Below are 121,896 nucleotides of genomic sequence, written 5' to 3' on the forward strand. Positions count from 1 at the left end.
AGACTTTGAATAACTTTATTGTCACTTTGAATGTGCGCTAATCGGCAGACATTAAAATGAAATTTCGTTGCATCCCAGCTCTGGAAGGGTCACCCCCTCCAATATACGCTACATAAACATGACGAAATGCAGACACAATTCTGCATATAGCCACATATACGGCACAGAGAATCAACCCAGTCTAGTTCGGATGCACAGATCTACTTGGCGAGATTAAAGCCCAGGTAAAGACACAATGGTGGCAAAAAAGGAGTTACGGAAAGGTGTTTTGAACGTTATGTACTACGTGACAACCTCCCCCCCCCCCCCACCGTCCTCTCTTGGAGCTACAACGTATGAGCTGCAACAATCCGGACCACAGCTACTTTGCTGCCATCTCGTGAGCCCCGATTTGGTTACCATCATCATCATCATCATCATCACCACCACCCGCTTAATCTTGTCCCTTACGTAATACGGCCTCACTGCCCTCTTTTGTAAATGTCAATGGAGATTCTCAGTCATCCACAGGTCAATGGTTGTCCCAAAAGTGGTTTTTCAAGAGGCAGCTGGACTTTCTGTTTTTTTTTTTTTCTTCGAAGACGTTTCGCTTCTCATCCAAGAAGCTTCTTCAGCTGTAGCTGGATTCCTTCCATTCCCCACCATCCATCCAGAGCTTGAAGAAGCTTCTTGGATGAGAAGCGAAACGTCTTCGAAGAAAAAATAGGAAGTCCAGCTGCCTCTTGGGAAAAAAAAGCACCTTTGGGACCCTCTTTTGTAGTTTTGTCAGACTATAAAATACATAAAAGGGGAAGGGGGGAATAGAATATTGCGCATGCGCCCAATTACTTCGAAGCATTGGACTTTTTTTTCCTGTCTCAGTCAAACCGGAGCCCTCCCCCCACCTCATTCCCCCACTTTGCTTTCCACCTATCACTGAACTACAAGCACATCACGTGCCTCCGCGATCACATGGGACGAGGTTCCATTTTGTGGCGTAGTTAACGCTCGACCTACCCAGTCGAGGCGAGGACGTCGTCGGGGGCGGTTGTCAACTCATCTTTGTCCGTTGACACCTGCACTTTTTTTTAAAAAAAAAAAACAAACAAACCCCGAGAACAGACGATCGTAAGTGCCTGTCTATTCAAATTTAATAGGCGATCTAGAAGAGCAGTTGCGGGGGCGGGGGAGAGAGAGACGGTTGCATTGTATAAGTCTGATTAAGTGGGAGAGGAGCTTTAAACGTACTTTGAACCGTCTGCGGTGTGCGTGTGTGAGTGATTACATTTCCTCTTAACAGAAAAAGCCAGGAGAGGTAACATTGGCCTGGAACATTGGGGTGCGGCGGCGCCGCCATTTCGTGAAAGCACTCAAAAGGGCTAGGATGGATGGGCGGTCGTGTGCAACTCGCATGCGCAGCTCTCCGTAACTTCGCGTTGGCTGCTTAGGCTGCCTGGAGAAAAGGCGGAACCGTGGTGGCGTTTTCCAGTTGGACGATGGGAGGCTGAACTCGGTGGCTGGTTGGAACGAGGGGCGGGGCGGGGCTGGCGGGGGCGGGGCGATGGGCCCTGCGTGGGTTCTGCCTTCCCTGATGTCAGACTGCGGCAACCGAGGGCGGAGGAGGTACTGCGGCAATGAATCGAGCCGGCGTTGCCAGCAGCTGCTGCTGCTGAACCTTTTGGGCGGCGGCCATCTTTTTTTTTTTCTTTTTTTTGACTGCCGACTTGAATTTTTACGTTAATTTTTTTTCTTTTAATTTTTTCCCTTCTGCAGCTACTCTAAAACGGTACCATGAGTGGTTGTCGTGTATTCATCGGAAGGCTAAATCCAGCCGCCAGAGAGAAGGATGTGGAGAGATTCTTCAAGGGATATGGACGCATCCGAGACATTGATTTGAAGAGAGGTTTTGGATTTGTGGTAAGCGGTAAAAATAATAATAATAATAATAATAATAATAATAATAATAATAGTGCTTCGTTCAAGCAGCACTTAGTAGCGATGAGAGTGATTACTTCCTATGGGGAAAAGGAGCTAAGGTGGTTTTGGTAGCGACTTCAGACCCGTCAGTCTTTTTAAGTATGTAAGAATGATCTTTGCAGTGGCAATACACTTTGTAATATGTAGAACTGATAGTAAGTAAAAAAAAAAGTTACAATGCATTATATATATATATATATATAATATAATAAAGTTAGAATAAATTAATGATTTTCCTCACAAAGGGAGTTGGGATTTGGAATAAATTCAATGGACCAAAACACAAATGAAGCGGCTGCTGTTCTGTGCCTTTAAGAAACTTGAAACTAACCAGAGATGGCATTCAGTAAATCACCGATACGCTATTTTGTTATTTAACAGGAGTTTGAAGATCCCAGAGATGCTGATGATGCAGTCTATGAATTGGATGGAAAAGAACTCTGCAGTGAAAGGTAACATTTCATAACCCTTTGATTGCATTTGGATACTTTGTACATGTTTTATTGTATGCTTGACAATAGCAGTGCTAAAACACATTTATTCGACCAGTATGTTCAGGTTGGCCTACTTTGTCTGAAACTGGAAGGAGTCATAATTAGTATTCTCCTATTAATGTCACGTAGATGGAATGGACTGTTGTATTATAAATAGATGTAATTATTTTGCTTTCTAGAGTTACAATTGAACATGCTAGAGCCCGCTCTAGAGGTGGAAGAGGTAGAGGGCGTTATTCTGATCGTTTTAGCAGCCGCCGTCCACGAAATGACAGAAGGTAAATACTATGCAAGGAACACAGGTGATGCTCAGTTTAACTTTCTGTAGGCATAACTAATGAACTGAACATTTTGTTTTTGCTAGAAATGCACCACCTGTAAGAACAGAAAATCGTCTCATTGTAGAAAATTTGTCTTCTCGAGTCAGCTGGCAGGTTTGTTAAACATGATTATCTTAGACTTCGTTTAATGGGTATGTAATATATAAATTTTTTATTAAAGACTAATTTTTATCTTAAATTTAAAAAAAAATTTCAAAATTATTAATGTTTAAATGCATTGTTCAAAAGTAGTTTAATAGTGTTTTAATGTAATTTTACCTTGTTTTAAAAATCCATTTTAACCACTTTAAAAATCCATTTTATTTGCCAGCCTATCTGTGTCGTTGGCCTTATGACGAGGAGTGCCTGTGGGTTATCCTAATCGTTCTGTCTTGGTCACTCTTGGTTGGGCCTGGTTGACTTTTCCAGTCAGCTCCTCCAGTGTATCAGTTGGCCACCTCTAGATCTGTGTTTGCCGGTCTAGACGTAATCGATGCACTTCCTTAAAGTGCCGGGTTGCAGCGATCCCCGAAAGTTAACGAGATCTGATTCCTAAGTTGAGAACTGTACCTCCTCTAACGCTTCGAAATAAGAGATCGTGATCGAGAGATTTGAAAGATACGAATTAGGTGGTCCTTGGAATCCTGATCGCAGTAAAGTGATCCTTGGTGTAACTTCACAAGATTAGAGAATGTCTGGATCCGACAGTAGTCTGCTAATAGGGAGGGCTGTGCGATTAAAGGCTTCCATCGACTGGGTAGTTCTCTTCAAATGGTTGGCGAAGAGCCAGTCGGGCATGTACCGTGGTGGTATCTTCGATCGCTTAATGCAGTTTGCTGCTTGGCTAGCCTAGGGAAATGTTAATGAAGGTAAAGTAAACTATATTTTTAATGACATATGGGGCACAAAATAACTGGTTTTTGTTTTGTAAATGTGCTGTTTAGTTGTAAGACATTTCAGAATGCTTTCATACAAGTAAACTGTCTTGCATTCAGTTGTGTAAAATGTATAAACAAATAACTTTTAGATTTGAGCATTTTGCTTAAAGCAATATGCTGTTTTCATTTATTTCGTGCCCTGATATATTGTATCAAATACGGAATTATCTACAAGTGTGGCATCTGCCACGTTTTAATTGTTAACATCTTTTTTTGCAGTAGTAATTTTTATTAATTGATAAACATTGTCTACCTCCTTTATCTAACATATTTAATCTTGTGATAGGATCTCAAAGACTTCATGAGACAAGCTGGGGAAGTAACATTTGCAGATGCACACAGGCCCAAATTAAATGAAGGGTAAGTATTTTGGAACCATTGTAATATATTGCAAAAGATAACTTGGGAGAAGGAATCTCCAAAGTAGATATTTTGGGGAAGTTTAAGTGTTGATAGTTTAATTTATAAGCTGTATTTCTTTTTTTAATTAGGGTGGTTGAGTTTGCCTCTTATAGTGATTTAAAGAATGCCATTGAAAAACTTTCTGGCAAGGAAATCAATGGAAGGAAAATCAAACTAATCGAGGGCAGCAAAAGGCACAGGTAAGAACTCAGCTAAGATATGCTTGTGTATACACAATTGTGGTCAGTATAAACCTAACCTAACATGGATATTTATCTTTTTTAGTAGGTCTAGAAGCAGGTCTCGCTCCCGTAGCAGGAGTTCTTCAAGATCCCGTAGCCGTTCTCGATCAAGAAGCCGCAAGTCTTACACCAGATCCAGGAGCAGGAGCCGTAGCAAATCAAAATCAGTTAGTCGATCTCCTGCCCCTGAAAAGAGTCAGAAACGTACTTCTTCCAGTAGATCAAAGTCTCCTGCTTCTGTGGATCGCCAGAGATCACGCTCAAGGTCAAGATCTGTAGATAGTGGCAACTGAATTGTTGCCTTTGAACTTTTAAAACCATACTTGCTAATAGTTGTGGTAAGTATGTGACTTTTGGGAAAGAAGGACTGAACCAGGGGAGGGGAGGGTTGTAACAACTTTGTAAATGTGGACCATCAGAAAGTTACTGAACTAATTGTATTCTCTTTTTGATAATCTTTTTCTTGCTCACTTCATTAAATCAGAAGTGTGTAGCTTAATGTATATTGCTAGAGTTCTTTGAAGAAACTAATTTTTTTGTATTTAAAAAAAATTCTAATTCTGAACATTTTCTCAATATACTCTTAGTAATTGAAATTTGGGATGTTAAATGTTTTAAATTGGTTAATTGAGCTTTACACCAGCTGTAAATAAAGCTTTATTTCAGGTTTTGGGAATGATTCCCAAATATTTGTTTGCTGCCTTGGCCATATTTCCAAACATACTGGTCAAAACTCATAATAAAACTTTTTTTAAAAAAAAATCTGTGTTTTTCTTTCAAAGCTGGGAGAACTCCATTTTACATGGGTTTGCACTTAGATGTAGTGCATTCTACAATTTCTACTTAATATTTGATACTTGGCATAGTACTTTGCAGGTAATAAAAGGTTCATGAAGTAATGGTATAAAATTGTCAACATAATAGATGTAACTGAGATGCCATCTTGGCTTACTACAGCCAGCCCTGAGTGAAGATAAGGAATCCTTAGGTAAATGGTATTTTACTGTAACTAATTACATGGAATACTTGGAAATGAAAATAGAACTGTCATGGCTAGGATAAAGCTGTTTAGGTAATTTTAAGTGCTCTGATGTGAAATGAAGGTCATAGGTCATTTCAATTGAGCCAAGTGACACAGTTGTGCGAGTAGTTTGAATTTAATACGGCACAGTTTAATAAGTCAGCAGTTTGCTAACCTAGCTTCTGATTTAATATGCTCTGAATATAGATCCAGTGAGAAATAAAGCACTTGTGCCAAGCTTTTTCAATACTGATATTCATGTAATAAAAGTAGTTGGCCAAGCTTGTACTAAATTGTACTATTTTACAGGGGTCAAAAGTATGATAACGACCATATTCTATCTTTCAACTAGTTTTACATATTGGAAGCCCCACCCCCAGTCAAAGAGTCCTTAATGCAAAGCCCACCTTTTCCAAAGGACACTATTTTACAATGTATTTTTTACCTTTTATGGTAAGAGTAAAGAAATGTGATTTGTCTTCTTTTACTTTAGTACATTGCAAGGCATGTGCAATCGGTGGTAGAGTCCTTTATCTTTTTTGGGTCTGGGTCTGATTGCATTATTAAAGGTGATACTGCTATTGGTTCAATCATGCCTGATTCAGCAATTCTATGGACCAAGTTCTTCACATTCTCTGATTTTGTACAGCTTTCAGTTTATGCTCTGGCTGGTGTTATCTTTGATGGTGTCTAGTTATTCCTGCTTTTCCCAAGCGATTTTGATTTCATGATGAGATGGCTGAGGCAGAATTTTGTGATTTTGCCTTCCACCAAGTTTTGCATGTTCCAGTAATTGTCAAGAAAAGACAGCATTTTGAAGATGACAAAGCTGTTATAAACAAAGTTCTTAAAACTAAACAGCTTAATCGCATTACAACTTTCCTCCAAATGAACTTTTCACTGGCATTTGAACAATTTTGCAACAATCAAAGCACAAATCCAGAAGTAAGCTTTTTAATGGTGATTTTCAGCGATTGCCTACCAGTGTTTCCATTTGGGCTGGGTTATGTTTCAGTGATGTAGCGTAGATTTTTATTAAGAGTATTTTAAAAATTTGCCTAACCGTAAATTAATGGAGCAATATGAGCTTGCAAATAAATAGAAAAAGGAAGTACAGAATTCTTCGCCTACCTGGTAGCTCAACATTTCAGTTGAGTGCAATGAAGCATAAATAAAGAGGGCAGCTGCTGCTTGGATCAGTTATTACGTTAACTATTGTGTTAAGATGCAAATGGAAGGTGGCAGCCAGAAAAAGAAATGGCTAACTGTAGGCAGGCTCCATAACAATTGGGCTCACCCTCTATTTTTATGATTTGTAAGATGTTTTAGACATTTAGTGCATTGGCCCAGCCGATTGCAATATATCCAGTGAACCAACTATGGTATATGAGCAGAGTTAACCTGCTGTGAGTCTGTCTCTTGGCAATACGTAATGCTTTAGGATTTATGTCCTGATAGTTCTTACTTGGGCTGGCTACATGCTCTCTGCTTAGTCCCAAAGGTGCTCTCCTCCCCCCCCACCTTTCAAGAGGGAACTGGATTTTCTGGTTTTGCTTTGAAGACGTTTCCCTTCTCATCCAAGAAGCTGCTTTAACTCTTTAACATCTTCAAAGAAAAACTGGAAAGTCCAATTGCCTCTTGGGGGGGGGACCGGGGGGGGGGAGCAACTTTGGGACAACCATGACCTGGATGACAGACTCTCCATAGACGCTTTCTGCTTAGATAAAAAGGTCAGATACAGCCACGAGCCATTTAATATTTAATATATACGGGTGGATACTGAGGTATCCTATCCCGACGTATAAAAACCAGAATGGGAAGCAACAGTGGAGGATTCGCTACGATTATAAATGGCACAGGACAAACCTTGGCTGGGCTGTCCCGGAAAATCAATCCGTCGCGGTCGTGAGGTCCTTGGAACAAGAGTTTTAGGCACTATCCTCCGGTCTGCTGAGTAAAAGTACAGTATTGGCATTGGCGACAACTTTTCAGGTTAAAACTTAACAGGTCGGAGCCGAGCAAATTTGAGCGGCTCCTAGAAAGCAAAAAAAGAGCCGGCTGCCATCTAGTGGTCGACTGGTTATTTGCTACCCAGACCTAATCGCCCTAAAGATTAAAAGGACACCCATTTTCACGGGACGGGAAACCGAATTCTCTCCCCCTCTCTCTCTCTTTTTGAAGATCGGGGACTTTCTTGCTCTGTATATGCCTCTGCTATGGATGGCTTAAGAAGCTGTGTCGTGTAAATAGCGAGGAAAAAAAGGTTCAAGGTGAACGAGAAGCCGGTCCTCGAGGTAAAGGACAAGGTTGTACTTGCACGCTTTCGGTCCATCTCGCCTCGCCTTTTGCGGCTCTGTTTTGCAGAAACAGGGTGGGGTCATTTTTGGTATCGGTACAGCCCAGTCCCTTAAAGCTTTTTCCTGCCATACCTTGAAGCCTCCTAACCTGTTTGATCTCAGCCTAACTTATCCTTAGTGGGCATCCAGGGGTGGGTTCTAAAATTTTTTACTACTGGTTCTGTGGGCGTGGCTTGATGGTCATGTGACAATTATTTAGGATAACTGTCTATATATAAAATAATCATATCATCACCACTACCAACTCGGTGGAACGGGGCTGAACCAGAGGAATCCACCACTGTGGGCATCCCCGCTGACCTTGGCTGATCTCGGAAGTTACGCAATCGGCCTTGGTTAACATTTGGATGGAATTCCACCAGTGAGAACATCAAGGCTACAGGCTAGGCTTGAAGGAAGACAATGGCAAATAGACCCCAAAGTCATTGCAGAGCCTGGCTGGAAAGGCACTCTGAGCTAGCTGCAAAAATCCGGACGACCCAGCGAAAATGGAACAAAAAAGTTCTTTGCAAATCGAGAACCCGGATGTGGCGATATCCAGAAAAGAGACTTCACTCTTTTTTGTTGTTGTTGTTTACATCATAATAGCAAGCAGGTAAAACAGGTAGAGCACCATATTATATACGATCAATGCACAACCCGGAAATCTTCCACAGAGTGATGATGCAGATGAAATCTGAAAGGTGGATGGAGAGGAATAATTAGAGTTGGCTGGTTAATTGATCAAGTTGATATTTCTAGGACATTATTGCCCAGACTCTAAAAACAGAGGCTCTCACCCACTTTGAAGAGATTTCCTGGGCTAAGCCCTAGAATAGGAAGTATTCCAGTTTGGATTACATTATTATTAGTGCAGTATTGCAGGCTACTTCTGCTGATCACCTGGCTGCCAGCAGTTTGGCAGATCGAATCTCACCAGGCTCAAGGTTGACTCAGCCTTCCATCCTTCCGAGGTCGGTAAAATGAGGACCCAGATTGTTGGGGACAATATGCTGACTCTGTAAACCGCTTAGAGAGGGCTGTAAAGCACTGTGAAGTGGTATATAAGTAAGTGCTATTGCTATTATAGAACTGAAATAACTAGCAGTGTTATTGTTCCTTTGAGTATGTGCAAATTGGCATTTACAAGAAGCTCTTGCCCAGTAATAGAAACTTGACATGTATTTATTATTTATTTATTTATTAAATGTATTTATATGCCGCCATTCTCCCAAAGGACTCAGGGCGGCGAATACAAGTTAAGAAACAAGTACAATAAAATCATAATTTAATCCAAATAATTAATTAGTAGTAAATAATAAAGCCTGGAATCAGTCTCAGCCTATTTGTTTGAAAAGCCAAGTCTTCAAGTCCCGACGGAAGGAGCGGAGATCAGGAGCCGTCCGGAGCTCAGTAGGCAATTCATTCCAGAGGGTGGGAGCACCCACAGAGAACGCCCATTGCACATTTGGCAGATGTGCAACAGTATTCAGTATGAAGGTGAAGCAATACAAATACAGATAGTCTTCGACTTACAACAGTTCATTTAGTGACCATTCAAGGTTACAACAGCATTGAAAAAGTGACTTATGACCGTTTTTCATATTTACAACCATTGCAGCATCCCCATGTCATGTGATCAAAATTCAGGTGCTTGGCAATTGAGTCATATTTGTGATAGTTGCAGTGTCCCATGGTCATGTGATCACTTTTTGCCACCTTCTGACAAGCAAAGTCAATGGGAAGCCAGATTCACTTAACAACCATGTTACTAACTTAATTTACTTAACAACTGTGTTAAGTAACACAGTGGTTTACTTAACTGTGGCAAAAAAGGTTGCAAAATGGGACAAAATCCACTTAACAAATGTCCCACTTAGCAACAGAAATTTGGAGCTCTTGTGGTTTGTTGAGGATTATCTCTAGGCACTACAAATAGGTGCATATTGCATTTTTGCTTTCCATGTATTTATGTAGATGATTTAGATTCCACCTTTAATGAGTTTCTAAGATTACCACATTTTCTCATGAAATTTATTTCCCCTCCCAGCACTTGTCTTCCATAGGATGATACTGCAGGAGTCTTGGCCAAAATGTGTTTTTCCATTAAAACCTATGGTATGGAAGCAGGGTGATCTTTGGCTCCTCCTAGGAGCAGGAAGGATGATAATCAGTGGTGGTCCCTGGCCTGGCCAGCGACTAAGGTCCACACATCTTCAAAAAATAGAAAAGTACTGGTTTAGGGCAGTTTAATGTAAGGTAAGTCATTTTTCTTGGCAAAAATATGGAAGTCTCTTCAAATATGAAATCTCTTCAAATGACTTGTCATTGTTGTCTTTTAGGGGTTTCCAATCTTGTCTATATTTTGGAATTTTGTGGAATTATCTTAATAGATGTTGATTAAAACAACACCCTTTAAAGCAATAGCCAAAATGGATTTTGTTGAGAAGCTTTGAAATTCTTATACTGTACTTTTTTAAAAGGAGCAAAACATACAAAAATAGTTGCAAAGTTGGGATAAACAAAGGAAAAGCAGATCAGAGATAAACTGATAAACAGAGATAAGTGATTATATCACTTGTGCTATTCTTAAGAAACTGTTCTTTCATCAAGGCACAATAGGGTAACATACTTAGTGTTAAGTTGTCCATCCAATTGTCTAAAACTGTGGTCTCCACATACTTTATGATCTGTAGAATGAAAACATATACAAAGAAGTAAAGCTATTTAATGTATGAGGATATGTGTACTTCCCAATAATAATGTTGACCTACCTTTGATGCAGAGTTCAGCAAAACACAGACAAATGATTAACATTGACTAACAGGATGACTCACTTTCTTCAACATCCATTGTTAAGATAGAAGGAATTTGTTATTAGAAGAACCACATTTATTGAAATAATCATTGGGCATCTGTTTTAGAAGAAAGGAGGCCTGCTTTAGAAGAAAGAAAGACCCTGAACAATGGAAAAGCAAAGATTTTCATAGAAGTTGAGAGCTAAAAGGTGGGAAATTCTAGGGATCTGATTGGCTGGCCAGTTTGAGAAAGCTAGTTAAGTCCTTTATCAGTGTACTTGGAAGGAATTGTTAGGCAAAATGGGCCTTTTAGGAGAATAGCAGCAGAGCTGGGGAAGCCCCTTGGAGATGAAATATTGAGAAGAAAATGGAAGGCTGGGGTTTCTCGAGGTTGCAATTTCTCTATAATGGTTGCCCTTGGGCCGTGCTGGGAGTTGGTGAGGGCTGCTTCTCTTTTTTGGTCTAGATAGGATTGCAGGCAGCTTTGTCTGGGACTGGGAAGGGATTAGTTTGGGTCTGATGGGATTAGGCAAATCTTATTCATATGCAAAAGATGGCGTGCTGGGGGGGGGATTTTCTTTCTTTATTAGGTTTATTTATTCTCATTACAAAATGGTCTAGTGCAGTATTTCTCCGCCTCAGCAGTTTTAAGATGTGTGGACTTCAACTCCCAGAATTCTCTAGCTTGCTATATTGGAAGGTTGCTTACTCATTCAGTCATGAAGACGATGAAACAGTGATCTGTTACTTATGATTTTGCTTTTATGTCATTCAAGCAATATAACAAACTCCCTACAGATTTTAAAGGAAACAATGATACGTGCTTTTAGTCTTTCTGTTCCCTATTTTTCTGTGGATCAAGTTACAGTGTAAAAGCAAAAACTAAAACCAAAACAATAAAGGCAGCTATGGAGCAATATTGGGCCAATGTAGACAGAAATTGTAATGGAGCACTAGATAGGAAGGCTACCTCATTTCTTTTTGCTTAACCACAAAATCATTTCTGCAAATTGATTTTGCAGCGAGACACAATTCCATACACACACACACACACACACACACACGAAAGTTAGCACCCACCCCTCTCCTAGAAGAATGAAATATTCTAGGAAATATTAAAAAGGCAGAATATTATATTTCCCTGGATGAGAAAAGGAGAAGCATGTTTTTAAAGACAAAGGGCAGCTCCCTGCCCCCAGCAGATATTTGGCCCATTGAGCAGGACTGGGCCAGCCTATCTATAAGACAATTAAACCTTCAGCTCCAGGGTAATGGGATTAAGACATGACCCCTCAGGACATAATAGGATTATCCTTCTACCCATCTAGCAGCAGGGCTCATTGCATTGCAAAATCACCTGGGAACATTACATCACCCAGCAAGGTTCAACCAAACTTATCTCAGACAACCTCAGCTATGACCCCTGAGAGTCTGACAACCAATAGAATACATTTCTTGCACAGGAACAGGAAGCTAAAGGGCAAGGTCCAAGAGAGGGTATAAATACCTCTCTCTCTCTCTCTTCCATTTACAGATTTACAGATTAACAGAGTTGGAAGGGACCTTGTAGGTCATCTAATCCAACCCCACGCCCAAGCAAGAGACCCTACACCATTGGACTGACAAATGGCAGTCCAATCTCTTCTTGAAAGTCTCAAGTGGTGAAGCTCCCACAACTTCTGAAGGCAAACTGTTCCACTGGTTGATTGTTCTCACTGTCAGAAAATTTCTCCTATTTCCAGGTTAAATCTCTCCTTGTTCAGTTTCTGTAGGCAGCTGAAATTTGCATTTCCAGTACTTCTGAAGTCATTGAGTTATTCCTTGCCTGGTCTATAGGTGCTTTAGAAAATAGCTTGACCCCTTCCTCTTTGTGGCAGCCCCTCAAATATTGGAAGACTGCTATCATGTCTCCCCTGATCCTTCTCTTCACTAGACTAGCCATGCCCAGTGCCTGTAACCATTCTTCATATGTTTTAGTCTTCAGTCCCCTAATCATCCTGGTTGCTCTTTTCTGCACTTTTTCTAGAGTCTCAACATCTTTTTGTTGAGTGTGGTGACCAAAACTGGATGCAGTACTCTAGGTGTGGTCTTACTAAGGCTTTATAGAGTGGTATTAGTACCTCACTTGATCTTGATTGTATCCCTCTGTTAATGCAATTTAGGATTGCATTGGCTCTTTTGGCTGCCGCTGCACACTGCTGGCTCATATTTAGCTGGTTGTCCACTAAGACTCCAAGATCTCTCTCACAGTTACTGCTATTAAGCCTGGTTTCACCCAGTCTATATATGTGTATTTTTGGTTTTTCTTGCCAAAGTGTAGGACTTTACTTTTCTCTACATTGAATTTCATTTTGTTAGATAGGGGTCAGCTGCCTAGGACTTCAAACCCATGTGGCCCTGTCCATCAATAAACCATCTTTCCAATCAGCTTCCATTTTTCCAGTGTTTTTCTCCCATCTTGGAACTGAACCAGATGGATATTTCTTCCAACAATAGAATAGAATTCTTTATTGGCCAAGTATGATTGGACACACAAGGAATTTGTCTTCGGTGCATATGATCTCATTGTACATAAAAGCTATAAGTGGTAAATCATGATCATAGTCATCATAAAAATACATTCATAATATAAGCTACAACACTTAGTGATAGTCATAGGATACTAAATAAGCAATCAACATACTAGGAAACTAAAAACAATACAGGTGAAACTCGAAAAATTAGAATATTGTGCAAAAGTTCATTTATTTCAGTAATGCAACTTAAAAAGTGAAACTAATATATGAGATAGACTCATTACATGCAAAGCGAGATAGTTCAAGCCTTGATTTGTCATAATTTTGATGATTATGGCTTACAGCTCATGAAAACCCCAAATTCACAATCTCAGAAAATTAGAATATTGTGAAAAGGTTCAATATTCTAGGCTCAAAGTGTCCCACTCTAATCAGCTAAGTAAGCCATAACACCTGCAAAGGGTTCCTGAGCCTTTAAATGGTCTCTCAGTCTGGTTCAGTAGGAATCACAATCATGGGAAAGACTGCTGACCTGACAGTAATGCAGAAAACCATCATTGACACCCTCCATAAGGAGGGAAAGCCTCAAAAGGTAATTGCAAAAGAAGTTGGATGTTCCCAAAGTGCTGTATCAAAGCACATTAATAGAAAGTTATGTGGAAGGGAAAAGTGTGGAAAAAAAAGGTGCACAAGCAGCAGGGATGCCTGCAGCCTGGAGAGGATTGTCAGGAAAAGGCCATTCAAAAGTGTTGGGGACTTTCACAAGGAGTGGACTGAGGCTGGAGTCAGTGCATCAAGAGTCACCATACACAGACGGATCTTGGACATGGGCTTCAAATGTCGTATTCCTCTTGTCACGCTGCTCCTGAAGAACAAACAATGTCAGAAGCATCTTACCTGGGCTAAAGACAAAAAGAACTGGTCTGTTGCTCCGTGGTCCAAAGTCCTCTTTTCTGATGAGAGCAACTTTTGCTTCTCATTTGGAAACCAAGGACCCAGAGTCTGGAGGAAGAATGGAGAGGCACACACTGCAAGATGCTTGAAGTCCAGTGTGAAGTTTCCACAGTCTGTGTTGATTTGGGGAGCCGGTGTTGGTCCACTGTGCTTCATTAAGTCCAGGGTCAACACAGCCGTCTACTAGGAGATTTTGGAGCACTTCATGCTTCCTTCTGCAGACGAGCTTTATGGGGATGCTGACTTCATTTTCCAGCAGGACTTGGCAGCTGCCCACATTGCCAAAAGTACCAAAACCTGGTTCAATGACCATGGGATTACTGTGCTTGATTGGCCAGCAAACTCGCCTGACCTGAACCCCATAAAGAATCTATGGGGCATTGCCAAGAGAAAGATGAGAGACATGAGACCGAACAATGCAGAAGAGCTGAAGGCCACTATTGAAGCATCCTAGTCTTCCATAACTCCTCTGCAGTGCCACAGGCTGATAGCATCCATGCCACGCCAATTGAGGCAGTAATTGATGCAAAAGGGGCCCAAACCAAGTACTGAGTACATATACATGCTTATACTTTTCAGAGATCCGATATTGTTTTATGTACAATCCTTGTTTTATTGATTTCATGTAATATTCTAATTTTCTGAGATTGTGAATTTGGGGTTTTCATGAGTTGTAAGCCATAATCATCAAAATTATGACAAATCAAGGCTTAAACTATTTCGCTTTGCATGTAATGAGTCTATCTCATATATTAGTTTCACCTTTTAAGTTGCATTACTGAAATAAATGAACTTTTGCACGATATTCTAATTTTTTGAGTTTCACCTGTAAAAATCATAAAGATACAAGCAACAAAATTATAGTCATAAGATAGGTAATAGGAAAGATGAGAAGAATAATAGTAATACAGCCTTACTAAATTGTTTGACAGGGTTGTGGAAATTAGTTGTTTAGCAGAATGATGGCATGGGGGAAAACTGTTCTTGTATCTAGTTGTTCTGGTGTGCAATGCCCTATGACATCATCTTAAGGGTAGAAGTTGAAACAGTTTATGTCCAGGATGTGAGGGGTCTGTAGATATTTTCACAGTGCTCTTTCTGGCTCATACAGTATACAGGTCCTCAATGGAAGGAGGCTGGTAGCAATTGTTTTTTCTGCAGTTCTAACTATCAGTTGAAGTCTGTGTCTGTCTTGCTTTGTTGCAGTGCCAAACCAGACAATTATAGAGGTGCAGATGACAGACTCAATAATTCCTCTGTAGAATATACATATACCATATTTTTCAGAGTATAAGACGCACCGTAGTATATACCTTTTTTGGTGAGGAAAAGAAGAAAAAGAAATCTCCCTCTGCCTCTGAGCAATTTTACCTCATTGCAAACAGCAAACAACCTGCTTTACTTTCATTTTTCGTTTTCAGCATAGCTTGATTAGCACAAGGAAAAAAAAATCTGCTCCAGAATTTACCTCTTTGCAGCAAGCAGCAGAGCCCTGCACAAAACAGCTGAGAGTTGGAAGGCCGATCCAATCAACTTGTGCTAATTAGGATGTGCTGAAACTTGAAAGGAGCTGTTTTTTCTTGCTGTTTGCTTGCAAGGAGGTAACTGCTGCAAGGCACAGGCCAAAGGGTGGGGGCCAGTGGGTGGGCAGGGCTACATTCGGTGTATAAGACGCACCTAAATTTTCACTCCATTTTAGGGGGGAAAAAGGTGCGTCTTGTACTCCAAAAATTACGGTATATATTTTCTCTTCCTCCCTCCCTTCACCCACTCCCTCTCTCTCTCTTCAAATGAGAGAAAGCAGGTTCCAAATTGTTAAGCAACATGAGTTGTCAAAATAAACCAAAGTTAATGTAAATTACCCGTGTCTTGGTTCTCAGCCCCTATAACTCTGTTCTTATCAGAAACTTGTCCTACAGATGTGAGCAAATGCTTATTTTACTTATGTCAGAAGCTTCACATCAGATTATTGTTAAAGCCAGCAGCAGGCCCATTTATTTTTTCCATTCCTGAAATTAGACTCAGTGCCAGGACTAACACGGTTTAGTTCTGTGTGATGTTTTCACTGATGGAATTTATCAGACAGCTTGTGTTATAATGGCTATATAAACTGGAAAAAAAAATCTTGCTATTTGACTTCTTTCATACTTTATGATAGCATATAAGATTCAGAGATGGGACAGTAAATAAGAGAGATCCAGCATCTTGGGAGTGAAGACCATCTTCAGAAACAGAAAGCAGAGTTGTGCCTTTGGGCCTTCAGACTTGGAAGATTGCTGGCAGCGTCTATGTTGGAAATTGTTCCATCTGCATCACTTTATATTGGGTGGCATTTAAATGCCTAAGCATTTGGCATACAATTGTTTTTTCAGAAATGACCAGTCTGTTCTCATAGTCACAACTTTTACATGTGCAAGTTGTTTCTTTTCATCAAGATAAGTTAAAAAGAGGAACAAAGCTTTTATCCTAGCCATTTAAAGATTATAGAGAAATTTATGATGCCTCGTGAGAGCTAAATCGTGGTATAAGGGGATAGTGGGAGTCGTACTTTAGCTTGCTGGGAGATTGCATATTGGAGACAACTGCTCTCAGGAGTCACTAAAGAAAAGATGACAGGGAAAAGAGGGGGAAAAAACAATAATAATGCAGCTGTTGTTTCAGAGTGGGAAAATTCCCTGGGGCAGGGATTATGTTATGATCACCAATCATGCTATGTTATTTCCTTAACTATGTTTTCCAAGTAAGTCACAACTGGCTGGCCTTGTCTTAAGATAGACCGAGCTGTGTGGTCTATTTAAATGTAGTGACTCTGGAATGTGTACAACAATTACTACAACAGCATATAACCCATGATGCCCTGGCTAAAACAACACACACACACACACACACACACACATGCATATAAGCAGTGCTCACCCAAACCCAAATGCCTGTGGAAATGGAGCTTTATGAAAGGCTAATCAGGTTAGATTGTAGGTTCAATCACTGTATAAACTCAGCCATAGAAGGGTTTGGATTGGTTAGAACAGGGGTGTCAAACTTACGGCCTGTGGGCCGGATGCGTCACGGGCTGGCCATGCCCACCCCCATTTTAGCAAAGGAGGAAAAAGTTGTGATACGTCACGTGACAAAAATGTGACACTGTGAGTTTGACACCCCTGGGTTAGAAGATATATACACACAGAGAAAGCTTTAATTGTGCAATATTTGCAGAAATCCCTCAATTTGAGAAAATATGAAAAGGTATACTAAATTGTCCTAGTGCATACATCAGAGGTGGGTTTCAGCAGGTTCTGACCAGTTCTGGAGAACTGGTAGCAGAAATTTTGAGTAGTTCAGAGAACCGGTAGTAAAAATTCTGATTGGCTCTGTCCCCATCTATCTCTGCCTCCCAAGTCCCAGCTGATTGGGAGGAAATGGGGATTTTACAGTATCCTGCCACTCCCACCAAACCATGCCACACCCACCAAGCCACACCCACAGAACCAGTAGTAAAAATTTTTGAAACCCACCACCGGCATACATGTCTTCTAGGTGACAGCACCTGGCTGACCTTGTCCTGAAAACTAAGCAGGATTGACCTAACTGGTCCTTCAGTGGGGAAACATCAGAAACTTTCATGGTCATTGATTAGAGTTGGAAATTCATACCATCATACAGTAAAATATAGCAAATTATTTCCATGTTGTTGAAGTAGTTCATCTGTTTGAAGGTCCCAGGAATTAAGGTCAGTCCAAAGAAGGTTTTGCTTTAGTTCACGCAAACAACAAACATAGTCAGGATGCCTCCTTGGTGCAAACGTCAATGACTTCAGAAGTATTGGTAATGCAAATATCAGCTGCCTACAGTTTTCTCCCAAAAGATAAAATAATAATTACATGGTTGCTCTATCTAAGCTTTTTCTGAGTGATATTTTCTCACTTACTAGAGAGAAAATATCCCCTTTAAAGAATCTCAGTGCATGATTACACTAAATGAAATAAATTCTGGTTATTTGGCAATAATAGTTCTTTATTCATTTCAATCCACTTGAATGCTTTTGAATGCTGAAAAGCAAATGTATTGACAGAACAAGGGACAGCTCTCTCCTTTTGATTTGCTGTGGAGATTGACATCTTTTGTGATGATACTTATGTCTTCCAAGTGTGAAAAGTATCCTACCTATTTGTTTCACAAATTTGTTTTATAGGAGGGCATCCATTGCAAATCCTGGATCAAAACGATTATCTCAGATTAGTTTTTGTCAGATTCATTTAAACAATGTCAGTCTTCAAGGGCTGGAACTCAGCAGCCAACAGATGGCAGTGCAGGACTATTTTTCCTTGGTTTTCAAGCACTTGAAGTTAGATATTCTTGTTTGTCCTTCCACCAACCAAATGTTTCATGGTAGCATTGACCTTTGAACCAGGCAGTTTCTGCTTCATAACTCACTCTTGGATATCACATAAGCCAGCTTGTTAACAGTTTTGATCAGTCCCACCCATTCATTTGCCTAGTATAATTTTGAACAATGGCAGTGATGTCACATTAAAATATCTTCTCCAACCAAACTCCCTACATATATATGTTCTTATGACTTCCAGAATCCCCAATATGACACCCAATTGGGACTTGCTGAATTATGAAAGATTCAAAAAGTGCACCCAACCCAACCCAAACATACATACATACATACATACATACATACATACATTCATTCATTCATTCATTCATTCATTCATTCATTCATTTATTTTTCATTTCATGTTCCTAGACTGCCCACCTCTCTCAAAGAGCTTATCTCTGGATCAACAATATAAGGAAGTATCTTAATGTAATAAATCTTTCCTTTATATGCTGTTTTATTCATTTAAATTAAATGGGTGTAAATAATTTGCCAAAATGATTATTTTAACTAAAAATATTTGCTGTTTTTAACCGGATTGCCTTCGGTTTGCCAATGATACCCAGTTACACATCTCATAGTCACTCATGCCTTGGTCACTACTGCAATGTGCTTTGCATGGGATTGCCCTTATTAAAATGCCTCAAAATTAGGCATTTTGAGACCTCCTCTTTCACATATATCTTGCATTATTTTTTGTTTTATTCTTGGTCTCTTTTCTGCCCACACAAAATTAGTAATACCCTTCTGCCATTCGTTCAAATTTCCATCTTTTTTCACCTTTAAAGCCATCCATGGCATGAGGCCAGGTTATTGACAGGACTGCCTCTCCCTGTCCTACCAGATCAAACAAAAAAATAATAAAATACAAACATCATTTTTTAAACAAAAATATGTTGAGACGTTGGAAAAAGTGGAGGGAAGAGCAACTGAGATGATTAAAGGCCTGGAGACTAAAACATATGAAGAACGGTTGCAGGATTTGGGTTTGGCCAATCTAGAGAAAAGAAGGACTGGAGGGACATGATAGCAGTATTCCAGTATTTGAAGGGCTGCCACAAAGGAGAGCAGGTCAACTTATTTTCCAAAGCACCAAAGATGCTTTGAGCACAAAGAAGGTAAGACAAGAAACAATGAATGGAAACTAATCAAGGAGAAAAGCAACCTCTGGAACTAAGGAGAAACTTCTTGAAAGTGAGGACAATTAACAGCTTGCCGTCAGAAGCTGTGGGTGTTTCATCACTGTTGGTTTTTAAGAAGAGACTGGACAGGACAGTCACCTGCCTGAAACCCTCCTGCTCGAGCAGGAGGTTGAACTAGAAGGCCAAGGTCTCTTCCAGCTCTATTCTGATTGATTGAAATACAGTGGGCACACTTCTTTCCTTTAAATGTCCCCATCTTTTCCTTGGAAGCCCCTGCCCTTGCCCTCTTTTCCTTGGAAGCCTCTGGCCCCTAGAGCATCCTTCCCCTTGAAAGCCCAACCTTTCCCCCAAACCTTGGGATAGGGTGAAATTGGAACTGAAACACAGTGCTGTGGGTTGCATCAAGGTTGTGGCACCAGGAATCTTTGTTTTTGTTCTGCATTTATCTTTTTAAATGCTACTTGGTTTATATAATCTTTGTGAGCAGCCCAGAGTTGTGATTCTAAGATGAAAGACCACACAAGTATAAATAACAGAACAGAACAGAACAGAACAGAACAGAACAGAACAGAACAGAACAGAACAGAACAGACAAGCAAGCAAAGCCCACTAATTTCATTCCCAGACACATATTTAAGACATGGGAAACGAGCAAATTTACTGAGACCAGAGTTTGAAGATGGCTAACATAAGGATGCTCTTGAGGTGGGCTCTAGTCCTGCCGATTGCTTATATATCACCACAGCAACAATATGGAAGGAATTTGTCAGAAGAGGAGATTGACTATTCTCCAAAGCACCTGAGGGCAGGACAAGAACTAACAGTTGGAAGCATAACAAAGAGATATCCTGTCTAGAATTAAAGAGAAATATCCTGTCAGTGAGAACAATCAATGGAAAGGCTTGCTTTTAGAAGTTGTGGATGCTCCATCACTTGGGGTTTTTAAGAAGAGATTAGGCAACTTTTTGACTGAAGTGATATAGGGGTTCCTGCTTAAGCAGGGGGTTGGACTAGAAGATGTCCAAGATCCCTTCCAACTTTGTTATTCTGTATTCCAGGGGTGAAATCCAGCAGGTTCTGACGGGTTCTGGAGAACCGGAAGCGGAAATTTTGAGTAGTTCAGAGAACCGGAAAATATAACCTCTGGCTGGCCCCAGAGTGGGGTGGGAATGGAGATTTTGCAGTATCCTTCCCCTGCCACACCCACCAAGCCACACCCCGCCCACCAAGCTGCGCCCACAGAACCGGTAGTAAAAAAATTTGGATTTCACCACCGCTGTATTCTATATTTTTTTTCCAACTTCCAAGTCTAGCATACAGCCCAGGAGCTCTCTAGCAGTATCAGCCAGGCCCAACTACGGTGAGACAAGATTGCCTGAGTGCTGCTATCTGCTGAGACTTCCTAAAATGGTTACATTACATTCAAAGCAAGCTCGGAAAGCAGAGATAATTCTACCAGTGTGAAGAAAATGGTAGCCGCAAACAGGACCAAATGGCCCAAAACTTTAACCTATGATTCTCTGGTGAAGAGAAGAAGTTGGTTTTCTGGTGCAGAGGTTGTTTTTAATGATTACTGTGTATAGAACGGGTGCCATTGTGACTTTTGATAAAAGCAGAACAGTGATTCCTACTGGCACGGGAACTGGATAGAAGATCCGAGTCTCTCATCTTAAATTTTATTGTTAAGGGAAAGAAAGATCCCAGTTGGATCTGAAGCCAAAAGCACTTGGCTTTGCATCAGAATCTATCATTCAGTTTATAGTAACAAAAGAGTAATTACAGCAGATGCCCATGGTAGCTTTTTTGCACTTTATTTTTCCATTATGCCCAAGGACACTTGCTGAAGTCACACATGCCTCCAAGCCATAATGTGATTCATCTGATTTTCAAATAGTAGGTTATGTGGCTCCAATCCCTTGTAGTTTGAAAATTAGAGTTTACAGCTGGCTGCTATGCAAACTCAGCCAACTTGGGTTTATTCAGCAAGCAATTCATTAATGCAATGCATGGATCTAAGGTGCAAGTTCACCTTTGAGACAGAGTTTGTCAAGGTAAAACCAGTGATTAAGGTTTGTTATTTGCATGGCTTTCATATCAATTGATAGCTGAACAGGTGAGCCTACTGGGGCTACCTGGAAGGAGGATTGGGGAAAAGCTTTTTTTTTGGTGCAACCTTTTCCAGGATAAGGATTGCACTTAGTCCAAGGGGCTTATGCTCCAAAAATACTGTGTGGTTAGGAGAAAAAGTAAACAGGGTATAGCTTACTTTTAAATCGAATTAAAATTAAGTGCAATCCATTTGAATACGCTCCAATCATGTGTGTACTAATTTCTCTCTATTGTCACATTAAAAACAACAATTAATGGTAATTTTTATAGAGGGTTTTCATGAGTTACAATTGGCCTTAGGCTTCAGGTTATAAAACTTGGCAGTAAACTTAATTCAAGAGAGATTGAAAGAGAGATATGCTGTTTTGGAATAGAAACTGTGCAGGCATTTGGGGAAAATTCAGTCTAGGCGTTCCATTCTCCAGAGTGGCTGTCATTTGGGGGGAAATTGACTTGTTTTAATTACACTTGAAGGCCACCATCATTAGAAACAAAAAGAGTTTATTGTTTTATACCCATCTGTTCATTCTGACAGCAAGGAGTGACAAAGGAAGTCATTATTTGTTCAAAGGGGTCTTTGGGGAAATGTTATTGTAAACAGAACTAACAAGATTAGTACAAATTGGGGAAAACATATTCTGTCCACCACAGGGATAAAAAGTCTTTTAACCAGCTAGAGCCTTCAGAATGGCATTATGGAGAAGGTATACTTACAAACAGTTTTTCTCCAGTGGAAATTAGAAAAATGCCTCCAAGATCCCTTCCAACTCTATTATTCTATGTTCTATGTCTGCAAACTGGACAGGACATTCTCGAGGAATATATAGTAATCAACTTGTACACAGCTTTGTTCAGACCGGCCTCTTTGGAGCTTCCTGTGTGGGAGAAAGTTGCTCTTCTCAGTTGTGTTCTTTGGATCAATATCTCAGGTTTCAGTAATGGAAAGAGATAATCCTCAATAAAGCTCATGTTATTTGTTCTGGTTCTAGTTTCTAACAGGCACTGCAATGATTATATTGTCATGTGGGATGTAAAAGATGGCAGCTCTGTCATCCCCAAAAGACTTAAACTGCCTGCTGTGGATGCATCCCATGTAAAACATAACAGCCATGTCCTCTAAAAAGATGAAGGTTAATAGAAGCTGGTTCTTATACTAAACAGTACCTGGTGGGATTTGTGAGTTCCTCTACTCCAGGGGTGTCAAACTTGATTTCATTGAGGGCCGCATCAGGGTTGTGTTTGACCTTGGGAGGGGGTGGGTGGGCATGGCCAGCTTGATGTCACTTGTGTCGGGAGCATCTGTGGTGGCCCAAGCACTCTGCCAGTGATAATGGAGCTTGGGAGGGCTCCTGAGCTTCATTTTCACTGGCAGAGGGTTGCAGGAGACCACCTCAGCCCAAAACGGAGCTTGGGAGGTCACACATGGCTCTCCTGAGCTCTGTTTTTGCTGGCAGAGGCACTGTGGGCCGGTCCTTCAGTGTTCCCAGGGCAGCCCCGTGGCCCAGATCTAAGCACAGTGCGGGCAGGATCCAGCCCGTGGGCCTTGAGTTTGATACCCCTGCTGTAATCCATGTATTTCGTTTTTGCACTGCAACAGAGAAAGTTGGAAGTCAACACTTTTTTTTCTTTTCTCCCTCTCCCACTTGTCTTTTCCCTTTTCCTCTCCACTGTGTCTTACTATTTGCTTTTGTATTTTTGTATTTTATTCTATAATCTAATAAAATGTTTAAATCTTAAACAGAAACATACCTGAAAGCACATTTTTCCTACTACATTTGATAATATACCATATATATATACACACACATATATATGAAGTGTCTTGGCGATGTTTTGACCTCCAAGGTACCAGAGACAACAGAAATCCCCAATGGCTGTTTGTAGTCCCATCCAGAAGCATTCCCCCATACATTCCTGTATGACCACTAGATGTTTGTGTCCTCCTTGTGCAGACTGGAGCTTATCAATTTTGAAAATCATAATGCTGAAACACTAAGACACATATGAAAGGCTAAATATGAAAATATTCTGGAGCTAAATGAGTATTATTAGAAAACAGGGATTATAGTAGTATAGCCTGTATTGTCATTGTACATCGTGTATACAACGAAATTGGTTTTATTTAATAGCAGTGGTGACAGAAATATGATTCTCCCTGATTTCAGCTTCCAGTTCCTTTAAAAAAACAACAACAATTTTGGATTACTTTATGGTACATTGGTAGATTTATTATTTCATTGCAGTTCATTCCTAGGGCTGGTTTTATGCCATAAATGTTGATCTTATTTCACAGAATTCCATCCATTATTGTTCGCTAGGAAAACACAAAGAACATGAAATCAGCAGAGCAATATGAGACTACCATCCTCTGTATTTGCTCAGCAGACTCTATGACCTCAAGAGCCTTGGAATCAGGCCAAAGCTATATCCAGTCCATCATTCAATTTCCTCAGTGGCTAACCAGAAACCCTGTGAAGCCCACAAAATGTAATAGTAACATCTCACATGTTCTCTATCAACTGATATTCAGAAGTGGTTGAAGTACCTCTAGTGCAGTGATGGCTAACCTTTTTGCCGTTGTGTGCCAAAAGTGGGGGGAGCATGGGGGGGTCGCACCCACAGTTGCCCACACCCATAATTCAGTGTGCCCCAAATGCGTGTGTGACACCCCTCGCTCCCCTTGCTTTTGAAAGCCTCTGAAACAGAGCTTCAGAAAAAAAAGCCTCTGAAATTTCAGAAAAAAAGCCTCTGAAACAGAGCTTCAGAAAAAAAGCTTTTTTTTCTGAAGCTCTGTTTGAAAGCTTTTTTTCTGAAGCTTCGTTTCTGAGGCTTTTTTTTCAGCTTCTGAAACCTCTGTTTGAGAGGCTGGATGGAACTACATTCTGAGTATAAGACACACCCAGATTTTCACCCTCTTTTTGGGGGGAAAAAGGTATGTCTTATACTCTGAAAAATACAGTACTTTTTGAATGAGATCATGAGGAAAGAGCCAAAAGTGTTTCATCATTTTCAGCTACTCCAGCAGCCAAAACTAAGACTGGAGGAACATGGCTACTCTGCAGACATAGAAAAACAAATAATTTTGTATATGAACAGATTTAAACATGTACATACTTGGGCAGTTGAAAATTACAGGAGATTGACTTTAACATTAATTGCAACATTCCTATGTCTTATGTCTTTGGCTTTTTGAGACTGGTTACAGGTATTTATAATGCCCACCAATGAGAGTTCTTTGGGTGCTGTATAAATCAGCTTTCTTTCAAGGGATGTTCAGCAGAAGAATTGATCTATGGCTCCCATCATGCTGGTTAATAGAATGCTAGCTGGGAACAGCAGGAACTTGGACATTTAAAACTGGGGGAGGCTTGTTCCAGCAATTCATATATCTGAATTTACATAAGTGTTCTGTATGATTCTAAACATAATTCTGCATATAATTTAGCACCAAATCCTCGCAGATAACCCAGTTTTTTGTCTCCCAACTACTTAAATTCTAATTTAAATTTAATATCAGGATTGTTGTGAGACGTGTATTAAACTCGCAGCGCAATGAGCAGATGTTCACATGCTTCTGAGTCTCTCTAGCTCAACAGCCAATCACGCTTCCATTTTCTAACCAATCCCTGAGCATAAGAACAATAAGCCAATCAGTGCTTATGTGATACTAGTTACTAAGCGCCTCATCTTCCTTTTCATTTTGCATCTACGGTCACACTTTCTTTTCCCAAAAAAGAAAGAGAAAGAAAAAAGAAAGGGAGAAAGAAAGAGGAAGAAAGAAAGAAAAAGAAAGAAAAAGGAAAAAAGAAAGAAAAAGAAAGAAAAGAAAAGAAAAAAGATGTGGAAAAACCTCCTTTGCTGTTCAAGCTGCTTTTGGTGATTCGACAGCTACTCTTTATTTGGATCCCACGCCATTTATGCCACCACAGCAGGATTACAGGAACTGGGAGCCTAGCCAAGTAAAACATGCTTTCTGGTGACAGGGCTGCCACTGACGGTATACAGGACAGGCGCTCCTTGAAAATGAAAATAAGGCAGTGATCCCAGTGCTGCTTCTCTGGTGATAGGCACCGCTTGAGAAATATTCTCCTTTATAGGTACTGCTTGAAAAATGCAAGCTCTGGGCTCAGAAATAATTAGCTTATCATTCGTCTATTTTTGCAACAGAACTATTCTGTTTGCCTTTAGTTATTTCAACAGAAAAAAGAAAGATGAAAGCAAAACAATTTCTATGTAAAAGGTGTGTGATTCAAAAGAATATGGATGTTCAAAAACATTAAACCCTGTGTCAAAGTTAAATTAATATGTTTAATTACTTCTCAGAATATAAATTTAGGAAATTATGACATATAGCTACTAAAAAAAAAAAATCCCTCCTCACCTCTAAGTGAGATTGTGCCTTCCTCAGTCTCAGATCCTCTACTGTGCAATAGTACCTTAATTGTTCCTAGCACTGCATTCTTCTGGACAGAGAGCTTTAATGGGGATCTGTTGGAGCCACTCTCCCAGTTTAGGAGTCACACAGCCTTGAGTGCTCCTATCACCACTGGGACCACTTTGGCCTTTAGTTTCCTCATGCTCTTTAGTTTCTCCTTCAGTTCCTGGTACTTCTTCAGTTTCTCATGTCATTCCTGATGTTATTGCCACTTGGCACTGCTACATCTATCACCACCTGCTGTATAGTGGCCCTTGTCTGTTACCCCAGTGTCTGACTGATTTGCCAGTACTTGGCTATCTAGAAGTCCTGCAGGACTTCTAGACAGGCAGTCCTGCACTGGCTGCTGGTGATCCTCCGGGTTTGTTTCAAGATGCTGGTGCTCAACTATAAAGCCCTACATGGCTTAGGCCCGGGGTACTTGCAGGACCATCTTCTGCCATCCTCCCATCGTCCTGTGCGCTCTCACAGAGCGGGCCTCCTCAGGGTGCCATCAGTCAGACGATGTTGGCTGGCAGCCCGCAGGGGGAGAGCGTTCTCTGTGGGAGCGCCGACCCTCTGGACCAGTTTGCCCACCGGGCTCAGGACAGGTCCCGACCTCCTCTCCTTCCGCCGTGAACTGAAGACGTGGCTTTTTCATCAAATGGACTGACCCGTTGAGGGGGGTTTTTTACATTGTAATAATTTTAATTAATTTTAATTGGATTTTAATTTATATTTAATTCATTTTTATTGAATTAAATAAATTTTTATTGAATTTTTATCTTGTAAGCCGCCCTGAGTCCTTTGGGAGAGGGCGGCATATAAATTGCAATAAAATAAAATAAACTTAATCTTGCTTAATCTTGCTGTAGAATCTCTCATGTGGATTTTGCAGGATCTAGCCCTGTGTAGATGTTTCCGTCCCATTCAGTGCATGCTGTTCCTGTCTACATCTTGCACCATACTGCTATATGGTGGACTGTCTCTGAAGCCCTTCTACACAGTCTGTACCTTAAGTCCTACCTAGTGTGGTAGATTCCTGTTTTTATGGATGTACCACTTAGTACCTGCTATTGTGGTTGGCATGCATTAGGGAGAATGGTACAGATCAGGATGGGTGCATGGGAATGTGCCAGACAAAGAATAATGGATGGAAACTGAACAAGGAGAGATTCAACCTGGAAATAAGGAGAAATTTTCTGACAGTGAGAGCAATCACCCAATAGAACAGAATTTGCCTTCAGAAGTTGTGGGAGCTTCATCAGTGGAGGCTTTCAAGAAGAGACTGGACTGTCATCTGTCAGAAATGGTATAGGGCCGTGATGGCAAACCTATGGCCTGCATGCCAGAGGTAGCACACAGTGCCCTCTCTGTGGGCACGCAAGCTGTTGCCCCAGTTCAGCTCTGCCGCACATGGGGGCGCACCTCCCGCCAGCCAGCTGGTCTTCAGGTCTCTGCCACGCATGCGTGGGGGCAGGGCATGTGCGGGGGGTTTGTGTGTGCATGAACGGTGGGGCCGGGGCACATGCTGGGGGTGCATGCATGTATGGGGTGGGGTGCGTGCAAGCATGGGGGCGGGACTCATGCACGGGGGCCGCTCACCCATTGCATTTTGGGGGTTCGGGTGCGTGCGCATGCTTTGGGCACTCGGTCTGGAAGAGGTTAGCCATCACTTGTGTAGGGTCTCCTGCTTGGGCAAGGGGGGTAGCTGGACTAGATGACCTACAAGGTCCCTTCCAACTCTGTTAATCTGTTAAAGGTGCCGTGTCAGCCAGGAAGGGCATCGGGGTGGTTAGAGTGCAGGTTAAAGAGGGCACATAGAGGGCGCTATGGTTTTAGTGAGAGCATGCAGAGATGCACAGAGGTGTATGAGACGTGCCATGGATCAATGATGGTGTGCGGGGATAGGAAGATTATGTGGGAGTGCATGAGAGGTGCTGTGCAGTTTGGGAAAGGGGAACAGATCAGGAAGGGTGTGCTGGGATATGTGAGAAGTACTCTGCTCTGGTCAAGGTGGCACAGTTTGGGAAGGGTATGTGGGATTGAGCCTTGGTGGTGCAGCGGACTAAGTGCTGTTATGTAGCATTTAGCTGCCTGCTGCCTGCAATTAGTGCAAGTTTAAATCTCACCAGGCTCAAGGTTGACTCAGCTTTCCATCCTTCCTTCCTTCCGAGGTAGGTAAATTGAGGACCCAGATTGTGGGGGCAATAAGATGACTTTGTAGAAACACCGCTTATGGGGGGGGGCAAAAGCCCTAATAAGTAGGTATATACAAAAGAATGAAGGCTATTGCTATAAGTGCATTGTAAGCCGCTCTGAGTCTTCGGAGAAGGGCGGCATATAAATTGAACTAATAAATAAATAAATAAATAAATAAAAAATAAATAATAAATAAATAAATAAATAAATAAATAAATAAATAAATAATTGCATAAATGGCCAGGATGGCACAAGAGCAGAGGGGCTGGGGAAGTTGCACAGATGGGGGAAACTTACCTGAGTAACTTGCAGCTGGCAGTGCTGAAGTGACTACAATTTTCATTCTTATAGGAGAAATGCATCGTGGCATTCTGTAAATTAGCCTATTTGAGGTACCTTAGTTCAATAACTGTTGCCCTATAATGCACTTTTTCATCTTTTGGAGTATAATTGAAGGTTGCAAGCAAACTGATAGGAGAGTTTTAGTAGTAAAATGGGCACCAATAAATTTTATAACCAACCAACCAATCAACCAACCAGCCAGCCAAACAACCAACCAACCAACCAAACAAGTTTTTGAAGTGGAATAGTTTAAAAGTGTCTGTAACAAATTTATTAAGGCTGCTCTGAAAATTATCCAGAATACATACACTGAAATTCATGGGGAACGTAGCATTTTTCTCTGTTGTTCATTAAAGAAGCCAGATATTTTAGCAATTTATGCAGGCCTGGAGAGAAAGTAGATTACACTTAGAGTAACTTTTAACCAACTTAAGAGTTTTACAACCAGCTCACTTTAATATGATTTGTTTTTTTCTTTCTTCATATTCAGATAGTATAGTATAATAAATCAATGTAATGTAATGTAGTATAAAGTACACTATAATAAATATATCGGTATAATTACTATACTATACTATACTATACTATACTATACTATACTATACTATACTATACTATACTATACTATACTATACTATACTATACTATACTATACTATACTATACTATACCTTCTTTGAATTAAGTAATTAGTGATATTTATAACGTTGCCCAGCTCACAAACTCTGGTATGTTTGCTAATGTTCTTTGCTGCTTAAGCGCTAGGGTTCAGCACCTAAAGGTTTAGCAATTCTTCAAACCTTTGGATTGAGCAGCATGAAATAAAATTATCCAATATATAACTCTAAAAAATCCCAGTCATCATAAGAAGAAAACGTCATTTATCACAACCAGCATAAACATATGCCTGCTGCTCTATGTTTTATGCAGCTTTTCTTTATCAGATCTTGTTCTGTTGCTTTCTTCTTATACTCCTCCAATTTAAATTAAAAGGCCGTAGTTCAAAAAATGTATTGCCCCTTCCTTTCCCTTGTGGTCCTGGTTCACACTTCAAAATACAATCCTCACACATGTCCTGCCTATAATTACCTTTGGTCTTCAGTGCCCATCACTTTCCAATAGGCATCCTTAGTGAAGGGAGAGTGAGAAAAGGAGAAAAGGGGCTGCCACAAAACTTAATTCAATCATGGTGACCCATGCTCAATTGAACAGCCACAACGGCTCAGAAGGGGTCCCTGTGCAAAGGGAGGGCAATCAGCCAAGTGTCCAGGGAAAGAATTAATTGTGGGTGACAATATGTAAACAGTGCCAATGAATAGGAAGTGCAGGTGTGAGCCACCAAGGCCATCCTTGAGACTTTTTCACATGAATTTTAGTTCCTTCACCGCTGACCTGCTCCTTAAAATGTGATTAGTGTTGGCACTGGGAAACCATTCAGGGGGTCAGGAGTTTGTAGATATTAATCACTTCGAGGTAGGAGGAATGGCAAGCGTGGAAAGTGACAATGAAAGGCGAAAGTCTTTCTTTAAAAAGGGCAGAGCATAAGAACACCAGAAGAAATCTGTTAAACTTTTAAGAGGTTTTGTTCAGCCTTGTGATGTAGCTTCTCTATTCAAATATATTGCAGGCTTTAAATTTAGGGATTATAGAAGACTTTGTTTTGGGTTTAAGGCATACTTTCTTGAGATTCAGTGCCATTTTAGTAAGTGGGCCTATTTTCTATCTAATTTAATTTCATGTTTGTGCTATAAGCTACTGCTTGTTTTACACCTTTTGTTAGGAAGTGCTATTTTGCTGGGAAATAACTGTAAAGCAATCCATACAACCTGGTCGCAGTTTGAGAATGACCCTTTTTGTTCTCTTCTTTTCAGCTATTCCTGCCTGACTTCCCCATGTAAGGCCACACCTGCAAAACAGGTGGTCATCTATCTCCAATTATAAGGACATGGATACAACCTGTGAGCCTCTGCAGAGTGGAGTGGGGAAGTCCTTCTATTTTGTACAACCTTCACGAAATCCTTGAAACTCTATTTCTCTACATGCCATAATTAGTCTGTGATTATATTAATTGGTTACATATTTGTTGACACTGGAGTAAGTAGAAGGAAAGGTTATAAGTTCTTCCGCTCTCCTTTTCTGCAACTTTATCCTGCTTTCCTCATATGTCTTTTAATTTCCAAACTGCCCACCCCTAGCTTTTGGAAATAATTTTGTAAATGAAGGGTTCAAGGAAAGGAATGCAGTACATCAATTCCTTTGACAATACCCCTGTGCAAGCACATGTATTCTGTTACATTTTTTAGGATGATGTCTATCAACCAAAAGATAAAGGTTAATATATACCACAGGGCAATACTGCAGAAAGCTGATTATAAATATTTACTTGATGAGTAGTTTTACTTGGCATTATGTTAGTGGCAAGGGAAATTGCTAAATTTACTGAAATATTTTAAAATTTACTCTAAAGCTAAGAGTGTGATTAGTATTAGTGTTTTTTAAAAAAGCTTGTGTATTCATTTTAAAAGTTGTAAAGATATTCTTATGCTATAAAGATTTTTTTTCACCCTTCGTATACACTAATTTCAACTACAATATTTGATTCACAGATCTGTTTTTATGGAAACTCTGGAGCAAACCTCATCCAAGTCTTTGTTTGCAAAATGGGTTGAGTGTTATACTATGGGATTAGTTTCAGGAATTAGCTTTTTTCATAAAACATAAAATCTCTATTGCATTTACTGTTCAGATATTCTTACCCTTCTGCTGCAATGGTATTTGTGGATTAATCAGTCTTATACTTTTATTTAGTTACATTTGTATTGTTAGTTTTATTTGATCACATTTTATAAATTAATATTTCTTTTGAAGAATGAGCACATTCTGTTTTTAAATAATTTATGCCTAGCAAACACTTTTCTAGAAGTTACATTCTTTCCTATAATTACTCCAACACCTACAATCACAGGATGCATCAGGGAGTCAAAACCATATATTCAGGAATATATATATATATTCTGAATTATAATTAGGTCACTTCGGTACCATCTATAATGTCAACCAATCTCAAACTACTCACTCATTCTTTAACTAAAGTATAAAAAGAGAATTGCTATTCTTAGAGGCATATTCTACAACTACTTGAAGTTTTCAGCATGTGACAATTTCTGTCAACCTCCTGGGCTCAGCAGTTAAGGAGAGTTTGTCAATACTTGGATGGGAGCCCACAAAAATTCCCAAACTGTTATCTAGACAAAAATGTTGGAAAGCATCCTAGAAGACAAACCACGTGTACATTATTGCTAATAAAAAACATGGACATGTCCATGTAGTCACCAGGAGTTGAGATTGAATGTAGGGAATCCTATGTTTTTATGGCTACTGAAAGTTCAAAGAGGAAGTCAGGAAAGATCATAAGGAGGCCTTCAGTGAAGAGAGAAAAGGCAAAAGCAAAGGAAACAGAACCTTGGATAGCTCCACGTAAATCCTGAGTTGAGTATCTCCACTATTTGAATAGAAAGATGTTGTCTTATAATACTGTGAACACTTGGAGACCTACTTGATGCATGGGATCTTCTTGGTCTTGAAGATACCCCTAGTGCTCTCATGCCATTACGCACAATCCAATAGTGAAAGTGATTGCTGAGCTCATGTCAGAAACAAGAATTGTGTAATGCCTCTGCTTCAAGAGGAATGCACATCAACCTGTATGTTTTCCAGCATTTGATCACCATTTGGAGACTAAGTATGCAAGATGACTGGCCTGACTCTAAGTCTGTGGGTTTCAAAATGCAGTAACATGAGAAGTATAGAATATCAAAATACTGACTTGCTTTCTAATTGAGGACAGTTTTCCAATTCAATAAAGGTTTAAGTCCTACAGTTACCCTCTTCAAGTCTTGCTGGGTTGCCTCATTGTGGTACTGTGGGTGTTTGTGAGAGGAATAAATAAAGAATGCCAAAAGTGTATGTCTGAAGTACATAATCCCAACAGGGTTATCAAAAGTATGAAGGTCACCCCAGCTGCTCAGTGAAAGCAAGCAGGAATCTATATTGGGAAGCAATAATATAGAAAGATGCTGGAGAGAAAATATCATTTTAGTGACAGTGGCAAAGGCATCACTTCATACTGTGCAAGAGGAGGCAGTGGTAAATTAATCCTGTATTTTACCAATGAATCCATATGGATAGGCGATATAAGGTGATTGATGATATACTTGCTAGACAATAGCCCCTCAACTTGGATGGCATTCAATATGCTATTGAGGAAGAATGGAGGATCTTTTGGCGTACTAATGTTAATTATGACTTGGCTGTATTAAAGATTGCAGGATGTCTAATGATGCTAATGTTGCCACAAGAAAAAATAAAACACACAACTGCAAAGATAGAATTACAGTGGGAAGATGGAACATAACAAGCCTGGGAAAACTCAGCACAAAGAGAGATGAAATGAATTGACTACACATTAACATCCTAGCCTTGGAAAATTGAGACCGACGCTTTCAGTCAGATAATAACAGTGTTTACTACTCGGAACACACACAAACACACATACACCCCCATCCCCCCAAAGAAGAATGGTATGGCTTTCATAGTCAGGAAGGGTTCAGCAAAAACAGTGCTTGTTACAATGCAATCAATGACTAAATAATATCAATTATGCTTCATATTAACCTTTTAATAAGATAACTGTTGAAGTTTATACTCTAACCACTGATGCAGGAAAGGAGATTGATGAGTTTTATGATTAATTTAATTTGAAATCAATAGAACATGCAAGCCAGATATGCTGCTATACTAATTTTTTCCTCAAAGTTATACTTTTTAGCAAAATGTTTTGCTAACTGTAGTTTTTCTTGTCCATGCCAGCAGAGTTGGCATGCTTTGAATTCCTTCAACCAAACAGTGCCATCTATCGGTGACCCAGGAAGCGTGCCTTTTCTATCATAGTATGGGTCCCATCCTGTTGATGTTCCATAAGGATCTTCTCCACCATCTCTGCTTAAGGAAGATGGCACCCCCCCTAGTTGGAATTGAGCAACCAGATCCCATCCTTTGAACTGTGATTTTATTATTATATTGTGAGCTGCCAAGACCTGGTTTGGACTCTTGTGGCACTTAATTAAATAAATAAATAAACAAATCCCCCCCCAAATCTATTACTATTGCAATTCTTGTTTTCCTGGCCCCTTTATAGAGGATAGAAAGGCACTCTCTTCCTACATTCATCCTACTTTAATTCTAGATGTTTCACTTCATTCCTTTTTTATACTCACCCCCCCCCCCCCAAGATACACTCTTGACACTACCAAAATAACTATCTGTTCTGCATACAGTCCCACATAATATATTTATTTTCTTCTATTTTATTTATCAATTCATGTCTTTTACCATTCCCTCCCATTATTTTCCAGTTTGGGGTCTTTCATTTAGCCTGGTCATAGTGACCTTTGCCACTCTTTATGACTTTCACCAATGGAGGCTTTCACATAAGTAAAATAGTGAAGGTCTAAACTTGGCTATCAGCCGGGCCAGATGCAGCTTTCCCAACAAATAAGGACAGTACCTATAAAGTTTGACACATTTTTCCCAGTATGTCACAAGAACTTCTGAAGCCCAGTTTTACTGCCAGCAGACTCACTCTATTCAATGCAAGCTACATTTTCTACTCTCTACACTAGGGATGTTGCCTGCATCCCACCAACTGTGTATTGATGCACATTTAGGATGCTTTCTGTTTAGTACTGTACTACTTTTGCATGTGAAGCAGGCTCCTCAAATGTTACATTTCCTTCAGGGGTATCTGTCAGAGGTCACCAGTAACTGGTGGGGGAAATGCTAAAACCAGTAATTAACAAGGACCCAACAAGATGAGGCAGATCCACTCCTTGTCTCTCCACTCTGTCCCCACCTCTTTCCCTCTTTCTCTTAATATGCTTCCAGAGCAGAACAGAACACTTTTTCCTCACAACTTTTAAAATTTTGTGCAATAGGCTACTGATTGCCCATCCCTGCTGCAAGAGGGGGTGGGCAACCAGTCCCCTAGATCTCGGTCAACAGTCTCTAGCCCAGTTATGGTTTGTATTTGTTGAGAAGGTGGCTTCCGCCAGTCTTAGTTTAGCCAAGGAAAATCAGCACATGTAAGATTAGTCTCCCGCTCAGCCTGTCATGAAAAAGCAGAAAATGGAGTGAGTTACTCTGATGTTTAGGATAAAACTGGGGGGGGGGGGAAGTGGGGGAGACAGGCGCTGTTCAGCCAGAACAAACAAAAAAAAAACCTTCTTGAGGCTTTCTTGGAAGGTCACTTCTTTATGAGATGTACCATCAGAAGCGCGGGCAGCGAGGAGAGGAAAAAAACCCAAACCCTTTGCTACCTCAGATTGTGGAGGGGCTAAAAAAGAAAAACCCGGAGAGGCTGGGAAAGTTCCCTCGGCCTGTCAGTCACCCGGGCTTGGCCTAAATTGGCCCCGCCCTGCCCCGGCAGCGGGGTTTATAATGGGAATCCTGCCTCCCAATGGCTCAGGCTGAAGTGTTTAACCTGTTGCGGCCGGAGGGGTAGATCGCCCTCGCTCTCATCTGCGCACAGACTGTGTGGCAGGGGGATAAAGTCGCCGACGCTCGGGTTTCCCCGGATAGCCTTTTATCATTATTATTATTTTTAAAGGGAGGCAGAAGCAAGTCGAAGCCCCTCAGAATTAACACCTCGATCCGCTGCCTTATCCGCAGCGGATTGTCCTGAGGCTGCCATATTCCTTACTGCTCTCCGAGGGACCATGCCTGCCAGATTTGGGGGCTTGGTGACTGCTCGCTTGCTTTCGTTGTTGCTGCTGCTGCTGCTTCTCTCGCAGGTCCACCTCCACAGAACCACGGGCCCCCGGGTGAGTGTAACCCCGCCGCACAGCCTCTTGTCCCCTCTTTTGATACGGGAGGAGGGTGCTTCAAACAAACTTTTCTGATTTAACTCTCTTCGTGCTAGCCCTCGGATCTGGTTTTACTCCCTTCTTGACAGGCGTTCTGCTGTGTAACTATTTAAACAGGACTTGGAGGCTTTTTAAAAAAAGCTTGTTAAAGTTATAAAAGAAACCCCCTTCCTCTCCATGGAAATACATACTTGGTTCTAATGGAGAAATAATTTACACATTTTGTTTTCTTTCAAACTAGACGTCCTCTTCGGGAGCCCCGGTGTTTGAAAAGATGGCCTTTTACCGTTATGAAAAGCGGTTCTTGTAGAGCAAGTTGGAGAGTTATTATAGGAAGGAAAAATGTGGTGGCTTTGAGGAGTTTTCAGCCCTGGTTTTTAATATTGTGGTTTTAATCCCAGGGATAAATTTGAAGGACCAAAGATCTGTTATAAATGAACATATGGGTGGGTTAAAATTTAGCATTCTCTTGTTAAATTTGCATGGAACAAAGAATTGCCATGCAGTCTAAACAAATCACTAGGACTTTGTTTTATTTTTCCAAATGAGGATTAAATAAATGTTAGTTTAAAAATTAACCTTTCCCCAATCACTCTCATGCCTTAGATTTAGGCTTGGTGGAAAGAAGTCTGTGTTTTAATTTATGCTAGAAGGATTGGCTAAATTAAATTTAAATGCTTCTCTCCCAGAAAGTTTTTTTTTAAGAGCAGTGTAATCTAGTTTTACAGCCCCATGCATACTTTAAAGCAAAATTTGAACTAAATAGAATTTATTTCAAAGAAATTTGGATAAAATAACATGTAATGAAATGAGCTTGTAGTTCACAAGGTTTGTGCCTTTTAATAAAATGTGTTAGTCTGAAAAGGTGCTTCCAGACTCCTGTTGTTGTTTCTTTTGCTCCCGAGTTAAGGCAATTCTTCTAAAATGGATAGAATTGGCCTGCCTATATTAAGTTTCAGTTCTTAGTCCTTTTTGCCTGCCAGCCCCTTAAAAATATACTTTAGGACTAAATCTGATAAAAGTGCCTTCTGTTTATTTAACTCTATTGCTGGATATGCATATGTATGTTAATTCTAATATCTAATCCAAGTCTGTAGAGTTTTCATGAGCGGAAGTTGCCACTGAGAAGGCAGGCAGAGATTTAAAGAATTCAGTGGCAGTGCATTGTGGTAAGCATCACTGAATGAAAGCTAGAAGGCCACACAAACATCTGTCATTGTAAGAATGTTTGATGTGTTTTAAGGAGGAAGGGAAAAGTATGCTGTCTAGCTGTACCTTTTAGCCCCTTTTATGACCAGATGTGTAGCAATAGTTAAAATGTGGCAGATTGAATCCAGTGCATGTCATAAATCCTTAGACTCAAGAATTCCAAAGGCAGCAGAAATTTGGAGTTTCTATTTAAGTCTGCACAAAGGATGTATTACCTAAAGTTTTACTGCATACCAATTTAAGCCATGCTATTATGTAAGATAATGGCAGCTGCCTTTCAACACTTGAGAGCATGTATAGAATCTATGCTTGGACCCCAAATGGTGGTATCTGAAGGGCTTAATTGGGAACAGTTGATCTGAGAAGTAAAACACATGGATGTTGGCCTATATAAACTGCACAAGCTTGTCTATTAAATTAAAACCAAGTACAGCTTTTAATGTACTTGATTTTACAAGCCTCTCTAATTGCTCCCTGTGCTATATCCTTAAAAAAAAAAATTAAAAGCTATTTCAAGAGATTCTCGGGTCATTGAAAGGCAGCTGCTGATTTGTCACCTTCTTGCCACATGGCTTCAGCAAACCCTTTTCAGATTGTACTTTAATATGTCTTTTCCTAGCTGGGTCACAGCCAATATTTTCCTTCCATCTTTGTTGAGGAAGATCTATGTCCTTTAAAACACTTACTTGTTTCCTCTTCAGTGTAAAACTCTGTATTTAATGATGTTCAACTCATAAATTCTGACTCCAATTCCTTCCCAAGTGATTTGTTTGAAAAGTATGGTGGTTTTGTTTTTCCCCCATTAGTTTGTTAGCACATTGAAAGTGAAAGGGGCTTATCCTGTCCGATACCCTTTATCCTGCTGATTAGGTTCTGCCAATAAAGCTGTCAGTATTATCCTCGTGCAATGCTTTATGCTCCTATCTGCATAACAAAACACTATTTGAATAATTCATTGTAGCCTTTTTTTATGTGATAAAAAAGTTAGGCCAATATCTTCTTTGCTAAACTACATCTTCTTAAGAAATTGCTTCCAGGGTTTTGTTTTATTTATAATGGAGAGAGAGCAATGGAGCACAGAAAGTTAGCAGAATTGCCTTAGCTTAGGCTTGGAAATCTGGATTTGTGGAACATTAGTACTTGCAATTGAACTAGAAATTGTGAAAGTATTCCAAAATGCCAAAAAATTATAATCAAAAGAGCAGCACTTTTTTTCCTGTTCTAAATCTAAATAAAATAAAAATATTTTGAATTATGAGATATCAAAATCCAACTTTAGGATGAATCAGGTATTTTCGGATTCTACTACCCCATTAAATGCTGGAAAAAGGTACAGGTGTGTCTGTGTGTATATATAAGGGAGAGGGGCTTTGAGAAAACTTATTTATTTACTGAATTTGAACTCTGCTGCAATAAAAGAAATACAAAGAAAAAGGTAAAAGATCCATTGTAAAAGGTAAAAAAGAAATAATACCATGCATTGTTCAGTCTAATGGCACCAACATATTTTTCTAGAGTTCTCCAAACAATTGTTTTCTGTAAATTGTTGAAAACTAAGTAGAATGGGATCAAATAGAAATACCAGGAGTGGGGGTGGGGAGGACTAATACAAATGTAGGTATACCCACTCAGAAAGGGCCTCTTTGAGACCTATTGATATGCATGTAACTTTAGGATTTCAGGTTATGAGCTATGGTGGCGCAGTGGTTAGAATGTAGTACTGCAGGCTACTTCTGCTGCCTGCCGGCTACCTGCAGTTCGGTAGTTCGAATCTCACCAGGCTCAAGGTTGACTCAGCCTTCCATCCTTCCGAGGTTGGTAAAAATGAAGACCCATATTGTTGGGGGCAATAGGCTGAGTCTGTAAACCACTTAGAGAGGGCTGTAAAGCACTGTGAAGCAGTATATAAGTGTAAGTGCTCTTGCTATTGTGTACTCTTCGTTCTAGTTAACATATTAAAATCATGAAGCTTCAGCTAGATGATTCCTAGTGCTGTCACCCAAAGGACATCACACAAGTATTCCATTGTTCCCTCTTCAGTGTTTTGCAAGAAGAAACAAAGGGAAAACAAGAGGATTTCTAGTATGAAGAGAAATTATATGGCATCATCATAGATGCTGTGAATGAAACAGGGAGTTTGCCTAAAACAGATCTATTCTGGGAGTCTTTTAGGCTAGACTACATAATCGATGTTGCCAGGAATCTTTTTTGCTTATTTATTAGACAAGCACAGATAGTTTACCCAAAAGCCAAATACTTGTATAAACCTTTTCATATTGATTACCCTGAGTTTTAAAGAAACTATGCAGCAGCAGCAGCATATTAAAATAGTGCAAACTGTTTGAAAGCAGACAGCTTTTTTTTTTTTTAACATCAAGCTGTTGAATGTGTTGAATGGGTCTGATAAGAATGAATGGTGACACAAGAATGGTGCTGAATTAGGCAGAGTCACCAGACAGAAGACCCAGATGTTTCACTCTCTGATAATTTTAACAGTTTCTGGAGAGAAGAATGCAAGGAACTCCAGCTTTATCTCAATCAGCAGGGCAAAACAAAAACTTGATATAATTAATCCCACTTGGATTCATCCGTCTTTCCCATTCTTTTTGTGCTCCAATTTGGCTTACTCATTATATCAGACAGTGGATTTCTGTTTGGCTACTCTTTTTGTTTCCCTACCCCATGAAAATTTAAAATTGAGCATAATTTCTGAAGAGATTAGAATGTCAATCTCTATCAAAGGGGGAAAAAACACTACACTATAGGAAAACCGTGTTCTCTGATTATGTTTTGGATTCATCCAAATACTATTCATAGAAAATGGGCACAACAAGAAGTACAACAACTTGAATAGTTTTCTTCACTGGAAATAACCCTGTCACTTCTCCCATACAGATTTTGATTTTGCCATGAATGCTCTATTACTCAGGCCACATTATCTGATTCAAATAGCAGCACAAACTGTATTTCCTCTGCTTTCTGAAGTTTGGGGGTGAGAGTAGGGATTTCTTGTGTCGTATTGAGCTCCACAAACGTACATCCTGAGTGAGTAGATTGCGTCATATGGTTGAGTAATTGTATTATTAGACAATTGTCTAATAATAATATTAGACCTTTCAATAATCAAACCGTGTCTGATTCTTTAAAACACTTTAAAATAAGTTTTGTTTGGGCATTTTCTTCACTTTGTTCTGAACTGTCTTGCCTGAATGCATTGGTTGGTGGAATTGTCCTTTTAAGAGATATTCTGATCTTGTAGGAATGATGTAACTTTTATTTCAGATTTCTCTGAATTTGTTTCAAGACCTCAAAACCAATGTCATATGTTTATAACCAATTTGGTGTTCTTGCTCATCCTTGAAGAGAAATTTTATAATCTTGACCATTTGGCTGTGACTGATGATTGTGTTCAGCAACATCTAGAGGACAGAACATTCTTCACAGCAGCAAGTTTATTGCAGCCATTGGTCAATCAATCAATACAACTGAAACGCAATGCAGTAAAATCCACCTCATGATCATAGTGTTAATAAACAAAATTGGGTTAAATAAAAACTTGATAAAGTTACAAAGGCAGAACTGGGCATCTCATCTTAATAGTGATATAGAAAACTTTGCAACTGCTTTAGTTACATTTAGTTACGTTATCTGCAAGGCAACAAGTATCATAGAATCAATAATTTCTCTCAGGGAACCTTAGAAATAATGGGTGTACAAATTCCTTACATCCCGAGAAGGTACAATAAAGAAGGGCACAGGCAACAGGTTGCAGTTTGATGGTTGCCTTTGTCCCAGAGTCACAAAGGCAACCATCACTGAGAGATAATTTCTTCTCTGATATATAGGTAGTCCTTTTTTTTTTTTTTGCTTTAATTTATATGCCGCCCTTCTCCGGAGACTCAGGGCGACTTACAATGTGTTAAGCAATAGCCTTCATACTTTTGTATATTTATACAGTGTCAGCTTATTGCCCCCACAATCTGGGTCCTTGACTTATGACCACAATTGAGCCCCAAATTTCTGTTGCTAAGCAAGACAACTGTTAAGTGAATTTTCTCCCATTTTACAACCTTTCTTGCAGCAGATAATAGAATAGAATAGAATAGAATAGAATAGAATAGAATAGAATAGAGTAGAATAGAATAGAATAGGGTGATCTAAGCACCCTGTTATTAACACAGCTGCCTGCAATTATTGCTGGTTCGAATCTCTCCAAGGCTCAAGGTTGACTCAGCCTTCCATCCTTTCTAAGGTAGGTGAAATGAGGACCCAGTTTGAGGGGGGCAATAAGCTGACTTTGTATAAAATATACAAAAGTATGAAGGCTATTGCTTAACGCATTGTAAGCCGCCCTGAGTCTCTGGAGAAGGGCAGCATATAAATCAAATTAAAAAAAAAAAAGAATAGAATAGAATAAAATAGAAAAATAAAATAGAATTCTTTATTGGCCAAGTGTGACACACAAGGAATTTGTCTTTGGTGCATATGCTCTCAGTGTACATAAAAAGACAAGATACACTTGTCAAGCACAACACCTGTCATACGGTACAATAACCAATCAAATCATACTAGGAAACAATATCAATATAAATCGCAAGGATATAAGCAACAAAGTTACAGTCATGCAGTCACAAGTGGGAGGAGATGGGCGACAGGAACAATGAGAAGACCAATAGCAATAATAATGCAGCCTAATGTGAACAGTTTGACAGTGTTGAGGGAATTATTTGTTTAGCAGAGTGATGGCGTTAAGTGAATCACTGCAGTTAGTAACATGGTTGTTAAGTGAATCTGGCCTCCCCACTGACGTTGCTTATCAGAAGGTCACAAAAGGTGATCACATGACTGAGACACTGCAACCCTACTAAATACATACCAGGTGCCAAGCATCCAAATTTTGATTGCATGACCACTGGGATGCTACAACAGTCGTAAGTGTGAAAAACGGTCATAAGTCACTTTTTTCAGTGCCATTGTAACTTTGAACAGTCACTAAACAAATAATTGTAAACCAAGGTCTACCTGCAGTATATTCTTCATTGGGCTTGTGCTTGTTTCTCATGATAATTTCATCTTTGCTTAATTATATCCCTTTGTGCAAGTCATAATTTTAATGCAATCCATAAATGGCCCAGGGCTATGTCTGAAACTGGTCTGTACAAAATTATATTTTGGTAGATGTTTTATCTGTGATAATCATTTGCTGCTTAACAGAATGTGTGGTTGTTTTGAACTGTATCTCTTGATATATCTATCGATCTGTTTTATAGCTTTTAATATTATAAATCCTTTCTAAGTATAAAGATATCTAGCAAAGCAGTTCCCTGCAGTGATGGTGTGATGTGATACCATAAAAATCTTTTACTGCAGTGTAGTGCACTCATTACGTAGGTAGGTTCTGGGAAATCTCTTTTTTGTCCTTTCCATATTTTTCACCAAGGAACACAAGGTACTTTACTGATAGAGATAGTAATAAAAATGCTAACTCCTCTAGAGCGATAAATCAAACTTTATAGAAGTTTTAACTCTATAAAGCATAACAAAGTATCTGCATTTACAACCAGATATTAGAATGATTTTTGAAAGCCCTTTCGTTTACTCTTGACAAAAGAGAAGCTTGGTGTATTCATTAGATTTAAGACTTCTGTATACCATAACTGTTTATTCATTTCATTTAATATAAGATTAATTAAAGTGAGAATACTAGAAAGTCCTAGCTTTAATGCGGAAAACTGCTTTGTTCTGTTTGGAATAACAATGGATTGAGCTTTACTCTCTGCAAATAAATGATAACTAATGATAGGTCATTTCCTGTTGCAGTTTGGAATTCTTTTTCTGGCTTCAATATTTGTGATAATTGCTGACTTCTCATGTGTGTTTCAGATTCTGATTCCTCAGTAACAAACAGTACCAGCAGGGGCAACCTACTTGGTATGTCACAAACAGATCTTTACACTTTAGCATGAATTTCATACAAATAATTGAACTCCGCTTGCCATTTGGTTGAATATTCATCCAGGTTACAGAAATTCTTTTGGAGTTCTTCACAGTAATAATTTTGTTTATAGTCTGGTTTTATCCAACAGTTGCCAGCCCACTACTTTCTCGTAAGTTAAGAACATTTATGAACAAGTTAAAAGCCATCCGTTTCAGAACAGATTGTTACGGACTTCATTTTCTTCCTTCTTTCCTGTGGGAACATTGTTAATTTATTTGTCCTCATTGCTTTTCCTTTTTTAATTACCTAGCATCCCATAGAATTGCAAGCTCTCTTGTCACATGATAGTTAAATTTATTTAAGAGCCTTTGGTTATAAACCTGTCAAAGGCTTTTTGAAATTCCAAGTATGGAGTGGTGACAGGGCCACTTTCCTCCACAGGCCCTTTGGATCATTTGTTGACACTCTCAAGAAAGTCTAACAGATAGTGAAGCAGGATTTATTTTTGCAAGATCTATGGCAATTTTCCTTCAGCCAGGTTTATTTTTTCTAGTGCTTGGTTATTTTTTATTGATTATTATTTTGACAAATAATAATCTATCTGTAGATGTATCTGTAATCTATCTGTAATTCTCTCAATCACCACTAAATCTCTTTTTAAAAAATAAGTGTCACCTTGGCAATATTCCAGTTTTCTAAGCCCTGGCTTGATTTAAAGGACAAATTTCCTATTTTTGGTAGTTGGTCAGCAATCTCACACACAAATACTTTTAAAATTTCTTAAACTTGGTTAATGTCACCTTTCTGGAAAGTTGCTATTTATTTGATTCTTAACTATACTGTACATGTTGTTGGACAAATACTAATTCAATTATTATAACTACTTCTGTCATTTTTTAAATAAATTTTGCTTTGCGTTCTCAAAGGTCTATGAGCAAGACTGCTATTTTTAATACAAAAAGCACAAGCTTTGAACGAATAAACAGCACTCAGGAACAAGTTGACTTCATAGTATTTTTGTAAGAAGTACACATGTAATCAACCTAGATACTAGGGGTAGGTTTGCAAATGGGTTGGACGTCTCATGTCATGCTCTAAAATAGCCTAATCTGTAGCACTTGACGAAGAGACCAGCATAAATTGTATTTGAAATTAAGGATGTCATAAGTGCATCATACATTATGCTGTTAAAATAAGAGCTTTGGATCATTTGTCGGACATGTACATGTGTGAAACTTGATTTTTTCCCCAGATGGTATGTGCATAAGGTCTTACTGTGGTAAATGCTTGATTATGCTTGTTCTCAACAAGACTGTCTGTGTTGCCACCAATTATGCATGTTTAGAAATATCTACGGTCAGCAAGACATCTGTGAAATGATGACCTGAAGGCTCACCCATGTCTATAGTAAGTAACACTAATTCTACTTAAGAATTTATGTATTGTATCAAACAAAAGCAAAGCACATATATTCCGTCAGTATAAACATGAGCTATACTGAAATGAGTTTTTCCATATATTCTGGTCTGTGGACTTTGAGCTACTATGCATAGCATAGCAATTCTCTCATTGCTGTAATCATATGTGAGAAACAGAAAATAATGTGTATATTTGTAAAATGGCATTGGAATTGCCCTAAAATTTGGATGAGATTGTCCTAAATTTAAACTTCTTAACTAGAGTCTTGTTCCCACTTGAGAGGAATGCTTTTGTCTTGGCTTGCTAAATAAACATACTTTTTCCTGTTTGTGGACCATAGCTCTAAACAAGAATAAGTGAAGGACAGCCAATGAGAAACATATAAAGCATTCAGGCAAGATTTTTTTTTTTTTTTATAGAGATGGCTCCAAAAGAAGAAGTATAATGATGTAATGTTTACATTGTTGTTCTCTAGGAGGAATTCCCATGCTTGTTAATTTGCCTCAACAGATTATGAAGCTTCTTATTTATAAAATGGCTTAAAGGTTTAGGTATAACTATGTTTTCCTTGACCTATTTTAGAATTCTACCCACTTAGTATTTTTTGGCCTCTTATTTGAATTCCATGCCTGGGCTCACACTTTTTACTAAAATTACCTTAGTAAACAAATCATGGAATAGTTTGATATGTGAATTCAGTCTAATAGGATTAGAAATATGTCATAAAAGGAAAATGTATGTGAAGTCAGGAATTAATTTACAGTATATTTCTGAACACTGACTATGGTCAACTCATGATTCTCCTGAGTTACTCAAAGCAAATACATTTTTTCCTATTTGTAAGCATTTCTGTATCTCTTTCCAGACAGTTTGTACTTCACAGTTTGCCTCCATATTCTATTTTTACCTTTTATAAACTATCTCATCTTTTCTCTCACAAGGAACCATGTAATTCTGTAATATTGTACAAGGGGTATTCTTGGTTCTAGTTTAAACTGCTTATGCAAAAAAGAAAGGCAGATTGTGTCTTGAGATCTTTTTCCTAACAGTGTAAGTTAAAGGTACATTACCAGAGTTACCTTCTCTTGATTATATAGGGATACATCATTTGGCTTTTAAACACCCAGTTATGCATTTAATCAGACTTTGTTTGTTTGTTTAGACAATAAACCCCAGGAACTCTTTTAGAATGATCTTATTTTCATCAAAAAGCTGTGGTAACTTGTGAAACTAGCTGAGGACTAGGGAAAGGGGAATTTGTAAGCTTTCAACTTTTCCTTTAGAGTTGTTTGGGAAAAATGCGGTTTCAGGTATATAACACCTTTCAAATGTATTTGTTTTTGTAAAACTTCCCTCATTTAAAAATATATGTTCTATTTCTTTTTTAATCCATTGTTTGACTTTCAGTTCTGTGAAATTATACAGGCCAGATGTCGTTACTTGATGTTAATGATGATTTCTTTTAAAAATTGAATTTAATTTTGAGTTAGTCTAATTCAACAGATTTCTGGGGCTGGTTTGAACAAAGTCTGTATCAACGGTACTTATTGCACAATTCTAAAGGAAACCCAACAGCTGGTCATATCTGTACAGCCATTTTCCTTTTAAACTTAATCTGTCAATAGAAGTTTATTTTGAAACACTTATATATTTGGCTTCTGTTAAACTAGGTGATATCACAAGCAGAGATATTTTTCTGCGAGGCTTCACTTGCTATGAGCAATTATTGTGTTGCCCCAAATGAATCTGTGAGAGGCATATTTTAGCTAGACAGAAGCAAATTGGGCTTTAGCAGAAATATTTTTCTCTGTATTAATCTGGGAAGCTGATACTACTTGTAACTAATGTTAACAAACCCTCTTTGAAGGAGGAATAGAAAACTATCTGGTGAGTTTTCTATTCCTCTTCATCCAGAAATGATAGCATTTTATAAAAGTTCAGATTTAAGTTAACACAGAAATCATCACTGTGATGAAATGAGTGCAAATTGCAGATAATTGTGTCTGTTGCTTTGTTGCTAAAATAATGCAATATTTATGACTGGAGAAAGTATTTCTAGAATATATTCAATATTGTCCAGCAGCTACTCTTTGGAAAGAAAGATTACAGTTACAGATACACTGACCTTTGAAATGCAGGTTAAATGATCGATGCCACAAAAACATTGAGAAGTAGGGACAGGGCTCATAGAATTATGAAGTTAGGAAGCAATTTACTTTGTTTAGAACATCAAAATGCAATATGTCTGGTAGACTGCTAGCATTGAATTCTCTTGTGAGAGGAAAGTATTGAGAATGTGAACATTAAGCTGGGGATGGTTGAGAAATCTGTGTGCTGTCTGATGAGAGAATAAACATTTTTGAATTGTGTCTGTCTTCTTGTAGTTATCCCCCCTCCCACATCCTTGTAACCATTTGCCTCTGTTTTTAAATTATAAGTTTCCAAATGAGAAACTGGATTACTTGATATTGCATCACATCGCTGCTCTTTGAGCCTTAGGATTGTTATAAGACATAGATTTTATTATTCTTTTCTCCAGAAAGTATTCAGCTGCAGTGACCACAAGCAGTCAGATCCAATTTTTGTCTCCTCTACAAAACAATAAATATTCTGTTGGTGGTCTCCCATGCAAAATGTAAAACATGTGCAGCACTGTTACCTTTCTGTGAGTTTAAATAGGCAGTGATTAGTGTGGGTATAGCTCAGTGAGCAAAACTATGCAGCCTTTCAAAAATATTTCCTCAAGTGGCAGAAGACATATGGGACTCCTAAATCCTACTCTAACTTGAGATAGATCTTATGCACTGTTAACATTTAGCTCTTCATCTTCTGGTCCCTGAATTCAAGTAAATCCCATTGTCTTCCAAACTGGGCCAGTTTTCTGAACTTTGGTCCCAAAAATATAGGCTTCAACTTAAAAAAAAAAACCCTGTTAAAAGAGAAAATATTATTGAATATTCTGAAACAATTTTGGGAAATTCACTGCTACAAGGCTCAAAGTCTTATGGAGACTATAAATATTAGAAGAAAAAGAAGAATCTCTGCAGAGACACTTCAAAAATTGACAATGCTATTCATACAGAGTCCTATTCACAAGGCATCTTTGCTGAGCTGGCATTGGTTCTGAACTGTTGTGTCTTTGTGATGTTTTGGGGCTTCTGAAACTGATCCAGTTCACTTCCAGTTTTGCCCCAGCACTAAGAGCAAATCCAGTGAGAGCAGTTGTTTAGCTTTAATATTGGAATTGAGAGACTGCCATTTTCTAACCGATGAGTAGTTTTGTATCCCCAGTGCAAAAGTTGTTCTTCAGTGGCATCTTTGTTTCTATTCCTTGTGTAATGACAAGGCCCCTTTCCCCCTTTACTACCAGAAACACCTCATTAGGAGGAGGTAGGCAGAAAACGAACTTGAAACTAGTTTTTGTGCTTGCTCATTGATCAGGTGTAGGGAGCAGTGGTTGACTCATGAGAGTACTGAATGTTGCAGTGAGGCTCCTTAAGGGGCGGCATCAAAATTCTTCTAAAAATTTGAGAGCTGGTGAGTGAGCAGAAATGTTCATAGTCCCAGCAAAAAGTGGGAAAATTCCTCCCCCCAGCTAGACTGAAACCATTAATCACAGTAAAAGTTAGAACTAATAAAAATGTCTTCACCCTTTGCTGAAAAGATAGAAGAACCAAACAAACATCCTCAGGAAGAGCATTTCAGAGGCAGTACAGTACTCCATCATGGCTTTGGTTCCTGCGGGTCAGCATTAACAGTTCCCCTCAACTCATGAGGGAACAGAACAGGAGTGCCACCAACTGCAAATTAACAATTGAAAATGTGAAAACATGGCAAACATTTTTTTTTTTAAAAAGGAGATAGCTTTGCAGTGTAAAAGAAAGAGAGAAGATGTGGATACTGGAAAAGAAGCAATTCTTTAATCTCGTATTGATTATCGTGAAGAAATGTGATAATGATGTTCATATTCATGGTTTTAATAGTTTTAATATGGTTTTTATGTTTTATTATTGATATTATTGATATTAAATTCTTGACTGGGAGCTTCCTGAGGTATAAGGGGGGTTATCTAAATGGTATAAATAGCTATCTTTGGTATAAGATGGGCAGTTATCTAATTGTTTTAAATAAATAAATAGAAGATTGGGGCATTACATTGACCACAATTAGCTTCTACCTGTATTCTTCAGTGATAGAGTACATTGAGAAGAAGAATTGCTGCAAATATATTTATCCATGTGTAAGTTTATTTTATTCATTTTTCTTCATAAGCCGTAAAAAGTATTATGAAAGCTATGTATGCATATCCTTTACACCATGTAAGCACTTTTATGATATATGCAAAAACATGCAGAATAGTAATAAAAAAAATGGGAAACTAGATTTAGTTTCAGGGTCTCTAAAGACCACAAATTTTCAAAACAAATTCAAATCTAACTCTTACTAAAGATCATATACTCTGAGTGTGTCAATGTACTATATGTATCTTCTTCTTCTTCATGGAATATATGCAGAAATACATTCCAAAATCTGAAGGGCATTCACCTTAGCACTCTGCAAAGCTTTTCCCACAGCAGTTTTGGACAGCTGATACCAAAAAAATATCATATGTGCTGAGACATATCTCTGTTGACAACGGGATATTGAAACTATAGCTCACGTCCTGCATCTTCTATATGGACTTATGGACTCAATATATAACAGCTTACTTGATAAAATATCCATGAACTACTGATCGTTTTTACTTGAAACTACTGTTATCAGATTGGTATGAAGTAGTTTCTCTGAATGTGGCCAAATTCTTCTATGCTGTATATAAAATTAGGCAAACTTTAATTGTCCACTGTTAATCCACCAACAATTGCAATATATTACTCTGTCTTTTATTTATTTTTTACTATTATTATTGTTTTAATGCTTTTATTTTCTGGTCTGTGACAATAATAAAGATTGATTGGTTGATTGATTTGGACAGAAGTATGTTGGTTTACAAGGCAGTCTTTAGATTGGAGATCTCAGTCTGCATAAAATAGTATATGGCATATTGACTAAAATATGCCGGATTTTAGCTGGCCTGCTCCTGACCTCCTTTCCTGCCTTTTTGGCTGGCTATGTGGTCTTGACAGAAACAAAAAAAAAAGTCATCTTGAAAACATACTGCACAATAACATACTAATCTGATATGAAACAAAACAAAACTTCTACAGCTTCAAGAGATTTTGAAACTGAGCTTTCTTCCTGCTGATGGAGGGGCAGGTTTTGCTGAACAGCAAAGTATCTGTTTTTCTTTAGGCATTTTGGTTTAGAAACTTTTCTGTAATTGTCAGCTATTGTTTCCTTGACATTTTCAGATTTACTCTGAAATGGCCCAGATTACTCATAGAAAATAGTCTCTCTGGGACTGGACCAAGTCGTCTGGTCGGCTTTTCGGATTAGCTTCTTCATTTTTTCCCTTGGTGAAAAATGTTCAAGACTAGGCCAGCTAAAATCTGTAGGAAAATTTACATTTTTCATACACATGGTCAAATTCAAACCAGTTCCTTACCAGCAAGAAAATTTCACTGGTTGATCTAGGTTCTGGAAAGGCTCTGAGGAGGCTGGAGGACTCTTAACTAGAGGTGAGTGAAACTTTAAAAATGAAGGGCTATAAAAATAATTCTTATTCAGACAATAATGTCCTCTAATGGCAATGTACAAAGCATTCTAAAAGGGTGCTTTATCAAGGGTCCTATGGTGAACAAAGCACCCTTCAAAGGGTTAAAGCCGTGACCTCTAGAAGACTCACCACAGCTGTTACGAAGACTTTCTCTGGCTATCAGCCTTTGTGTATGGATATGCACAGCTGCTTTGCTTCTTTGCTTCTTCGGATATATCTGTAGGTGTTCATGCATGTGTAGAGAAATAGGTTGTTCCTGCTTTTATACTTGGGCAGAATGCTTTGTGAAATGCTCCTTTGAAGCTTTGCACAGGCCTGTTTAACACTTCCTTGTAAGGATGTGGCCAAGTAGTTAGAGAAAAAGTCTGGGGGAGGAATACTTCTCTGTGGAGCCATTCTTGCTCTGGGTTCTTATAATTTTGGATATTGTTGTCTCCTGTTTTATGTGCTATTCTGTTTAGTTGGCACAGTACGATGGGTGTGTGGCTTCTGCTTCTTTTTCTTCTTCTATACTTCTGCCTAGAGAGTATTTCAATTCTCCCTCTTTTTTTTTAAACACCAAAAGAGCTTGAGAATTTTTTTTTTTAATTTGATTTATATGCCGCCCTTCTCCAGAGACTCAGACTTGTATTTTAGATGATGCTATAGTATCAAGTAGGGAAATTCTAGAGATTATAATTATGCAGTGCTTAAAAATGTATTAAATGCTGTTGCCACAAACAGAATTTGCTTATTAAAATGTAAAGATGTAGTTACTAAGCAGCAATTGAAGCATTAGATCAGAGATGTGACTGGGCATAAATACTTTAGAGATATTCCAAAATAATGCAAAGATTGATGCTGCATTATTGTTTATCTTGTGATGTTTGTATTGCTACACTGAATCTGGTCCCTTTGATTTAGCAATAATTACGGGTAGTCCTCAATTTACAGCACTTCATTTTTAGTGACTGTTCAAAGTTACAACATCACTGAAAAAAGTGACTTATGACCATTTTTCACACTTATGGCTGTTGCAGCATCCCCCTTGTCATGTGATCAAAATTCAGACACTTGGCATCTGGCTCATATTGTGCAGTGTCCCGGGGTCATGTGATTACCTTTTGAGACCTTCTGAGAAGAAAAGTCAATGGGAAAGCCAGATTCACTTAACAATCATACTACTAATTTAACAACTGCAGTGATTCGGCAGTGGCAAGAAAGGTTGTAAAATGGGCAAAACTCACTTAACAAATATCTCACTTAGCAGCATAAATTTTGGGCTCAATGGTGGTCGTAAGTTGAAGACTACCTATATTGTAAGACTAGAATGATACAGTTGCTGGTAAACTCTCTAAGGGCAAACATATGAGGAATCCATTAAAATACATGTCTAGAAATAGCCTAAAAATGAAAGTAGAAAGGAAACTTCTCAAATATAAATATTTTATATTGCAATAACTCTTTCAAAATTGGTATAAAAATACAATGGTTTTCATACACATTTGCATCCGAACTCCAATAGATCGCAGGCATCTTCAAACACAGCATGCAAATATGATGACTTGCTTCCATTCCTAAACTATTCAAAATCTCAGGAGAAATCTAGCAAGATTTTGACCACAATGTTTTTTTTTAGAAAAAATATTTTAACTGTAATTTAATTTATGACCATTTGGAGGGAGCAATAGATAACATAGCATTTGTGGGTCCATTGTGATGGTACAGGATTGTACTTTCTACCCAACATGTGAGCTAGCCTTGCTATAGTATATACTATATTTGCTAGTATTCTAACATCCAGCATTCTCAGTGAGTGTGAACAAAAACTAGGAAGAGTGGAAGTTGGTCCGAGTGCCATTGTATGCTACCAGCTTAGAAAGGCTGATCTAAGTTTTGATATTATACCCTTGTGTACTTGAGAGAGCTACTGTATGCATGAACAGCAAATAGAAAGTTCTTTGTATAGAATAACTTCACATTCATCCAGAAAATACCTAGACTGTTCTATTATTTGTACATCATGTGGCCAATAAATTTGCATCGGAAGCCATATGGAAGAGAGGTATCTAGCATGTGTTTATATATACAAGGCTAACTTAATTTATCTTAAGGCTTGTTATGGCTCAATGGAAGCTATCACTCCAAAAACTTTAACAAAGCAAATGAACTTTATCTTATGTTAAGGTATTTTAATTTTAAGGTATTTTCTTTTGTTAAATTTCTTGGAGTGGTAGATCCCATTTACCCAAGCAAATATGGCTCCTAACCAAGTATTACTAAAGCCAAGCCTGACTCCTTTCTGAAAGCTTATCTATTGGAGACTTCTCTAAAACTAAAAAGTACATAGAGTAGTTTGCAATATTATTTTATCAAGTGATATGTTTTATTCAAGTTAAAGAAATGCAAGCTTCAGAAGACTTTTTAAACTGAACAATAAATAGTTATATTTTTGTTTCTAAACAGTATAGCAAACCCTTGAGTGATCTATCTGTATTCACCCAATGTTCCCTTTCTATTAATCATTTTACTAAAATAAAACAGAATAGCTCCAAATTAGGAAAAGATTTAGTGTTGGCAGCTACATCAGGTCAATTCTTGGCTGGGGAATTCTGGGAGTTGAAATCTACACATCTTAAAGTTGCCAAGGTTGAGAAATACTGACCTAGAGGAACATATTTCCTTTTATTAAGGAATAGGCAAACAACTCACCCATTCCTACAGGTTTATGATAGTGAAGCAGTAAGGTACAGTTGCAAAGGAGATTGAGGCAATAAAAGAAGATAGTTTTGATTTGCAAGTACTTCAGTGAATCAAGCAACAGGAAAGGCTTGTTGCAAACGTTTAGTATCTGTCAGTTGTTAAAAACTAAATTTTCTGTTTTTAAATACTGAAGAGGAATACTAAAACATTCTGCTTTTCTTCTATTTTCTTTCCTCAAACATGGTTCCTATGTTTTGTTTTAATCCAACACATCCACTTTCCTTCTTGAATGGTAGGGATTGATCCATACTTGGCTCTGCTGTAGTGCAGAGGCTTTGGGGCACCTGATTATAATTTCACAAAAGCTCATATATGCTCCTTAGTTGTATGTTATGATCTGCATGGGTAGGAACTGCTAAACATCTCTTCTTTATGGGGATGGATCCATCCTGAGTCAAATTCTAAAAGTGGTTCCAGCTGTTGAACAGCTGCAAGTAATCTGCCCTTTTCTCATAGACATTTGAAGTTCTTTAATCAGTGTTTGTTGTTGTTGTCAGCAATGGTGCTGAGGTGTGGAAAGATGGAGCAGATGGACTTGGGGGGGAATATTTAACTTTAGGCTGACCTCTCTTATCTTGCATTTGCTCTCTTCCCAGGTCAAAGGAGGCTGGAATTAGTCTGGAAAGTGGCCATAAATATGCACCTGTGTAAATGCATGTTGAAAAGGAAGGGGTTTAAGGGCAGCTGTTATCTTGGAAGGTTTCCCAAAGAGTTCCTCTCCTCTAACTGCCACCCAAGGACTGGTGCACTTTGAATAGAAAGTGAACAATTGTAAAATCTGGTATTAAGGTTATTCTCTAGCAGGAGATATTCAGTTACAATAACCAGATGTGAGTGCACTGGCGAGGGTGTTATTTTTCTGGTGTCAAAACATTTCTTTGCTCGGGCTTCTATTGAAAAACTAATTTGAAGTAATGAGAAGGCTTCTTTTACTTAAAGAGGGTTTCCCATGCAATTTATATTCCGTATACTAAATTGAAGCATCCATGAAATTTGGAGTTTTTGGACTCCTATAAAGGCTATTCTTAAACTTGTGTTGGCTATAGCCCAACATGAGACAGAATTTTTTTTAGAATACTTCTCCTTGTCTCATAACACATAGAAAGAATTAAAGTTACCATATTTAAAAATTTAACATTAAAATATGAATCTCATCTGTTCAGTTTTGCCAATTGAAGGAGAAGGAGGAATTGAAGGAGAAGGAGGAAGGAAGGAGAAATCCACAATAAATTAAAATGTTCAGAATTTGATACCAGAAGGCATATATTAGTGATATAATTCAAGATTTGAAATACCAAGGGCCACATCTTTAATTGGCAATTTCATTTTTTTCAAAGTTGTATTCAGAATTGAAGAACCATGCAGAAATTTAAAAAACAGTAAAGCATTTTAAACAGGTCCTGTTATTCTCTCATACTTCCTCAAGAATCCTGTTGAAATAAAATCCAAAATATTGCACAGTTCTATCAGAATGTAGGACATTATTTGTACATAGAGTAGGTGACTTGAGCCAAGCCAAAGATCTAGGGTCAGATTCCCCATATGCACTTCTATCCAATCAAGGAAATAAGTTTGTAGAAAAAAGTTTGCTGCTGCTATAAAAACATTTAGAATTTTGCTGTGCTATAGATGCTTGGATCAGTAGCCCAGTTTATAATTTAAGGAAATACAGTTTATTTTCTTAATCTGACTACCGATAACTGCTTCACTTTTATGAAGCTGCAAAAATATTTAATCTTTTCAAATGTGAAGTGCCTACAGGTTTATAAGAGATTCTATTTAAAGAAAAAGAAAGTACCCTGGCCAATATTTGTTGGCAATTTGTAAAATCTTGAGATTAGAAATAGCAAATAAATATGCAGAATAAGAATCATATGAAGTGTGAACTTTGCATGTCTTCTGTCCACTGTTGCAGGAGACTTTCTCTAAAGAAACTGATTGACATGCAATATAGTCAGTTTTTAATTCTGTCCATCACAATGTTTCAAAAATAACTGAAGTGAAAAAAGATGTTTAGTCTAACTTGTCAAAAGTGCATATTTCAGGTAGACAAATTTCAACATCTAAAAAATCATGCCAATAAGCTTGGAACAGTTAAGCACCATTTTAGCCACTTTACACTCGAAAAGTATGTACAGTTTTAGATAATGTAAATGTTCCCAATGAAACAATAATAGTGGATAGAGAAAAGGTAAAGGAGAATATTTGTAGCTCAGAGTTGAAATAAGGGTCTTTGATGCTCTCTGAGCTTGGTTTTAATGTTACCTACTATGTAGGCAATGAAATATCTGTAAAAAAGCAACCAAGCTCAGAATGCCAAGGATCCCTCATAGAGAAAAGAACAAAAACGTTGACATTGTTTTGATTTGGTGGGGAAATTTGCTTTTGAAATTAGCCTTCTGTGATTATGTTACAAGCTGTGGTGCTCCCAGTTTACTGGCCTAGAATTATTACTGAGTTTTAAGGATGGAGAACATATAAAAGTATAATAGTTAATGAGATATTTATATAATAGTTAATAATATAAATGGCCACTTTTTCTTTTTTCTCTTGCATTCTTTTTTCTCTTCTGGTTTGTACTATCTTTTATTCTATTCAAAATTTTCAGTAAAGTTATACTATATACTAGTGATGGCTAACCTTTTCTGGGCCGAGTGCCCAAATGCAATGCGGACAAGGCTCCCATGCATGTTCCCCACCCCATGCATGCACGTGCGCCCCCCCCACACATGCCCCACGACTCCATGCATGCACGCACCCCCCCATGCCCCACACATGCGTGGCAGAGACCCAATGACCAGCTGGCCAGGGGAGGCGCACGCGCATGCGCGGCAGAGCTCAACTGGGGCAACAGCTACCATGTCCACAGAGAGGGCGCTGTGTGTCACCTGTGGCACGCATGCCATAGGTTTGCCATCATGGCTATATACTATTTATTTTATTCAGAATATTTATATAGCCACCTACTCGCTCACAGTGACTCTAGGTGGCATACAAATAGTAAAAACACAAAATAGTAAAAATAAAAATAAAAAAACAATAAACCCCTCACCCACACATCCTGGCGACAGCACATGATTCAATAAGCCATTTGTTGGGCTCCATCGCACTCTGGGTTCCTGAGTCCGCTGGCAAAGCTACGAAAGAATGTCAAGGCGGGGGCCAGTATAATATAGTTGATAATTATAATATATAACATAAGATGCATTCAAATTCACTGTACTTTTTAAAAAAATCTATAGATTGTTTTAAAAATTTACATTTTTTTCCCACCTATTCTACTGTCTTTAGTTTTTAATAAGTGACCACGACCAAGACCCTCAATGTAACCTTCAGTGCTCCAGATCTGCTGTCAAGCCTCTCTGCGCTTCTGATGGCAGGACTTATGAATCAATGTGTGATTATCAGAGAGCAAAGTGCAAGGATTCCAATCTGAATGTGGCACATCGAGGCAGATGTAAAGGTAAGGAATTTAAAAAGGCACTTCTTTTCATGTGCGATAGAAATATTAGGTGTATTTTTTCATAACTCAATTTGATGCTGTTGAAGCTAGATAGATAAATTGGAAATACTGTGTTTCCCCGAAAATATGACATGTCCTGAAAATAAGGCCAAGCCTAATTTTTGGGGTGGGCGTAAATATAAGCACTCCCCCGAAAAGAAGCCCTAGTGAAGGGGTGGGCATGGGCAGCACAGGAGGCAGCCCTTCCCTTCCCTGATCAGCTAATGGCAGCTGGGCCCCTTAATCAGGACCTGCGGATCAGCAGAGCTGATCGGGAGCTGCCTCTCTGTTCTATCTCTCCCCAGTGTTTTTGGCACTTGCCTGCCTCCCATCCATCCATCCATCCCCCTCACCTGAAAACTCCCGCACCGCTCACAAGAGAGCAGCCACCTGGCACCTCTTGCCACGTGGTGACCACCCAGCAAACACCCCCCCTCTGGCCAGGCAGAGTGCCACTCACCAACCGAGCAGTATCCCAGGATCACAATGGCCCGACCGGCCTCTTCTCCGCTTCCAGCTGGGTGCTCACTGGCTTCACCCACATCAATGTGGTGAGGACTGGGAGGTGTGCAAGCGGGGGGGGGGGGAGAGACAGACATTCACAAGGCTTGGTGCCTTCGGGCTGCTCGCATCCCACCCACCCCCATGGGAGAGGAGGGACTTGATGCCGGCATGCGGAGGGAACCTCTCTCTGCCAGATTCCCATCTGTGAGTGCGCAGGCCACCTGGTGGGCACCACATGGCAAGAGGTGCCCGGTGGCTGCTCTCTTACGAGTGGGCTCCCGAAGAGCTGGGTGCAGGGATGTGAGGATGCGGGCACGGCCTTGGGCGAACAGCTGACAAGTGGTTGTGTTGCGCTGCCACATCAGCACAACACAGCAGCAACCATGAGCACCCCCAAAATAATAAGGCTCCCCCGATAATAAGGTCAAGACCTTATTTTGGGATTCAAAAGAAAATAAGACCCTGTCTTATTTTCGGGGAAACACGGTATGTGTTTGCCTAAAAAAAATTATTCAGACATCTTTGGCAAATAAAAGTGCCTAGAAAGGAGGCTGAGTATGTTAATAAGAGAGTAAAGGATTAAAATAATGATTTCAAATTTCAAATCTTTATTGTCAGTGCACAACATATGTACAATGAGATTGGTTGAGCTCCCTCAATGCACCCCTCCCAACACAATATAGCTCACAGTGAAGACAGAAAATCCCTAACCCAATAAATCATATTAACAATACACCTAGTCCTATTGCTATTGATCGGCAGAATATGAGGCTTTTTTAAGGGCTGCAAACTAATGTGCCACAGAAACAACTGTTATTTTCAAATCAAATTAATGATGTAAGATCAGAGCATCATGGTGATCAATCCCCATTGACAAACATTGGGAATTAAGATACCATTCTTAATCTTTCACAATCTTCTAATTGGTAGAATTTGTCATGTCTTATTTTCTGGAAAGGTTAAGTTTGAAAGGTGAAGGACACCTGAATAGCTTAGAACTCAACCTTTTCTTCACCATGGACCCTCCCTGAAATACCTTTTATGGCCACAGACCCTAAGACTTAACTCAGGATGGTGGATGGTGGTGAATGGAAGAATTTATATTCCTTGCAGACAGATGGTCATGTGCATTCTTTTAGAGTTGCCTCACCTTTGGGACCTAGATCTACTGTTATAATCCCTGATTATTTGACACGCTGATGGGTTAATAATTAAAAAATATCTTGAAGGCTCTGTATATAAATAAATGTTCAGCAAAGCAGGATTGTTTAAGTTCTTCCTTTGCAGTTATTTTCATTGAATTGTCATATGCTTTTGATATATTGCTTATCTTTATTTAAATTCTGAATGGATTTTCTTCATAGATGCTGGTCAGAGCAAATGCAGATTAGAAAGAGCCCAAGCACTGGATCAAGTGAAGAAGCCACAAGAAGCGGTCTTCGTTCCAGAGTGTCATGAGGATGGATCATTTACCCAAGTAAGATTTTTATTACGATTTTCAAACTTTCATACTTTCTCTTACACACTTAACTAATGTAAGAAATTGTGGAAAATGTCTTAATCCATAAACAATTGTGGTTGAAGCAGTGTCTGATATTTATATTTTGTAACGTTACCTGTACATGCACACATATTTTATGGAGATACTTGATAGACTATACAAATAATTAAGACGATGTGTGGCAGTTGGCCCAGACAATTTGAGGCTCTAATGGCTCAGGAACAGAGGTAGGTTTCAGCAGGTTCTGACCAGTTCTGCAGAACAGGTAGTGGAAATTTTGAGTAGTTCAGAGAACTGGTAGTAAAAATTCTGACTGGCTGTGCCCCCATCTATTTTCTGCCTCCCAAGTCCCAGCTGATTGGAAGGAAATGGGGATTTTGCAATATCCTTCCCCTAGAGTGGGGTGGGAATGGAGATTTTACAGTATCCTTTCCCTGCCATGCCCACCAAGCCACGCCCACCAAGCCACACCCACAGAACCGGTAGTAAAAATTTTTGAAACCCACCACTGCTCAGGAAGTGTTCGTGAATTTTGAAAAGGAAACTTCACAATGTCTTCCTCCCTCCCTGCCTTCCTGTATGTGCTAAGTAAGTGGGAGCTAGATACAGACTCTCATAATTACAGCAGGTTTGTATAACATAGCACACTGGGGAAGAACTAGGCCTTCGGGTGTCCCAAAGGTCCTTTTTCAAAAGGCAACTGGACTTTGTTTTTCCTTGAAGATGTTTCACTTCTCATCCAAGAAGCTTCTTCAATTCAGACTGAATGATGGAGGATGAAAGGATTTATATTCCTTGCAATCATCTGGTCATTGGCATTTTTTCTGAGAGTCATTGAGGCACCTGTGCCCTCAGGGTCACCTGAATAATGCAAATGGGTGTGGAACCTTCTCAGAACTGCTGCAAGGATTGTGTTGTAAACAAGAGATAGGTGGTGTCATATCCCTCCCCCTCTGATGAGAGAGGACTATTAATCTTAATGTAGATGGCCTCTTTGACCCCTCTTTCAAACCAGCAGTCCTCTCTGTCCAGAATGTGGACTTTGCTATTTTCAAAAGAGTGACCTTTGTCTTTCAAAAGCAGATGAACTGCTGAATCTTGTCCTGATGGGCATGTTGTGCCATGCATTTGTGAAATGGTTGTTTTGTTTCTCCAATATACAATCTGTACATGTCTCACTGTATTGTAGTGCTGATATCACATTGCTCAATTTGATATACTTGTGGTGGACAAGCTTCTGCCTTGGTGTAGTAGGCAGACGTTTGCTATTAACACCCCAATCAACAACTAAAAAGCCACACACAACAGGCACCATATAAACACCACACACAGAATAGGCCAAAGCACACACTCTGCTAGAGAGAAGTTCCCTGAGGATGGGCTCCAGCATGAGTCTGAAAGCTTGAAAAATTAAACCTCCCGTCCCAGTGACCAACCCAGATTGGATCCTATATCTACTCGCTCTAAGAACTTGCTTTCAGTTGCAGAAATATACCCTGTTTTCCCCAAAATAAGACATCCCCTGATAATAAGCCCAGTCGGGCTTTTGAGTGCATGGCAATAAGGCCGAGCACTTATTTCAGGGTTCAAAATAGTATAAGACGGTCTTATTTTCGGGGAAACAAGGGTAGCTAAAAAGAGATTTTCAGGACATCATCATTTATTATTTCTGCAACGGGGATCAAGCAGCACACTGAGCAACAAAATATAATCAAGCTTATTACATCATAAAAATGCAGCAGACAAGTCTTTAATAAGATGGTTATGCATGTCATGGTTATGTGGTTATGCATCCACTAAGTATTGGTGGATAAAATTGGAAGGTAATGTCTGACAGTAATATAAAAAAGACAGCACACAGCACAAATTAGGGTTTCTGGTTTCCTGTAAAATGATTAAGAGCAGTACCTTTTCTTGAAATAATATTAATATCTGAACTATAAATATTGCATGCTGTGCAACATAGCAACTAGCACAGCAACTAATATGCATGAAATACGTTTCCTTATTCCTGAAAATGTATTTTTAAAGAGATGAAAGTTATTGCATTAATACTGAACCAGAGGCATATTGCAAAGCTAACCATCTATTTTCTCAAAACAGGTCCAGTGCCACACCTACACTGGATATTGCTGGTGTGTCACTCCAGATGGCAAGCCTATCAGTGGTTCTTCTGTGCAGAACAAAACTCCTGTATGCTCAGGTATTGAAGGCAGAGAAAAAAAGGTTTGCATATTTTGAAAGGAATAAGCTCTTTGCATTTATAATCTTTAAAACTCAATTAATACAGCTCAACAGACCAAACTGTACTCTGCACATGGTTGTTGTCCATCTTGTGGTTGAAACATTGCTAGTCAAGAGATATCAATTGGAGTTAGAGGTAGTCCTTGATCTATGATCACAAATGAGCCAAGACTTTTAGTTGTTACAGTTGTAAGTTGAATGACCATTGGATTGGACTTGATTTTGCAATCATTTTTACAACAGTTGTTAAAAGTAGTCACCATGGTCATTAAATAAACAATGTGGTTGTAACTTAGAATCCAGCTTGTCCAGTGGACCTTATTTGCCATTTCTTTGCTGGAAAATGGCAACAAAGTTGAAAAATGTGAACATGTGACCATGGGACACTGCAGCCAGTGAGCTGGTTGCCAAGCAACCAAACTGCAATCATGTGACCATGGGGGTGGGGCAGCAGGTATAACTTTGAGGATGGATTGTGAGTGCAGTAAAGATTTTTGAGTCTGTTGTATCTTCAAATGGTTGTTAAGTGACTCTAGTCGTAAGTCAAGGACTACCTGTACTGCTAAACATATACTGATAATAAAAAATAGTTTCTTGATTCTGTTTGAGTAGTGTGTTTCTTTTTATAAATAAATGGTATATTGTTACTTATTGTTTAACAGAAATCCTTAAGAATGAAATATTTTGAATTCCTACCATGTCTGGGAAAAAAAAATTCTGGTAATTTCAAAGTGATTAGTGATTAGAAGGGTCTGTTTTGGGTTTAGCAGGATAGCACAACTCTTAAATTAACCATTTATGCTACACTGCTCATTTCTGTTGCACATCTATAGTAAAAATATCCATTGGCTCTACAACAGGGATGTCAAACTCAAGGCCCGGATCTGGGGTGCTTAAATCTGGCCTGTGGGGCTTGTCTGGAAATAGCAAAGGACCAGCCTGTGGTGCCTCTGGCAGCCAAAATTGCTTTTTGGCCAGCAGGGTGCTGCAGGAGGCATCCATCCCACCAACCCTGGCCAGCCCACGGAGGAGAATTACAATGCTGATCCAGCCCTTGAAGAAATCCAGTTTGACACCCCTGCTCTACAATGTCAGTTTTGATATTAATTATGGTTCTGATCAATAGTCAAATTACCATGGTTCATTGGCCATGCTGTTTATCAGGTTGGTGACATTACCAATTTTCCTGATTGCCTTTTTTTTTGTCCTTGTAATTCATAAGTTTATTTAAAATTTAAACCAGCAAAAAGACAGGCCTATACAGAACTGGCAGGCAAAGCAATAAGTGTAGGGATTCGATGATTGCTTGGATCCAGTTGTCTAGCTACTACTATTGGCATAGTGCTTTGAAGCTTGCCTATAGATTGGACTGTAGTTTGGATGATACCAGTGGAAGTTTTGCTCATATACTAACATATTTGCTTTTCGTTTAAGGCTCAGTAACCGACCGGCCATTAGGACAGGGTAATTCTGGAAGAAAAGGTGAGTAAAGTTCTATGCTACAATGAGGTGAGGTTTTGAAGGCTTTCCCATTTATTATCTGTCCCATGTTCAAACTTTCTAGGACAGGGGTGTCAAACTCAAGGCCCATGGGCTGGATCCAACCCTTAGGATGCTTAGATCTGGTTCACGGGGCTGCCCTGGAAACAGTGAAGGACCGGCCTGCGGTGCCTCTGCCAGCGCTTGGGCCACCACAGGTGCCCCTTCTGAGGTCAAACACAACCCTGATGTGACCCTCAATGAAAACAAGTTTGACACTCCTGTTCTACCGTGATTCCCCAAAAATAAGACCCTGTCTTATATTTTTGGAACCCCGAAATTGGCGTTTGGATTTATTTTCAGGGAAGTCTTATTATTTTGGGGTGCGTGGATCAAGATGGGGTTCCTCTTGTCATCTTACCTGATTTCCAGCTCTGTGTTTAAATATTTTCGGGGAGGGCTTATTTTCGGGGGGAGGCTTATTTTAGCACATGCGCTCAAAAGCCCAATTGGGCTCATTATCAGGGGATGTCTTATTTTAGGGGAAATAGGGTAGGAGAACATAAAGTGTAATCAAAGGATGCCATTGTAATAAATTTCAACTTCTATGCTGCTTTCCTGGACATTAATGCAACGTCTTAAAAGTATTACTTAAAATAAGAATTTTGGCAGAAATTTCAAGATAATCATGTTAACCTTGAGGACATCTAGTATTCTTTCACAATGAATGAAAAACTTGCATGCTTAACATAAGCCTTATACAAGGCACAGTTGCTGTTCCAAGTTTAGGTTTTATGACTTAATATTTCTTTCTGAGACATTGGCATCTTTGACTTGGAGATAGTTTGGTCTTTTTTATTTCCAGTTCAGCAGAAGAATAATCAGATTAACCCAAATGCTGCTCTAACATGCCATTGTTCTTTCATTTCCCAAGAATAATTCTTTACAAGCCAACAAAATACTTGATCTTTATATAAACCATACATTCTCTATTTCACTTGAAGATCAATAGCTTAAAATGATCAAAAGTTGTTTAGTCAAATCTTTCAAATGACTTCAGCTGGGATTCCTAGAAGACAATATAGAAAATCATTTCTGCATGTAGTTTTGTATTATATTTTCCATATTTCTACTGTGGAATATTAGAACAATTCCCTTTTAATTCAGTTGTAAAGGCTAAATAAACAGTTACACGCATTTCAGCATTTTTATAAGGCAGTCCCTTTAGGAGATGACTCAGAAATCATACAAATTATCAGCTTTTGCTAAAATGAACAGTGCTAAGGAGGATATGTTTCATTAATGTAGTTATGAGATTTTTAATTGATGCTTATTTTCCAGAATTATGAAATGTGCTTTAGAAAAAGTACGTAGTTTGGATTTTTTACCTTTTTCTACATACTGTATATTGCATATTACTATGACCTATGCTTATTATAGAATTGCAGTTAACCAGAGTTCCTGGAACTAGTCAGATATACAAATGTCTTACATAATATGTAAGTAAAACTTAGCTACTCCGTTGTAATTACTGAAAATGGCTTCTGGTGGCTGTCAGCTGACATTCTACATAAATATATGTTGGTTATTATATGATAATTATTATCCATAAAACTAAATGGTACGGTCATCTAGCAACACAAACTTTTAAAAAGCTGTTTGGCTGATCGGTGTTGGAAATAAAGTTTCTGATCAATTGAAACTCATCCAACAAGGCAAATTTTGTTTGTCAAAGCCATTTTCAGCCTGATGGAGTACAATTTTCAAAATTCCCAGCTACCCTGAATGCTATCCCATGTTTACATGAGGACTATTGTTTTAATGCTTTCAAACATGAGGTTTTAATGGTTTTAGCCACTACAATTCAGACAAGTAGAATGTGGCTTTTTGTACTAATCCTCCCTTAGTTTACACCACTGATTGATGAGAAATGATGTCAGCGAGATCAGCATTCAGGTAAGAGCTTCTTTACTGCTATACAGCAGTCATGTGGTAGTAAAGGTAATCAGTATATCCTTGGGTACCATTTTGTGTAAGCTGGCAACCAAATGATAGAGGTTTTGATGAAAATATGGTTTTTCCTATCCCCTGTTTATTATCACTGCACTACAAAAGAGGGTTAGGGAACTATACATGTAATACACCATGCCATTCATTATTGCTGGAAGTTTTCTCTCATAAAAACATGTTGCAAACATCTATCTGTTGTATAAAGGGGGTTCTTATTTCATTTCCTGCCACATTTTGACCGTACATTATGCAAAGCAAAAAAATAATAATAAAATTACTTTATAATCTTTTTATTAAAGAGGATAATAGAGAGAAATTTATTTCTATCTTCCTTGCAAACCTTGCTTCCCTTTGTAATAATTTTGTGCTGTCAAACTGTGAAGAAAAGAGCAAGAAACACATGAATTCTCAAATGGAATTTTCTGCCATTTCGCAATGACAAAGGTGGAAAGGAGGGAGACCAAGAGAAAAGAAAGAAAAGAAAAGAAAATAGCTTGCTTCAGCAGCATAATTTGTTCAGCTCTGGGTTTCAGTGTCTCTCACCTTGGAAGGGAGAGTAACAATTGGGGTTTATAAGAATCTCTTATTCATTCATCTGAAGTCTTGGATTAAACCACTCCTGACCTTTAATCCTTCTCATATGTAATTGATGCAAAGCAGAACAGCTCAGCTCTTTTCTGCCATGTGCTGAACGGTGAATTGACTGAAACTTGACAGTATTTTTATGTCTGTTTCCATCATTTTTTTGGTCCTGCCCTTTCACTGAACTTTCCCATTTGTTTGCCTGAAAGTAAATTGTCAGGGTTCCCGCCCCCACTTCATCTCTACTGTTCCTTAATCTACCTTTTGTCTTTGTCTCGCTACTAAAGAGAGAGCAGCCTTCCAGCTTATTAATGCATATATTTCAGTTGGAAGTCTTCTGCCCTACATGCTCTCACCTAGTTTCTGTACCAGTTTGGGGACTGGTTGGATGAGACCTTTCTTCCTCCACCTCTTTAATAAATCTGTCACAATGGCTACATGTAATATTTCCCAGATAATTATTAACATTATCCTTAAGTTCCTAATTCTTGTTGATTGAGTGTTAAATATGTTGAAACACAGCAATTTTCTGGTTAAACAGTACAATATTTGCTCTTGGGTTAAATGTTAGTCTTCCTCCCCAGCCTGCTGACTTGCTTTGAACTTTTGAGTTTTGAGTGTTTCATTTTCATTCTTATTTCTAAATTTCACATTTGTGAAACAACTCAGCTCCCATATTTTATTTCATTTTGGTAATCACAGCTGCAATATTTATTTGTTTTTTTATCCTGGAACTCATGTCAATGTTAATAGTATTCTCTCTAAGTTTTTATATAAAAACTATGCAAGGTAGGTTGGACTGAGAAAGAGTAACTGGGCCAAAGTCATCTTGTAAATTTCCATGGTTAAGAGTGGACAAGAGGGTGGGCTTTCCTAGTACCAGTCCAATGCCTTAACCATGACAGCACAGTGGGTTGCTTTGCATGTTAGTATATTGGAGAATTCAGTATTCTGAGATAACTTGGTTTAAATGAATGGTTTGGTCTAGGACAGGGTTGTCAAACCAGCGGTGAAATGCACTAACCTTCGCTACCAGTTCAGGAGTGTGAGCACGTGTCTCTTCTACGCATGCGCAGAGGGTCAAAAATGGGACGTAATGACGTCCTGGCGGGTGGGCAGAACCTCCTGCCACTGGCACTACCGGTTCGCACAAGCCAGATAGATCTGGCCAGATTTCACCGCTGTGTCAAACTTGCGGCCCATGGGCTGGATGCGTCACATGCTGGCCACACCCACCCCCGGTTTAGTGAAGGGGGAAAAAGCCACGATATGTCACGTGACAACAACATGACGCCATGAGTTTGACACCCTGGTCTAGGATTAACTTCACAAATGAACACCTCCCAATATTTGCATCTTTTAAAATCATGTGGTTTTAGGAGAGCTTGACCATCATATAAGAATTTCCAGTCTGCAGAAGTTGATGATCCCTGGCCCAAGAGCTAATAAACAGAAATTAAACACTTTTGTTGAAACCGAGATGCGGTGAGAGTTGGTTTCTCAGTTTGAAAATTAGGAAGATAGATGAGGTAGTGCTGCTTTGAAGAAATGTCATTTGAATGCTTCCTTGATTTAAAGTGGTCACTACAGGGAAAGGCTTACAATTCATTTACCAACTCTTATATTTTCTAGGCTAAGATGCTCTTACCTCTATTACTTTTATTTTAATAATTTCAAAAAATGATTACTCTAATGCTCTTTGATCTACTATTATTTAAGGTGGCCTAGAAGCTGTATATGTTGCTGAATGCAACTGCAATATTGTCAAATGGAATTATACAGCACTATAACTGTTTTTCTAATGTCTTAATTGGTGCACAATTATTTTGTACATCACACTTAAGGGGAGGTGCAGTAAGGAAATAATAACATTCTGACTTGACAGTTCACTGTGATATGTTCTCTCCCTAACCTAAATGTAATCCTATCTTTTACCAGTGTATTTATAATTTATCTTATTTTTTAAAAATGCTTTTGGTGTAGTTATACAGTATTTATTGCTTAATCATGAGCAAAGGTGAAAACCAGAGGTGGGTTTCAGCAGGTTCTGACCAGTTCTGGAGAACCGGTAGCGGAAATTTTGAGTAGTTCGGAGAACCGGTAAATACCACCTCTGACTGGCCCCGTCCCCATCTATTCTCTGCCTCCGAAGTCCCAGCTGATCGGGAGGAAATGGGGATTTTGCAGTATCCTTCCCCTGGAGTGGGAAGGGAATGGAGATTTTACAGTATCCTTCCCCTGCCACGCCCACAAGCCATGCCCACCAAGCCACACCCAATGAACCTGTAGTAAAAAAATTCGAAACCCACCACTGGTGAAAACATGTTTCTCTGACCTATATATATCTATTGCTAGCTCCCATCTTGTTTTTGTAATCTTTGATTGAAGTGCTGTTAGTTGTTGATTTATAAACTTCAACTTTTATTAGTACACAATATTGATTCTAAAGTATTCAGAATATAATCAGCAACTTCATGCTTTTCTGCGGGCAATCTGCAGAAGTCATTTTTTTCCCCCTCATGCTGTCTACGACAAGGTAGTTCACATTTTGTTTTGTAGAAATTTTGTAAATATCAAAGCTGGCACCACATTTTCAGAATTTTTAATTTTTTTGAAGGAAAACAGATGCACACCTCAGATGTTCAATCATTCTCTGTTAATTCAATGGAATGTAGCATTCCACATCGGTTAGCAAATTCCAGAAGGTCCAGAATGACTGAATTAAGTTTTGACTGCATCTGGAGAGTCGTTTCCCCCTAGATAGATTTGTTTATTAAACCTGGAATGTGATGTAATAATTCCTGCCTCTGTAGAATATCAGTGCCAATGTAAGATCGTTCCTTTTCTTTGTGTTAAATGAGTGGGAATGGGTACTGAAAGCAGAACAGAAAATGTGTTATCTTTGTCTTGGAATTCATGTCAAATTAAATGAATAACTGCATAAACGGTTGGTTGTTATTAAGGGTAAGTAATAATTGGCAGAGACTTGAATGTGTTTTAATTTCTGTTTAAAAAGAAATAGAATGGAAAACCTCCAGATCTGCGCTTTTCTAGCTTTGTGTCTGGAAAAGAAACACACATGCACAGAGAGAGAGAGAGAGAGAGAGAGAGAGAGAGAAAGAGAAAGAGAGAGAATTAGAGTTGTATGTTTGTTTCCACTATGCTAAATGTAAGACAGAATAGCTAGATTAATAGAGATATTTATTCATTCATTCATTCATTCATTCATTCATTCATTCATTCATTATAACTGACTCAATATAAAAGAACTCTGGGCAGCATTCAAGAATAAAAACAGAAGTGTAAAAGAAAAACATAACATTTTAAAGAGTTTAACGTAGCAGCCCCCAACCTTTTGAGCACCAGGGACCAGGTTCCATGGAGAGAAGTTTTTTTATGGACCAGAGGAGGCGAGGTCTCGTGTGCTGTTTCATGGTCTTTGCTTGTTTGCGGGGCCTTGTTTCTGGCATGCCATGGCCCACTGCTGATCCACGGACCAGAGGTTGAGGACCCCTGCTTGAACAGGTAACACCACTGAATCCATTATTATTGAAGGCATATTGAAATTAAAAGGAAAGTGATCTTAAATCTTTAACCTAATGGCCATTGACAAAAAAAACCCTACTCATTCTATGCATTTCTTTAAAAAAAGTTCAGTAGATGCAGGTCATAAGTTTCCTGCCTTTCAGAAAAAGTTCTGGAATAATTGTAGAGAAGGCATGTTACAAATGGAAAATGAAAAAGTATGCCAGAATTCAATACTTGAAGATATAGATTTTTTTAAAATGTTCATCAAAATATGCCCAAATACAAAATTATGTTATTTATATTATTCAGTTGACCAGAATAGAGAACCTAAAGGTCAGTTGCTCCAATGATCTTTAGTATTCCATGTTTGGTCTGGGTATTGATCCAAAATTTACAAATATATTGAATTATCTGAATGTCTTAGGGATAGTAGTCCAGGCTGCTTCTGTGGCCCTGGTGTGAGAAGAAAGAAAAAACTGTGTGTCCGTGAGGGAGGGTGGATGGGTGAGGAGGAACGCAAAAGTACACTTTGCGATATTTCTCCCTGGGTTCATTGAACGCAGCTGGAGATGTAAAGAGGGGTATTATGGCTTCTGACCATGCAGGTGGCTGAAGGAAGGCCGATTGTGTCTGGGAGGAATTAGGCCAAAAATTTGGACTATTTATTTAATCCTCTGGAACAGCCTTTTTTCTCGTCTGTTTTTCTTTTCCTGTTGAACAGACTGCTTTACAGGGGGCACGTGTGGTAATTAACACATGCAGCTGTGGGTCTTCAGCCATATGGTTGAATTTCAAATGGCCATTGATCTGCACCCCTGCCCCCATTCTGCAACCTGAGGCCTTGAAGATGTGAAGAGGTTTAATGCAGAGGCTTTAGTGTTGGGGAAGGGAGGGGGGAAAGAGAGGGAGAGGGAGAGGGAGAGAGAAAGAGAGAGAGAGAGAAAGAGAATAGAAATATAAGATTTTTAAAAAATCAGGAATAATGATCCTGTCCTAATAAAGTTTGCTTACATAAAACAAGGTTTACTCACCTTTACCTTTTTAAACCACAATTTTCACAGCAAAGAGGGAGATAATTTTTTGCTGCACTGGCAGCAAAACATTTAAATATTTCCCACTCCTATGCAGCAGGCAGTCTTCCACTTGTTTCCATTTTGATCTCAGCCTTCATAGACTAGTGCATCAACTAATTAAAGCTAATTATGTTTCTATCTCAACTGCAAATAAGAAATTGGGTGGGGGGGGTAGAATATGCTGGGAAGAAAAAAAAGCCAGTTTCATTTTTTAGAAAAAGAAAAGTGTTGGATACTCTCTGAAAATTAACGTAGCTTTAGAACAGGCCAGATCTGGAGGTATTTTACAGTGATTTTCTTCCTTCCTCTGTGACAGGTTCTAGCCGGTGTTAGTGGGATGTGAGAGGTTGAGCAGCTGAATCTTTGGCCCCTGTAAAGTGGGGTCCCTCAAGGCTCAGGTCTTTCACCTCTCCTTTTTACCATCCATATCATCTACATGAGAATGCTTGGAGAGGTCATCCAATAGCATGGGGCGCAGTATCATCAGGATACAACCTGCTATGCATCTCCACTTCTTGACAACCTAGTGACACTGCCTTTTGAGTAATAGCTCAAAAGCCTGTAAGGCATTGATGGGGAGAAATCAGTTTCAATTCACCCCTAGCAAGATGGAGTGGCTCTGGATTTTGGTGAGGTATCATTTGTTACTCTTGCTGGCTCAAGGAGCAACTGGGCACAGATTCATCTTGTGTGCCCATTCTTGAACCAGTAGGTCTTGATCATACTATCTCATGGCCTGGTTACTTCCTGGCTGGATTTTTCCAGAAAATGGGACAGCCTTTGAAGGCCCTCTGTAAATTACAGCTGATTTAAGCTGTACAGCTGCTGTGTGAACTTCATTGGCTTATAGTTCCTTTCTGGGTGTGATTCAAGGTACTAGGTAGCACCTCTAAAGCCCTGATTTGCACAAAACTAGGTTATCTGTAGGATCATTTCTCCTACCTACTCACTAGGTCTGATAGGGTGGGTGTGCTTCAGATTCCTTCCTTCAAATGTTGCCATCTAGTGCAGGAGTGGGCAACTGTGGCCCTTTTACAACCTGTGGACTTCAACTCCCAGATTTCCTGAGACAGTCAAGCTGGCTTGACTGGGATCTGGATAGTGTGTCTTCCTTTGAAAAGCCCTAAAGCTCTAGTTTCTTCCTCCCCAAACATTGAGGTAGTGTGAAGCTGGAGCCTAGAAGGGGGGATGTAGGGAAGTTAGGGGCCCTAAGGGTTTTCTGTGCTGTTTTTTTAAATATTTTTTTAAAAAACTATTTTTATTGTTGTTTATGAGCTGCTCATGGTTATATTGCATAAGGTGGGCACTGGACAGGTATATAAATCTGTTAAATAAAATCAAATAAACACGCTTGCATGGAAACATCTCTACATGAGTTCTAGCTAAATTTGAAAGTTATTCATATCTTGGCATCTGTTGCTTCCAAGTACAGTTTCTGGGTTTGTGCATTTCATTAATTTACAGGGTTTTTTTTAATTTAGTGTGCCCTATTGAGTGTAATCCAAATGGTTGGTTGGGTTTTTACAGCATGGCAAACCATAAACCATGATTTATAAACTGAAGTGGCTGGGTTTATATTACACACTTTTGGGCTAGGTTTTATATCTTGTGCCAGAAACTTCTTTTTATTTGCTTGGAAGGAATGAACTACTCATACAGTTCCATGGATTCTGAGAGCCTAACTTCGGGAAAGTTTAAATTATTTTTTGCAAAACAGTGAAAATTGTAGACCTTTTTTTGGGTTATGTGAGTATATTCCAATTGTTTTTATTGTTAGGAATAAAAACAAAATATTACAAAAATTTTCCTGTTAAATCAGAAAATCATTTAATCTGCTTTTTCTCTTCTCTCTGAATATATTTTAAAAATGTTTCAATCTACATGAAAGAACCCTTTGTTTATAGATCCAATATGCACTTCTCATTGTTAAAAGTGTATTTTTATTTAGGAAAAAAGGGACTGAGGAGATCTAGTTGAGTTACAGCCATAGCATTATTTGTAGTAGCAATAGCAATAGCACTTAAATTTATATACCGCTTTACAGCCCTCTCTAAGTGGTTTACAGAGTCAGCATATTTCCCCCAACAATCTGGGTCCTCATTTTACTGACCTCGGAAGGATGGAAGGCTGAGTCAACCTTGAGCCTGGTGAGATTCGATCTGCCAAATTGCAGGCAGACGGTGATCAGCAGAAGTAGCCTGCAGTACTGTACTTTAACCACTGCGCCACCGCGGCTCTAGATACCTAGCTAGATACCACACCACTAGATAGCTAAAATATTTTTAATCTGGTAGCTACAAAGTATGAGGGTGGAGGCTGTTTAGGAAGGAAATTATGTAAAAAATGTGTAAGTACACGAAACTGTGCAAAATGCACAGATTTGTTTGGAGCTTTAGCAAAATAGCAAATAAAATTGCATATATTTGGAGAAAAAATGCCCCAAATGCTAGTATTAAACTTTGTTTCAAATCTAAAATTGCTAAATGGGATGGGATGCCTCATGGTACAAATGAGAAAATAAAGAATTTGGATAACTGATGCAGACTTGACTTACAGAAATGAGAAACTGAAAGAAATAAATGATTGGTTCTCCCATTATTTGTCTCACATGGAACAAACTTTAATAGAAGAGCATTAGAAAATGGAGAACAATTTTAAAAAGCCAGAGGACTAAGGGATGTAACTGACAGTGTATTATCTAACATACACAATCTGTGCCATTTTAAGCTTTACAGTAGACTTCATACAGTATCTCTGTAACTTATAATTGGAAAGAGATTGTCCTTGACTTACGACCAAAACTGAGCCCCAAGGCAGTTGATAAGTGAGTTGTTCCCCATTTTGCAACTTTTTTTGCCATGGTTGCTAAGAGAATCACTATAGTTGTTAAGTGACTTGTTAAGCAAACTTGGCTTCCTCAATTGACTTTGCCTGTCAGAAGCTCCCTAAAAAGATTGAAAATGACAATTCTAGGACCCCGGGATGCTGCGACCATCGTAAATACATGCAGGTTGTAGGCGCCCAAAGTTTGATCATGTGACTCTGAGGATGTTTCAACAGTCATAGGTGTGGGAACAGGTCATAGGTCACCTTTTTTCAGTGTCATAACTTTGAATGAACATTAAACAAATTATTGTAAGTTGAGGTCTACCTGTATATAATTTCTATGTAATTCGGAATAAATACCTAATAATTTCCTTCAATATCTATGTATGATCAGCACGGCTGTCAGGTGTAATTATCATTTTTAATCGCACTGTTAGCTGAATTTATGCATGGTCCAAAGTCATAAGTAAAGCTTGGCAATTGAACCGAGCCAGGCCACTTGTACCCAGGATTTAGGAGTCAAGATTTTCAAAGCAATGCCCAAATGATGCCATTTGTAAGCAGAAAACCAGCAGCTATTGGCCCTTTTGACATATCCCTTTAAAGAATTTCTATCAGAGAAAGGGAGTGCTTTGTCTGCAGTCAGAATAAACTCATTGTACACCCAGACAATTAACACTTCAAGTGACTTGCCAGCTTCTTTAAAGCCGCTATGCTACTTCTCTGTTTTGAGCTCTATTCAGACACTTAAGCACACCATTTTTGTTTTGTTTATTATTCAAAAAAAGAAGAAGAAGAAGAAGAAAGTCCTTCATCAGAATAGTTGGAGCGGATCAACATTGTCCTTCCAATGGCATTTATCTCCAGCCAGCAGTGAATATGTCAATCAGAAATCAAAAAGCTAAACAGAAGAGGCTTTGAATTGTGTCATCAGGGGTCGAAGGGACTTCCAGCTGCCTGTGCATGGGACAGCCTTTCTTACACACGAAAGAATTGTGCTGTCTGTTGCAAACACACACACATCATGCTGAATTACAAAGCCTTTGAAGCATGAAGAATATTCCCAGTTCACTTCGTTCATATCAGTGCACCTGCAAGGGAGCTCTGAGGATGGTGAGGGAAAGGGAGGGTGGGCTAATGTATTCTAGAAATACTTTCTGGCTTGGTTGATGGTTCTTACACCATGTTGCCTTAATTTTCACTGACAGTGTTTGTAAGAAGCAGATACAATTTATTTCAGAAGTTCGATGTCATGTTCATCATGTTTTGTTTGATAATTATGCTCTGCATCCAGGGGTGAAATCTACTTACCTTCCCAACCGGTTCAGAACCAGTTCTGCGCATGCACAGAGGGTAAAAAACAGGTCACTTCCTGGTTAAAACCAGGAAGTGATGACCAGGTGGGTGGGCAGAGCCTCGCGCCGCCATCGCTACCGGTTCTCTGAACCACCAGCCGCCATCACTACCGGTTCGGCCGAACTGGTCTGAACCGGGATCATTTCACCCCTGTCTGCATCCCAATTGAATCTCTTACGGGTCAAAATAACAAACAGGTTTGCAATCTCTTTTGGCCTCTGGGCATAGAGTTTTGAAAAAAAAGTTCTGGCCATTTTCATAAAGTGGCTAATATGAAGGGATGTTGTTAGTGTCGTCTTGCTACTTCTGTGAATATATTTTCATGCTCCATGTAGTTGGTTCTTTTTTCTTCTCCTTTTCTAAGGCTTAAATCACAACTTCATCCAATTTCATAGCTGCAGGGGTTCCCCAATATTTATTTCAACCTATCACGGGATCTTGTGTCTGACATAAATCCTCAGCATTTAACAGTGGCTGCTTCCTTTCTCCTATTCAGGAAGAGATTGAATAGAAGGGAGGTAGGATTGGGGCAGACAGCTGTGGCATCTATATTGAAAATTGCAGACCAACATTTTGTGATATCTCCTTATGTGAAGGCATTCCTTATTCACTGGCCTTCTAAATATCTTTCGTGCTATCTGTTCATCTTGCTGCTTTTTTTATAGCTTCTGATTCTTCCATAGAATAGTTACTTTTGCTTTTGAATGCTACTTGTTTGTTTTTTCTGTTTCATAGTTTTCTGTTGTCTTGTTCTGGGCTCATTGCTAATTGTCATTTTAGAGCATTGGCTTTAAGGAATATTCTCTACTAATAAAGGAGAATATTAGGTCAGGATTGAAATGAAGGGAATTCTTGGTGCTCCCTGAAGTTCATTATTTTCTTGCAGAAGTTTCATTAGCCAAACTAAGTGACATCAACATGTTAGCCTAGCACTGATGATGTTATATAATTTGAGTAATGAAATGTTTACAAGAAAACAGCCAAGCTCGGAGAGCACTAAGGAGGTCTTGCTTCTCTACTTTTTCTGGGAAATCCCAATTCATGGTCCTGAGTATCAACAAGGAGGGGAAAAAAACTATGTGTTGCACACATATATGAATGTGACAACACACGTATGTTGTAATAAAAGTGATAATTCAAGTTATGAAAACTCTACAAAATAAAATAGGTTTTTACAGTATAAATCTTAACCCATCCTGATTTAATCATGCAATACTATAACTTATAACCTTGTACATTTTTATCACCTTTTCTGTGTATTTTTTTAAAAAAATATTATTAGTTATATAACTCTTCCCTTCTCCCAGCTCTTGGTATTTCTTTGTGGGTAATTGTGTGCACTGAATCTGTAAAATTCAACATTACATACTATCAATCAAAAACTGAGGAAAATTCTGTCTTGCATATTATTCTGCAAGTATTGCAAGTATTCTGTTATGTTTTGTATAGAGGTTTCTGTATTTAAGGTACAGGCATTTATTTATTTGCTTGTAACAAATATCCCAAAATGCCAGTTCAGATGGATGGATGGATGGAAGGAAGGATCTATTCATCCATTCAGCCATATTCTTACATAATAAAATAAATAGGTATTTCAATGCCTGGGAAGGGGATTGTATCTCTTCCATGTTTAATGAAGTACATGCAATGGAACACTACAATGACAATATTGCACTGCTGATATATCTGTAAAATGGAGACCTCACAGTCTAGACCCAGTGTTTGTAAAGTAAGACAAGAAGCTAATATGGCTTTATTTCTAGGCATCTGTGGACAGAAACCGAAGATTAATGTAAGCAATTCCTTCATTCTGTAGTGAATTTTAATATAATTTAAATGTTGTTTGATATAGGCTAGAATTACAAACATTTCTGAACAAAGAAAGAACAACACTATTTGTTTTATTTATTTGTTTATTTTTCCTATTTCTTAATCACCCATCTCCCTCAGAGAGGGACTCTGGATGGTGTACAATATGTTTTAGATACTCGTCTGTTATAATTACATTAGCATCAAATCATTTACATTGTAAACTTTAGAAATAATATGGTCATTTTTTTTCTGAAAAATTGATTCTAAATTTGATGCTGACAAGGTTAAAAAATTAAGACCCTTCAAACAAAAGTAATAAAAAATACTTGTAAGAGCTGGAATTTTGCAGTCAAATAATTTGTTCCAATTCTCCTGTCTATTAGTTATCAGGATAGGAAAGCCTCCATAAATCCAGCGTTTTGGTGCAGTGAGTTTGTCAATGGACTGTGTCCCTGCATCTCCCAGAAATTTTGAGGAGACTATTTGTTTTGAGCTCACTATATCCACAAAATCATGTAACAACATATAGGAAGAGCTAAATTATGTGAGATAAACTTAGTGCACCCGCATGATTTTCATACTTCAGCAATACAGAAGTTATTGTTGATAAAAGTATAAGTGGGAATATTATCTACTTTAAAAATAGAATTAAAGAAATATTTCAGTATTTTGCTAATCTTTTAACCAGTTCCATAAAGTACTTTGCTTTTATATTCTGATTTGTACTTTTTTTCTGTCTCTGTGTATGTCTGATTTTCTTCTGATGGACTTGGCCGGGCCATGTAAAAATCCCAAATTATTCAACAGTACTGGAGAGTAGATAGTATTTACCTCAATAATGGTAGTTTCTTTTCAATTTTTTTTAACTCTCAATTCAGATGATGGTTCAAAACCAACACCCACCATGGAAACACAACCAGTTTTGGATGGAGAAGGTAAGAGCCTTGGAAGTAGCTTTTTTGATTTATGCAGTTCCCAAAATGGTAATGTTCTGTAAAGAAAATGTCAAGTATGATTATGTATTATTCAAAGCACAAATTTTGCTTTTAGATAAATTGCTTTTTATGCACATTATTTCTTTGTGGATTGGTTGAAATCATAGTGAGATGATTTTGTGACATAACCGCAAAAGAAAATTAATATTGTGCTACATACTGTAGTTCCTGTACAATTTACCTGGTATATACTATATATTTGGGGATATATCATAAGCCAGGAATAAGTAGATTTATCAGATTAAAATGCTGTACAGTACTAGTATTCCTTCAAGGAGTGTTATTATGTCTGTATATAAGTAGTTACCAAAAGTTATTTCCTAATTCTTCAGAAATTCTCAAGGTTGCCCACTACATACATGAAATGGCAGGTTTGCATTTGAAAATGGGACATTTTGGGAAAATTTGCACACAAACATATGAAAATAAAATGTTTTTTACTCTCTGATTGTCTTATCTACCTCCCTCCTTATCTCCTTCCCTCCCTATACACCTACCTACATATATTGGTATTTTGTTTAATATGCTTTTAATGTGCTTATTAAATTATCTTTATTATGATTATCTCCTGGGTCTCATGGTACTTTTAATATAAACCATGACCTAATTTTTTAAACAAATTATAAGCCTATCGTTATGTTTCAGAAATTACAGCCCCTACACTTTGGATTAAACACTTGGTCATCAAAGATTCCAAACTGAACAGCTCTAGTATGAAAAATTCAGGTAATGCTTTTTTCTTTTTTTAAAAAAAGAGATTTAAACTTAAAGGGACAGGGTATATATATTTCTTCATTTGGGTACAAATGATGAACACATAATTGCTAAATAAATACAATGTTATTGAAATTTGAAACAGAAAAAAAAGTTTAAAAGTTAAAAAAACTATAAAATGGGCTAAAATTTTTGGCAGCGATGTTATCCATATGCAAATGGATGGAGAGATATGGCATTACCCACAATGGAGGTGTGATTGGTGAAGATGATGGAATTTGCAGAGATGACTAAATTGACTTTTTTTAATCAGAGAAAAAACAATTATCTAAATTTATTGCTGACTAAAAATCCCCTTATAGACATTTTGTGTGAAGCAGAAAAAAATGAACATGTTAATATTATAGATTATAGGATAGATTATAGAAAGAAGAGAGTTATATAAATTTATAATTGTAGCTATAACTGCTATAAAGAAAATTGGAAGAATTTCTTTGTATCTCTTTTTTTTCTTTTCTATTTTTGTTTCACTTCCCCCCTTTTTTCACATTTAGCTTTCTCTTCTATTTTTTGTTCTTACTGCATATTAGCTTATATTAGTTTTTACCTTCTTTTTTGAAAATTGGATTTAAACAATCAAACAATATATAACAAATTGTATGTGATGAAGGTCATTGAAGTATCTTTTCAGTGTAGGTCTGGCACTCATGTTTAGTGTGAGTCATTTTTGAGCATCATATCATCTGGATAGTCAATATTTATTATGAAAGGAAGCTTCTGCTACCTCTGGCGTAAGAACTTCAATTTCTTGTTTCTGGTTGGATTTTATCATGCTTTCCATTTTAAGGAATGTCGTTAGTTTATTAATATAAGTTCTATTTTCTAAACTTGTTTGCCTCTTGCTACCCTGACATTGGAATTGTACCTTCAAAGATAGACTTATTTTGCTGCATCTTAATGAACTGAAATAAATTTTAGTTGTACAATAATGTGTTCTTAAGAGTGTTCTTAAAAGGATATTTCTTATAGAATGAAGTATTAAATTATTTCCATTTATAAATCCCTACATCCTTGCTTGGAAGGGCATTCCAGAATCCAGTAGTGTGTGTGTGTGTGTACACACACACACACACACACACACACACACACACACATACACACACTGAATTTGCACCACAAAATTTAATGTTCTCATTTGTGGATATAGAGCTACATTGGCTAGTAATCAGTGGAATTCATATCTGTCATAGATGGAGATAGTAATTACTTGTGACTTGTAGTGCAAGGATGAATAACAGATACCTGATCATTTACAGATTATTATTCCTTCCCCTGGTACTGTTTTAGCTCTCCTAGAATATATTATTTGGATTATATAATGACTTCTTCTGTAAAAGCCTTGGACTTTTTCCTTATTTTCTTTTATTGTGAAATTATTTGGGTTTGGTTAAAGACAGATTTCAACCATGTAGTCATTCTACACTCTTAACCTTTAAAGAAAACCACAGAATGATGTAATGATGAGACAAATGGAAATATAAACTGGTCTATGAAAGCCAGCAGTAGCAGTCAGGTAAATATGTTACAGTTGCTAATGATTTGTACATTACGTTATTTGAAAGGAAGACTGAGTAATCTATTAAGGTTAGAAGCTGGATATGGATAAAAAAAATAACCTCAGCCTTGGCATTTATTTCTAAAACTGTGCTATTTGATCGTGTTCTGCTCTGGCATTCAAAAATCATTTGGATACCTTTTGTAAACTAAAAACATAAATTGACAGAAATGTTTTTATCATGTGAACTAAGCATGCAAAATTCAAGAATTAATAATAATAATAAATGCTGAAGTTAAAAAGAAGGTTAGACATGAATACATCATTTGACTAAACAAGATCTTAAAAGTCCAAACTCAAGGCAATTAATACCTGGGTAATTGCAGTAATTAGATACACAGCTGGAAGAGTGGACTAGACTCAAGCAGAACTAAAAGCCCTGGATAGGAAGACCTGAAAAATAATGACAGTGAATCATGGCTTCTTACCAAGGAAAATATGGGTGTGGAATGTTGCAAATACACCAGACAGTTGAAGAAGTAAAAGGACATTGGAGGAATATCTGAAGAACAGTAAAGAAGATGCACTGAAGTTAGTATACCAGGAAGACTTACTGAGTACTGGAGAGATCAAATTGGCCTTCAAGAATACCAAATGAAGAATAGAAAATAGACATGGGAAGGCAAAACATGACATGGCCAGTATATTAAAAAAATAATAATGGACAAAGCAGATATAACAAGATCTGTCAATGACTAAAAAACGGAAAATTGAAAAAAAAAAAAAAGAGGAGCTGATGTTAGCTGCACAAGTGACCAAGCCTTAAGAACAAGTGGATACAAAACCAGAATTCAGAAGATAGCTATAGATAGCAAATACTACCTCTGCAAAGAAAATCAATGGACAACCTTATTAGCTGTTGCAAGAAGATTGCACACAGACTGACTACCAACAATGAAAGGTATGACAAAGTAGCAACAATGGTGCACTGGAAGATTCAGCACGAAATATCATTTGCCTGCAAGCAAGAACTGGTGGGACAATAAAATAGAGAAAGTCATAGAAAATGAAGAAACTAAAATGCTCTGAGATTGTAGAACTCTAATCGAATTACATTTGAATGAAAGACTTTGTATTTCTGGTGTAAAAATAATTACCATATGTATGTAACTGAAATAATTGCAGTATACAGTAATTTGAATTGATTTCGGTTCCAAAATACATGGAAGATTTTGGAGCAAATACTGGCATTTATATGGGCAGTGATAGAAAAACAACTTATGACCCACCCTTCAACAGTGTTAGGCTTCCAGATGCAACTTAAAATGCTGTTGCTAATCCATAAAACATTTTATGGCTTGGTACCAAGTTGCCTACAGGATTGCATTTTTCCATGGGAATTGGCCTCAGAGATTTGATTTAGGAAAAGAGGAATGGATTTCAGAGGCTCTACTACTCAGGGATAACGCCTATCTGGGAATGGCCTCCTTGTAGATATGGGTTGGCTTCTACTTTGCACTCTGGAAGTAACTCACAATGGAACTCTTTTGGATAACATTTGGGCTGTGAGGTCAACTTAGTTAAGTTTATGGATTGGTGGCTTCTTTTATTGTTTACAAAGTTTTGTATTTTATATTGCATCCTTACTCGGATTGTATACTTTTATGGTGCACCTCTGAATCTCTGAGATTTCTTTGAGATTGGACTGGGGTTTAAATAAATGACACATACATACATATAACCTGAGCAGGGTGTATGCACCATTGCATGGTTATATGCTGAGATGATTAGTATTTTACGTCAAATATGATGTCAAAACTTTTTACTGAGAAATCCTGTAATTTTGAATGCAGCTTAAATTCTTAAATATCAAAGGCTTTGATATTTTTACAAACTTCTCATGTAGATTAGGAATAAAGTTTGTATTACCAAGCATACTATGTACTACATTAGAGTTACCTTTTAAAATTTCTAGGCCTTGTAGCTTGTCTCTCTAAAAACAATATAGAGAATTGAATGCATGTAGTCTGAAGATCTATTCTTTGCTGAAGAAAAGTGATTTAGCTATGCATGATTATCATTTTAAACTACTACCAAGCAATTTTTAGCTGATTTTGGCTGTTTTCAGATGTTAAGCAGGGTTACCCTGACTTGTATAGGTATTCCTCAACTTACAACAGTCCACTTAGTGACTATTCAAAGTTACAATGGCACTGAAAAAGTGACTTAGGACCATTTTCAAACTTATGTCCGTTGCAACATCCCCTTGATCACATGATCAGATCAGGGGTGAAATGCTCCTGGTTCGGACTGAATCGCCCGATCCGGTAGTGATGGCAGCAGGTGGTTCGGAGAACCGGTAACAAAAATCACTGCCCCCCCCCATGCCCAGCTGAGCCACACAATCATCAGAGGCTTTTTTTTTTTTTACTTTTAAAAGCATTTTTTCTACAACCTCTTCCGACGAAAAAATGCTTTTAAAAGTAAAAAAAAAAAAGCCTCTGATGATCATACAGCTCACCTGGGATCGTCAGAGGCTTTTCAAAGCATTTTTTTCTGCAACCTCTTGGCCGAAGAGGTGGTAAAAAAATGCTTTGAAAAGTCTCTGACGATCCCAGCTGAGTTGATCGGCAGAGGCTTTTCAAAGCATTAGAAAAAATGCTTTGAAAAGTTAAAAAAAAAAAAAGTTCATCACACCCACCCAGTCACATTATCCCCCCCCACAAGCCACGCCCACAGAACCGGTAGTAACAAATGTTACATTTCACCCCTGGATCAGATGCTTGGCAACTGGTTCATATTTATGATGGTTGCAGAGTCCCAGGGTAATGTGATCGGCTTTTGCAACCTTCTGATAAGCAAAGTTAACGGGAAGCCAGATTCACTTAACAGCCATGTTACTAACTTAACAACTTCAATGAATCACTTGGCACAAAAGGTTATAAAATGGGGCGAAATTCACTTAACAAATGTCTTGTTTAGCAACGTTAAATTTTGGGCTCAAATTCCAAGGTAGTGAACAGATTTAGAAGTGTAACATTGCCAAAAGCTGCACGGATGCAGTCATCAAGTATCAGACTTAAGCCAAGGAGCTTTTATCTTTAGCCCTTGAAAACGTGTGGAAATTTCGAAGAGTTTGAAGAAGCTGCTAAAAGTGCTGAATGTGGAGGTTTATTTAAAATGCATAATGCTTAAATAATAATGCTTTTATTGCTTTCCAATTAGTTTCCAAGTCCAATTTAAGGTCTGTTGCAACTATTCAAAGCACTAACACTGTGGAGGTTGAGAAACTTACTTGAAATAGAATTTGGAGTGTAACTGAAGCAGCTTTTATTCTAGAAACAAAATACAAGACAAATCCTGACATCAGTGCTTTTATTTGAGTTGCTGTGACCTGTGTCCTTTCTGCCAGACAGAACGAGTCTTTTTTCTAATAGCCGAACATCTGCATTTGCTTCCTCCTTTTCTGTGTCCATCATTCAGTTATCCGTAGAATAACATGTCATTTATTTCTCAAGAAGAAAAACACAAGTTAGAAATATCAGGATTTGATTTTGCTTGACCTCAGCACTCAAATTCTTCCGAAGAAATCTGACCACCTAGGGCTAGGCACTCCAGTAGATTAAATTGCTGGAAGTGTAGACTCTAAATCAAGATAAATGTCATTTATTTGCCCCTATAAATATGTTATAGCTAACCGCTGAGAGTTGTAAATCATCCCAAAATGGCCAGATCTCAAAAGGCCCAAGAACCACTTGGAAAAGTTTTACAGGGTACACTGAAGTTGCAGTGGCAATGGAAAAGAAAAGAAATATTATTTTCTCTGTCTTCATCATTGCCATAAAATAGACTTTACCGCGAATGCTTACCAGCAGAGTTCAATCAGATTTTATCAGTGTTTGAGCAGATTTTGTCAATTGTTCTTCCATCTGCATTTTATTTCCCCCCCCCAACTTGCTTCATTACTTTATTTTATAAAAATATAAAATTCATTTCAACTTTATATCTGCTTATATCTAAATGATGGTCCTGTATTCACACATGTTCACACTTCCTTTCCACAAACAATGCATTCAGGATTCATATATCTAGAATTTCTTTTTAGTTCCAGTAGTGGATTTTCCATTTTCTTTTTCTCCATCTTCTCCTTATCAAAACAAATGAATAGAAACCCAAGCAAATGATTGAAGGGTTACTCAACCTGCTTTCTCTCTATTTGACTAAGTGAACAGCAGGGCTTCCTTTGACAAAAAGATGCAAGTTGCAATCAAGCTATTGAACAAGCTATAGGCCTGGTTCTGTAAGGCTAAACCAGTCTAACTGCATCATGATTTACGATAATGTGATATATGAACCAGGTGGGGGTTTGTTTGTTTTGCTTTCTTTTTGAGGTGGGAGGCTGCTTAAGGTGGAAGCTTCCTGTAAAACTTCCTGAATAGCTATTAATTCATGATTTCTTTTTCAGAGAAAATTAATTCTTGTGATCAAGAAAGGCAGAGTGCACTTGAGGAAGCCAAGCAGAATCCACGTGAAGGAATTGTTATCCCTGAATGTGCCCCTGGAGGACTGTACAAACCGGTGCAGTGTCATCAGTCCACCGGCTACTGCTGGTGTGTTCTGGTAGACACTGGTCGGCCCTTACCTGGCACTTCCACCCGGTAAGAACAATTTGCTTCCAATTTCACCTTTATATGAAATCAATCGTAGCGTGGAGGTGGAATGGGGTTGAAGGAAGCAGGATTTAGATAGAGAGGATTTAGATCAGGGATGGATAACCTTTGTCAACCTACAGTACGATGAAATGTAGCACCCCTCTATAACAGGGGTGTCAAACTCAAGGCCCGGGGGCCTGATCCGGCCCACGAGGTGTTAGATCTGGCCCAGTGGGCTGCCCTGAAAACAGCAAAGGATCGGCCCGCAGTGCTTTTGCCAGTGAAAATGGAGCTTGGGAGGGCAGCGTGCGGACCTTCCGAGCTCTGTTTTCTCTGGCAGAGAGTTGCAGGAGGCCATTGCAGCTGAAAACAGAGCTCAGGAGCACATTTTCTCTGGCAGAGCATTCGGGCCACCACAATCACTCCAACATGAGTGACGTCAAGCTGGCCATGCCCCCCCCCAAGATCAAACACAATCCTGATGCAGCCCTCAATGAAATCGAGTTTGACACCCCTGCTCTATAAGTATGAAAAAGATAACATTTTCACCATTTAATTTGTTTGCATCTGAAATGTGTGTATCAATGCTTCATGTCATTAGTGATTAAACTGGAGAAAAAATTTGCTACCTTAAAAATTATAATTACTTTGTTTAATTCCAGCCAGGAATTGTCAATCTACAATATAAAATTCATTAATGATTGATTATATTTTATTAAACTTATGACTTTCTATAAATTTACTATTAATTGGGGAAACAAATATTAGATTGCAGCCCTATGCAATTCTTTTGAGTTTAGATGATCCAAACATGCAAATAACTAATTAATGCATGGAGTTGGACTTTTATTTATTTTCCTGGGGTCTTTTGTTGGAATACCCTGGCCCATATTTACTGTGTCCTAGTAAAAGAATCCTTTTAGAATAGAATAACCGAGTTGGAAGATACCTTGGAGGTCATCTAGTCCAACCGCCTGCTCAAGCAGGAGACCCTATACCATTTCTGACAGATGGCAGTCTAGTCTCTTCTTGAAAGCCTCCAGTGATGAAGCACCCACAACTTCTGAAGGCAAGCTGTTCTATTGGTTGATTGTTCTCACTGTCAGAAAATTTCTCCTTATTTATAGGTTGAATCTCTCCTTGATCAATTTATCTGTCTCTACATTCTTTTTGTGGCTTTCAGAGGCTTGAGAGTAACAGTAACAGTAAGATTTGTTTAATAGAGCGAGATCTTAGTGTTTTAATGTTGTAGTACCAGTAGTCCTCTCTTACCAACCAATTATTCAGTGATCATTCTAAGTTGCAGTAGCTGAATGACTGGCACTTATGCATGGTCACAAGATTGTTATTCAGGCACTTGTCAACTAGCTCACACGACAGTTGCAGTGCCCCACAGTGATTTCTATTTCCAACTTCCTATCCTGGCTTCCAGCAAGCAAAGTCAATAGAGAAACTGGCAGGGAAAGTCACAAATTGCTCAGTAAAACTCCCTGACCTTCCTGTCCTTGTACAGTAGGGCACGCGGCTTTCCATGACCTCCCTGCACTCGGCCTGTGTCGGGCCTGCCTATTGTTAAACTCGGCTAAAGTTTAGTGGAAGAGGTAGTTTTTGATATGCATTTTATTGAGCGACAGTGGAGTTAAATGAACTAACTTGAACATTTGATATTCTGAGATTACAGGGGAAAAAAAGCCCCTCTCCCATGTGCTGAATAACTGTGCTAATCTTCAGAAGGATCTCTCCTGTTGATCTGGGTAGGTTCTTTGTGGGAGAGACGGTTCCTCCGATTAAGAATCTAAACTAGATTTAGAACCACCTTATATTGTGTTTGATAGGCAGCTGGTAGCCAGGGTATATATCTCATGTGGTTGTATGTGATTCCTGTGTCTTGTTGTGATCAGCAGCCTAGTTATTGCATTTTGTACCAATTGTAATTTCCAGCCCTTTGTGAGAAATATTCCCATATCAGTAGTGGATCACCATGCAACTGACTCAAGAAGAGTAGTGTCAAGATTGAACTGCTTTGCTTCTTTCAAACCTAATGCTTTTCAACTTGCCAATGAACTGGGGGGAGGGAGATGGAATGTGGAGAATATAGGTGGAGATCGTGATAGCAAGGTCATTGCTGCAGGCAATTGGGAAAGAGGTGGACTGTTCTCATAACAAAAGACCATCTCATATTTGGACAATGTGATCAACCAGGGGCTGGGGAGAATGAGAAAGTGTTGTTTAAGAGGGCAAACATTTGCACGGGAAACTAGAGTTGGTTTCATTTCTTCAGTACCCACAAAGTGTATCCAATAAAGTTTTATTTTTGGGGTATTCAATTCTCCTGAGAGTGTTTCCTTGTTTTGGGTTCGCTAACTGGACAGCTGACAAGTAGCAGATGGCACTATCATGTTTCCCTGAAAATAAGACCCTCATTTTTTTTATTGTCTTATATTTTTTTTGAACCCTGAAATAAATACTTGGCCTTATTGCCATGTGCCCAAAAGCCCGATTGGGCTTATTATCAGGGGATGTCTTATTTTGGGGGAAACAGGGTAGTTGTAATTGTAATGTACTCCCATCATCACTCCAACCCTTAGCAAATACAGTGACAGATAGGTTGAAAAAGTATCCAAACTGTGAAGTCCTTTTCCTGGGGAGGTACATCCTTATCCCAAATAGGCTTCCCTTCAATTTTCAGACGTACTTATTAATAGGGCCTCCATCATATCTGAATTAAATTTCAACTTGTTCTCCCTCATCTGGGCCAATTTAGGAAATATCCAAATTCATCAGGCATTTGGAGCAGGCCACTTTCTCTGATACTCTATGTCTTTTGAGGTCTACAGCAACCAACAGTCTAAAACTGATCAGAAAAGGATCTCCATATGACAACAGTTACATCCATCCCTTTTGTTTCACAGGCTCCAGCTGAATGCCAAGTCCTTTGGGTGCTCTACTGCCTGTGTGAGGCAAGATATCAGTTGGAACAATGCCCATGGAATAAAATCGTGTGATATAGCATTGTTTTGAAAGGGATAATATAGAAAAAATATTGAACTCTCTGGTCTGGTGTACCTTGTATTTCCACAGGGTTGGAGAATATGAAACTTATTGACACACATGCCTTAAGAATGTGCTGTTTTTTAAAACTATTTCCATTCTTTAGATATGAGACCCCTGTATGTGAAAGCGATGCTCGATCCAGAAGTCCAGAAATTGATGATCCTTTCAAAGACCGAGAACTTCCAGGTAAAAATGAAGGAATAATAAGAGTGGTAAGGATGGGCAGGGTCCCATCCATTGGTTGGATATAATTAGCCAGTGGATTATAGAATTTTGTTTTGATGTTAAACCTTTTATTTATATAATCACTTCACATCATATAATGTCAATAATGGTGACAACAATGCCATAAAATGTATGGGAAGAGGTAATTCCTTTCCCCACTAAAATTAATTTGGGCTTGAACAGTTTCTTTTGCTGTCCTATTTCTAGTTCTTTCCCCATCAATTTGGTTTGACTCATATTCAAGGAATCTTTGTACAAATGTTGAATTTAAAAATGTAGAAGGTATTCATTATGGTTGAATAACTGTTCAGGATTTTCTCTAGCATGTGCAGTTGCTAATTTACACTATTTCATTATTGGATCATGATCATAGTGGAATTGAAACATCCTGTTTTTCCTGCAATGTATAATTTAGTAACATGCTAATGACACTCCACATTTTTAACCTGTAGAAATTTCCAATATAGCTATATGTTCTTGCCACTAGAAGCTTTGTTGGGTGGACCCAGTGATGAAATCCAGTTTTTTTTACTACCGGTTCTGTGGGCGTGGCTTGGTGGGTGTGGTGTAGCTTGGTGGGCGTGACTTGGTGGGCATGGCAGGGGAAGGATCCTGTAAAATCTCCATTCTCACCCCACTCCAGGGGAAGGATACTGCAAAATCCCCATTCCTTCCCCACTCCTGGGGGAAGGATATTGCAAAATCTCCATTCCCATCCCACCCTGGAGTGGCATTTGCCGGTTCTCCAAACTATTCAAAATTTCCGCTACTGGTTCTCTAGAATCTGTCAGAACCTGCTGGATTTCACCTCTGTGTGGACTCTATGATTACATTTTAATGAAAAATAAGGAGATATTTGCATTATGATTTAAAACAGCTTTCCCCAACCAGTCAGCCTACAGTTCTGTTGGGATTGTTACTATCCATGCTGTTTGAGACTTCTGGGCTTTTCCAAGACGTTAGCAAAAGTTAATTTAAAATATCCATAAAGACTAAAATCTGTAATCTCCAATGATCGTTTGTGATTGACTTTCAGTGTCCATGAAACCCCCCTTGCTGTTTTCTTTTGCTATTATTTCTTTTTATTCTTATTGACAGGTTTAATGCATATTAATATGAAATATGCACAGTATGCATTTGTGCAATTATGTTATAATTCCACTGAACAACCAAGAGCAATTTTCTTAGAGAAATCAATCTTTGCCTCCTTATTGGGTATAGCTCCATGATATGTACATTTACTGTAGAAGAAGAAAATGTCTGCTGCTATTGAAGATCCAGTTGAGATTTCAACCTACTGAAAGTGTCTCATCAGAACTGCCTGAAACATAGCATGGCAACAGTATAGATATGGAAACCTGTTTTGTCTTCTGTTTTTTAAAAACTGAGTTGCTCTCCTTTCCAGGTTGCCCAGAAGGGAAAAAAGTAGAATTTATTACCAGTTTACTGGATGCTCTCACCACAGATATGGTACAGGCTATTAACTCAGCAGCACCTGCTGGAGGTGGAAGGTGAGTTTGAAATCATTCAGGTGAAATAGAAATGGGACACCCAAAAACCTGTTTCTAGCCTGGACAATAACACAATTGCAAGAGGATGATACAAAGTAGAAACCTATGCGGTATATGCTGTCTTATGAAAAACAAAGAGGCTTCCTCGTATACAGATAGTCCTTGACTTAAGATCACCATTGGGACTGAAATTTCCACTGTAAGTTGTGGTGAAAAATGAATCATCACCTGATGGGACCGGATCTTTTTATGATCGAATCACCATGTTTGTAACTTGAGTCACTCAGTTGGAAACTAACAAAAAAAAAAATCACAAATTGTGACCATTTACTGTTTGTAAATGCGAGCTGCTTGCCAAGTGTCCAAATTGTGATCGCATACAGTAAGACTGGGGGAAGGGCAATAGTCATAAATTTGAATTTAGGTCATAATTGAATTTTTGGGAGGTGGTCATTTATTTGAATCACTATTGAATAAATGATTGTAAGTTGAGGACTACCAAGTATCACTCCCCATTTTCATTATGAAAGAGATAAGCTCTTGCTTTTTGTGCTTGAGACACAAATAATTAATAATTAATAATTAATTATAATAATAATAATTGTACAAATAATTAAGATTTGTACAATTCATATATAAAATGGGTCTCTTCTCTAAAAAGGAGAACACGTGAACCTTCTTCCATTTTACCTCAGTTTTTTCCTGCTAGGGTCATGGCTGCTACTGAAATCAAGCAAAAGTAGTGCAGTACGAAGAGTTCAGGAAAAGGAAGATTTCCTCCCCCCTTCCCTCAGTTTTTGGTGGATTTATGCTCCTGAACCTGTATTTTATTCTTTTGACCTTTAATCTGAATCTCTGATAAGTCATTTAAAATATGGATGTACATGACTTATCTTGTGGGATTTTGGTTCTTCAGTAAAAAAAATCTGTTCTCAGTTGGCTAGTCAATACGAGCTGGTTTTCGCTTGCATAGATATATGCCATCCAGTTGCTTCCACATGCTTGAATTAACACTAAGATACCTTCACAAGTTCTTCACATTCATATAGGTTTTTATTTCCTCTCACTGACTTTATCACTCTTTGTTTGGTATTCACAATTCTAAATATTCATGTATAAGCTATGCTTTTCTTACATTTTTCATTTATGTCTATTAGTGTAGCATTAAAAGAGAAAGTTAGAAATGTGAGAAAACAGAATTGTTACCAACAATATCTATTTCTTCTTCTCTTCCTTTTACTTTATTACTGATGGAGGATACCAATTGAAAAGAGGCAGGAGGATGGCTCTTTAGCCCATCCCCATTGTAAAATTTCCCCCATGGATCAAGACCACTTTCCCCTAACCCAATTGGATCTTGGGGGACCAGGATCACTCTCAGTGGGGAAAAGCACTTCTCTGAAGCTCTTGATAGCATTAAAATGTGTGTTTGTGTGTGTTGGCACATATTATATTTTAAATCTATACATGCACTGATTATGTTTTATTTTAATCTTTGTTTGTGAACAATAATTACTAGAAGATTTTCATTTAATTTGTTACATTATTTCCAAATTTCTTACATTTATATTACCTAATTTTAAGCCTCCTTTCTCCCCATTTTTCTTACTACATTTCTATCTTGCTTTTACATCTTCATTCAAATCATTACATTTTCCCCAAAAATTTTAATTATATTAATTTTCATATATATATCTTCTCTAACCATTGATAAAATTGCCCCCATACCTTACAATACTCCGATTCTTCTTTTTCTTTAATTGCCAATGTTAATCTATTCATTTCTGCACATTCCAATATTTTCTTAATTACTTCTCCCTCTGTAGGGATTTTCTCTGCTTTCCAATTTTGTGCAAATACAATCCTTGCCGCAGTTATAACATGTATAATCAAGTATATATTTTCTTTACTATATTTCTCTGGTAAGATACCCAATAGGAAGAATTCAGGTTTTAAGTCAATATGTTGCTGTGTCATTTCCTCTACCACATTTGAATTTTAACCCAATAATTTGTTGCTTCTGTGCATGTCCACCACATATGATAATACGATCCTGGTATCTGATGGCATTTCCAACATTTCCAACATACCAAGATTTATTTATTTATTTATTTATTTATTCGGCTTATATGCCGCCCTATCTCACAATGGACTCAGGGCAGCTCACAACAATAAAACACAAGCCACAATAAAAATAAAGACTAAAATCTAAAAAAATTAAAATTAACCCATTAAAACCCTTAAAACCCCATCATCAGACCAGGTCAAGGGATTTGAAAAGCCAAGTTTTTAATTCCCGGCGGAAGGTGCGAAGGTCAGGCGCTAGTCGGAGCTCCAAGGGGAGTTGATTCCAGAGAGTGGGCGCCCCAACCGAGAAGGCTCTACCCCTGGGGGCCGCCAGCCACCACTGTCTAGCTGACGGCACCCTGAATAGGCCTTCTCTATGGGCGCAAACTGGGCGATGGGATGTTGTTACTGTTGTTAAGATATGATAGAAATATAGTAAGACGATGGAGGAGGAAGTAGGGGACACAAAATATGTACTCAGATGACACACTGAATGATTAATGATGTATTGTTTGTTTGTTTAAAAACATAGAAAAAACTTTTTACAGTAATTACTAGACAGAGAAATGTTGTTTAGGTTCATGCATCTATTCTATTTGAAATCTGGATCTGAATTTTACAGCCTGTAAGTGAAACAATTCTTGTGTGCTAGTTTTTCTTTCTTTCTACATTTGGGTTATATTGAACCATGATGTTAACCTTCAAGAGAAGAGAGAAGCAACTTAGAACTAAGGAGAAATTTCCTGACAGTTAGAACAATTAATCCGTGGAACAACTTGCCTGCAGAACTTGTGAATGCTCCAACACTGGAAATTTTTAAGAAGATGTTGGATAACCATTTGTCTGAAGTGGTGTAGGGTTTCCTGCCTGGGCAGGGGGTTGGACTAGAAGACCTCCAAGGTCCCTTCCAACTCTGTTATTCTCTGTTCTCTGTTCTAATAAATTTGGCAGACGGTAAGATCACAAATGATGCTGATTAACACAATCTTTGTGTGCTTATGTGTGCAAATCTCTTTCTGTTCCTGCATGGCCGCCTTTTATTGCTTACCTCTCACAAAACACCTGAACGGTTTTTCACAGGGGTTCACTCAACAACTTGCTGCCTCTTGAAATTCCCATCAGATACTTTAAGATTGGTGTTTAGATCAAAGACATTTTTGTATCCAACGCTTTTAAAATGATTGCAGAGGAAGCATTTTCACAGATAATTGAAAGATGATAATAGAGTTCCACTTAGCATTTTCTTTCATTTCAGAAAGAACAAGAAGGAGAAAGAAGAAGTGTTTTCATTAAAACACTTTAATGTACATTATCTCAGAAGAGTGTTTGTATGTGTGTGTATGTAGGGTTGATTCAGGGGTGGTATTCACTTACCTTCGTTACTGGTTCGCAAATGTGAGCACACGCGCGAGCCTTCCGCGCATGCACAGAGTGTCAAAAATGTGACATCATGACGTCTGGGTGGGTGGGCGGAGCCTCCCCCAGCCGCTGCTATCGGTTCGCTCAAACAGGATATAACCGGCTGAATACCTCCACTGGGTTGATTGAATTAGGAGCTGCTTAAATTTGTATTTTTTCCAGTCTTTTGTGATTATGCAAGGCTTCTCTAAACACTTTTGGAAAAAGAGGTCCAGTTGTCCCTAGAAGCAGACATCTGACAGTGTTGATTTATGAGGATAGGAGTGTGTTAAGGATCTGACTATCAGATTCTGTTTGTGTTTCTATTTTATGTGAGTCCCGGTGGTCTTCCGGGTGCGCTTCAAGGTTTTAGTTACCACCTTTAGAGCGCTCCATGGTTTAGGACCTGGTTATCTACGGGACCGCCTATTACCACCAATAGCCTCCCACCGGCCGGTATGCTCTCATAAAGAGGGGCTCTTCCAGGTTCTGTCGGCCAAACAATGTCGACTGGCGGCCCCTAGGGGGAGAGCCTTCTCTGTGGGGGCACCTACTATCTGGAACGAGCTCCCCCCGGAGATACGGAGGATCCCGGATCTGCGCACCTTCCGCCATGCTCTTAAGACCTTTTTATTCCACCAGGCGGGCCTGGTGGAATCTTTTCCCTCTTTTTAATTATGCAAATTTTAATCGGTTTTTAAATGATTGGGGTGTTTTAATTTGTCTGGGCCAAATTGTTTAATTCGATTTTACTTTGTTTTTAAATTTTGTATCTATGTATTTTTACTGTTTGGCTGTTCACCGCCCTGAGTCCTTCGGGAGTAGGGCGGCATATAAATCAAATAAAGTAAGTAAGTAAGTAAGTAAGAAAAACATCTAGCCTGACACTATTATGCGTCTTCCAAGGTTCTCTGAGCCTGATCCCAGTCATACCCTGGAAGAGCGGGTGGTACATTGGTACTTCAGCCAGCTGGACAACAATAACAGCAGCGACATCAACAAAAGGGAGATGAAACCCTTCAAGCGCTACGTGAAGAAGAAAGCCAAGCCCAAGAAATGTACACGACGCTTCACTGACTACTGTGATCTCAACAAAGACAAGTCTATCTCACTTCAGGAATTGAAAGGCTGTTTGGGGGTCAGGAAGGAAGAAGGTTGGTGTGTCTTTTATTGATTAAGCTGAACTAAAACTGGCTTTAGAATTCAGCCTGTTTTGCTTTATTGTCCAAGTCGTTTTGTTTTGGTGGGATTGTGGCTTTTTTTTGGGGGGGGGAGAGAAATGGAAGATGCATAAGGGACAGTTGTTTCCAGAATAAAAAGGGCCAAGAAGCTGATAATCTTGGTCATTTGGAGACAAGTTCTTTGTTCTTTCTTTGATTAAGTGCATATTTTCTTTGAAATAGTTCCATTTTTAAAAAAATGTTATTATACCTCATAATGTGTTTCAAAACAGGCCTATGCTTTAGTGATTAAAGCATCAGGCTAGAAACCATGAGACTACATTTTAGACCCACCTGAGCAGAGGTGGTATTTTGCTGGTTCGTACTGGTTCAGGTGAACCCGTAGCGGCAACTGCGGGTGGGCCTGCCCACCCGCCTGGACATAACGCCGTCCTATTTAGCCACGTTTTTGAGGCTGGCCGCATGCGAGCAAAGTGCATGCACAGCGAACCGGTGTTAAGAATATTGGAAACCCACCGCTGCACCTGGGTAGCCAGGTGGGTAACCTTGGGCCAATCACTCTGAGTTTTAGGAAGAAAGCAAAGCCAAACCACCTCTAAAAAAGATTGCTGGGAAGACTTCATGTACCTGCCTAGGCAATCACCGGGAGTCAGGAGTTTTATTATTATTATTTATTAGATTTCTATACTGCCCTACTCCCGAAGGACTCAGGGCGGTGCACAGCCAAACAATAAAAACAACATACAATACAAAATTTAAAAAATAGAATAAAATCAAATTAAATAATTTTGGCCCCGACAAATTTAAAACCCCAAACTTTTAAAACCAATTTAAAATTGAATATATAAATACTAAAAGATATTTAAAATTTTAAAAATCTTTTATAAAAGAGGGGGAAAATTAGGCCAGGCCGGCCTGGTGAAATAGTAAGGTCTTTAAGGCGCGGCGGAAGGTGCGCAGATCCGGGATCCTCCGTATCTCTGGGGGGAGCTCGTTCCAGATAGTAGGTGCCCCCACAGAGAAGGCTCTCCCCCTGGGGGCCGCCAGTCGGCATTGTTTGGCTGACGGCACCCGGAGGAGCCCCTCTCTATGGGAGCGTACCGGCCGGTGGGAGGCTATTGGTGGTAGTAGGCGGTCCCGCAAGTACCCGGGTCCTAAGCCATGGAGCGCTTTAAAGGTGGTAACCAAGACCTTGAAGCGCACCCGGAAGACCACCGGGAGCCAGTGCAGCTCGCGCAGGAGAGGTGTTACATGGGAACGCCATGTCGCTCCCATTACCACCCGCGCGGCTGCACTCTGCGCCAGTTGGAGCCTCCGGGTGCTCCTCAAGGGGAGCCCCATGTAGAGAGCGTTGCAATAGTCCAGGCGGGAGGTGACAAGGGCATGAGTGACCGTGCGTAAAGAGTCCCGATCCAGAAAGGGACGCAACTGGCGAATCAGGCGAACCTGATGAAAAATCCTCCCGGTCACGGCCGTCAAGTGCTCTTCTAAAGACAGCCGTGAATCCAGGAGGACGCCCAAGTTGCGAGCCCTCTCCGTGGGGGCCAATGATTCACCCCCAATAGTCAGTGATGGCGTCAACTGACTATATCGGGACGTCGGAAACCACAGCCACTCAGTCTTGGATGGGTTGAGCCTGAGCCTGTTCCTCCCCATCCAGATCCGTACGGCCTCCAGGCACCGGGACATCACTTCAAGGGCATCGTTGGGGTGATCCGGGGTGGAGATGTACAGCTGGGTGTCGTCAGCGTACTGATGGTACTCCACCCTGAAACCACGGATGATCTCACCCAGCGGCTTCACATAAATGTTGAACAGGAGAGGCGAGAGGACCGACCCTTGCGGCACCCCACATATGAGGGGCCTCGGGGTCGACCTCTGTCCCCCTGTCAACACAGACTGCGACCGGTCAGAGAGAAAGGAGGAGAACCACCGCAACACAGTGCCTCCCACCCCCAACTCTTCCAACCGGTGCAGCATGATACCATGGTCGATGGTATCAAAACTCTTTTTCAACTCTTTAACTGATTTTGAAATGCTACTGTTTACATTTATTTTTTATTTTTATTTGGATTGAAACCATGATGTGTTAGGGTGAAGATTAAGCAAGCCCCCATCCTGAGGCACCCTGCTAAGTACAGATTCCCTGGGTCTAATAATTCACTTGTACAATTATAGATTTCCTAGATTGTGTATGTTGTATCCCTCTGCCTTCTAGGATGTAATTAAAGACCAGTCTTCATACAGTACTGGGTCCTGTGCAATTACTACTTGCATCTTAGCTCGTCTATAGAAAGAGACAATTTTCTTGCTCTCCCTGCCTCAATCTACCCCTACCCTGGAGACATGCCACCTTGGGGAAAAAATGAAACAAAATCATTTATTAATACGAAAGGATATGTCCTATATTCAGAATTGCCCAGCTCTTTCCATTTTATTTTTTCTGCAGATATTAATGAGTTCATTGCATAGGAGAAGCCACTTAGCTCCTATTTTGAAGAAATGTAGTAATGTTGACCAATATCTAGAGTAAATAGACAAAAGAATATTCTTTATATTTGCAGGCAGCATTGGCAGCTTCCCACATGGAAAAAGGCAAGGTGTTAATCCTTTCAGTAAGTAGTTTTTATTGTTTTGATCCCTTTCCTATCCCTAGATTTTTCTTCACCTGCCACTTGGAGCATTTTAAGCTGATGCTTCTCAGAGCAACAAAGTTAACACGCCAGCTTGTCAAGAAAACCAGAGAAAGAGGCTCAATTTTCATCTTTCTTCAAATGATTCTGATTTGAAAGGGCCTCATTGAATGATTTTTGTTAACTATTTATCTTATAACAATTTATATAACTTGGTATATATTTGAATGATATAAATGGTCTCAATAATAGCCAAATAATGTTTTTCCTTACTTTTTTGTTCAATAGAGAAGGATAAAGGAAACAATTATTAAGAATACATTAGAAGAAGTTTGCAATTACCTACACAAAATTATCCTCGACTAAAGGCAAATATGTCCCAGGATAATGATGCAGGATCCAATCTGGGTCAGTTACTGGGACCAGAGGTTTTGTCTTCTGAGCTTTTGGATCAGTGGTGGGATTCAAAATTTTTTACTACCAGTTCTGTGGGCGTGGCTTGGTGGGCGTGGCATGGTTTGGTGGGTGTGGCAGGGGAAAAATAGAATAGAATAGAATAGAATTCTTTATTGGCCAAGTATGATTGGACACACAAGGAATTTGTCTTTGGTGCATATACTCTCAATGTACATAAAAAGACAAGATACACTCCTCAAGAATCACAAGGCACAACATCCAGTGACAGTTATACGGTAGAATAAGCAATCAAATCATACTAGGAAACAATCAATAATATAAATTGCAAGGATACAAGCAACAAAAGTATAGTCATGTAGTCACAAGTGGGAGGAGATGGGCGACAGGAATGATGAGAAGACCAATAGCAATAGTAATGCAGCCAAATGTGAATAGTTTGACAGTGTTGGATACTGTAAAATCTCCATTCCCACCCCCCCTTCAGGGGAAAGATACTGTAAAATCTCCATTCCCACCCCACTCCAGGGGAAGGTTACTGCAAAATCCCCATTTCCTCCTGATCAGCTGGGACTCGGGAGGCAGAGAATAGATGGGGGCAGGGCTAGTCAGAAGTGGTATTTACTGGTTCTCCAAACTACTCAAAATTTCTGCTACCGGTTCTCCAGAACTGGTCAGAACCTGCTGATTACCACCTCTGTTTTGGACCCATGGGGCTCCAGCACGAGTCCAAAAACTCAGAAGCCTTAACCTCTAGTCCCAGTGACCAACCCAGATTGGATCCTGCAAAGTTATGTTTATTCACTTTTTAATCAATGAGCAAAGTTGTAAAATACAGCATTGAAAACTGTTTCCTTTTGTTTTTATAAAACCACAGCTAGCGATTAGTTTGATTCTCTGCATGATTATATGCTTACCTTAATTTTAATTTTATGCTGCTTTTTACGGCTTCATTGTATCCTGCTTTTCTCTCAACCCAAGATGGTATGGGCAGTGGGGAAGGAATTAAGATTTTTTTTTAAAAAAAGTGTAAATTATTATAATTATTTTAAATTAGTATAATCATAAACACATATTTTTTGTGAGATATGTGACTGAAAAAGAGCATGTGTCTGCCAAAGTTAAGCATATAAAAAGAGAGCTGTATTTCAAACAAGAACTTCCCTTGGTATAAGTTATAAATGAAAGAATAGCATTAAGGAACTATATAAAAACAGATTGCTTGGGAAATGACTATTGAAAGCTTTGCACAAGAGAAAGTGTAGGAGAATGGAAATAGGTACAGAACTCTTTAAATAGACATTATTTAAAAAGCATTGAAAAACCTGCCAGACCAAAATTCTGCCTGATCCACTCAGGTAGATGACTAGATTTATTCTGATGTAGGTTTGACTGACCTGACGTTTATCCATGGCATTTTAATATTTGTGCAAAGTGAAAAAAAGCTATCTCTTTTGTTGAACCTGAAAATCCCTCCTTGAAAATCAGAAACCCTTTTCAAATGAATGCAGCTGGTAAAAGGAACTGCTTTCCAGAAGAAATTAAAACAATCTAATTTTAGCTATGCCGAGTGCTTCTCTTGTAGTGAATCTGCTACCGGTCTTTATATTTAAAATTAAAGGTTTTAAATATATTTAAAATTGGAGGCCATCTCTAAGGAAGGTTACCTAGCTCTTAGAATCTCCTTTAGAAATGAAGCATCATTCCAAGCTTGTATATTTAGTGGCATTCTCTTCTTAATTAAATGCAAATCATAATCTCTATGTTCTAAAGAAAATCTTTAGAAGTTTGCTCTGTATATCTATATGATCTATATGCAGTACTTATTATTCAAGGTCTCTGGTCAAATATCCCAATTGTTTTGGCAGTCTTAATCTATTTTTTTTACTACCGGTTCTGTGGGTGTGGCTTGGTGGGTGTGGCAGGGGAAGGATACTGCAAAATCTCCATTCCCACCCTGCTCCAGGGGAAGGATACTGCACAATCCCCATTCCCTCCCCACTCCTGGGGCCAGCCAGAGGTGGTATTTGCTGGTTCTGCAAACTACTCAAAATTTCCGCTACTGGTTCTCCGAACTGCTCAAAATTTCCGTTACCAGTTCTCCAGAACCTGTCAGAACCTGCTGGATTTCACCCCTGGTCTTACTGCTTCTAATGAAAGTATCACCCACATTAGTTATTCAGTGGGAGAAGTCTCATTAACTTTACTAAAAAAAAATTTCATGCCTTCTAGTCAATCTTAACTCCTGGTGACTGCCTGAACCAATCCCTGAAGTTTTCTTGACAACATTTTCTGGAAATGGTTTTCCATTATCTGCTTCCTAGGGCTGAGAGACAGTGATTGATCTAGTTGGCTTTGTGCCTAGGCAGGACTAGAACTCCAGTCTCCTGGTTTCTAGCCTGCTGCCTTAATCAAACTGGCTCCCTTAATCAATTGATTACTTTTAATAGGATTTAATTGGTTTTTCACCTTTTGTTTTCTTCTCTGTCTACAACTTCAGTAGGACGTCTTGTCTAAGAGGATATGCCATGAATGGATGGAAGGATGGAATGGCCATCTGAAAACATGTAGGACTGGCAACACCCAGTATAGCAGAAGTGGCAGTCACAACATTTGCACTTTGTTAAAAAAACAAAAGAAGAGAAAAATTGTCTACATATAATACAGGTTTTTTTTAGTAATCTGAAGAAAAGACCATTGACATTTGGAAAGAAAACTGAACATCCACTTGGGATTTAAATCTTAAGGACTTGAAAAAATGTTTAATATACTGTACATAAAATGTAAATTACACAGTGATTTTCTGTTGGTTATAGGATGACTATTTGATTCCTGCCCAGTTTTTTGTTTCCTTTGTTTCCTTTTTAAGAGGCACAGCGGTTTCAGGAATGTCTTTCTGGACAGGAGTGTCTTCTTAACGCCACTCAATCTTTGTTAAGTGATATCAGCTCAGCCTTCATTACATTCATTACAGAGATTATTGGATGGTTCTTTATAAAATGTTGTAAATCACTGATGAAGAAATGATCTAAATATGTAATCTATGGCAGTGGTCCCTAGTTCTAGTCCATGGACTGCTAGCAGGCTGCAGCCTGTCGGGAACTGGGCCGCACATGTGGCTGGTGAGTACGCCAAGCTCCATTTGCACAAGCGGCAGGCATGTGCGTGAAATCACCTCTTCCTCCTCCTGCCGCTACCACTGCTGCCAGTCTGCAGAGCCAGAAAGGTTGAGGATCGCTGATCTGGGGGAATATTCAAGAAATGTAAAAGTGAGCAGTATGAAATTATAAATGGGGGTGGGGACTTCATGGCACTCCATATTGTGTGACTTTAATATACACATGTTTAGCCAGCATATCCAGTGTTCACAGGCAGCAAAAATGAGACAAAATCTCTGCCCAGTTCAGGAATCGAAAATAAAACAGCCTTACAAAATAGCTGCCATAACCTGGCTTGAGCACCTCCTATGCACAAAGCCCAGCCTGGATACTTGGTTCCTTGAGTGAACCGTTCCTATTGATAGGGTTTTTTTTTCTCTCATTCAGAAGGAATCTCCCTTCAGTTCATTATTCTGGAACAAGAGACGACTTTGGATATTATTTTGTGTGAAGTGTTCCACATTGTAGTGTCCACCAGTTGATCATTGTGAGGACAGACTACTGGGGTCAGAGGTCCAGTACAGCCAGAATCTCACTGTTTATATTCTTAATTTTTTGGTCCTGGCTGTTTTAGTGTTTAGGAAAAGCAAGAGTGAGTTGCAACAATGACTTTTTTGGATTGTGGTTTACTGTAAAATGGATTTTTGTCTCGTGGATCGCCATCACCCCCTGCTGGCTTCTCTGATGTATCACATACAATGAAAGTGTCTTCAAACTCTTCTTTTGCATACTGTGTTCTTTTTCCTTTCTTTTGTTCACAACACTTATTCTGTATGCATTCAAATTACTTTGTTTGCATATACAGTGTAAAAAGTCTATTTTGTCCATATGAATGAAGAACAATTTGTAAAGAATGTTGTTAAAAGAGTTTTTCTTCACTCGGATCTTCCTCTCAGCCCCCTTATGCTTATTGTTAACAATGCCAGAGAATCAGAGACCATGCCAAATTCTTCTCTCACTTTGCCTTACTATTTTGTGAAAATGAATGTTGTGTAGTTCTGCCAAAGGGCATCTGTGGCACCTTTAGTTTGGTAGTTTTTCTTCCAAGGAACTTCTTTCAGAACCTGTTGGGTTAGAGCAGCATATAAATCCCAGTAAATTAATAAAGATACATAAACTTTTTCACAGCGCTGGATTTCATAATTTCCTCATTAAGATGTATACCCTTTGTATGAGGGTTTTTTGGTTGGATTTAGACCAAAGTCTGCCTCATCCTCCTTCCTCTGACCCAGCAGTAATCACTCTTTTGGCCATGCTCAAAAGAAGTATGGCCATAAGTGATAATATCCTTTCTTGGTTCTCCCATGTCCAAGTAATTGTTTTCTGCCATAAAATTGCATTCCTCTTCTATTAATGCTAACATTCTTTCTATTTAAAAGAAAGCATCCGAAAAACATTTCAGTACTCCACATGTTTTGGATGTCCATCTGTAGGGTTATGTATATGGAGGGTCCTTCTGCTAACAGAGTTCATTGTGATGCTTTTTTTTTTCCACTAGTGGATTTTCGGGGGAGGAAGGATTGTGATCTTAGTAGTAGAAAACAGCAGCGTACAAGTGGAAATCAGTCTTGAGTAGATCTTTTATAAATGTCTGTAAATAAGCAAGGACAATCTTAAGGAAAATACAGGCAGGGAAACATATTTCATGTTACTAGTGGGTGAGGCAAATAATCCTGGACTTTGGCTATTACTTTCTTCAGTCATAATTCCCTTGAATGTTCTTATTTTGTTTCATGATGACAGCTAGGGAAGGCTTGAGCTGTATTATTTTTAATTAGGGATTTTATTAAAGCTTTGCAAAAAAAAAAAAAAAAAAAAAGCAGGTTTTCGACCTGCTTAGAGAAAGTCCTTAAATCAAACATCTTTTCCCAAAACTGCACCAGGGAAAGGCAGATGCACCTTTCTGAAAAAGGATGCTGTTAGAAGCTGCCATAGAAGCTTTGTGAGTGTCTTTTTCTCTTTCCAACTGAGATACTTTTTACTATCCCCTGTTTCCAGTTTAATGATTAATTCATATCTGATATTTTTTTCTTGTCTGCCTAAAAAAAAAGTACAGTGTTCAGAGACCTGTTTGAAAATTATGTGAGTCCTGAGTTTGCATAATGTGTGGGAGCCAATATTTGCTAATCCCCTCTTGAAGTCTGATTCAGAGCAAGTAGATACAAATTATTGTTTGGAACAGCAAGCCAGATACTCTATGCTGGTTTACTGAATGGCTTAGTCAATTTCATTCATACCGGCAGAATTTTCTTTGCTTAATCAGAAAAACAGAGAATATTTCAGTGGTCCAAAACAAGCAAGCAGACAAACAAAAATGTAACTGATAGAGCTATAGTTAAGAGGAATTCAGGAAACTTTGGAAGATAAAATCAGTGAGCTCCCCTGCATAAGGGAATAACAGCTAAATCCACAAAGGTTAAGTCTAAGCAATAACAGTTGGTACATTTTTTCACACCTATGCTAGGAAGCATTATTTACAAACTACAACCATAGTCACTGTAAAGCCAGATTTCCCACTATCTGATAGAAGAAAGGCAGATGTCTGATTTCTCTTCTGTACTTTATTGTCATGTCGTGAAATGCTATGTTGTAATTGACAGGAATGTCCGATACCCTCTGGTCCTGCTCAAGTCCTCCACAGCAGGGGTAAAATCCAGCGGGTTCTGACAGGTTCTGGAGAACTGGTAGTGGAAATTTTGAGCAGTTCGGAGAACCGGTAGTGGAAATTTTGAGTAGTTTAGAGAACTGGCAAATACCACCTCTGGCTGGTCCCAGAATGGGGTGGGAATGGAGATTTTGCAGTATCTTTCCCCTGCCATGCCCACCAAGCCATGCCCACCAAGCCACACCACGCCCACCAAGCCACGCCCACAGAACCGGTAGTAAAAAAATTTGGATTTCACCACTTCTCCATAGCCATTTTAACTTAGGCTATTAAACTTAATTCCCCTCTCAGGATCTTCCTAGGGTTAAATGCACCATCATTCGTTTCCCTGAAGGGTCCATGTAACCCACCAGTTCTTTCACTAAACCAGAAGATTTCACACGATCCATCAGATCTTTTATTACAGCTCTTTATTCATGCTGATGGTTATGCATTATGAAAACAGTCCTTTGGTTTTGTTTAATACTTACATCTACTTTGGGAAAAGAACTTTTGCTTAGATTTATTTTTTTAAAAAATCCATCTTCCAATAGACAGCTGAAACGTTTGGCCTAGCTAGGTAGGTTATTTCTCTCCCCAGTCCTAGCAAAATGCAAGTGATATTTTTTCCCAGGCTTACATAGCTGTTTGGGAGTTGGAATGAAATTGATAACAGCTTGCTAGTTTTCTTTCTTATGTCAAGTCACAGCAAGAAGGATGAAGCAGTCCACTGGGGAACTAATTTAAAAAGAAAAGCAGCAAACCTGAGAGAAATAAAAATAATAGGGGGAAAATTTCTGTCAAGTTTTGAACTGGGGATCTTTTGCACCTGAAGCAAACACGATAACTTCTCTTCTACCAGGGCAGCACTTGGAGCAACCAGAGAAATTGCAAGAAAAGAACTTTTGTTCTGAAGCTGGTTGCTGTATATGTGTTTTTTGACACTTTTTCTTTATAAATAGCATTACATTTTCCAGGAAAGGAAGGAAAGAAAGAAGGAAAGAAAGAAAAAGAAAGAATGGAAAGAAATAAAAAAAAAAGAGGGAGGGAGGGGAAAGGAAAGGAAAGGAAAGGAAAGGAAAGGAAAGGAAAGGAAAGGAAAGAAGGAAAGAAGAGTCCTGTAAGTCCCAACATGCAAAAGAAAGTGATAGCTTTCCAGGTGTAAAAAGAGTATAGAAGCAAGAGAATCCACCCATTGAGGGTGACATCCTGATAATAAATATGGAGAAAGTAAATATGGAAAATTTCATTTTCAGCTATTTTGTCCTTGGGAGACAAGCAGCTCTCATTCAGGACAGCCCTAAGCCATAATTTACCATACTACATTGTGACAAAGTATAATGTGTGAATCTACCCAGAATACTATATTATCATCTACACAGCATCTCTCCATATACTAAAGTTCCACTCAGTTCCACAGGAAGCATTCCTCTGCCAGGCATAATAGCACCTTGGTGATACACTACTTGATAGTCCTCGATTTATAACCATTCATTTAACAACAGATTGGAGTTATGATGTTGCTGAAAAAAGTGACTTCCAACCTGTCCTTCAAATTATGATCCTTGCACCTGTGGTCAGGTGATTGCAATTTGGGCACAATTGCAGTAAAAATGGCCATAAAATTGGATTCAGTCATGTGATGTTTGCTTAACAGACAACATTGCTTAGCCACTGACTAAGTCCCAATTGTGACTGTAAATTGCGAATTACCTGTATGACTTTGAAAATTAAACATTCAAATAAGGCAATGCAATCCAACAAGACAAATAATACAGTTATTTAACTGTACAGCTGTCTTTTCAGTAAATATATACAAGTGAAAAAAAAGACACATTTGTGGAAGAAAAAAAATGGAACTTTAGGGGGCACTCTTTACCGTTTAGTTAAGAAGGATGGCTAACTTTCAAGTCACAGTGAAATGCTTGAGAAAGAATGATCTCAAAAATGCAATTTTCTATAGGGGAGAAAAGCTTCAGGCATATTGTTGAGATTCATTGGTGTTAAACATAACACCAATGTTAATCCTGCTAAACATAATTGGAACAAAGTCTCACTTGAAAATAAGATTTTAATTTGTTATAGCTTAAAATTTCCGTATCGCCAGATTAAGTCTTTGAGGACAAAACAGAACTGAACAGTGTACCAGTATCTCAGTAAGTGAAGCATCACACAATATTGTGGTTTCCAAATTGGGCCTGCAAAAATCCTGATTATTATGAGGTAGCAAGAAAGAATTATATATATCATAGTGGCCAGTCAGGAATTTAATGCATTCTGGTAGCTCAATTTTGGCTGCTCTAATTAATACAGTACTGTCTTTCATGGAACAGGGAAAACTGAAGTTATTATATTATAAGGCAATCAATTTTATGTTGAATTCTCATACGTTGTGATATATTGACTTTACCTGTCAGTGCTTAAGATGATCAAATGTGATAAGTTCTGAATGTTACCATACTGTTCCATGGTAAGTTGAAAATTAATTCCAGAACATGATAAATTTCAGTTCATGACACTTGATTAGAAAACTCACAATGCAAAAACACCATTAAAGCGGAGAGTTTTCAAAGATACTAATAAAAAAGCAGGGTTTTTTTTTTTTTTTTTGGTTTTGGTTTTTTAAAACATCTTTAATAGTTCAAGGGGTGGGGTGGAGAGGTAAGAATCTGTATTTAATTTTTTCATTTTACAAAGTTGTCTATTTGTATAAATTGGGCATGACATTTTAAATATATATGTGAGACATTCTGGCAGTGTACTTCAGTCTTATTTTTAAAGAATACAACCAAACAAAATGTGTTGAAAAAAAATTCAGTTAGGTTTCAAATTTTTTTACTACCGGTTCTTTGGGTGTATCTTGGTGGGCATGGCATGGCTTGGTGGGTGAGGCAGGGGAAGGATACTGTAAAATCTCCATTCCCTCCCCACTCCAGGGGAAGGTTACTGAAAAATCCCCATTTCCTCCTGATCAGCTGGGACTCAGGAGGCAGAGAATAGATGGCGGTTGGGCCAGTCAGAGGTGGTATTTGCTGGTTCTCCGAACTCCTCAAAATTTCCACTACCTGTTCTCCAGAACTGGTCAGAACCTGCTGAAACCCACCTCTGACTATGACACTACTCAGGCCTATGATGTGTATGGAAAACATAATATATAACCTACGACCAAGTTTCTGAATGAATTCTGACTTCTACAAATGCAAAATGGCAGCTCCTTTGAGGGTTGGATATGATAATAAACCTAGTATTTTTGTTAATGGAACAAACATTGTATAATTGTGTGCATGGAAAATTGTGGTATATGCAGATGGCCTTTTCCGCATGGCCCATTATGGCAGCAAAGCAATTGTCACCTACTAGTGTCAAGGTAAAAATTCATTGTCAACTAGTATGTATTTCATATACAAAAGAGGCAAGCAAAGAGAAATCATAAGAGAGGGGACCATTAACAAAAGATGGTTGGGCATTCAAAAGATTAATGGGAGAATGCATTTGGAGAGTCACATTAGATACAGATGAGCTCATCTTCTCAATCTGGGCATCCTGCCAGAAGCATGACTTTAATTCCTTGAGTTCCCCAGTTAGCAAAACAATTATTGGAAATTCTACAAGTTGAAGTTCATCCATATAGAACAGAGGTGGGGAACGATGGCCACTTGTGGACTTCAATTCTCAGAATTCCTGAGCCAGCATGAATTCCTGAGCCAGACAGGAATTCTGGAAGTTGAAATCCAAAAGGGCCATCATTCCCCACCCCTGATCAAGAGAATGGCTGATTATCTACCTGGCCTCCTTGACCATTGATTTAAGATGGAAAAAACTTATAATTGAAGGAAATGGAATAAGGCTCTGGCTTTATCTACTTGCTGAATCTTCAAAAGGGTTCTTTTTTGCCTAAAAATTAATGTAAAAATAGCTCTTTTCTGTGAACAAGCATTATAACGTCAGTTTACTAATCTGCTGACATAAAAGTCACTCTGGAAATAAGCCATCTCAGCATGTAAACTGGGAGCTGCCTAGATGGGGCCTACTATCACTCACAAAATATGACATCATTGGAAGGCTCCATGTGTTCAGTATGAATATATGAAGTGGAGTGACTTTATTTTATTTTTTTATTTCCCTTTATCATTTTCTCCTAATAATTACAAATACCCTTTACAACTTTATTTTCTAGATATATAATAAAGATATCTACACAGAGAAGGAATCTATCCATTATATTCTATCTAAAGGAGCCATCTCTTTTGTAAGTGATTGTGTATGCAAGGATAAAGATCTAACAAAATCAACATTTTCAGTATAAAAGAATGAATACCGGGTATCCATTCTCTAATCTTTTCACAGTGATAAACTATATAATACAGAAGAAGTCTTTTACTATGTAAGAAAAATCACACTATGTTGGGGATTGTGTATCAAAGGCTTTGTAAGGTTTTGATTTTCCTGATTTCCTTTGAATAACACAGATTGAAAGAAGCAGTAGAAAACTCAAAGTTTCATTCTGGATCCAGATCTGGACTGGGGAGCAGGGAAGAAACGGTTTGGAAGCTTTGGGATTCAGAGTTAGAAATGCAATCAAACTTTAGTATGTAATGTTTGCAGAGGTTAGAAATGTGGTCTTATCAAGGTATTTGTACAAAAAGAGACCAGTCTCTTAAATATTCATTTTCTTTAGCGTATTGAATTCAAAGGCATGCTTCTCAAATATAATTTATCCTGATTAAACATTTACTCCTAGTGCATCAGAGGATTCCTGTCAGCCCCCATCTACTCCTTTGACATTTTCAATATTTTCTCTACAAGATATTTAAGGAAAGAGAGAGTTTTATATCCTAAGTGGCAAGAGGATAGCAAGGGCCCTTACAGATAGAATGCTAGCAGCACAGAAAGGGTTTTCCTATGGTAAAAAGTAAGGAGGATAAGGAAGGTTACAAATGGAATATGATACAGTCTGCATCAGAGATGGGTTTCAGCAGGTTCTGACCAGTTCTGGTAGTGGAAATTTTGAGTAGTCGCCATGCGCTCCATGGCATAGGACCTGGATATTTACGAGACCACCTTCTGCCTCCGATAGCCTCCCACCGACCAGTATGCTCCCACAGAGAGGGTCTCCTCAGGGTGCCGTTGGTTAGACAGTGTTGACTGGCGACCCCCAGGGGGACAGCCTTCTCTGTGGGAGCACCTGCCCTCTGGAATGAGCTGCCCCTGGAGATTGATCGGATTTCTGACCTCCGTATCTTCCACCGCACTCTTAAAATGTTATTATTCCATCAAACAGGGCTGGCCTAAAATATTATTTTAATGGGTTATTGTGTTTTAGATGATTGGCCAAACTATTTAATAATTTTAAATTGTTTTTAACTTTTATATTGTTGGTTTTTATTTTGGCTGTACACCGCCCTGAGTCCCTTTCGGAGAACCAGTAGTAAAAATTCTGACTGGCCCCACCCCCATCCATTCTCTGCCTCCTAAGTCCCAGTTGATCAGGAGGAAATGGGGATTTTGCAGTATCCTTCCCCTGCCACGCCCACCAAGCCATGCCACGCCCACCAAGCCACACCCACAGAACCAGTAGTAAAATTTTTTGAAACCCATCACTGATCTGCATCGCGGTGAAATTCCATAGTGGAATCAGGTGAATTGCACCACAAAGACCTCATTTTCAAGCATCCCCAGTTTAGAGAATTATACACATTTAACAACAGTGAGGAAGCTGGACTACTGCTGGGTCTTCCTTTCACGAGAGTCAGGTTATGAGTGCCCCACATTTAATTTCTCAGTTTTTCATTAAATGTATTTAATTTGATGTAAAAAGCCAGTTTAAAGTATGATTTACTCTAATCCCATGATATCATCTGAAGTGAGGTTGCACTCCGTGAAAGCCAAATTGTGGGGTTCCATTACAAAAGGGAGCAGCCCCCCCAAAAAACAGATTTTAACATGGAACGACAGTGAAATTATATGAATCGTTAACATTACTTTAATTATTTAACACACATTCTAATAGGAATCCTTTGCATCTTTTGCATCTCAATTGAGTCTCAAAAGTAAAGTAAATTTCACAGCATGAAATACCCTGAAAAGAAACGGGGAAACCAGATATAAAGCAGTTGGAATCTGAAGTAGCAGGATATGAACAATATTGATGAGTTTGAACTACAGTGTTGGAGAAAGTTCATGAGAATACCATGGATAGCCAAGAAAAATCAATGGATCATTAAACAAATCGACCCAGAGTTCTCTCTCAAGACACAAATGACCAGCCTCAACAAATTATCCTACTTCAGACATAATTATGTGAAGATCTGGAAAAGGCTTCAATGGAAATGGCTCTAATGCTGGGAAATCTGGAAAGAAAGAAGAAAAGAATGAGCAGGAACAAGATGTCTGGACTCAGTTACAGTGGCAATGAATGCATTGTTGAGAGTCCTGAAAGAATAGATTAGATATTCTGAGCCTTGGTGGCGGAGCAGACTAAAGCACTGTTAAGTAACACCAGCTGCCTGCAATTACTGCAAGTTCAAATCTCACCAGGTTCAAGATTGACTCAGCCTTCCATCCTTTCGAGATAGGTAAAATGAGGACCCGGTTTGTGGGGTCAATAAGCTGACTTTGTATAAAAAGCACACCACTTGGGGGGGGCCAAAAGCCCTACTAAGCAGGTATATACAAAAGTATGAAGGCTATTGCTTAAAAGCATTGTAAGCCGCCCTGAGTCTCTGGAGAAGGGCGGCATATAAATCGAACCAACCAACCAACCAACCAACCAACCAACCAACCAACCAACCAACCAATAAATAAATAAATAAATATTCATCATAATGGAGAAAAATCTATCCATGTGGTTGCTAGGAGTTAAAACAATTTGATGATGATGATGATGATGATGGCTCTGTAACCCAGCAAGACAGACACAGACTTCAGAGGATAATTAGAACTGCAGAAAAAACAATTGCTACCACCTGCCTTCCATTGAGGACTTGTATACTGCATGAGTCAAAAAAAGGGCTGTGAAAATATTTACAGACCCTTCACATCCTGGACATAAACTGTTTCAATTCCTACCCTCAAAACGACGTTATAGAGCACTGCACACCAGAACTAGACACAAGAACAGTTTTTTCCTGAACGCCATCACTCTGCTAAACAAATAATTCCCTCAACACTGTCAAATTATTTACTAAGTCTGCACTACTATTAATCTTCTCATCATTCCCACCACCTATCTCCTTCCACTTATGACTGTATGACTAATTTTGTTACTTGTATCCTTACGAGTTATATTGATATTGTTTCCTGATTGCTTATTTGTACCCTATGACTATCATTAAGTGTTGTACCTTATGATTCTTGATGAACATAACTTTTCTTTTATGTACACTGAGAGCATATGCACCAAGACAAATTCCTTGTGTGTCTAATCACACTTGGCCAATAAAAAATTCTATTCTATTCTATCATTGTCATGCCCCACCATATAACTTTTATATACTGTTGTTGCCCTCTAGCCCCATCTAGTGGCTTGAGGGACAAATATGCTTTAACATACGATCTTTATATACTGTTGTTGCACTCTAGCCCCATCTAGTGGCCGGAGAGACAAAATACCAAATATATTGTTTGAAGCTGACCCAACCCATTTTACCCATCAGCCTGCACTCTCAAGCCAAGTGCACAGTGGGAAGCCATACTCCATTTCCTTTAACATTTGGATAAGGCAGAAGCACAAAGAAGAATCCATCTTAATCTGTGGCACATGGACATCACACACAGAGCATCGCTGGTGAGATTTAAATTGCTTGTATTTATTAATTGTTATGTTCAGCAGTAACTTAATACTGTCTATCTCGTATTTGATTCTCATTGTATGTATCCCTATTTTCCCCAGTTTCACCATATCCTGTCCTTTCAATAAAGCATTCAGATCTACGCACACAGTCTGTTTTATTGGAGGATAGGTGGGTTTAGCTGCATGTCGAGCTGCACACAGGCTAACGTGTAGTGGGGACAAAAGAATCATCATCATCTCTTTCTAAATACATTCTCTAAATACACACACACACACACACACACAAACAAACACAAACACACACACACACACACACAGAGAGAGAGAGAGAGAGAGATTCTACTCTAATATGTGTGCAAACAGACATTCCTATGCATTAGGGTGGTAGGATAAAGCAGAGAGAACTGGAAGGTAGTAAGGATGCAAGGTGTGATCCTTTTTTTGTTATAAGGTGCCACCTATGTAAAAGAAAGTGATAGTACAGTATTACACTTTCAGGGGTCATGAGTTTTGGCTACAAAACGGCAAAAAGGGAAGAGAGTACATTATCAATTAATGAAGAGTAACTCTGGATTTAGAAAGATAAAGTGGGAAGAACTCTGCAACCGTCTGAGAGCTTTCTTATCTGAAACTTCCTGAAGTTGTGAAGAATTTCTGAACTGAAGCTTGTAAGTGCTTTTATGTTAACCTGTGAAAGAATGCTGAACTATCTTGCCCAGCGCAGTAACTTCAGCTGCAAAAGGACTAGAGGAAGAAAGACATGACAAAGAAGGAGGGGGAGGAGTAATACATTCTCCATAAAAGAAAGCAAAGAGGAAGAGTTATGTATAAAAGTTGCCTTATTGTATGAAAAGTGATTCACACCAAGGCACTATTTTGAAATCTTTTTGGATAAAATAGCTTACTAAATCCAGAATCCATAATTTCAATTCTGCTGAGTCCATGCAAAAAATAATAGTCAAGAGTAAAATGCATTTAAAAAAAACAACAACACATTACTCATTAAAATGTAAATTAAACCCACAATTTCTAACATGATTTATAGTAGAGGATTGTTAAAGGGAAGTGGGAAGGAAAGGGGTCAAAGCATCTTTAGAAAAGATCAAAATGCAATTTTTAATTCAAGTAGGTGACTGATTAAGGAAGAGTCAAATATGGGAATCTATCAGAACAGTTTATGTATATCTACACACATATATAAAAATTGTGTGTATATTAGATAGAGATAGATGATAGATAGATAGATAGATAGATAGATAGATAGATAGATAGATATAGAGATTAAGAGCCACAGTGACGCAGTGGTTAGAATGCAGTACTGCAGGCTACTTCTGCTGATCACCGGCTGCCAGCAATTTGGCAGTTCAACTCTCACCAGGCTCAAGGTTGACTCAGCCTTCCATCCTTCTGAGGTGAGTAAAATGAGGACCCAGATTGTTGGGGGCAATATACTGACTCTGTAAACCACTTAGAGAGGGCTGTAAAGCACTGTGAAGTGGTATATAAGTCTAAGTGCTGTTGCTATAGATGATAGATAGATAGATAGATAGATAGATAGATAGATAGATAGATAGATAGATGAGAGAGAGAGAGACAGAGAGAGAGAGAGAGAGAGAGAGAAATGATAGATATTATATAAAATGTAAAAAGGACTCTGTGGAAGCCTAATCCCAATTGAAAAGTTTTTGGCATGTCCCATTAATGAGGCACAATGAGAGAAGGAAAAAGAGGACTATTAAGACATTAAATGTGCAACCTCTTTATCAGCAGTCCTCACAGGAGATGTCTATATTTTGTTTTGCATAATGAAACAATGTTTCATTGCTATATGAATCTGTTTTTGCTTTTTCTTTGTGTTGCGTGTTAACGCATATGTGTACATTGGGAAGCAGCGGGCAGGGCACAAGAGAAGCCCACACTGCAGGTCCCATCTCTCAGAGAACAACACTTGGTGGGCCTGAGGAGGTAGGCCTTCTCTATTGTGCAGTAGTGGATTCCACTTACCTTTGCTACTGGTTTGGAACTATGAGCGCGCATGCATGCTCACTTTGCTCGCATGCGGTGCTTCTGCACATGCGCAGAACCTTCTGCGCAGATGCAGAGCGTCCATGATGACGTCCGGGTGGGTGGGCGGATCCTCCCACTGCTGCCACTACAGGTTCGCCCGAACTGGGGCGAACCGTTAGAAACCCACCACTGCTACTGTGGCACCTACCTCATGGAACATTCTTCCCCCTAAAGTGAGGCCAGCTCCATTCCTCCTTATTTCTGGGACTCCCACAAGACCTGGCTTTGTCATCAGGCTTGGGGGAGGGGTCAGGCTCAGGAGACTGATGAGCTCTTGTGGTGGCTCCATTGCCGATAGAATCTGGTGTGTGTGTGTTTTAATATGACTGTGTTTGACATTGGTTTTATACTTTTTTTTTCTGTATACCACCCAGTGTCACCTCTTGTGAGATTGGCAACTCTATAAATGTATAAATGAATAAAAAAAATATGCTGCAATTTTGCTTACATGACCAGGAGGGAGCGGTCTGAGAATGGAACAGTCAGCAACATTTTCAGCTGCTGTCTAACCATCTGGAATCTTTTTCTCTGCTATTCCAGGCCAGTTCCAGGTCAATCTTTATGGGTTGTCTTCCTCATGAAAAATAAAAGGGTCTTTCTTCTGTTCTGAATAACTATTCTCTGAGTTCAAATTGCAATGTGTTTATAGTTGACGTCTTGCACTGCAATTTCAAAGGTGCATACACTCTCCTAATCTATAAATATCATTTGTTATAATTCTGATGCAACAGTAGCCATCTCTGCTGTTACAGCTATCCTTAATATCTAAATCAGTGATGGCTAACATTTTTGCCATCGGGTGCCAAAAGCGGGGGGAGTGTGGAGGGGGGTCGCATGCGCACGTGCCCACACCCATAATTCTATGCACCCTGACCCCCAGTGCATATGTGCGTGACCCCCCTTCCCCTGCCTTTTGGCACGTGATGGAATGGTGGGCCAGGACCGGAAGTTGGTAAACGCCCTCCAGAGGGCCTCCGTGGGGGTGAGAAGGCTGTTTTTGCCCTCCCCAGGCTCCTAAAAAGCCTCTGGAGCCTGGGGAGAATGAAAAATGGGCCTTCCTCACTCTCCCCGGAGGCCCTCTGGAGGCCAGAAGCAGCCTGTTGCCTGACTTCTGGTGGGCCCAGAAGACCCGAAAATCAGCTGGCCAGTGCATATATGCATGCTGGAGCTGGGCTCGCGTGGCCACCGATATGGTTCCACGTGCCACCTGTGGCACGTGTGCCACAGGTTCACCATCACGGATCTAGCTGAATACGTCTGGCTGTTTTATGATTTCAGAAGTAAGAGTCTTCCTTGGTCTAGTTTCTCATTATATTTTCATTTTTGATGGAATTTGTCTCTGAATGCACACACAACAGGATCAGAGGCAAATGAAATCCGACTGTGATAATTGTGTTACAACTTAATGTAGTGGGATCAAAGCTCATTATTTTGACTGAGATGGCAGAATACCACACAGTGATGTTTGTTGTCAACAAAGTCCTCTGCATGAAATGTATAAAATATATTGACCTGTTGCACTTTAAAATATTATAAGCATCTTCTTGTTGTTTTGCTACAACAAATATAGATCCCTCACCAGAAACCTCTGGCTGAAGATGCTGGATGTTTGCATATTAGTTTGGGGAAACCTCTCAGTGACTATTTTGAAACATGTGGACTTGTTTGTTTCAATGTCATCCAGTGCTCAATGGGATTATAGACTCAGATGCTCCCTAAAGAGCTTAAATTGCTGCTATGAATCTTGCTATCTCCTTGGGCAAAAATAGCCTGCTGTTTTTTTTTTTTAATGTATGTTTTTATCTCCTACTTTTAGAGAGGTTGCTTAAAAACATTACAGGAAATGAAAATATTTCTTCTACAATTGGGAAAGCAATTCTAATATGTTCATTTGGTTGTTGTTATTGAAAAAGAAAACCAAACTGCGGATCAGGATTTGGCGTTTCTGCAGCTGGGGAACACAGCTGAGAAAAGTTAGCCCTGTGGACATTATTCCCAAGCCTTGCCAAGTGGGATTTCATTCATTCATTCATTCATTCATTCATTCATTCATTCATTCATTCATTCACTCACTCACTCATTCACTCATTCATTCTTGATTTGATTTGATTTGATTCGCTTTATTATAGATGACTCCAATGGACTCTGGGCAGCATACAAAATCCATAAAAACAGATAAAACATAAAAACACATAGGTAGCCCAGGCTGAAACGATCCTATAAGCTACACAAATCAAACAAAACAGGGCCACCAGAAAACAACAATACATTGATACATCATTCCCAGGCCTAGGACCAAAGTCAGATTTTAAGAGCTTTCTAGAACCCCGGGAGACATGGGGCAGTCCTTATATCTGGGAGAAGCTGTTCCAAAGGGTGGGAGTTGTGTCCTTTAGTCCCATAGGATGACAATGTTTAATAGAAAGGGCCTGGACCAGGGGTGGGTTCCACTTATCTTTACTAGTGGTTCGCAATGGGAGCGTGTGCGCTTCTGCGCATATCATCCATGATGACGTCCGGGTGGGTGGGCGAAGCTTCCCTCCGCCATTACTACTGGTTCGCAAGAACCAGACTGAACCGGGAGCAACCCACCACTGGCCTGGACCATACCCACTTTTCTGGACTGTATTGGGTGGCAGAAACAGAAATAAGTGGTGGTCCTCCAGATATCCAATCCCTATACTGTATGGGTCTTTCTAGGTAATAATCAAAACTTGAATTGTATTTGGAAGCCAACTAACAGTCAATTCAGGTCATGTAGCAGTGGTGATAGTGACCTGAGTTTACATGATTCTAACTCTTAAGGTAACTAAGAAAAGAAGAAAAGAACGTGAAAAGAAATGAAACAAGGGAAAAATTATGTACTAAATTTCATCCTGGGCTAAATGTTCTCTTGCTGAGTAGCATTTCAAACTACTTTGATGTTTCCCATTTATTTGATAGCATTCATTAGTAATTCCCAGACCACAGTACTAAGGATTTTAATGAATATTAGTTGCTTGGCATATTTGCTCTCAGGGATGGGACCAACAGCTGGCATACTTGGGCAAGAGCCAATATTTCCATCCTGGAAGGACCCACAGCTCTTTAAAATGATTCTCCCCTAGTGGATTCCACCCTTATTTCAATTTCCTCTTACTTATCCAAGAGAACATTCTGGAGCATTGTGGAAGAAGAAAGAAAAAGGCAGGTTCTTCCTTACTATCTTAGCAGGTTTGTCAAATGCCTTGGCCCACCGAGGCAGGTTCCATTATTGACTATTGAGAATATCATGAACAACTAAGAAAACAGGCCAACAGATGATTGAACAAATCAACCCATAGTTCTCATCTGAGGCACAAATGACCAGACTCAATTTATCAAATTATCCTAAGTGATAAGTGCCCCTTTAGAGCAGCGGTCCCTAACCTTTGCAGCTTGGTGGCCCGACGGGGGTGGGGGGCAAGGTGAACTGGTGGGCTGGTGCACACGCACATGCATGCACAGCCTAACTTGTGCTAGGGATGGGCTGGTGTGCCTGCGAGTGCCCGCCAGCCCACTTCTTGTGCAAGTTGAGCTGTGCATGCAGGTGCACCAGCCAGCCACTGACACAGTCCAGTTCTGAATAGCCCACGGTCTAGGAATGGGTTGCGGCTCAGGTGTTGCGGCTCAGGTGTTGGGGTCCTGCTTTAGAGGAACTGAAAGATTAGATTAGGGATAGATAATCTTGGAGAAAAACCACCTAAGTTGTCAATAAGAACTGAAAATGACTTGGTAGCACATACGGTAATCAAAAATTTCCCACAAGCATCTGTGTTAATAAGACATGTCTATCTAAAACTCTGGCTTGCAAACTATAACAGGTGGGCTTACATATTGAATTAAATCAAAGCCAACTAACCCAACTGAACATTAAAGAAAAAATATCCTAATATTAAGAACAGTTCAACCATGGTCCACATGGTATTTCAATTCCTCAGTTCTTCCAAAATGTTTTGAAGTTGTTTAATGTGCTTCTTGATGACTTTGAAATGTTGAAGAGGGATCCTATAATTAAGGAGCCTGGATAGCTCTGCAGACTAAAGCACTGTAATTTAAAACCAGCTGTCTGCAATTAAAGTAAGTTCAATTCTCGCCAGGCTCAAGGTTGACTCAGCCTTCCATCCTTTCTAAGGTAGGTAAATTGAGGACCCAGTTTGTGGGGGCAATAAGCTGACTTTGTATAAAATATACAAAAGGATGAAGGCTATTGCTTAACGCACTGTAAGCCACCCTGAGTTTCCGGAGAAGGGCAGCATATAAATCAAATTAAAAAAACAAACAAACTGTGGTTGGTGCTCCTTCCAGCCAATAAATCAAAAAATGTAGGCATCATTATTCAGAGCCCACCCTTTGGAAACCCAAATATATATATCTTGATATATATATATTTAAAACTGGTATTCACATTTGCTCATTTGTTTAGCCTCTGACTGAATGGCTAGCAAAGTGATACACTTAAGTGGAAAAAAACCTGAGTTTATATTCTGTTTGATTATTGGATTGAGCTGCAATGATAAGGGACAAAATGTCTAAAGCCTCTTATTTTTGTCACAGAAAAAATCTTGGGGGGGGGGTGTTTGGTCACTGAATTGTAGCTATGCAAGCTTGTGCTGCTAAGAGACTGCAAGATGAATGCTGGTGAGGTCACATATATATAGATTGTTGGTAGTAAGTTCATTTCAGGGGCTTAATCTGATGCCCAAACACAGCCAGCTGAGATTGATTAAAAAATCTCCAAGCTGCTTTTATCCAGTATAGTACCACTTCTTATCTCACCTTACTAAGCTATAAGAGGATTGATGGAAGTGCCTGCCTGTGGTTAGGCTTCCATGCATTTTGCCAAATTGCTCAGGTTTGACTGTTTAGTGCTATGCTCTTGTACCCGTGTATCAGTGGTGGGTTTCAAAATTTTTTACTACTGGTTTCATGGGTGTGGCTTGGTGGGCGTGGCATAGCTTGGTGGGCGTGGCTTGGTGGGCATGGCAGGGGAAGGATACCGTAAAATCTCCATTCCCTCCCGATCAGCTGGGACTCGAGAGACAGAGAATAGATGGAGGCGGGGCCAGTTAGAATTTTTACTACCGGTTCTCTGAACTACTCAAGATTTCTGCTACCGGTTCTCCAGAACTGGTCAGAACCTGCTGAAACCCACTTCTGATGTGTATGTACAAAAACATAGCAGTAAAATATGTACATTTTATAATGTGCACATTAATATGAAATCTTATCTGTGTTTGCATAATTAAGCTTTTTTTTTTTAATTAACAAATGCCACATGGAGTTGCAATGATTGGAGGAGTACCCCAATTGCATCTGTCATCTGGGGATTAAAAAAAACATATTGCAACATGTAAAAACCAGGGAAGCATTTTTAAGGCTGTAGAAAACTGATTAGTGCATCCAGTTTTTTTCCCAAAACTAAAACAAAAAAAGCTACCAACAAATAACCCAGAGTATAATCTTTTGTTCTAGTTGCCATAGTCCTAAAAGTAAGGCCCATGTCTGGAAAAATAAAGACTGTAATTTGTCCATGGAGATTCTCAGTCATCCAGGTCATGGTTGTCCCAAAGGTGCTTTTTCAAGAGGCAACGGGACTTTCTGGTTTTTCTTTGAAGATGTTTCACTTCTCATCCAAGAGGTTTCTTCAGCTGACTTCCCCAACAGCCTGCCCCTGTGCTCCACAGTGAAGGGACACATCCTGCAGAAAGCAGAGTTCCAACTTCTCAATGAAAGACAGAGCTGAAGAAGCTTCTTGGATGAGAAGCGAAACGTCTTCAAAGAAAACCCAATAAGTCCAGCTGCCTCTTGAAAAAGCACCTTTGTGACAAAGGCTGTAATTAAAAATCAAGCCTATCTACCTAATTTTTGGATATTGGTAATAACTAAATGTGCTCAGCAGGTGTGCCATCTGGTGCCAAGAGTGAACGGCTGTGTTCTTTCAATCTGACTACTACAGCGAACAAGGTTAGTTCTGCCACAGTGAACGGCACTATCCCATTTCCTCATTAAATTAATTCATGGAAGCTCTCCATGCAGTGGAGAAAAGGGCAACACTAGTTCAGGTGTAGCGAAACAAAGTAATGCCCCTGGGTAGAGTCATGCTGGGAGAGAATTAACAACAAGAAGAGGAACCTGCATCCAACTGAGCTGGCCTTCATGCTGCTAGCAGAGCAGAAAATCCACGCTTCTATTTTGTAGTGTCTCAAAAGGCTTGCAGGCTCTTGGAAACATCCTCTACTTCTGGATTCTCCAAAGTGGTCAATAAATCAGTGGTGGGTTTCAAATTTTTTTACTACCGGTTCTGTGGGTGTGGCCTGGTGGGCGTGTCATGGCTTGGTGAGCATGGCTTGGTAGGCGTGTCATGGGAAGGATACTGTAAAAAAGGAGATGGGCGACAGGAACGATGAGAAGACCAATAGCAATAGTAATGCAGCCTAATGTGAATAGTTTGATAGTGTTGGATACTGTAAAATCTCCATTCCCACCCCAATCCAGGGGAAGGTTACTGCAAAATCCCCATTTCTTCCCGATCAGCTGGGACTTGGGAGGCAGAGAATAGATGGGGGCGGGGCCAGTCAGAATTTTTACTACCGGTTCTCCGAACCAATCAAAGTTTCCGCTACCAGTTCTCCAGAACTGGTCAGAACCTACTGCAACCCACCTCTGCAATAAACACTCCCAAAGGTTGATGGGACTAGCTAAAATTGTTGTTGCTGATGGGCTGTCTGTTAAAACAAAGCAAGGATATGGCATACACTTGAAAGAAAACCGGGAAGCCTGTAATTGTGGAGGCTGGCTGGCAAGAACAATAAGAATGCTTGTTCACAGAGAATACGCACATGTAAAACTTGTACCAATTCTGGATGGTTAGAGAACTGATAACAGTAACAAAGACAGACAGATAGACAGATTAACAGAGTTGGAAGGGCCCTTGTAGGTCTTCTAGTCTAACCCCCCTGCCCAAGCAGGAGACCTTACACCATTTCTGATGGCAGTCCAGTCCTTTCTTGAAAGCCTCCAGTGATGAAGCTCCCACAACTTCCTAAGGCAAGCTGTTCCAATGGTTGATTGTTCTCACTGACAGAAAATTTCTTCTTATTTCTAGGTTGAATCTCTCCTTGAGCATTTTCTATCCATTATTCCTTGTCTGACCTTCGGGTGCTTTGGAAAATAGCTTGACCCCCCTCCTCTCTGTGGCAGCCCCTCAAATATTGGAACACTGCTATCATGCCTCCCCTGGTCCTTCTTGTCCATGCTGAGTACTTGCAACTGTTCATGGTATGTTTTAGCCTCCAGTCCTGAGGTGAAATCCAGCAGGTTCTGGAGAACCGGTAGTGGAAATTTTGAGCAGTTCGGAGAACCGGTAGCGGAAAATTGAGTGGGGAGGGAATGGGGATTTTGCAATATCCTTCCCACAGGAGTGGGGAGAAAGTGGAGATTTTGCAGTATCCTTCCCCTGGAACGGGGTGGGAATGAGATGTTGCAGTATCCTTCCCCTGCTACGCCCACCAAGCAATGCCCACAGAACTGGTAGTAAAAAAAATTGGATTTCACCACTGCTCCAGTCCCCTAATCATCTTTGTTCTTCTCTGCACTTTTTCTAGAGTCTCAACATTTTTTTAAGTGTGGTGACCAAAACTCGATGCAGTATTCTAGTTGTCATCTTACTAAGGCTTTATAGAGTGGTATTAGTACCTCACTTGATCTTGATTGTGTCCCTCTGTTAATGCAATTTAGGATTGCATTGGCTTTTTTGGCTGCCTCTACACACTGTGGCTCATATTTAATTGGTTGTCTACTAATACTCCAAGATCCCTTTCACAGTTACTGCTATTAAGCCTGGTTTCACCAAGTCTATATGTGTACTTTTGGTTTTTCTTGCCTAAGTGTAAGACTTTACTTTTCTTTATGTTGAATTTCATTTTGTTAGATAGGGCCAGTGTTCAAGTCTGTCAAGATCAGCGGTGAAATACTCCCGGTTCAGACCGGATCGCCTGATCCGGTAGCAATGGTGGTGGATGGTTTGGAGAACTGGTAGCAAAAATCCCTGCCCCCCCCCAATGCCCAGCTGAGCCGTGCAATCATCAGAAGATTTTTTTTTAACTTTTAAAAGCATTTTTTCCTGCAACCTCTTCAGCCAAAAAAATGCTTTTAAAAGTAAAAAAAAGCCTCTGATGATCGCGCGGCTCAACTGGAATCGTCAGAGGCTATTAAAAGCATTTTTTTCAGCTGAAGAGATTGTAGGGAAAAAATGCCTTTAAAAGCCTCTGGCGATCCCAGCTGAGTTGCCTGATCGTCAGAGGCTTCTAAAAGCATTTTTTTCTGCAACCTCTTAAGGTCAATGAACAATCTGAAACTTAAAAGTGTTGATGAGCTTAAGAGTTTGGGATCCCCAGATCTAGTTCAGTCCATCCCCTTTGCTTAGTGCAGGATTTGCCGCAGTATCCTTATCAAGTCATCCAATGAGGGAGAGTTCACCACCTTCCATTTACAGGGAGGGCCTGCTCCGGGTACCGTCAGCTAGACAATGTCGGCTGGCGGCCCCCAGGGGTAGAGCTTTTTCTGTGGGCGTGCCCACCCTTTGGAATCAACTCCCCCTGGGGCTCCGGCTGGCTCCTGACCTCCGCAACTTCCGCCGCGAATTAAAAACATGGCTGTTCACGACGCCTAGCCTGGACTGAGGGGGTTTTCGATTATTTTAACAGGTTTTAATATTTGTTTATGTATGTATTTTATGTTTTTATTCGTTTGTTTTAATTGTTGTGAGCCGCCCTGAGTCCTATGGAGATAGGGCGGCATATAAGTTGTATTAAATAAAATAAAATAAATAAATAAATATTACTTATATTACGGCAACATAGACAGCATATATAATGCTCTTTTTTTCCTATTACAAGATCCTCATGGGGTGGGATGGGCTCCAAGTCCTCCAGCAAGCCTCCAGTCTAGAAGTCATGGCTCCCATTTCTAATCCAGTACATTAAACTAGTTCTCATCCTTGGTTTTTCACAAGGCCCAAATGTCCAAAACCACACAGCCTGCTCCAGAAGAAGGCTTTTTTAGAAACTTTGGTAGCCATTCAGCCAAAGGGTTGATCTCAGAATGCCTTGCACATCTGAGACAAATTCTTCAGTCATCTTGAGAAAATCATTGAAGTTCTTTTGTAAAGGATTTAGGGGATGATGCACAACTTGCTGCCCTGAAGCCACATGTGGCTCACCACGTTGCAGTTGAAGAATAATTTTTAACACGAGCCAAAAGAAACATGAAAAAGATACTTTGAAAGGAATCAAATTCACTATGAATTTAATTTTAATTAAATTAAATTAGTCCAGGAGTATCCTGGGGAGTGTGTCTGTCAAAAAACCAAACCAAAACAAGTTGGCTGTAATCAGGCCCACTCTTTTTTACGTGAGTCACCAATGCCACACATATGCAAAAGACAGTCTTCAACTATGAACTTGTAGTTGCCATCTTGATATCTTTTAACCAACTCCTACCTGCTGTAGATACCCATTTGGGCCTAGCCCAGCGGTGAAATGCTCCCGGTTTGGACCGGATCACCTGATCCGATAGCGATGGCGGCGGGTGGTTCGGAGAACTGGTAGCAAAAATCCCTGCCCCCCCCCACCATGCCCAGCTGAGCCGCACGATCATCAGAGGCTTTTTTTTTTTACTTTTAAAAGCATTTTTTCTATAACCTCTTCCAACGAAAAAATGCTTTTTAAAAGTAAAAAAAAAGCCTCTGATGATCGCGTGGCTCAGCTGGGATCATCAGAGGCTTTTCAAAGCATTTTTTCCTGCAACCTCTTGGCTGAAGAGGTGGTAAAAAAAATGCTTTGAAAAGTCTCTGGCAACTCCCAGCTGAGTTGCCTGATCGGCAGAGAGGCTTTTCAAAGCATTAGAAAAAATGCTTTGAAGTTTAAAAAAAAAAAAAAAATTGGCCACGCCCACCCAGTCACATTACCCCCAAGCCACGCCCACAGAACCGGTAGTAACAAATTTTACATTTCACCCCTGGCCTAGCCTTTCTTTTAGACTCAATTTTTGGCAGTGTAGCTCTTTATACCACCAAGTTGGGCCTTTGACTTGAAAATGGTTGGGCATCCAGAATGTTGAAGTTCAAGTGAAATAGTAATTTGAGGCAGGAAAGCTGTAGCTCCAGCCATCTTGACTAATCAACAGAGATCCTGAAACTTGCTCAGCAACATTTGGAGAGCTTCAGGTTTTTCATCTAGATGAGGATATAGGAAATTATAGTAGGATGTGTGTATGTGTGTTTATTCTTTTGTTTGCATGAGGAACATAGTATACATGTATATAGTACTAATGGATGTATTTTGTTCTTGCTTTCTTAAGGTAAAGGTAAAGATTCCTCTCGCACATATGTGCTAGTCATTTCCGACTCCAGGGGGTGGTGCTCATCTCCGTTTCAAAGCTGAAGAGCCAGCACTGTCTGAAGACGTCTCCGTGGTCATGTGGCCGGCATGACTAAATGCCAAAGGCGCATGGAACACTGTTACCTTCCCACCAAAGGTGGCCCCTATTTTTTTACTTGCTTTCGAACTGCTAGGTTGGCAGAAGTTGGGACAAGTAACGGGAGCTCATCCCATTGTGCGGCACTAGGGATTCAAACCGCTGAACCACTGACCTTTGATTGACAAGGTCAGCGTCTTAACCATTGAGCCACCACATTCCTTTTTGCTTTCTTAGCTACCTTTTAATGAAACCTAATGGAGAGAAAGTGACCTTGTCTCTCCAAGAATTTTAATGTTTAGAGTTTTAAATGTCTTGAATGGAAACCCTCAAGGATTTCAGACAGGTCCCACCCCCCCAAAAGAAATAGAATAGAACTGCTGAAAGTAGCATTTACAGACTTCAGTTCTTTCTTTGAAACTCCAGGCTTTCTTCCTTGACTTAATAAGAACAGAATTGCCTAGTAGAG

General features: G+C 39.2%; 2 protein-coding genes across 7 annotated transcripts; both read left to right on the forward strand.

Annotated features, from left to right (window-relative positions):
• Positions 1-981: 981 nt before the first annotated feature.
• SRSF5 (serine and arginine rich splicing factor 5) lies at positions 982-5,114 on the forward strand. 2 transcript variants are annotated; one of them, XM_070939092.1, is made up of 8 exons: positions 988-1,107; positions 1,753-1,896; positions 2,338-2,408; positions 2,630-2,728; positions 2,815-2,884; positions 3,995-4,068; positions 4,200-4,310; positions 4,396-5,114. In XM_070939092.1, exons 2-8 carry the CDS (start codon positions 1,771-1,773, stop codon positions 4,643-4,645), a joined length of 801 nt encoding a protein of 266 aa, XP_070795193.1. In that variant the 5' UTR covers positions 988-1,107; positions 1,753-1,770; the 3' UTR covers positions 4,646-5,114. The 2 variants fall into 2 exon arrangements, with proteins under 2 accessions (XP_070795195.1, XP_070795193.1); XM_070939094.1 differs by lacking the exons at positions 4,200-4,310; positions 4,396-5,114 and having other exon boundaries at positions 982-1,107; positions 3,102-4,012.
• A 30,009-nt stretch (positions 5,115-35,123) lies between these two features.
• Positions 35,124-121,350, forward strand: SMOC1 (SPARC related modular calcium binding 1). Of its 5 annotated transcripts, XM_070939140.1 has the most exons (15): positions 35,124-35,447; positions 55,745-55,916; positions 57,824-57,936; positions 60,064-60,163; positions 61,639-61,686; positions 75,749-75,805; positions 76,511-76,591; positions 82,600-82,792; positions 85,944-86,026; positions 87,471-87,576; positions 91,948-92,195; positions 94,787-94,837; positions 108,727-108,857; positions 116,848-116,915; positions 121,311-121,350. In XM_070939140.1, exons 1-13 carry the CDS (start codon positions 35,343-35,345, stop codon positions 108,777-108,779), a joined length of 1,410 nt encoding a protein of 469 aa, XP_070795241.1. In that variant the 5' UTR covers positions 35,124-35,342; the 3' UTR covers positions 108,780-108,857; positions 116,848-116,915; positions 121,311-121,350. The 5 variants fall into 5 exon arrangements, with proteins under 5 accessions (XP_070795241.1, XP_070795264.1, XP_070795271.1 ...); XM_070939163.1 differs by lacking the exons at positions 108,727-108,857; positions 116,848-116,915; positions 121,311-121,350 and adding an exon at positions 105,249-105,267 and having other exon boundaries at positions 75,716-75,805; XM_070939170.1 differs by lacking the exons at positions 108,727-108,857; positions 116,848-116,915; positions 121,311-121,350 and adding an exon at positions 97,773-99,521 and having other exon boundaries at positions 75,716-75,805; positions 94,791-94,837.
• Positions 121,351-121,896: the final 546 nt, after the last annotated feature.

This window comes from Pituophis catenifer, unplaced genomic scaffold (genome assembly GCF_029215685.1).
Source record: "Pituophis catenifer annectens isolate HBS135680 unplaced genomic scaffold, rPitCat1.0.hap2 SCAF_1, whole genome shotgun sequence".
Classification (NCBI taxonomy): Eukaryota; Metazoa; Chordata; class Lepidosauria; order Squamata; family Colubridae; genus Pituophis; species Pituophis catenifer.

What these genes read in the sequence shown, in the direction of transcription:
- SRSF5 (XM_070939092.1), top strand. Translation starts at nt 1,771, where the DNA reads ATGAGTGGTTGTCGTGTATTCATCGGAAGGCTAAATCCAGCCGCCAGA. An exon ending in CGTCCACGAAATGACAGAAG is followed by an intron (nt 2,729 to 2,814) that starts GTAAATACTATG and finishes TGTTTTTGCTAG; the next exon opens with AAATGCACCACCTGTAAGAA. An exon ending in CTTCTCGAGTCAGCTGGCAG is followed by an intron (nt 2,885 to 3,994) that starts GTTTGTTAAACA and finishes ATCTTGTGATAG; the next exon opens with GATCTCAAAGACTTCATGAG.
- SMOC1 (XM_070939170.1), top strand. Translation starts at nt 35,343, where the DNA reads ATGCCTGCCAGATTTGGGGGCTTGGTGACTGCTCGCTTGCTTTCGTTG. An exon ending in AGGATGGATCATTTACCCAA is followed by an intron (nt 57,937 to 60,063) that starts GTAAGATTTTTA and finishes TTCTCAAAACAG; the next exon opens with GTCCAGTGCCACACCTACAC. An exon ending in GGGGGTCAGGAAGGAAGAAG is followed by an intron (nt 92,196 to 94,790) that starts GTTGGTGTGTCT and finishes ATTTGCAGGCAG; the next exon opens with CATTGGCAGCTTCCCACATG.